Genomic DNA, 144,179 nt, shown 5'->3' with positions numbered 1-144,179 from the left:
CAGCCCCTATCAAAACCTCCATGGCATTTTTCTGAAATAGAAAATTCACCCAGAATAGCCTCATATGATAATATATATTTGGCAGGTCTGGGAGCAAAATTTCTTTTTCACTTTATTTTTGACTCTTAAAAAAATGAGTTTTTTATAAAGTACATGAAGTGCACTTTGTAGTGTACATGTTTATTTTGGAAACTATTCACTTACTATAATTCTCATGAGTCCACAGTATTTTCTCAGCCGTTTCAAAAAACAAAGCTTTTTAGTAAAGCTGATGGCACTAAATATCAGCCATCTAATATTTAGTTACTCAAGATACGTGTTATTGTGTAAAAATGTGATATACTTTTAATGGTGTCAAATTATACCAGTTAGGAGACTTTCAGCTGTAGAGAATACCTAACTAAAATTTTATTAAAACATGGAGTTCCTGTTGTGGCTCAGCGGTAAGGAACCCGACTAGCATCCATGAGGATGTGGGTTCAATCCCTGGCCTCGCTCAGTGGGTTAACGATCCGGCATTGCCGTGAGCTGTGGTGTAAGTTGCAGACGTGGCTCAGATCCCGCGTTGCTGTGGCTCTGGCGTAGGCTGGTGACTATGGCTCCGATTAGATCCTTAGCCTGGGAATCTCCATATGCCGCAGGAGTGGCCTAAGAAATAGCAAAAAAAAAAAGACAAAACAAACAAACAAACAAACAAACAAAAACCCCCCAGTGTTTCTAAGCCTAGCATTTAGGCATGACTGTTCCATCCATGGGAAACATTTATTTATTTCTTGGCCACAGCATGAAGTATCTTGATGTGGGAATCTCACTTCCCAGACCAGGGATCAGATCTGGGCCACAGCAGTGAAAGCACTGAGTCTTAACTACTAGGCCACAAGGGAACTCCCAATGGGAGAGCATTTAGCATCCTTTACCTCCACATAGCAAATGCTACTACTTTCACCCAGTCATTGAATGAATCAAAATGGCCCTACACATTTCCAAATATTCCTCATGGTGCAGGACAACCCCTGGTTGAAGACTACTAGCTCAAACAGTGAGGACTTCATCATTGTCCTGTAACAAGAAGCTTAAGACATGGTAGTTCCAAGGTTGATGCAGTTGCTCAGAGATGTCCTGAAGAAGCCAGAATCTTTCTATCTCCTTGAACTCTACTGTCAGTATGTTGGTTTTTCACCTTCGGATTAGCTTCTCATGGTAATAAGAGGGCTGCCTCAGCTTCAAGACTCATGTCCTCAAACAATTGTGTCCATTGGCAGGAAAAGGCTGATTTCTCTTTATGGGTCTCTTTTTTTTCCAGGAAAATAAATTTTCTTTAGAGATCCCTCCACAGACTTCCCAAACAGTCCCATCACCAAGACTGGGTACTTGTCCATGCCCTCCATCCCTGCAGAGGAGCAGATAGGGAGAGTGTTATCTGGCGTCGGCAGCTTCCATGCAGGGAGGCAGCTCAGTGGTCAAAGTGAAAGGCTATTGGTGTTCTAATATCTTCAGACATCCTCACTGAAGAGAAAGACAGAATTGTCTTTCCAGTCAAGGAAGTCTTTGTGGTCTGGAAAAGACTGAGGTTCCAAAAACGTACTGCTTTTTGTTCCCTTACTTCATCATATTCCCATTTTTTGTAATCAACTGAATTCAGCAAGAACTCCAGAAGGAAACAGCATGGGAACCAAATGACTGGGGCTTCGGGAGGCCCCAGTCTCAGCAAGAAGGTTTAATGACTGAAGCTCAGGTTTCCTCTAGCTTTACTTTTTCTCCCAGAGAGTTGCGCTAAAGTAGTTGTAGTAATACAGCACCACGGCTCTGGATTATGCCTTCTGGAATATCCCAACTCTGCCAAATGGCAGCAATTGGTTAATTTTCTTCATCTACAGGCACTGAAAAAAACCAACTATCTCTGCCCTTGTGGAGCCTTACATTTTCACAGAGAGCTGTATACAATATACTATAGACTTAATAAAATATATAGCACATTAGAAGATGATGGCTATAGAAAAAAAATAGAGTAAGGGAAATCTGGTATGTTGAGAGGACAGGGGCAGCCTGCAGTATTGCAGAATGGTCAGAGGTAGCCTTATTGAATAGGTGACATGTGAGCAAAGATTTGAAGGAAGAGAAGTGAGCCCTGCAGACACATGAGTTGAAAGGTATTCCAGGAAAAGGAAAGTTAAGTCCTAAGGCAAAAGTACTAAGAGGAGAATGACTGGTACTGGTATTGACATCAAGGATGTTAATACGACTATGGCTGAGCGAAGTGATTGAAAGGGAGGATAGAAGAAGATCTAGTCAAAGAGTGAGGGGAACACAGATGATGTCCTTCTGGCCATTGTTAGGACTCTCACTTTTACCTTCAGTATGATGGGGAGACATTGTAGGGTTCTGAACAGAGTTGTGATCTGACAAGTATTAAAAGGATCCCACTTAGGAGTTCTCGTCATGGCTCAGTGGATAACAGATCAGACTAGGAACCATGAGGTTGTGGGTTCGATCCCTGGCCTTGCTCAGTGGGTTAACGATCCGGCGTTGCCGTGAGCTGTGGTGTAGGTTGCAGACACGCCCTGGATCCTGCGTTGCCGTGGCTCTGGCATAGGCCGATGGCTACGGCTCCGATTCGACCCCTAGCCTGGGAACCTCCATATGTCACAGGAGCGGCCCTAGAAAAGGCAAAAAGACAAAAAGACCAAAAAAAAAAAAAAATCCCTCTGGAGTTCCCCAGCAGCCCAGCAGTTAAAGATTTGGTGTTGTCACTGCTGTGGCTTGGGTTCAATCCCTGGCCCAGGAACTTCCGCATGCCACAGTCATGGCCACAAAAATAAATAAATAAAAAGGATCCCTCTGAATGTTTTCCATGTGTTGAGAATAGACCGGAGGAGAGGCCAGGGTAAAGGCAGGGAAGTCAGTTAGGTGCCTACTGTAGTCATCTGGCACCAGATGGCTTCGACTGGGGTGCTGGCAGTGCCGAAGGTGAGAAGTGGTCAGACTCAGAAGTGAGCAAGACTGTAGGTAGAGGCAGTTTGGAGGGACGATCAGGCTTCATTTTGTATGTATGTATGTATATGTGTGTATGTATGTATGTATTTTAGGGCAGCACCCGTGGCATATGGAAGTTCTCAGGCTAGGGGTCAAACCAGAGCTGCTGCTTCAGGCCTACACCACAGCCACTGCACCATGGGATCCAAGCCGAGTCTGAGAACTACACCACAGCTCATGGCAACATCGGGTTCTTAACCCACTGGGCAGGGCCGGGATGGAACCCAAATCTTCATTAATACTAGTCAGCTTCATTACCGCTGAGCCACAGCGGGATCTCCAATTCTCTAGTTTTATAAATAGGTCAACTAATATCCATGATGATGCAGGTTCAATCCCTGACCTTGCTCGGTGGGTCAAGGATCCAGCATTGCCATGAGCTGTGGTGTAGGACGCAGTGCAGCTCAGATCCCGTATTGCTATGGCTGTGGCAGAGCTGTAGCTTCGATTCAACCCCAAGCCTGGGAACGTCCATATGCCACAGGTGTGGCCCTAAAAATAAAAATTAAAAAACAAAAATAATAATAATGTCTTGACTAAGGGTACAAATTGCATGTTCAAGCCTTTAATTTAGTGTCTGGAAAATACTAAATGCTCAATAATGTTAACTGTAATGATGATGATATTTTCGTCACTCACTTCTGAGGGCAATCTGACTCCCAATTTAACCATTTTATCCATTTAATTCAGCTAAAATAAAGTTTTTTTTTTTTTAAGTACTGCATTTTGTTTTACTTATAACCCAAACAAATAGTACAACATTAGAGCAAAATTTTTTTTTTCTTTGCTTTTCAGGGCCGAACTACAGCATATTGAGGTTCACAGGCTAGGGGTCGAATTGGAGCTGTAGCTGCTGGCCTACACCACAGCCACAGCAACGCCAGAACTGAGCTGTGTCTGTGACCTACACCTCAGCTCATGGCAAAGCCGGATCCTCAACCCATTGAGCAAGGCCAGGGATGGAACCCGCAACCTCATGGTTCCTAGTCGGATTCGTTTCCACAGCGCCATGACAGGAACTCCTAAAGCAAAATTTTAAAAGAAATGAAAGCCTCATAATTTCACTTTCTAATCATACCCTTTTTATTTTTACATATATTTCCCTTTTGTCTCCTTTTGAAAACAATTTAAAATAGTTGAATCCTGATGTGTGTATATATATGTATCCTGGTTACTTCAAGGAACATTATCCTATAAGCTATTTTCCATGTTGCTACATAGTTTCCATATTTACAATATTTAGTAGTTGCAAAAAATCCATATGTACTTGTGCCCTTGGCTACTGTTGCTCATTTAAACTGTTTGTTAACCAGAGTTCCCGTTTTGGCACAACAGAAATGGAACTGACTAGGAACCACGAGGTTCCAGGTTGGATCCCTGGCCTCCATCAGTGGGTTAAGGATCCAGCATTGCCATGAGCTGTGGTGCTGGTTGCAGACATGGCTCGGACCTGGCGTGGCTGTGGCTGTGTCGTAGGCTGGCAGCTGTAGCTCTGATTCGACCCCTAGCCTGGGAAACTCCATATGCCATGGGTGTAGCCCCCTTCAAAAAAGCAATAAATAAATAAATAAACTGTCTGTTAACACTCTTATAAGGAGGGCTGCATCCTTGTGCGTTTACAATTTTTTTCCTATTAAGATGTATTGCCAAAAGTCAAATTATTGGGTCATGCTGTATAGAACAGGGAACTACATCCAGTCACTTGTGATGGAACATGATGGAGGATAATGTGAGAAAAAGAATACACACACACACACACACACACACACACATAACAGGATTACTTTACTATGCAGCAGAAATTGACAGAACATTGTAAATCAACTATAATAAAAGCAATTTAAAAAAGAAAATATAGGAGTTCCCATCGTGGCGCAGTGGTTAACGAATCTGACTAGGGACCATGAGGTTGCGGGTTCCATCCCTGGCCTCACTCAGTGGGTTAAGGATCTGGCGCTGCTGTTGCTGTGAGCTGTGGTGTAGGTTGCAGACGTGGCTTGGATCTGACATTGCTGTGGCTGTGGTGTAGGCCGGTGGCTAAAGCTCCGATTCGACCCCTAGTCTGGGAACCTCCATATGCCGCAGGAGAGGCTCAAAAAAAAAAAAAAAAGAGAATGTAAAGGAAAAAGAATTATTGGGTCAAAGGCTATGAACGTCGTTGTAAGTGTCAATATATAGTACCAAACTGTGAAAGACTTGTACCAATTTACAATGCCAAAGGTTGGATATTTTTCATAAGAAAAAAGAAAAAGTAAAATAAAATGCATGAAACTAGAGTCATTTACTAAATAGATTTCCTAATACCCTTTTTTCCCTTTTTTAAAAATTTGTATTTATTGTTTCCTAATACCCTTTTAATGAAACTCTACCCATAGTTGTTTTTAGCTAGGCTACACAGGCTCAGCTCATTTTTCTAGCCCACTCGATCTCTGTTACACTTAAATTTTAGTCTGCGTTAGGACATGCTTGCCGCTAGATACAATGAATGCACTGATATAATCTTTCTGTCACTTATAATAGAATTTATTTTAAAGATCATTTTATAATAAAAGACTCATATTTTTCTCTTTTCTTAGTCATGCCCATCGCATGCAGAAATTCCCAGGCCAGGGATCAAACCCATGCCACAGCAGCAACCCAAGCCACAGCAATGACAACTCTGGATCCTCACCCATCTGAGTCATCAGGGAACTCTATATTTTCCTCTTTATATCTTACCCTCTTAATCATATGCTCTAGGTCTGATTCCAGCTCTTTTAATCCACCAGCAGGTTGCTCTGGCCTAGGTTAGCTATTTGAAGATATTTAAGAGGTAGAGTTGGAGTTCCTGTTCTGGCTCAATGGTTAGGGAACCCGACTAGTATCCATGAGGATGCGGGTTCAATCCCTGGCTTCACTCAGTGGGTTAAGGATCTGGCATTGCTGTGAGCTGTGGTGTACTTCACAGATACAGCTCAGATTCTGCATTGCTCTGGCTGTGGTGTAGGCCTACAGCTACAGCTCCAATTTGACTCCTAGCCTGGGGACCTTCATATGCTGAGGGTGCAGCCCTAAAAAGACAAAAGCCAAAAAAAAAAAACAGCTAACCCCCCTCCTCCTTAAGAGTGAAGAGAGGCAGGTTTGAAGTTGGATACTAAAGTGAAAGCCAGACAAGCTGGTTCAGACTTGGGTTAGCTATGCCACAATAATGCTACTTAACATACTGCCCCCAAACTCAGTGGTTAAATCTCCAATTACGTTCTGCCTCTTCCTTTCTCTTCTCTTCCCTCCTCTTCCTTCTTTGGTGATTTCAGCCCCGAAGCTGTTAGTCAGGGCTGAGCAAGGTAGTACCTAGGCCTGGCTGAGTCGGGGGAAGCCACGGCGGCCAGAACAGGGTTTGGTGCCTGGTAGGTGGTGGAGCCTGAGTAAAGTAAAGAAACAGAAGTAAGGAAGGTGCCTGCTTGGGGTGTGGCCTAGTTGGGAATTCAAAGTCGGAGCAAAGAAAGAGAGCTCCTGCCTGGGGATCTGTAGTTCAAGTTCACATGGATGGTAATGGGATACACTGAAATCAGGTGCCACTGGACAGGACACACAAGGAAGAAAACAATATCACTTCTGTAATATTCCTGCTGGAAGGGGAGGAAGGTGTCCACATGGACCTGTGGCTTGATGGGGACTATGGAAGCCCCAAATGTGGTGTCAATGGCAGCTCTGCAGAGGAAGGCTTGGTGCAAAATGTCAGGACCCAACTGGGCAAGGAGGGCATCACCTTATGGGAGTGGCCTGGTGTGAGGCATCAGAGCTCAAGGAAGGTGCAGAGGGGCAGGCTGATGAGGAATGCTGGGACCCACGTGGGCTGAGGAGGTTGTCATGCAGGGTAGGTGGCCCACTGTGGGGGTGGGGGGGGGCTGTGTGGGGAAGAGGGCTCTTGTGTTTCTTGTGTTTAGGAGTGGCCTGGTCCAAGGTGTCAGAATCCAAGAGAAGTGTCTTCCTGGAAAGGAGTCCTGGTGCGGGGTGTTGGAGCCAAAAAGGAGGAGCAGAAACCAGGCCCAGGCATTACATATTCAAACTGCAGAAAACCAAAGGCAAAAAAAAATCTTTAAAGAAGCATGAGGAAGGAAAGATCATCTTACCTAAAGCATGACAGTGGAATTTTCATCAGAAACCATGTAAGAAAGAATTAAGTGGAGTGAAATATTTTAAAATGTTGAAAAAATTAAAAATGAAAGACAAAAACTGTGAACCAAATACAGTGAATAATATAATATCCAGTGAAATCCTTCAAAAGTTATGGAGAAATAAAGATTGTCTCAAACAATGAAAACCAAGGGAATTTGTTACAAGCAGACGTACCCTACAGGAAAATTCTCAGAGAGTTCTCTGGTGGCCTAGCAGTTAAGGATTCAACATTGTCACTGCTGTGGCTCTGGTCCCTGCTGTGGGGTCGGGTTTTTTTTTTTGTTTTTTTTTTTTCTTTTTAGGGCCACACTTGAGGCATATGGAAGTTCCCAGCCAGGGGCTGAATAGGAGCTGCAGCTGCCGGCCTATTGCACAGCCACAGCAATGAGGGGTCCAAGCTGCATCTGTGAGCTATGATGTAGGTGGCAGAAAATATCACCAAGGACAGAAAAGGGGAATTAATAAAACCCTATTATAAGGTATCTGCACTGCGAATGAAACAAAAGTGTGATTTGAAAGTGAAAATATATTAGTTAAAAATGTATGTTGTAGGAGTTCCCATCGTGGCGCAGTGGTTAACGAATCCGACTAGGAACCATGAGGTTGCGGGTTCGATCCCTGCCCTTGCTCAGTGGGTTGACGATCTGGCGTTGCCGTGAACTGTGGTGAAGGTTGCAGACGCGGCTCGGATCCCGCGTTGCTGTGGCTCTGGCATAGGCCGGTGGCTACAGCTCCGATTCAACCCCTAGCCTGGGAACCTCCATATGCCGCGGGAGCGGCCCAAGAAATAGCAACAACAACAACAAAAGACAAAGGACAAAAAAAAAAAAAAAAAAAGTATGTTGTAGGAGTTTCTGTTGTGGCGCAGCGGAAATGAATCCGACTAGGAATCAGGAGGTTGCAGGTTTGATCCCTGGCCTTACTCAATGCGTTAAGGATCTGGCGTTGCCGTGAGCTGTGGTGTAGGTCACGGATTCGGCTTCGGAGGCCGGCGGCTACAGCTCCAACTGGACCCCTAGCCTGGGAACCTACATACGCTATGGGTGTGGCCCTAAAAAGGACAAAAAGGCTAAAATATATATATATATTGTAAACACTAGAGCAACCACTAATTTTTTTTGAAGAGCGTAATTGATATGCTGTGACAGGAGATAAAATGTTCAATTAAAACCAGAGAAGTCAGAGTTCCTGACGTGGTGCAGTGGGTTAAGAATCCAATTGTAGCAGCTTTTGTGTCACTGTGGAGGCTTGGGTTCAATCCCTGGCCTGGCATAGTGGGTTAAAGGATCCAGCGTTGCCACAGTTGCAGCACAGGTCACAGATGTGGCACATGTTCAATCATTCAATCCCTGGCCTGGGAAGTTCTACATGCTCAGAGTGTGACGATTAAATTGAAAAAAAAAAAAAAAAAAAGAGTTCTCATCGTGGCTCAGCAGTAACAAATCCGACTAGTATCCATGAGGACTTGGGTTTGATCTCTGGCCTCGTTCAGTGGGTTAAGGATCTGGCGTTGCTGTGAGCTATGGTGTAGGTGCAGACAAGGCTTGGATCGTGTGTTGCTGTGACTGTGGCATAGGCCGGCAGCTGTAGCTCTGATTCAACCCCTAGACTGGAACTTCCAAGTGCCTTGGTACAGCCCTAAAAAGATAAAACAAAAAAACAGAGAGGTCAGAAAAAGAAAGGGAGAGGAAAAAACAAATGCCACAAAATAGAAAACAATAAAATGAGAGGGGGAAAAATCACGTGCCTGGGTGTCAGAGACTAAGCAGAGTGAAGCGGTCGTCCATGTGCCATGTGTGGGGGGGACCAGAGTGGTTTTCAGAAGTAAAGTAGGATGTTGAGGGTGTCCACACAGGGGAAGAGATAGCAGCAGTGATGGAGGATTGGCTGTGTGAAAGAAGATTTATTACGGGGGTTCCTGTCGTGGCTCAGCAGTTATCCAACCTGCTAGGATCCATGAGGATTCGGTTCGATCCCTGACCTTGCTCAGTGGGTTAAGAATCCAGTGTTGCCGTGAGCTGTGGTGTAGGTCACAGATGTGGCTCAGATCTGGTGTTGCTGTGGCTGTAGCAGAGGCTGGCAGCTATAGCTCCAACTGGACCCCTAGCCTGGGAACCTCTATATGCCGTGGGTGCAGCCGTAAAAAGCCAAAAAAAAAAAAAGAAAGAAAGAGGAGATGTATTAGATAAGTAAATATACAAAGAATAATTCAGGCCAAGTTTCTCATCATCAGAAAGGAAATTACAAACATGGAAAGGGAGAAAACTGAGATGAAATCTCTGGAATTGGCCCTATTGGTAGGAACGCGTGGATTTCAAAAAATATAAAGACCTATAGATGTAACTGTGTGTAGGTCTAGGTATGTAGGTGTGTATATACATCTGTATATTCCCTAGCTCTGTCTGTCAAAAGGAAACGGGAGCAGCAACAGTCACAAGCAATGAGCACACCTAGTGCCCAGGTATTGAGTTCTGCTGGGTTACAGTCCACAGGCCTATGAGGCCTCTACTTGCCCAGCTTTAAGACAGAAAAAAGAGCCTGGAGTGAGCAACAGAGACATCAGCGCTTTAATGGATGGGGGAGCTTACACATCCGACACAAGGTACTGGAGGGACACCCCACTGTATGTGGCAGATGGTGGGCAGGACATAGCAACAGTCTTTGCTCCAGGGGAAGGAGAGATTGCCAGTTACAGGCAGAATTGACTGCCAGGTGGCTCATGAGTAACCAGGGAAACCAGCAGAAGGACACGCCCCTCACTGCCCCCTTGATGATGGGAATCATTAGCTGGGGCCCGGGGCAAGTGCAAAGGAAGGTCAGTCCTGTACACAGGGTATGGGTGAAGCAGGCACTGGTCAGACAGTGGCCTGACCATACAGCTTCTAAAGACTTTCTCCACTACAAGGAACCAGAATTCCTGGAAGAAATGGCTGGTTGCAGGGCAGATGCAGAGGACGTGAAAGATGTGCTCCGACTGTGTTATGTTAGAAAGCATTGTTGAAAGAATAATGGAGACACTTCTGGCACTTTAAGACATCCAGACTGCTGGTTTTAAAAGATTTTTATTGATAATTTTACGTTTGCCCTCACTGTGGAATAATAATATTGCACTATTTTCTGTCTGTGGAGTCTGTGGGGTTTTTTTGTTTGTTTGTTTGTTTTTTACCTTTTTTAGGGCCACACCCACGGCATATGGAGGTTCCCAGGCGAGGGGTGGAACTGGAGCTAAAGCGGCCGGCCTACACCACAGCCACAGCAACACCAGATCCGAGCTCAGTCTGCAACCTACATCATAGCTCCCAGCAACGCCGGATCCTTAACCCCCTGAGCAAGGCCAGGGATGGAACCGCAACCTCATGGTTCCTAGTGGGATTCTTTTCTGCTGCACCACGACAGGAACTCCTGTGGAGTCTGTTGAATAGAGTCAATCAGCCTTATCATAGCAAACTTCAGCTACCAATTTGTTTTGCTTTTGTTTACTTTCTTTAATCTTACCTTCACAGGTATTTGGAATTTTTTAAGTACTTGATTCAACAGAACTTTCTTGTATTGTGTCAATATACCAGAAGTGTAAAGAAATCAGCAAATATTTAATAAAGGAAAGAAAATGCGTGTGCACACTATTAGGAGGGACTTATTTTGCAAATAAGCCTGAACTGTTCCCATGCTACTGATGAGTCCACAAGAATTTAACCACTGAGGGAATGGTTTGACATTGAACTTGGTGTGAATGCCAGACTAGAAGTTAAATTTCCCTGGAGTTCCTGTCGAGGCTCAGTGGTTAATGAACCCAACCAATATCACTGAGGACTCGGTTCGATCCCTAGCCTCACTCAGTGGGTTAAGGATCCGGCGTTGCTGTGAGCTGTGGTGTGGGTCACAGATGTGGCTCGGATCTGGCATTATTGTGGCTGTGGTGTAGGCCAGCAGCTTTAGCTCCAGTTCGACCCCTAGCCTGGGAACCTCTGTATGCCTCGGGTGTGGTCCTCGAAAGACAAAGAACAAACAAACAAAAATTGCCTTCATTTTTACTGAGTAGATATTATAAATGTAAAGAAAAAAAAAACCAAAGAAAGAGGAAGAGGGATTTTTAAAACTCTACAACAGTGTTGTCTCTCAAACCACAAAATTGTGCAATTACCTTTTGTTTTGGGTTTCTGTTTTTTGGGTTTTTTTTGAAAGAGGTGTCGAGGACTCAAGGATAGACAAGGACACTTAAGGTTCTTTACTAATATATTTAGGGGAATTCGTTCTCTAAAGTGTTTTAAAGTTCAAAGCCATATATACTTAAATTTTAGATGACCCTCCTTTCGGTCATCTAAATCATAGCCCTCTGAGTCACTGTAGGACCTCATTTCTTGCCCCATTTTTCCACTGGTCTGTAGCAATTGCTACATAAGGCTACATAAAATTCAACATTAACAAAACATAGCAAGAAATATACGCACTTAGGGAAATGCTACAAGGGAGGCACCTGATGAAAAAGGGAACTTGGGTTTGGGGAGTCATTAAATTTCCGCTTTTTTTTTTTAACAACACAAAATTAGGTTATAGGCTTCTTTTGCAATACCCGAGTGCCTAGGACAGCGCTTGGCTCACAAAAGACTAGTAAGTACTTGTTGACTTTAGAAAAACTTACTCTGATAAGTGTCCTTAGAGACATATTTCCCAGTCCTGATTCCCTAAGGTTTAAATAAAAATAGAAATGACCAAAATGTGATGCAGAAACAAACTGCTGGAAATATGCAGTCCTGGGTCATGCTTTTTTACCCTTTCCACCAGTTGCCACAGGATAACTACATACATGGATTTGCAATTTCATCTTATGTGAGTTTTCACTAACATTCTGGAAACAAATGACCAGTTTAGGCACTTGGTTTTACAATTTTTGAACATAACCGTTCTCTCTGTTAGTAGAGCTTTCTAACACACACACAAATATTCTAGAGAATCTGGGATTTTACTTTTAACCTCTGCTAATAAGTGAAAGTTACTGAAAGACATAGACATAGTTTTGTATATTCTCTAAAATAAAATTCTATGTCATAATCATGCACTCATGTAAAGACTATCTTATTCATTCATAAGTCACAGATTTGACTCAGAAACAGACTGACTGACATAGAGAACAGACTTGTGGTTTTAAAAGGGGAGGGAGGAGGGAGTGGGATGGGCAGGGAGTTTGGCGTTGGTAGATGCAAACTATTACATTTAGAGCAATGAGCAATGAGGTTCTACTGTACAGCAGAGGGAACTGTATCTAATCTCTTGAAATAGAACATAATGGAAGATAGTATGAGAAAAAGAATGTGTATATATATATATATGTATGACTAGGTCACTAAGCTCTACAGCAGAAATTGACACAATACTGTAAATCAACTATACATAATTTTTTGTTTGTTTGTTTTTGGTTTTTGTTTGTTTGTTTGTTTGTTTGTTTGCTTTTTAGGCCCGCACCTGCAGCATATGGAAGTTCCCAGGCTAGAAGTCGATTAGGAGCTACAGCTGCTAGCCTATGAGAAAGCCACAGCAACGCTGGATCCAAGCCAAGTCTGCGACGTACACCACAGCTCACCGCAATGCCGGGTGCTTAACCCACTGAACAAGGTCAGGGATCGAACACACATCCTCGTGGATACTAGTTGGGTTCACTTCTGCTGCACCACAATGGGGAACTCCTAAAATTTTTAAAAAAGATCTGACTCTGGAGTGTCTGTTGTGGCTCAGCAGTTAATGAATCTGACTAGCATCCCTGAGGGTGCAGGTTCAATCCTTGGCTTTGCTCATGGGTTAAGGATCTGGCATTGCCATGAGCTGAGGTGTAGGTCACAGATGCGACTCATATCCTGTGTTGCTGTGGCTGTGGTGTAGGCCAGAAGCTACAGCTCCGATTCTACTCCTAACCTGGGACTCTCCACATGCCACCAGTGTGGCCCTTAAGAAAAAAGAAAAAAAAGATCTGAGTCTTAGAGTTCCCATTGTGTCTCAGTGCTAAGGAATCCAACTACGATCCATGAGAATTCAGGTTGGATCCCTGGCCTCACTCAGTAGGTTAAAGACCTGGCATTTCTGAATGCTCTGGCGTAGGTCACAAATGGGGCTCTGATGGCTCAGATCCAGAGTTGCTGTGGCTGTGGCATAGCCCTTTGTTGCCATAGGTCTGTTTTGACCCCTAGCCCAGTAATTTCCATATGCTATGGGCACAGCCCCCAAAAGAAAAACAAACAAACAAACAAACAAAAAGAAAATCTGACTCTTTAAAGGCTTCTAGTTTTTGAGTTAACAATTTTCATTCAGAATAGAACAAAGCACTGTTTATTTATTTTTCTTTGCAAGGTGCCTGTATTTATATTTCTGTTCTTTTCCCTTTTTTTGGCTGCAGCCGTGGCTTGCAGAAGTTCCTGGCTCAGAGACCAAATCCCCGCCACAGCAGCAGCCCTAGCTGCTGCATGACAATGCCAGATCCTTAACCCATTGAACCACTGGGGAACTCCAATATATTTCTATAACATTTTGGTTAAGAGACTGAGCTCTGGCATCTGACTACCTTGTTTGAAGCCCTGGCTTCACTACTTGCTCACTGTGTTGTGAATTCTATTCTCTGTGCCTCTGTTTCCTTATTTCTTTTTCTTTTTTCTTTTTTTCTTTTTTTGTCTTTTCTTGAGCCACTCCTGTGGCACATGGAGGTTCCCAGGCTAGGGGTCGAATCGGAGCTGTAGCCATCGGCCTATGCCAGAGCCACAACAACTTGGGATCTGAGCCACGTCTGCAACCTACACCATAGCTCACAGCAACACTGGATCCTTAACCCACTGAGCGAGGTCAGGGATCGAACTCACAACCTCATGATTCCTAGTCGGATTCGTTAACCACTGTGCCACGACAGGAACTCCCCGTTTCTTTATTTCTAAAAAGGGAATAGTTGAAAATTCTCATGTGGTGCAGATTAGGGATCTGGCATTGCCACAGATGTGGCACAGGTTTGATCCCTGCCTGGCCCAGGAACTTCCACATGCAGAAGCACAGCCAAAAATAAAAATTTTTTAAATTAAAAAATAAATAAAAAGGGAATAGTTAAATCCATCCTCAGAATGTGATTATGAGATTCATACTACTATATACGTCTTAGCACAGTGTCTTTGACAAACAGTAAATGACATGAAAAGTGTGTTAAACTTTGAGGTGAAAGGAAAAACGGTTCCAGTTTCCAAAGAGTTTGAACTCTTTTTTTTTTTTTTTTTTTTTGTCTTTTTAGGGCCACACCCTTGGCATATGGAGGTTCCCAGGGTAGAGACTGAACTGGAGCTGCAGCTGCCGGCCTACGCCACAGCCACAGCAACGCCAGATCCAAGCCTCATCTGCCACCCACACCATAGCTCACAGCAATGCCAGATCCTTAATCCACTGAGCAAGGCCAGGGACAGAACCTGCCTCCTCAGTGATACTAATCAGATTTGTTTCCAATGAGCCACATTGGGAACTCAAAATATATGTGTATTTTTTTTTTTCCTTTTTTTTTAGGGCCGAACCCACGGCATATAGATCTTCCCAGGCTAGGGGGCTAATCAGAGCTGCAGCTGCCAGCCTACACCACAGCCACAGCAAGGCCAGATCCAAGCCACATCTGTGACCTATGCCAGAGTTCATGGCAACGCCGGACCCTTAACCCACTGAGCGAGGCCAGGGATTGAACCCACAATCTCATGGTTCCTAGTCTGATTCATTTCCACTGCACCACGATGGGAACTCCTCAAAATATTTTTTAATTTGAGGATTTCTTAGCAGTCATTCCTATAAAATTCTTTTGATTATTTTGTTTATACAAAATATTTATATTTGCTTGACATACATAATTTCTTTATAAACAATAATATATAATCTATTGGAGAAAACCCAATTAAATAGGACGTACTTAATTACAGTTCTTTAGAATCTGAAGAACACACTAATTTACTAGATACTAATGACTTCTCAGCATGGTTATGCTTTCTTCATTCATCTTTACTGAAAACTTGTATTTGCTATACACCTAAAGAAAGTATAATTGAGCTGCTAATACCAGGCTTCACATCAGAACTGCAGATATTCGGAGTTCCTGTCGTGGCTCAGTGGTTAACGAATCTGAAGATCCCTGGCCTTGCTCAGTGGGTTAAGGATCCCTGGCCTTGCTCAGTGGGTTAACGATCCGGCGTTGCCGTGAGCTGAGGTGCAGGTAGCAGACGCAGCTTGGATCCTGCGTTGCTGTGGCTCTGGCGTAGGCTGGTGGCTACAGCTCCAATTGGACCCCTAGCCTGGGAACCTCCATATGCTGTGGGAGCGGCCCTAGAAAAGGCAAAAAGACCAAAAAAAAAAAGCTTCAGCTTTTAAAGAACACACTTTGCCCTGTCTACCTTCCCCATTGAATTTATACAGCTTCCAGAACCATCCCATATTCCTAAGGTTTCCCACCAACGTGGGTACTACTCCTTTGGCTCCATCCCTCTCTGAGTAGTGCTCTGTGCTTCGTTTTTTTGTTTTTTGTTTTTTTTTTCTCTGTTCATCAAAACTTCCCTGTCCTTTGTCCTATTCTTGCAGGGTCTTGTTACAAAAGTTACCTAATTTAATAAAATAATTGTAGTAGGAAATCAATAATTCCTTCTCTTCAGTATTTGATTGGAAAGTCTATTGCTAGGAGTACTCAAAACCCTGGGAACCAAGAACGCTATGTCATTCTTGGACAATTCTCTTCCAGATGTTGACTCTGACAAGTTATTTTACCCCCAGTGAATCATGGGAGGGACAATCACTCTTACAAAGCACCAGAATGAAGTGGGAGGGAAGGACAACCTAGGCAAAATTTAGATTGGCTAAAATGTATTTTCAGTTTGGAAATCTATTGTTAATTTGCACAACATGTTCTGATGGCAAAATGACTTCCTAAATTTGAACTTGAAGTTGACACAGAGAGAAGCAATCTGATACCTCTGTTGCAACCAGCCTATTTTCAACAGTCAGAAAAACAAACTCAAATAAAATGTATCTCTGAGTTTTTGATAGGCTACCGCTGAAAAACTGACATCACCTTTTCTTTTCGTATGCTTTTAATGCTCTATGAAACCACTTTCTGGGAGTTGTGCTCCTTTACTTATTATGACTATGGAAGGCACATAGATCTCACAGGGATCCCTCAATGTCTGGAAATTTGCAGTTTCTGATAAGAGCTGGAAATTTCTGTTTTAAGTGGAGGCTTGGTAAGCAGCCGTGATAAATGTTTACTAAATCGATTTGATTGCTGCTGATTTCCATATTCTGCTTTTGAGTTGAAGCTTAAATATTTGACAACTTTAGAATGTGGAATTCACAACCAACAAATAAAGAAGCCATCTTTGAAAACTTCTCCAACATTTTAAAAAACAGTAATAAGCATTTTGAATTTATGGAAGGCATTTGTTTCAACAAACTGGGCTGTGGTCTCAAATGAGAAGAAGATTTCTGATAACTGGATGTCTTAGCTGTGTCACTTTTATGATAAAAAGTGATATAATCTTTTAGGTATCTTTTGCCAAGAAAAGAACTACAGAGTAATGCTAAGTTGGAATAGACTATTTGGTAAATGATTCTTCAAAATGCAAATGCTTACAGGTAGTATTCTTTTAATAAATTAACTGGCAAAATAGGAACATACATATCGCTGTGGCTATATAAGTTGCATTATTTGCAAGGCCCAAACAAGAAAATAAAAAAGAGGAGTTCCCATCTTGGCTCAGTGGCTAACAAATCTGACTACGAACCATGAGGTTGCGGGTTCGATCCCTGGCCTTGCTCAGTGGGTTAAGGATCCAGCATTGCTGTGAGCGATGGTGTGGGTCGCAGACGTGGCTCGGATCCCGAGTTGCTGTGACTGTGGTATAGGCTGGTGGCTACAGCTCTGATTAAACCCCAAGCCTGGGAACCTCCACATGCCGTGGGAGTGGCCTTAGAAAAGTCGAAAAGACAAAAAAAGAAAAGAAAAAAGAGATGAGTCAAGATGACTTGTTTGTTATCAGTGAATTAAAATGTATTATAAAGATAATGAATATATATATATATATATATAGTCTTTTCTAGGGCCACACCTGTGGCATATGGATGTTCCCAGGCTAGGGGTCTAATTGGAGCTGTAGCCACCAGCCTACACCACAGCCACAGCAACTCAGGATCCGAGCCACATCTATGACCCACACCACAGCTCATGGCAATGCCGGATCCCTAACCCACTGAGCGAGACCAGGGATCAAACCCGCAACTTCATGGTTCTTAGTTGGATTTGTTAACCACTGAGCCATGACGGGAATTCCTAGTGAGTATATATTTTTTAATACACCTATTTCAGGTCCTATCTCCTGCAAAGCAGACATCAAGTGAGAATTAGCAGGGCAAGAAATTTATTAGGGATAAGGCCTATGAAAGATAAAGAGGAGAGAACAGAAGTTAGTCTGTGATGAAGGTCTGACACCTGTGAGAGGAGTGAGAAGAACAGAAAATTGATTAGGAAGAACTTTGGGCTGTCCCATGGTTCTGAGAAAAGTCTTGGCCTTTGCAATGGGCACTGTGATACAAAGATTGCCAAGAGAGGGGTTCTGTGTTTATTACTGAAACTTGGGACTGTTCACCTGATGACCTAACTGCAAAGCCAATTCACTGACATTGGGTCGTGGTGAAGGAAAGAGTTCGCTGCAAGGCACCCCATGTGGATCCAATTAAGAAGAATGGGCAGCTCATGTTCAAATGACCTTAACTCCTCAATGATTTTCAGGGAAGGGTTTTTTGTTTTTTGGTCTTTTTAGGGTGGCACCTGTGGCATACAGAATTTCCCAGGCCAGGGGTCAAACCGGAGTTGCAGCTGCCAGCCTACACTACACCCATAGCAATGCCAGATCCAAGCTGCATCTTTGCCATGAGGGGAATTCCTAGTGAATTCCACAGCTCATGGCAACACTGGATCCTTAACCCACTGAATGAGGCCAGGGATCAAACCCCCTTCCTCATGGATACTAGTTGGGTTTGTTACTGCTGAGCCACAACAGGAACTCCCAAGGAAGGGTTTTTAAAGGCAGTTTGAGGGAGAGGGTTGAGAGGTCTGTAATCATCTCATGCTCAATTCTCTGACTGCTGGTGGTGAGGAAACAGGTTGATGTTTCATGAATCTCAGTTATCAGGCTTCTGGTTCCAACTGGTTTGGGGTCTATGAGCTGGTGGTCAGCATACAGTTAATTTTCTCCAGCTGGTGGGGTTTTCGCATCTGCAAAGCAACTCAACTATATGGCTCAGGATATTATCTATAGGCCCTGAGGAGGAAGGAAAGGTATTCAGCTTTGTTTTATGGCTAAACTATCATAATTTTGTCTTGCATAACTGTTTTCTTTTGTTTCTGCATTTTCTCACTTCTCTGATTAAATTTGCTCTTTAGAACTTCAGAGATGGTGTAGAAGGCTAAAGCTTTTCTACAAACAAGAGTTGGGGAGAGGAGTTCCTGTTGTGGTGCAGCGGAAATGAATCTGACCAATATCCGTGAGAACTTGGGTTTGATTCATGGCCCCACTCAGTGGGTTAAGGATCTGGTGTTGCCATAAACTGGTGTAGGTCATAGATATAGCCCAGATCCAGAGTGGCTGTGGCTGTGGCTGTGGCCCGCAGCTGTAGCTCCAATTTGTACCCCAAGCCTGGGAACTTCTATAGGCCACAGATGCGGTTATAAAAACAAGAAAAAAACAAAACAAAACAGGTGGGCTGAGAAGTTCCTGCTATGGAGTGGCAGAAATGAATCCGACTAGGAACCATGAGGTTGCAAGTTTGATCGCTGGCCTTGCTCAGTGGGTTGAGGGTCGGACATTGCTGTGAACTGTGGAATAGGTCACATATGTGGCTTGGATCTGGCGTGGCTGTGGCATAGGCCAGCAGCTGCAGCTCCGATTCAACCCCTAGCCTAGGAACTTCCATGTGCCGAGGGTGCAGCCCTAAAAAGACAAAAAAAAAAAAAAAAAGGTGGGCTGAAATCTTTCTATACTGAGTTTTTGATTTCTTATTACGAATGTACATAATATAAGGGAAAAAGAATTGTGTGGAACTCGGGTGAGGATTATTAATGTTTCCTTATTTAAAATGATATTTTTCTTTATAATATATTGAATTATTATCTACGAGGACATTAAATTTTTACAGTGATGATATTGTGAAATAAAATAACACTTGTTTTTTTTGCTCTTTTAGGGTCCCACCCCTACATATGGAAGTTCCCAGGGTAGGGGCTGAATCAGAGCCAGAGCTGCTGGCCTACTCCACAGCCACAGCAACACAGGATCTGAGCTGCGGCTCACAGCCCATGGCAATGAGGATCCTTGATCCACTGAGCAAGGTCAGGGATCTAACCTGCATCCTCATGGATACTAGTTTGGGAACTCCAAAATAACACTTCTAATATTTGTCTACTACATGTGCGAGCTTTTCTACTTGATATTTTGTCATTTTCAGTAGCTTGTGTCTTTCCTGAATACCACCCTTAACAGTATGTTACATGAAGAATTTGGAAACATACAAGCATAAGTAGAGTCAAGACTTTTGTAACATAATTCCCACACACAGGTGCAAAGCTGTAATACAGCCCAGGAGTTCAGGAGCAGATAGAACTATTCTGAAACATTTGATAAGAGTAAACCCTACTGAACTATAGATGCTTTTGTTGGCATTACAGCTGTTGTGATCTGCAAAATCTTAAACTTTTGTTGCAGCAAATTAAATAATATCTAAGGAGTTAGCTTAGTTTTGATCCTGTGACTCAAGATTAAAAAATTAAACACTTCTATGCTCAGTGTTTACAAATTAATTTCCTTTAACTTTTCAGAATATTTTTCACTTCCACAAGAAAAGAATGACAAGGAGTTCTCGTTGTGGCTCAGTGGTTAACGAATCTGACTAGGAACCATGAGGTTGCGGGTTCGACCCCTGGCCTTGCTCAGTGGGTTAAGCATCTGACATTACCGTGAGCTGTGGTATAGGCTGTAGATGAGGCTCAAATCTGGCGTGGCTGTGGCTGTGGCGTAGGCCAGTGGCTACAGCTCCAATTAGACCTCTAGCCTGGCAATCTCCATATGCCTCAGGAGCAGCCCTAGAAAAGGCAAAAAGACACAAAAAGGAAAAAAAAGAAAAGAATGACAAAAATGTCACGTATTAAATAGTGCCATCTTCCTATGATTCCAGTTTTGGAGAAATCTTCAAAGAACAGTAACCTTTAGAAAGATGTTTATCTACTTGCAAGGAACATAATACCCCAAGAGAGTTTCTGGACTGTTCCCTAATTTGTTGGACTTTTACCAAATTTCCTGCATATGCTCGTGTACTCATACTTAATTAGTCATAATTCTGCATTAGAAAAAGTTCATTTTAAGAGGAGCACAACAACTGTGATATCTTTGGAACTTAAAAATATCTAGTCTAGGATTTCCTTAAGCTTGTCATCTGTTTCCTCATTTCAAAACATGAAATAGTGTTAGGCTGTTTTTTAAAAATGTTAGGTTTGTTTTGCAAATACAGGAAAAGCCACACTTCCTAATTTGCTTAGATAGGTGCCCACATAATTTGGAATTATATCAACTCCGGTAAGCACAGTTGTAACAATAGGAATGAGCACAGGGATGTGTGGGCATACATGCAGATGCCTCTGTGGGCTTGGGGTATGAGTGTATATACATAACGTGATACAGGATTTTAGAGAATCAGTGTGAACATCAATTCATTCTTTAAAATATTAAGACAGAGAGACTGAACTAAAGGGAACATACCTGGTTCTGCTAAGCACATTTTTTCTCTTTTAGTCATTGATTAACCTATTTCCCCTAACTGGAAAAGTGATAGTATTTTTCCATTCTTTAAATCCTTGTGGAGTTCCTGTCATGGCTCAGCGGTAAAGAACCCAACTAGCGTCCATGAGGATGCGACTTCGATCCTTGGCCTCGCTCAGGATCTGGCGTTGCCATGAGATATGGTGTAGGTCACAGATGTGGCTTGGATCACACAGTGTTGCTATAGCCATGGTGTAGGCTGGCAGCTGCAGCTCTGATTCAACCCCCTAGCCTGGGAACTTCCATATGCCAAGAATTCAGCCTTAAAAAAAAAAAAAGGAAAAAAATCCTTGAGTTAGGATTCCTTCATAAGAGCATTTTTCTTAGTGCATGATATTTCCTAAAATAGTGTTTTAAAATGAGTTACACAGTCATTCAGTCTTTTAGATACTTAATAGCTGCTTATCATAACTGGTACTAAAACATTGGACTAGAGATCTAGCTCAAAATTCTATTCTAGGGAGTTCCCATCGTGGCTCAGTGAAAGCGAATCTGACTAACATCCACGAGGACGCAGGTTTGATCCCTGGCCTCACTCACTGGGTTAAGGATCTGGTGTTGTCATGAGCTTGGCGTAGATTGCAGACATGGCTCAGGTTTGGCATTGCTGTGGCTGTGGTGTAGGCTGGCAGCTGCAGCTCCGTTTCAACCCCTAGCCTGGGAACCTCCATATGCCGTGGCTGCAGACCTAAAAAAAAAACAAAAATAAAAATTCTATTCTATATTGGAATTTCCCTTATAATAACTGTGATAAATGGTCAGTCTTTCTGTTGTTCTCTTAGTTAAGAGAATGTGTGGGAAAGCACCTTGAACTGTTTTCTGGTACAGTTAACTTGGTTGCTAAAAACATTTTTAATGAAGAAATTTTACTAGTGAGTAATCATTAACTTTATTCAAAGATTTACCAAAAGGGTCTTTTGTTCTTGATGGTTTATGTTTTACTGATTATGTGAGTAAAATATTTTTCTTTTTTATAAACCCAAACAAAACAGAAAGTTGAAGCACATTATAATTCCACTTCTCAGTAATAGTTCTCAGTACTAGTTACTGAAAAAATTAAATAAATAAAATGGGAAAAGCTGACACTAGTATTTTTCATTGAAACAAAAATTTATTGTTTACATAGACAGGCGCAGACAGAGCAGCAGGATATAAATTTGGTATTTAGTGAATATTTGTCATTCAAGGAATAACTAATTCCATTTTTTTGGGAAAAGGAACAATCACATTCTTTATGAGATGGGAAGAAAATTAGGTACTCATAAATAATGAAGATAGTTTCAATTTATTAGCAAGATGTATGCAAGAGGATTGCCTATTGTAAGCCAAGCATTACAAGCGAGTGTTGGAGAACATGCCAAATTATTCAAAATTGATGAAATGTGTTTCAAAGCAATGGGAGGCCAGCACGACCAATTCATACATCTCACAAGACCATTTTTAAGGCATTGTGTCAAAGTTTAATTGGCAGCAATTTTTCTTTCTTGCTTGCCTATAAAATAATAATGATCATTTTTTACTATCTCCAATGGCTAAGACTAAATGAACTACAGTATCAACAATGAATAGTAGGTACTGTGCTGAAGACTTTATACAAATTTTCTACAAGGAGTTCCCGTTGTGGCTCAGCAGTAATGAACCTGACTAGTACGTGTGAGGGTGAAGGTTTGATCCTTGGCCTCTCTCAGTGGGTTAAAGGATCCAGCACTGCTGTAAGCTGTGGTATAGGTCACAGATGCCACTGGGATCTGACGTTGCTGTGACTGTGGCATAGGCCGACAGTTGCAGCTCTAAACTGAACCCTAGCCTGAGAACCTCCATATGCTGTGAGTGAGACCCTAAAAATAAAATAAATAAGTAAATTTCTGCATATGTTTTCTAATTGAATTTTTAAAAATAGACTTTTTTAGAACAGTTTTAAATTTATAGAAAATTGCAAACATAGTACAGAAATTTTTCATATCTCCTAGTATGGTACCTTTGCCACAATTAATGAATCAGTGTTAATGTATTATTACTACCTAAAGTCCACGGCTTATTCAGATTCCCTTAGTTTTTACCTAGAGTTTGTTTGGTTTTTTTCCCCTGTTCCAGAATCCCACCCAGGATACCACAATACATTTATTTGTCATGTCTTATTTGGCTTAGCTTCTTGGCTACGACAGTTTCTCAGGCTTCTCTTTTATTTATTTATTTTTTGTCTTTTGTCTTTTTAGGGCCACACCCACAGTCTATGGAGGTTCCCAGGCTAGGGTTCGAATCAGAGCTACAGCTGCCAGCCTACAGCAAGCACAGTTCACGGCAATGCCGGATCCTTAACCCACTGAGCGAGGCCAGAAATCAACCCGAAACCTCATGGTTCCTAGTCGGATTCGTTTCTGCTGCTCCACAACGGGAACTCCTCTCAGGCGTTTCATATTTCTGATAACCTTGAGAGGTTGAGGAGCACTTGCAGATCATTTTGTAGGATGCATCTCTTTTGGAACATGTCTGGTGATTTCTTCTTTTTTTTTAACGATTAGACTGGTGTTACGGATTTGGGGGAGGAAAACCACAGAGATAAAGAGACATTTTCATCATATCAGGGGCACCTAGTATCCATATGGTTTATCACTGTTGACATTGACCTTGTTCATTTGGATGAGACAGCATTTGTTAGGTTTCTCTACTGCAAGGTTATTCTTCCCCTCCCTCCCACCTTTTGATACTGTCCTCTTTGGAAGGAAGTCAGTATGTTCAGACCACATTTAAGGAGGGGGGTGGGTTATAGTCAATTTTCTTGACAATGGAATATCTCTATACATTTTTGGAAATTCTTCTGCATGGGAGATTTGCTTCTACGCTGCCATTTGTTTATTTATTCAATTATTCATTTATATCAGCATAGATGCAAATATTTATTTTATACTTTGAGTTACGGTCTAATACTATATTATTTATATTGTTGCTTTTTTCCCCCCGCAAATTCAAACCTATAATCTTCTTATTGTATGAAATTGTGGCTTTTCCATTTCTTTTTTTTTTTACTTTTAATGACTTTTATTTTTCACATTATAGTTGTTTTACAGTGTTCTGTCAGTTTTCTACCGTACAGCAAGGTGACCCAGTCACCCATATGTGTGTATATATATATATATATATACATATATATATATTCTTTTTCTCATATTATCCTCCATCATGTTCCATCACAAGTGACTAGATAGAGTTCCCTGTGCTGTACAGCAGGATCTTATTGCTTATCCATTCCAAATGCAATAGTTTGTATCTATTAACCCTGGACTCCCAGTCCATCCCACTCCCTCCACCCACCCCCTTGGCAACCACAAGTCTATTCCCTATTTTGTTGCATAAAATGTTCCAGATTTGTCCATTGAGAGCTCTTTCACTTGGTTCTTGTGTCCCTTTGACACACTCCATATCAACGTAGGTTTTGTTTTGTTTTTTGGCTGTGCCTGAGGAATGCAGAAGTTCCGCGGCCAGGTATTGAACCTGCACCACAGCAATGACCTGAGCCACAGCAGTGACAATGCTAGATCCTTAACCTACTGAGGCACTAGGGAACTCCTGTGGTTGATATTTAATTCCCTTCTTTACTTCCTGGCATCTAATTGAATTCTTATAATTCTATAAGATAGGCATTATTATCTCCTTAGTTACAGGTGACAGAATTGAGGCTTAAAGAGATGAAATGGCTTGGCCATGGTCACAAAAGAAGCAAAGTAAGTTTGTTTGTTTTGCTTTATAGGGCTGAGCAGTTGCAGCAAATGGAAATTCCCCGTCTGGGTGTCGAATTGGAGCTACAGCAGCTAGCCTACACCCACAGCCACAGCCATGCCAGATCAGAGCCACGTCCATGACCTACACCACAGCTCGAGGCAACACCAGATCCTCAACCCACTGAGTGAGGCCAGGGATTGAACCTACATCCTCATGGATACTAGATCCTTTTCCACTGCACCACAGTGGGAACTCCCTGTCTGAAAGTTTTAATAACATTTTTTTTTTTTTCTTTTCAGGGCCCCACCTGTGGCATATGGAAGTTCTCAGGCTCGGGGTCAAATTAGAGCCACAGCCGACAGCCTATACCACAGCCACAGCAACTCCAGATCTGAGCCACATCTGCGACCTATACCACAGTTCACTACAATGCTGGATCCTTAACCCAATGAGGGAGCCCAAGAATTGAACCCTTGTCCTCACAGATGCTATTTGGGTGTGTTAACTGCTGAGCCACGACGGGAACTCCCTAACTAAACATTCTTTTTTTTTTTTTTTGCTATTTCTTGGGCTGCTCCCGCGGCATATGGAGGTTCCCAGGCTAGGGGTTGAATTGGAGCTGTAGCCACTGGCCTACGCCAGAGCCAGAGCAACGCAGGATCCGAGCCGCGTCTGCAACCTACACCACAGCTCACGGCAATGCCGGATCGTTAACCCACTGAGCAAGGGCAGGGATTGAACCGGCAACCTCATGGTTCCTAGCCGGATTCGTTAACCACTGCGCCACGACAGGAACTCCACATTCTTAATCCTTTAGATTTACCTAAACTTTTTTTTCTTTTTTCTTCCAGTTTTGTTGATATATAATTGACATACAGTTCTATATATAAGTTTAAGGTGTACAGCATAGTGATTTGACTCACCTAACACCATGAAGTTATTATCAAAACAAGTTTCGTGAACATCCATCATCTCCTATAGATACAAAGAAAAGAGAAACATTTTTCCTTATAATGAGAATTCTTAGGATTTACTCTCTTAACTTTCATATATAACACAGAGCAGTGTTAATTATATTCATCGTGCTGTACATTACATCACTAATTTATCTTATAAACAGAAGTTTGCACATTTTGACCACCTTCATCCAAGATAGTCACCTAACCTTCCCATTGAGCCCACCATATACTGGGTTTGCATAATCTGTCTCATTGAATCCTCAGCTTCTTTGCAGGGTAGGGACTGATGTCTCAAATCCAAAGACAAGGAAAAAGACTCAGGAAGGTATGAAATGTGACTAGAGTCATACAGTTAACTTAGTGGTCTCCCAATTCCTCCTTGTCCAGCCTCCTTTTGCCACTTCCTGGGAGGGTTAGAGGACAAGAAAGGGAGGGTGGAGTTCCTGTCGAGGCTCAGCAGAAAAGAATCTGGTTCATATCCATGAGGACGTAAGTTGGATCCCTGGCCTTGCTCAGTGGGTTAAGGACCCAGTGTTGCAATGAGCTGTGGCGTAGGTGGTGGATGTGGCTTGGATCCCAGGTTGCTGTGTCTGTGGCGTAGGCCAGCAGCTATGGCTCCAGTTCGACCCCTAACCTGGGAACCTCCATATGCCTTGGGTGCGGCCCTAAAAAGACAAAAAAAAAAAAAAACAGAAAGGAAGGGTGTATCAGCAGGGCTGCTGGGGGGACTCGTAGGGGGACAGGGGGCATGAGTCACTCTGCAAACATCGCACATTTATATGCTTATTATGATGCCTTTCAGATTTATGGGAGGATAGTGTGCTGCCTTAACAAAATTGGTATAGTAAGCCAATATTCTTTTTTTTTCTTTTTGCTTTTTTAAGGGCCATCTGCAGCAAAATGGAAGTTCCCAGGGAAAGGGTCGAATTGGAGCTGCAGCTGCTGGTGTACACCACAGTCACAGCAACATGGGATCTGAGCCGTGTCTTTGACCTACATCATAGCTAGGGGCAACACTGGATCCTTAACCCACCGATTGAGGCCAGGGATTGGATCGGCATCCTCATGGATTCTAACTGGGCTCATAACCCACCAAGCCACAACAGGTACTCCTGATATAGTAAGACAATCTTCTGACTGATGGAAGCAAAATGTCATGAGAATAAGTGTCTTCTAATTCCATCAAAGGTTTTATTTGGGCTATTGGCCACCTTGTCTATTTTGAAGCATAAAATTAAAAAGTACATTTTAAATAGCATACTTTCCCTAGGATTAAACTTGAATTTCCTTGGGGGGGGGATGGATGTCTTGATCAAAGAAAGAAGAAGGAATTTTGATGGTAGAGATCTTGGGTTGCTGGATGGGGATAGGAGTGTCGCTGGGAGCCCTTTTGGCAGCCAGAGCATAATCTGAAGCAGTCTGAAGGGAGTGTCTTTGAACAGAGGAGGGAGAAGTCCAGATGTGTCGGGCAATGTAATGTAAGCGATGTCACAAGTAAGTAGGGAAAAAGCACCGAGGAAGTAAGGAGAGTACCAGTGGGACCTCACAACATCCTCTAGATTCAATGCTCTGTAAAGTCTTAAAGGAGGGTTGTCCTCCTGCATGTTCCACAGTAGTGCCCTGGGACAGCAGTTCCCTTTTTCGTATCCCCTAGAAGAGCCACAGTGACACATCTGCAGAGTGGGTCGTGGATGTATGAGGACAGACTGTCACTGAGAGGATTCTCCTTCAATGCCTCAAGTTTCCCTAACTCAGAGCAATACTCAGAGCAGTCAAGGTTTTTGCTGTAGTTTGTTGCCATTGGTACATGGCTATGCGTGACTGGACGCCCCACTTTTGTCAGGTGAGCACAGTTTCTCCTGGATGATCCTTGCATATGTCCTCACGTGTTCCACTACAGAGCGGGTGAGCTCAGAAAGGATGGGTGGGTCACTTACCATCTGGAGTCAGGCAGTCAATACTGAATATGGAAGGACTGGGCTGTTTCTCTAGGTATAAAAAAGAAAGAAGAGTATAAAGATAAAGCAGGGAATATTCCTATTCCTATTTTGGGAATAAAGTCATCATGATAAATCAAATGGGTTGATTGAAACAAGAGGACTGGGCCTGTACAAACTCCGGTAAGGAATAAAACCTCCTTGAGCCTCCAGTCTCACCTACCTGAATCTCTTGTTTTTTCATCTGTAAGAGGAGAATGTGGGTGGGGAGTGCCTGTCATGGCTCAGTGTTAATGAACTCATCTAGAATCCACGAGGATGGGGGTTTGACCTCTGGCTTTGCTCAGTGGGTTGAGGATCCAGGGCTGCTGTGAGCTGTGATGTAGGTTGCACACGCAGCCCCGATGTGTTGCTGTGGCTCTGGCATAGGCCGTCAGCTGAAGCTCCAATTTGAGCCCTAGCCTGAGAACTTCCCTATGCCGTGGTGCGGCCCTAAAAAAAAAAAAAAAAAAAAATTAAAAAAACTTAAAAAAGGAGAATGTGGGACCTCGATGAACTCGAATGACTCTTCTCTGCATATTATTTTAGTGAATTATGACTTCTACTTTCCTTTTAGCCCTTAATGTTTGTCAGATTCATGAGTCGATGCTGCGACCTGACAGGAACACGGTCCTTAATTTGAACTCATCCCAAGGGGTGATCTCCTTTTTGCCTACAGGTTTTATAAAAAATATGCATTTGGTGAGAATCTGTGATTTGGGGTAGATACTTCAGGCCAGACAGCTTGCGTACAAATCTAGCTCCATCATTTATGGTGTAACTTTGGACAAGATTCCTCATCTCTCTGCGATTAAAATCCCTCGTCTGTAAAATGAGGATAGTGATCGTCATCCTTGAGCAAATAAATAAAAGCATTCAGGACAGTGCCTGGCAAATGGGAGGACCTAAAAAGTATCTGTGGGGTGCACAAATATTGCCTAAGGATAGTATGTTCAATCAATGCTTTTTGTTTTGTTTTGCTTTGTTTTGGCTGCACCCAAGGCATGTGGACGTTCCTGGGCTAGGGATCAAATTCACACGGCAGTTGTGGCAACGTCTGATCCTTAACTCACTGCGTCACACAGGAGCTTCCAGTCAAAGCTTTTTGGAGGAGTGAATATTTAACTTTGAAGGATGGAAAGGATTTCAATAATGGGAGGGCAACATTGACTACAAATGACATGAGCATGGAGAAATAAAGGTTATCTTTGGCTATGATTTGGGGGGGTCATAGGGTTATAGGAAAAATGGCTAAAAAATGTATTACAGAGTCCAAATGCAGGGTGCCTCAACAGCCAAATTAAGAAATATCGATATTTTTAGTAGGTGAAACAGTCTAAAGGTTTGTGAACAGGGAAGTGTCAAGATCAAAACAAGATTGATGGTGTATTTTATCTGCCTGTTTTGCATTTCCTTAGTTTAAATATTTTTCTTTCTAATATAAAAACTATGCTACTCCATTAAATTGCATCATTAGTACATTTAACTTCCGAGAATTAAACTCCAGAAGCTCTGGAGAGAGTGGAAAATGTAAACAGTGTCTATGCTGGCCGGCTTTTCCACTCCAGAAAGTGATGCAATGGATTCAATCAAACCTGAAAGAGAGACTTGCATTTTGGCAAGACCTATGGAAATAATGTACCAAGAATTTTAAGGATTCTTCAGCCAAGGAGATATCAATTGGGTGCCAGATGAGTAGGTGTGTTAATGTCTTCACCATCCTGGAGGAAGAAATTAAAGATTTAACAGAAAAACTAACAAAGAGAGTGATTGCTAAACTTCATCTTAAGAAGACGATGAAACTGAAAGAACCAACAATTTATAGTCTTAATAAATTCTCGAAGAAGTGGAACACATGACAAATTTACTTGATGACTAAAATGTAGCAGATCATTAATATGCACATATTACTGGACAGGGTTATTTACACAAAATAATGCTTACTCTACCTTACAGGCAATTGGGATAATTTTCAAGGATGTATTTTCCTACATGAGGTTTTCTTTCTTTTCTTTTTTTTTTTTTTTTGTCTTTTTGCCTTTTCTAGAGCCGCACCTAGGTTCCCAGGCTGGGGGTCTAATTGGAGCTGTAGCTGCCAAACCTACGCCAGAGCCACAGCAACTCAGGATCTGAGCTGAGTCTGCAAACTACACCACAGCTCACGGCAATGCCGGATCCTTAACCCACTGAGCAAGGCCAGGGATCGAACCTGCAACCTCATGGTTCCTAGTCGGATTCGTTAACCACTGAGCCATGATGGGAACTCCCAGACTTTTTTTTTTTTTTTTTTTTTAAAGCCGCACCTGTGACATATGGGAGTTCCCAGGCTAGGGGTCGTATCAGAGCTGCAGCTGCTGGCCTACACCACAAGCATAGCAACACCATATTTGAGCTGTATCTGTGACCTACACTACAGGTGTGGCAACACCTGATTCTTAACCCACTGAGCTTGAGGCCAGGGATCAAACCCTCGTCCTCATGGATACTAGTCGGGTTTTTAACCCTCTGAGCAGCAAGGAACTCCTACATGAGATTTCTGAGCTGACTGGATTACCAGCTCCCAAATCAAGATGAGATTTGTGAATTTCCAGATTAAAATGAGAATATTTTTATCTGTATTTCGTGGGAGCCATTTCCTTCCTTCCTTTCTTCCTTGAAAGGAAAATAGTTCTACAAAGAGCTACACTGAGTTACTAGAGGGGGCCTTTCAGTTACGCAAATGTAGGTAGGAGTGAGACACTCCAGAACATTTTCTCCATTCCAGCTGCCCAGGTACACAAAGCTGATCTCTAGGGAGAAGGTAGATGATTTGCATAAAGGGGCCAGCCAGGTGCTTGGGAAGGGAGGAGACAGATGCTCCCTGCTGAATCTCTTCTCTTAGAGATTTGTAGTTGGGAGCCCTTTCTGGTTGACTAGGTCCTCCTCTTTCCACACCCAGCCAAGGCAGAAGAGGGAGGATACCTCGGATCTGGAGGAAAATGGCAGCCAGAGCAACAAATCCCTACTTTCTTTGAGGAAGGGGAGTGTGGGTTGATAACTTAGGTTCTGTGACAAAATTCTAAGGTCTCTCTTGGAGAAGTATCAGCATCATCTGCTAAGGCTGTGGAGGGCTGTTTCCCCATATTGACACCTATTGGTGGTAAATGAGGAGTAAGGGCAGTGATGAACCTAAGGGAAGTGGGAAGACTGTTCTCCTTTGAATGGAATAATTTGGGGTGTGGGGGTTGGAGAAAGACCAGAGAGAGAGAGAGGTCTTGCATTTCACATCTGAGTGACCTTAAACAACTGGGACTGTTTGCCATTTATGGAGTGTTTCATACCGCTTACACAGAAAATGCATTTGTTTACTTTACAGTTATTTATTAAGTTATTTTTGTATCCCAGACAGTGATCTAGGCTCTGGGAACAAAGCAGCCAACAAAACAGACAAAAAATTCCTGCCCTCCAGAAGCTTACTTTCTGGGTTGGGTGAGGAGGGGCAGGGCAGGACGGAAAACCTCTAAAATGGTATCTTAGGTGGTGGTGAGACCCAAGGATAAAGGTAAAAATGAGGAGTTTATGTGTATGGATAGGTAGTTATTGCTGAGGAAGGCTTCGCTGAGAAGGTAAATTTGACTAAGAACCCGACAAAGAGGTGGGGCGGGTGGATGCTTTAGGGGGTGTTCCAGGCTCAGAGGGTGATCAGGTACCTCAGGAGGGAGGGTGACTAGACCTTTGAAGGACTGGCTGGAGTGAGGAGACAGAAGGTGGGGAGTTAAGTTCCTTGTGGGCCTTATAGACCATTTTAGGTCCACTGTAAGGCTCTTAGTTTTTCTCTGCATGAGATTGGAAGGAAATTTTAAAAAATACAGAAATGTGGGAAGAAGGAAAATAGATGGTTTCCCCACCCAAGGCCAATGGCTTCTTTGATCACTCTGTGCCTCTCCTTAAATCCTTCCTTTGCTAGTAGAATAAAGTCCTAAATCCCAAGCTGGACCTTGCTTCTTCCTCTACCCTCATCTGCTTCTGATTTATCCTTTCACTCTGACTAAAAACAATCAGTTTCTCAAATTTCTACTATCACTTTTTTTTTTCTTTTCATCTTTTGTCATTTAAATGATGCACCCCTGACACATGGAGGTTCCCAGGCTAGGGGTCTAATCGGAGCTGTAGCTGCCAGCCTATGCCTCAGCCACAGCAATGCCAGATCCAAGCCGCATTTGCAACCTACACCACAGTTCAGGGACAACGCCGGATCCTTAACCCACCGAGTAAGGCCAGGGATCAAACCCAAAACCTCATGGTTCCTAGTTGGATTCGTTTCTGCTGAGCCATGGTGGGAACTCCTATCACTTTTTTTCTAAACGACTTTTGCGTAAATCTTATCTTCTGCCCTCAAGTGTTCTCTCTTTGGGTGAATTCCTACACAGCTTTAGATCTCAACTTTAATTCACTCTTTCAACCTGTGTAGATGCACATAGTCCTGTGCTGGGGAAGTCTCCAGGATTGGTTTAATGCTCTTCTGTCACTACTTTGAAATATTTAATAATTTTGAACAAGGGGACCCGCTTTTTCATTTTGCACTGGGCCAAGTCCTGTCTGTAGCTGGTGCTGTTGATGATCTACTGGGTACCACTGCCTTGGTGCTGAGGATACAAATGTGCTTTCTACTTTTGCAGAGCTTTCATACTAGTGGAAGAAGTAGACATTAATCAAGCAACCAGAAAATAAATAAAATGGCAGCTGAGAAAAATGCTACAAAGGAAAGCTACATGGGAATATGGCTTAGTCAGAGGAGTCAGGAGATTCTTCCCTGAGGAAGTGAGTGTTTAGCTGAGTCCTGAGAAATGAACCAGACTTTCCGTGGTTTCCCCACCTTCCCATTTGATTAGGTCCTCCTGTTCTGTTTCCTTATTGCACCCTGCACTTCTCTTTTTTATAGTGCTTATCATTAGTACTAATTATTTGTATAATAGCCAACTTTCTCAAGAGAATATAAGCTCACAGTTTGCCTTCCTTTTCACCATTGTATTCTCAGATCATAGCACAGTGCCTCTACATAGTATTTAAGTACTATTTTTTTGGGTTTTTTTGTCTGTTTGTTTTTGTCTTTTTGCCATTTCTAGGGCCGCTCCTGCAGCACACAGAGGTTCCCAGGTTAGGGGTCGAATCGGAGCTGTAGCCGCTGGCCTACACCAGAGCCACAGCAACTCGGGATCTGAGCCTTGTCTGCAACCTACATCACAGCTCATGGCAACACCGGATCCTTAACCCACTGAGCAAGGCCAAGGATTGAACCCACAACTTCATGGTCTCTAGTCGGATTTGTTAACCACTGAGCCACGACGGGAACTCCCCAAACACTATTTTTGAATGAAAAGATACTTTTTTTTCACATGCAATTTAGAAGTCTACATTAAAAAAACTTTACGCTGAAATATTCTCTTTTGCTTTTTTTTTTTTACAAAGTTCATATACTAGTTAAATCAGGACATTGACAAATTATCTGGATGGTGGTGTTCAGAATGGATTGGAGGAATTCTCTTGCGGCTGAGCAGGTTAAGGATCTGTCTTCACTGCAGCAGTGCAGTGGGCACAGCGTGCTTCTCTGGTGTGGATTTGATCTCTGGCCCAGGAATTTCCAACATGGGTGTACCCCCCTCAATAATGAATTAGAGAGGGAAGAGACTGATGGTAAAGAGGTTAAGTTAGGACACAATAGGTATAAATGGAAAAAAAAAAAGACTTGAACTAATAGTGTTAGTTTGTCTAGCAACATTTGCTAAGGACTTAGTATAAATCAGTGTGTTGGGGACTCACAATACAATGATAAAAACAATTTTTTTTTTTTTTTTTGTACAGGATCTCCTTCTGGAACTTGCGGTATATATAGTGCCAATGCCAAGGATAGAAAGTTAAAAAAAAAAAATCCTTCACCCTTTTCAGCTTCCTGCATATATGTAGCAGTGCCTATGAGAATGGAAGCCTCCCATTAGAGGTGACCCAGATAAATGTTTTGCAAAAATTCTGAAGGTTTGAAGTTCTAGTTGAATATTTTCCTTGTTTCACTTACAGATTTTTCTATTATTGTAACTTTCTTCTTTGAGTCATGTTTTTATCCTTATTTTGGTTCTTTTAACTATTGCTTTTTAAACAAGTCAGAAGTAACTAAATACTAAGTAAAAAGGAATGGCTAATATGCTGCTATCTCTCTGAGAGACAGACAGTTTTGTTTTTCTGTTTTGGCAAACTTTACAACTGGTTATCCTCCCTAAGTTGAAAACAACCTTCTTTCGAAAATGTTACTTCCAACTGCTTCAAGGCATACTATCCGTTTCCCTCAAAGGCATCCTTCAAAATACTCTTCTCCCAGCTTGCAAAGCAGCCCGGAGTCAAGGTGTAGAATTAAATACGCAGCAACTTGCCACGCCCTTTGCCCTGCCTCTACGGCTATAGAAAGTGTCTGGGGACTAATACCTGCGCAGTAGAGGCAAGCCTAATGAAGATTTTCTAAGAAACTAAGAGAGGGCACTTCCATTCCTCAGAGAAAGGTGTTCCCCAAACGTTAAACATTAATTCAGGACAGAAAGGAAGAGAAAAAAGGTATATTTAAAAAGATCAACTATGAATGATAAATATTTAGAAGGTCAGTTGTTTCCTAGGGAAAAGAAGTGCTGACCAGGGCTTGGCTATATAACCTTGGACAAGTCACCTGAAGTTTGATTCCGCACCCTACTTTGGACCGAGGATCTCTATGGTTCTTTCATCCTTAAGATTCTATGGTTCTATGATTCCGTTGTTTGAGATGGGCCATTCTGTTGATTTCCTCGTTTCCAGGAGGGAGCTAACTAGTTAGTCTCTGGGAGTGGGACTGACTACCTTGATGGAGAATGACCAACGCAGAGGTGAGTGAACTTCATATGTATGTACGAGGGTTTGGAGTTCGAACCGTTGACCCTTTGGGATGGGCGGGCGGGTAGGACTTATTTTCGACTGGAATTGTTCACTATATACATTTCCCCTTTCCTTATTATTAAACCTTTTAAAAAAAAGGAAAAAAACCGCCAAGAAACAGACCCTAAAGGGGTAGAAGGGGGAAGCTATGATTACGGGATTTCGAAAGGCCTGTAAAATCCTGCTTCCGCATTTTCATCCTTTCTTTGGTGGTTAGGATCGTTCAAAAAATATACATATTTGGTGGAGCGGGCCCAAGAGTGAGATTCGGAACAGAAGAGGGGGCGTTGGCGGAGGCTGCTTTTGCTGGCGCGCTGGCGTGAGGGAGCTGCGGGTCGGACCCACGCCGGCCGCCAGGCGGGCTCGAAGCTACAAGGGCGCGGCTGCGGGCGGGCGGGCCCCTGGGAGGGGCTTCGCGGAGGCGCCGCGGCCCGAGCCGAGCTGGGCCGCCCGGGCTCGGCACGCAGAGCGGCCGGGCGGGCGGTGGCGCTGCGGAGGCGGCGACCGAGGCCGGCGGGCGCAGAGGAGGGGCCCGAGACTGGGGCGGCCGGCGGCAGCCGCCTCCGTGACGACTGCCGGCAGCGCGGCGAGCTGAAGATACCGAGCCGCGGGCCCCGCCGTCCCCGCCGCTCCCAGCTGTCTTCCTTCTCCTCGCTTGGCGTCAGGAATGGGCCTCAACCGCCGCGGGCCCCGCACCCCGCGCCGCCCGTAGGCCCCAGCAGTCGGAGGCCGGCCGGCCGGCCTCTGACCACCCCTCGCCCCAGCCGAGCCATCCCCACCCCATCTCCCTGGGAAAGAAGATGAGGGAGACGGGCCCGGCGCTCAGCAGCCAGAACAGCAGCAGCAGAGGTCGGGGGAGGGTGTTTCGCCGTTTCTTCTTAGCCGCCAGGACAAGATGGCAGCGGCCGCGGAGAGGGGCTGAGCCCGGGCTGGGTGGTGCCGCCTGCTGAAGCGCCTGGCTCCCTGTCCCCGGCACGGCCCCGCACCCACCTCGGACATGCTCAGGGCTGCGGCCGCCCGACGAGGGGAGAGCGCAGGCCTCTAGGAAGGTAAGGGAACAGGGCGGGGGGGCGTCCCATCCTGGGTCGGGGGCGGGGGAACTGGCTTCATTGGCCGCGCGTGCGGTCAAGGGGCCAGCGGACCTCTCCTCGGACCCCCGCCGGCCCCGGCATCCCCTGAGCGGCCCGCACCGGGCGCGCGAACTGCACCCCATCCGCGTTCTCCGCGCGCTCGTGCTCCGCGTGCTCGTGCTCCGCGTTTCCGCCCCGGCCCTCGCGGGGTGGCGGGTCCAGGCGTCTCCCTCGAGGCCCGGGCACCCCCCCCCCCTACGAGGTCGCGGACGCGGGGCCGCGCGTGGTTCCTGCGTGCGGTGGCGCAGCCTCCGGGAAGCTGCGCTTGGGCTGGGCCAGGCCGGGCGGCCCCCCGCCGCCCCCTGCCAGGGTTGCGCAACGGCTCTTCCCAGCAACCGAAGTTTTGTTTAGTCCCACTGGGGGCCTCTTCCCTCACCGTAGCCTGGGCCGTCACTACGGAGACCTCTTGTCTTTCATTAAGGGGAACGAACACAAACACACGCACGCACGCAACTTGAGCGCCGCGGTCGATGGCTGCGTCCCGGGCTTTGTGGCCCAGTCCCCAGCGTCGCCGAGCGGCGGGTTTGGAGGGTGTCCACTCCGGGGACGTGAGTGCGTGTGATTGTTGGGGAGGAGAAATGTGATCCGTCGCTCCGCGTCCCCCGCCGCGGCAGGAGGAAGGCGTGGCGGCCGCGCGGCGGGTCTGTTGCCGGCTTCTCTCGTTACGGTGGCGGCCGTCCGCTTCCCTTCCCGGCGCTGGGAGAAGTCGCGGAAAGACCTCGGAGGAGAGCTATGTCTGTTTTCCTGTCGAGAGGGAGAAGGCTGTTTTAAAATGGTATGTGGCTCTCGGCAAAGCTGTTTCCCAGTCTTATCTGGGCTTGAGGAATTGCGCTAAAGGGTGTGTGCGTAAATTACCTTGGACCTGTTAACAGAGCAGTCACAACACGTTCAGTCCTTGAACCGTGTTTCCACAGCCTCTTCCTGCCCTGTTGGAATTTATTTTTCCACCTGTCGGTTCGCTGCTTCTAACTAATTCAAAGGTGCTTCTATTAGTAACAGTGAAGTTTTTCAGATTATCGTTCAGTTTACAGGGAAAGCTTATGGTTGGTTCTATTGTCAGCTTTATTTGATGTCTCTTTTGTCTAGGGCCAGAAAAGTTAGCTGGTAAACCAGTTTGTGCTTGTATTTATGTGTACCTTCTAGTTAGTAGTTGGAGATCGGCTGATTTTTTTTTTTTCTTTCTATTTTAGGTATTTCCTTGTTAGTTTCTGAAGTGGAAGGATTTATAGTCACACCGTTTCAGTTTATTTCAAAGTTTTGATTGCTGGACCTTTTAAAATTTTAGGAGGTTCTTATTTTGATCAGTTTTTTGATGAAAACTTTTGAGTAGGATCGGTGAGTTTTGTTTGCTACCCAACTAAAAATACCTTAGTCCTGCATTCTCATTTAATTTTTCAGAAGCTATGCAAGCCTCACCATATGTTTGATAAGTCTAGATTCTGCTTATGCTTGCAAATGCAGTGCTAATTTTATACAATGAGCCATGATAAGATTTTGATAGGTCATGATTAAACTTAGTATTTAAGCAAACAAAATATGCCTGACCTTTTTTAAAAGCATAGTTTTTATAGTTTTGTTGGTTACCTTATGTCTTTATGCCTCTTAAGAGTAGTTGAAATGTAACCAACCAAATAAAGCTCCTTACTTTTAAATCACCAAGGCATTTCTTGGAATATTTATGGATGTATTTTTAAAGTATAGGGAACTCTATGAAATAGAATGCTCAGCCTGATGTTTTTCTTTTATTTTTGAAACTTGTTTTTAATTGTGTTAAGGAGAAGATGTGAAGATATATTTTGAGCTTTTGGACATCTCATTTTGTGTTTTTTTATATTTATAGAAAAATTGAATAATTTGTTCCTTTATACTTAAGGCAGTATATTAAATTTGTGTGTGTATGTGTAGAGCCTTTCTATGTTTTAGAAAGATAAAATGAGCTTGAAATCTAGAACTGAACCATCCATTAAGTGTTTCAGATTTATATTTGGACATTGCTGACCACAGTAGCTAAACATACATATTAGGCAAGCAGATCACAACATGGTGAGCCAGTCCTAGTTTATTGTCATAATACCTTTTCCATTGAACTTGTCATTATCTTGCTTATAATCCAGTCATTGGCTTCTGGGCATGGAGTTTTAGAGTCATATAAAAGTGGATGGTTTTTATGAGATAATTCTTCTTGTAAACATGCTTGAAAAGAAGCTTCAGATCATGCTGTTTTAATTTTTTGGGTGTTCTGTCATGGGCATCATAAAATAAGGTACAAATTACAGAGGTAGGTTGCTATAGCTAGTTTGGCAGGGCACGTAAGTATTTGTTGAATGCAGGTTGTTGAAATCCCTTTTTTTCTTGCAACTTAAAATAGCAACAGCTGTCAAGTGAACTTTTGATGGAGCTTTGTTTTAAATATTTGATATGTGAACGCTGATGGCATATATATGGAAGGGAGGAAGGGGAAAATGTAAATTTCAAAATGCTAAAATATTGTTTCCCAAGCCTGTTTCACATCCATTGACTGGAAAGGCTGTATTCGTTTGCAAGTTATTTTCTGTTTGAATGTTAGAATGGCTTATTCTGATAGCTTTTGAGGTTAACTTTCTTAATGTAATGCTCTGATCGCAGCAGTTGTGATAGTATGGTAGATTAGAATTGCATTATTGGTGGTAAGTTTATTTCAGAGGCTTTAAATACGTAGTTTCCATTGCAACTCTATATACATTTGAGTTTGTAGATGAAAAGATGTCATGGCAATATTTAGATTTAAGGAACTTTGAAATTCTCCATATTTAAAATAACTTTTCAGAGTTATTCTTGCCTTTTACCTATGAAAGGACACAAAATAACTTGTTATATGATTATATAGTTGCTGCCAAAAGAAATCTTCATGTAAAATTTCTGGGTTTGCAGCTGTCCTAATTGCCTAATGTCTGAAGTTGAGACTCCCAGTGTGGTATATTTAACTTGGAAGTTATTTTTGAAGACAGACTACTAGAACTTTGTTAAAATGGAGGAACCTATCAGTGTATTTTATTACTTTTTTTTTTTAAGCCCCCCCAAAGCTCTGTCATGGGTAATCCTTTCTACATGATACATATGTTAAGTCTAAGAAATTATTTTAAATGTTCTTACTGGTTCTGGATTCAATTGCTTAAAAAACATATCTTGTCTAGTACCTTTAAGCATTTAATACAAGTCGAACAGGGATATAGATTTGGAGTAGAAGTTTTGAATCAGTGGGGAATTTTAGGATAGCCAAAGCACTTTTGTACTTTGGGGAAGTACAGTCCACTTCTTGTGGTTAGATTGGTATAATTAAGAGTGGTTTGGGGAAGAACAATTTAATGTTTGCGCGTTGCTTCTGTAGCTTTTTCATAGTTCTTCTTTTGGACTTTATCTTAATCAGTTAGCACCAAGATAGACCAGATATTTAGAGAAGGTGTGTTACACACTTTACCTAAATGTTTGTCCAGTTAGACCTTGACCAGTTTAGCAGATCGGGCTGTTCTCAGTTGATACTTGGGCCATGTGTCACTAGACCAGGGCAACAAATTGCCTAGATTTTGAAACGCACCACTAGTATGCTAGCTAGGGTCTTAGAGTCTCTGCACTTACTACTTATGTGGGAATTCAAAGAATTTGCTGGGGGGAGTTTCTGTTGTAGTGCAGCGGAAATGAACCCTACTAGCATCCATGAGGACATGGGTTCGATCCCTGAACTAGCTTAGTGAGTCAAGGATCTGGTGCTGCTGTGAGCAGTGGTGTAGGTCGCAGATGCAGCTCAGATCCTGAGTTGGCTGTGGCTGTGGCCAGCAGCTGTAGCTCTGATTGGACCCCTGGTCTGGGAATTTCTGTATGCCTCAGGTGTAGCCCTAAAAAGAAAAAAGAAAAAAAAAAGAAGAACTCATGAGTATTGGAAACAGGGATTTTTAGGATGGCATTTGTAGTTTGGGAATAGTTAGGTGATTAAACTGATTTTCTTTTATGTTTAGTGGTTAATGTCAAGTCAGTACTTTATAAAGCTGTGTTTTTCTCACAGAAAAGTCTTTGAAATGGAACAAACCAGGAATTTTTTCCCCCTTAAATGTATTATATTTTGGCCTGAACAGTTCCTCTTAATTTTTAAAAAAATTTTTTAATTTTTTTAGTTCTGTACCTGCGGCATATGGAAGTTCCCAGGCTAGGGGTGGAATCAGAGCTGCAGCTGTCTGCCTACACCACAGCTGTAGCAATGCCAGATCTGAGATGGGGCTGTGACCTCCACCACAGTTTGTGGCAACACTGGATCCTTAACCCACTGACCGAGGCCAGGGATTGAACCCACATCCCCATGGATCCTAGTTGGGTTTGTTTCTGCTGAGTCACAGTGGAAATGCCTAAGAATTTTCAGTTCTGAGGGAGACCGTGTGGGAGAGAACATAGTAGGGCAGATGACATAGAGAAAGCTGGGCTGTAGTGGGTGTGGTAAGAGGTTGTTTTAATTGGATTTGGAAGAGTTGGAAATCTGTTTTGATTTAAATATTCTAGTTTCTAGAGACCAGAGTTCACGTACTTACAAAGTCAATGAAATATTGTGGGAACTTGTAGGAAAAATTAAGAATATGCTGTAATACCTGCCGAACGATCAGTCTGGTGAAATATCTGCTTGTCCTTGGCCAGTTTTTTAATGCCCCTGTACCCCCAACTTATTTTCCTATTTAAGTAGAATTTAGGGAAGATAAATTTCCATACAGTGAAAAAATCTTGTTATAGGCCTAACTTGAAATAAGTGTGAAGAGCATAAAACATATTGCCATTAAGATGTGTTTGATTTTTTGTTGGCTGCATCCATGGCATGCGGAAGTTCCCAGGCCAGGGATCAAAACTGAGCCATAGCAGTGACAATGCTGGGTCTTTAACCACTAGGCCACTGGGAACTCCAAGATGAGTTTGATTTATAGGAATAATTTTTTTCCCCCTTAAATACCTTTTTACTTAACTTTTTAAAAATTTATTTTATTTTTTTGGTTTTTTTAGGCCGCATCCAAGGCACATGGAGTTCCTAGGCCAGGGGTCAAATTGGAGCTGTAGCTGCCAGCCTACACCACAGCCAAGCAACATGGGCCATCTGGGACCTACACCACAGCTCAGCAATGCTGGATCCTTAACCTACTGAACAAGGCCAGGGATCAACCCCCATCCTCATGGATACTAGTCAGATTCCTCTCCGTTGCATCACAATGGAAACTCCCTTTAAACACCTTTTATTTATTTATTTATTTTTGTCTTTTTGCCATTTCTTGGCCCACTCCCTCGGCATATGGAAGTTCCCAGGCTAGGGGTCGAGTCGGAGCTGTAGCCACCAGCCTACGCCAGAGCCCCAGCAACCCAGGATCCTAGCTGTGTTTGTAGGCCAGTGGCTACAGCTCCAATTAGACCCCTAGCCCTCCCTATGCGGAGGGTGTGGCCTTAGAAAAGGCAAAAAGACAAAATAATAATAATAATAATAAAATAAATAAATAAAATACATAAATAAAATAAAATAAAATGGAACAGTTTTGTTTCTTTCCATTCCTCTTCACACTCCCGTTTGGACTTTCTCTTGCCAGCATGAGCTTCCAAATTAATTGGTAATTCTGATTTCTTTTTTTCTTTTTCTTTTGGCCACTCCCATGGCATGTGAATGTTCCTGGGTCCAGGGATCAAACCTGACCACCGTAGTGACCTGACCCACAGCAGTGACAATGCTGGGTCCTTAACCGGCTGCGTCACATGGAAACTCCAGTAGTTTTGATTTCTTTTTCAGCTTTTATACTTTAGATGAGATTGGGCACATTAAAGGTAGTATGGCTTTATTATTGATATACACGTTATTCTTTATTGAACTCCAATGCTTAAAGTAGGACTTGACTTCCCTTCTTTTTATTGATAATGCCTGATGGTCATGGAGGGCTTCCTAGGGTGGGGAGTGAGGCAGCAATGGCTTACCTTGGGGACATAAAAACTGGCAGTGGAAATTAATAAGCAAGAACTCTTGCAAAAGGCTCAGAATAATTTTTTTAGTTTGTGGAGATCCTTAGAAATAAAACTAGGCTGCAGTTAATACATGAATGTAAGTTTTCCAGACTCAATTAAAACCCAGACTTCTCTGTCACACACATTTTTATTACCTTCTGAGATGAACATCTCTTTTAAAGATTACATTTCCAGATACTTTTTCATTTTGCATTTCTTTTGCTGCTTTGTTATTTATTTATTTAACAGAAAGGTTACACCTAAACAAAATGGAGATTTAGAGTAGATTAAGGGAAATATAGTACTTTGCTCCTTTGAGCTGTATTTTTTCCTTTAGGAAAGGACCTAAATTGTGAAAGACGATTATATAATAATTCTTGGTCACACTGAAAATAAAGGATTGCAAGGGATGGTCAGATAAATTCTTTATTTTGTGTAATTATTAATGCTGGAGCACTCTTTTTCATTGGTAAAAAAAATTGTTTGTATGGTTTATATTGAAGTAATCAAATCAATAGAATGAGTCACTCCTTCCTTTAAAATTTTGCAGCCATTTATTATAAAGATATTTGATTACACATGGTTTACTAAGACAGCTGTCTTTAGGATTTAATAAAAAGTATAAAACTTGGCTGCATTTAACTAGCCAATTATTCCATTTTAGAAATTTTAGAAAAGTATTTGATTTACTAAAAATGCTTAACTTCAAATTCTTCAACTTTTTCCTACTTACTTGCATATTTTTTAGTACATTAAAAAATGTTTTACACGAGTTCCCGTTGTGGCACAGTGGTTAACAAATCCAACTAGGAACCATGAGGTTTTGGATTCGATCCCTGGCCTTGCTCAGTGGGTTAAGGATCTGGCGTTGCCGTGAGCTGTGGTGTAGGTCGCAGACTCTACTCGGATCCTACCTTGATGTGGCTCTGGTATAGGCCGGCAGCTGCAGCTCTGATTAGACCCCTAGCCTGGGAACCTCCATATGCTGCGAGAGCGGCCCAAGAAATGGCAAAAAGACAAAAAAAAAAAAAGAGTTTTACAGTTTAAAAAAAACAGGATAGTAAACTTTGAAATATTTGCTGAACATAACTTGCCTCGAAAATGTCTCCCCTTTTATAAAGCAGTTTTTTAAGGCATAAGAATCTCATTTGCTGCATGAAAAAAAAATTACTTGCATATATTTTGACTGTGTTAGCTGTTTAGTAATACAACAAGATTTGGTAAACTGTACTGCTTTCGATATATAATGCCACTGCCTTAAATATTTAATAAGTTAGTTGGACTGATAACATATTGAAAGTTGAACCTGACTTTCTAGTGACATTTCTTCTAAAGTATAATTTAATACTTCTGAGGGTTTTAAATATGTAACTTATGACAACTTCTACTGAGATTAAATAGGGTACAGTGATACAAAATCACAATGAAAATTACAGGTTATGTGTTAGATAGCTTATATATGATGCTATGCTTCACTATGTTCTCAAAACAAAACAAACACACACATTTTGGGCCAGCTTGTCATCAGTTTCATTGGTGATAGGTATCTCTACAGTATATTAGTTGTAGTTTTGTATTTTAAGTTAGGTAACCATAATATTGACTTCAAAAGTATTAAATTTTTGATCTGGTTAGTGTGCTTTAAATATTTTTTGTAGTTGGATCACAGACTGGCCACAAATGTGTGAAAGATTTTTATGGCAGTTAAAACAATGATAAAATAATGTGTTTGAAAGCTGTTTTATCTAGTATGTATATGAGTGCTCATTAAGTTCAGGGTGCTATGCTATGAATGAAGAGAGGAACCTACTTCCTCTGTTTTGAGGAAATAGATTCTGTGAATTTTATTTTTGTGATAAGCTTTCCATCGAGTCTGGCCATTTTAATAGTCTAATTGCCTTATAGAGACATGCTGTATGTTAATTTAAATGAAGAATAGAGTCATTTCTCAAATACGGTTAGTCTAGTTCTTTTGTTCTCTCAAGGTTTTTCCTGCTGGACGGGCAAATTCTTGAATTGCCTGAGAAAACTGTAATAGTTTTGCCTCTTGTGACTATGTTGTTATTACCTTCCCAGTTAGGATTACAAGCCTCATTTTTATCTACCTGTAGAAAGAAAAAAGAAGATGAAAACAGGGTATAGATGGGATTCTATTTTAAGGTGCTTTTGAGAATATTGAAATTGTTAGCTGTAATTTATTTTGAAACCATTATTTAAAGGGATTTATTTGTGTACTTAATTTATGTAAATCAAAAGTCTCTTTAGCTTGGGGTCCTTAAAACAGTCATGCAAAGGGCAGATGTGTTGCATTGCCCCTATTATAATTGTATATGATATATTCTTAATGAAATTTGACAATTGGTATCATTTTGATGTTTTGTACATGTGTAGTTAAAGTGAAATTCTTGGAAACTTATGGTGTGAAGCACTATAACATAATTGGTTTGCCAGTAGCTTTTGAGCAGAAAATAGTTGGAATGCTTGCCTTGTGAGTTGCCCTAAGCCTAGTGTGGCAGGGCTTAAAGTATTTTCAGTGGCTCCTCTGTAACTTACAAAATCTTTTTAAAGTATATCATATCTGAAGGTATATCTAGCTTGAAACTGTTTCCTATTAATCTGATTGGAAGAAAATGAAATCCCTCACTTGTAACCTATTAAAAAGTAACTTAAAATGTTACATTTTGGGGAGGGTTACATTAAAAAATATAAAATAATATCTGAACTGTTCCTTGAGGTTAGAGATCATGTCTTAAAAGGTTTTTATATCCTTGAAAGTGCCCACATTGGGAAATCGAATATATTATTATCATAAAAGTAATCAGGAGTTCCCATCATGGCGCAGTGGTTAACGAATCCGACTAGGAACCATGAGGTTGCGGGTTGGGTCCCTGCCCTTGCTCAGTGGGTTAATGATCCAGCGTTGCCATGAGCTGTGGTGTAGGTTGCAGGCGCGGCTCGGATCCTGCGTTGCTGTGGCTCTGGCGTAGGCCGGTGGCTACAGCTCCGATTCGACCCCTAGCCTGGGAACCTCCAATGCCGTGGGAGCGGCCCAAGAAATAGCAAAGACAAAAAAAAAAAAAAAAAAGTCCTCAAAAAAAGTAATCAAATACAGGCATTCTGTACTCTACCTATATCCTCTAATCAAAGGATAGCTTCTTTATTGAGTAGTTTGACAGGTCCCAGATGAAGCACTTGTGAGTGTGTCATATACATATATATTTGGCTTTTCAAAACCCTACCTTTCCCCTCACCTCTTTAATTCTAGCAGATGAGTGTGTTCTTAACACAGAGGTCAACAGGTGTGAACTTATCCAGATAGAGGTCAACAGGTGTGAACTCATCCAGATAGAGGTCAACAGGTGTGAACTTATCCAGATAGAGGTCAACAGGTGTGAACTTCATCCAGATTTACAACCTTCCACCTCTGGGCATAATTTCTACCAGTATACACTTTGTGTTTTCACTACTCTCTCAAGAAAAGAAATATCTCCTTCCCTCCAAGGTTGCTCCCTTTTCTCTGTTGTGGATTTCATCCTGAATTGTGTTTTTCAGCATCTTGATCCTGTCCAAAAACTTGAGTTTCCACCTTTTTCTTGGCCCTTTTTTTCTTCACCCTTTTAAAGGGATCAGTTATCTGGGATCCTTAAGCAGACGTCTTTTAATTGTGCTTCCTCAAGTCTGTGGACCTATCTTCCTTTTTCTTCCACACTTTTAAAAAGTGTACTCTGCCTGTTTGAATTTTTATTCACTTCTTAGCCCTTGGCAGTGTACAGCTCTCTCCATGCCACTCTGGTGAAATTATGTCTACTAAGCTCTCCAGTAGTTTTCTTTTATTCATGGTTTATGTACTCCTCTAGCATCCATAGTGTGCTCTATTCACTTCTGAGCTTTTCAGCTTACCTTTTGAACTGTCTGTTGAACTCTAGGTAGCTCAAACTGAATTGATTATCTTAGTTCCAAATTTGTTCCTTTTTCTGCATTTACTCTTTGGTATCCTTACTCTTTTTTTTTTTTTTGTCTTTTTGCTATTTCTTTGGGCCGCTTCCGCGGCATATGGAGGTTCCCAGGCTAGGGGTCTAATTGGAGCTGTAGCCACCGGCCTACGCCAGAGCCACAGCAACGCTGGGATCCGAGCCTCGCCTGCAACCTACACCACAGCTCACGACAACGCCGGATCATTAACCCACTGAGCAAGGGCAGGGACCGAACCTGCAACCTCATGGTTCCTAGTCGGATTCGTTAACCACTGCGCCACGACGGGAACTCCCCTTACTCATTTTTATTGTGGTTTTATGTTTGAAACTTTAAGTCTTAAACTGTTTGTTTCTAACAGATGCATTAAAAATAAAAGCCACAACTGTATTTTGCAAAACAAAATTTGGCAGTTTTAAATCATGTCCTCTTTTTAAAAATCCAATAAGAAAGTTAAGAATGTGCAAAAGCTATATGAAAATATTCATTACAACTTTTAAATATAATAAAAAATGGAAAAAAGTAGTAAGCAACTTATAATATGTACATATAGTAGAATATTACACAGCTATTCAAAATAACAGTAAAGATCTCATAAGAGAACAAATTGACATCAAGTTAAACATGTATTATGATTTGTGATTGTAAGCATAATAAAATGTACATTAGAATGATTTGAAGGGAATAGGTTATTTTTCCTGAATATTTTATAATTTATAGGAATTGAATATTGACTGCCATACTGAAATTTCACCTTTTTTTAGAATGAACAGTGTGTATCTTTTCATGTTTTTATGTCAAAATTTGTTAAATTTTACCTTAATCTGCCTATTCTAGCAGTCTGATTTCAGGTAATGATAATTTAGGCTAAGTGATATTTTTATTTTTATTTTTTGCTTTTTAGGGCTGCACCTGGGGCTTATGGAGGTTTCCAGGCTAGGGGTTGAATCCAAGCTGCAGTTGCCGGCCTGTGCTACAGCAGTGCCAGATTGGAGCCGCATCTAGAACCTATACCACAGCTAGGGGCAATGCGGGATCTTAACCCACTGAGTGAGGCCAGAGATTGAAGCCACATCCTCATGGATACTAGTTGGGTTGGTAACCCACTGAGTCACGTATTTTTACTTTTTGAATTTGTGTGGTTTCTATGAATAAATAACATTTTAAGTGCTAACGTTGTTTTAAAATAACAATTTTCATGTATTCATCATATGTAATTAATATGTAATTGTTATTTTGAGATTCTACCTAACACCTTTATGCATTTGCCTGAAAAATGACATGAGATTAGTTTTGGCCAGTAAGAAATTTTTAGTTGTTATCTGAGATAAATTTCTCATCAGTAAACTGTAACTACTTTGTGGCCATTTTCAAATGATTTAGCATGTTTTTCTTTATTTTATGCCACAGGGTCAATAACTAATCTTAATTTTGAACTTACAATGTGTTAGATATTATTAGGCAACTTCAATCTCAAGGAAACTTTATTAATCATCTTTTAATCTTTTTGTATGCTGATGGCATTAAAAAGTCTCTTTAGGAATTCCACTGTGGCTCAGTGGATTAAGGATCATTGGTAAGGTCTCAGTGGTGTGGTTCAATCCCTGGCCTGGTGTAGAGGGTTAAGGATCCAGCATTGCCGCAGCTGTGGTATAGGTCACAGCTGCTGCTTGGATTCTATTCCTGGCCTAGGAACGTCCATATGTGGATGGAAAAGAAAAAAAAAGTCTCTTTAGCCAGATGAATTTGAATGTTTTTTTCTTTCTTTCTTTCTCTTTCTCTTTCTTTCTTTCTTTCTTTCTTTCTTTCTTTCTTTCTTTCTTTCTTTCTTTCTTTCTCTTTCTCTCTCTTCTTTCTGTCTGTCTGTCTGTCTTTGTCTTTGTCTTTTTGTCTTTTTAGCTGCACCCGAGGCATATATAGGTTCTTAGGCTAGGGGTCTAATGGGAGCTATAGCTACTGGCCTACACCAGAGCCACAGCAACACCAGATCCAAGCCATGTCCCACCATGATGGGAACTCCCCTCTTTTTTCTTTTTTTTTTTTTAATTTTTATTAAAGTATAGTTGGTTTAGGAGTTCCCGTCGTGGCTCATCAGAAACAAATCTGACTAGCATCCATGAGGATGCAGGTTAGATCCCTGGCCTTGCTCAGTGGGTTAAGCATACAACGATGCCATGAGCTGTGGTGTAGGTCACAGAGGCAGGTCGAATCTGGCATTGCTATGGCTGTGGCGTAGGCCAGCACCTGCAGCTCTGATTTGACTCTTAGCCTGGGAAGCTTCATATGCCGTGGATGTGGCCCTGAAAAGACCAAAAAAAAAAAAGTAGATTTAGGGCACAATATTCTTTCAATTTCTGCTGTACAGCAAAGTAACCCAGCCACCCATACACACCCATTTTTTTTTTTTTTTCCATTTTTCTATCAGGTTCTTACCCAAGACACTAGGTACAGTTGTCTGTGCTGCACAGCAGGACCCCATCACGCATCCATTCTAAATGAAACAGTCTGCATCTATCAACCCCAAACTCCCTGTCAGCCCTCCTTTCCCTCCCCTACCCCCTGGCAAATACAAGGTGCCCTCCATGTCCATGATTTATTTCTGTTTTGTAGATAGGTCATTTGTGCCATATTTTTAAACTCCACATATAAGTGATATCATATGGTTTTTATCCTCTTTCTGACTTATTTCACTTAGTATGAGAGTCTGTAGTTCCATCCATGATGCTGCTGATGGCATTATTTTTGTCCTTTTTTATGGCCAAATAGTATTCCATTGTGTATATGTACCACATCTTTTAATCCATTCATCTGTTGATTAATATTTAGGTTGTTTCCATGTCTTGTCTGTTGTGAATAGTGTTGCAGTGAATGTGCTGGTGCATGTATCTTTTTTTAAGGAAAAGGCTTGTCAGGATATATGACCAGGAGTGGAATTGCTAATCATTTGGAAAATTTTTTCTCCCATTCGGTGTCTTTTCATTTTTTAATGGTTTTCTTTGCTGTGCAGAAAGCTTTGAGTTTAATTAGAGCCCATTGATTTATTTATTTGTCTTTTGTCTTTTTAGGGCCACACCAGTTGCATGTGGAGGTTCCCAGGCTAGGGGTTGAACTGGAACTGTAGCCGGTGGCTTACACTACAGCTACAGTAATGAGGGGAACCAAGCCACGTCTGCAACCTCCACCACAGCTCACTGCAATGCCAGATCCTTAACCCACTGAGCAAGGTCAAGGATCTAACCTTCGACCCCATGGATGCTAGTCAGACTTGTTTCTGCTCAGCCACGACGAGAACTCCAACCATTGGTTTATTTTTGTCTTTATTGTCATTATTCTAGGAGGTGGATCAAACAAAATGTTGCTGTGATTTATGTCAGAGTGTTCTGCCTGTTTTTTCCTCTAGGAGTTTTATAGTATCTGGCCTTACATTTAGGTCTTTAATCTCTTTTGAGTTTATTTTTGTGTATGGTGTTAGAGAATGTTCTATGAATGTTTTTCTTATCATTATAATTCTGACACATATAATGTATGGTGGTGTGGCTTTTTACATTAATAGAAAAAATATTTTGAGAGTTCCCGTCATGGCTCATTGGTTAATGAATCTGACTAGGAACCATGGAAGTTGCGGGTTGGATCCCTGGCCTTGCTTAGTGGGTTAAGGATCCGGTGTTGCCGTGAACTGTGGTGTAGGTCGAAGACGCGGCTTGGTTCCTGTGTTGCTGTGGCTCTGATGTAGGCTGGTGGCTACAGCTGAGATTCGACCCCCGGCCTGGGAACCTCCGTATGCTTCAGGTGCAGCCCTAAAAAAGACAAAAAAAAACAAAAAAAAAGGAAAGAAAAGAAAAAATATTTTGGTGTTTCTGTAGGGTTTATAGTAGAAGAAGTTTTTTTTTTTTCTTTCTTTCTTTTTAGGGCTGCACTTGTGGCATGTAGAGGTTCCCGGCTAGGGGTCGAACTGGAGCTACAGCTGCCAGCCTACACCACAGCCACAGCAACATCAGATCCGAGCTGCATCTGCAACCTGCACCACAACTCACAGCAATACCAGATCCTTAACCTACTGAGCGAGGTCAGGAATCGAACCCATAAGCCTTATGGTTCCTAGTCAGTTCATTTCCGCTGAGCCACGATGGGAACTCCAGTAGAAGAAATATTTGTGACCCTTGCTAAGTGCATAAAAATCTGCAGTTTTAATTCACAGCTTATTACATGCAACTCAACAATGTGTCACTCTAAAAAAGTTAATGACTAGAAGTAGTCAAGCTCAACAGAAGTAGTTCTAATAGATTTCTAAGAATTCATTGTCATTTCTTTGAGTCATTTTTTTGACAGTACGTTTGAAAAACTTTTCTTTCTCTTTAGGTCTTTTTTTTTGTCTTTTTTGTTGTTGTTGTTGTTGCTATTTCTTGGGCCGCTCCCGCGGCATATGGAGGTTCCCAGGCCAGGGGTTGAATCGGAGCTGTAGCCACCGGCCTACGCCAGAGCCACAGCAACGGGCAGAGCCACAGCAACGCGGGATCCGAGCCGCGCCTGCAATCTACACCACAGCTCATGGCAACGCCGGATCGTTAACCCACTGAGCAAGGGCAGGGACCGAACCCGCAACCTCATGGTTGCTAGTCGGATTCGTTAACCACTGCGCCACGACGGGAACTCCCTCTCTTTAGGTCTTTATGAATTACATTGTTCTTTAGTTTTCTTCTGCCTTTCTTAAGGATACCTTCTGTAAATCTCTGCCTTGTTCTCTTCCTCAAATTTGTCATGAGAATAAGAATGAGATCTTTATTCTTCCTAACATAGTCTTTTCTGTTCCTTCTGTTTTTTCTCACTTGATAGGATAGTTTCCTGAAGTGCAGGATTTCCTGATGACATTATGAAAGATCATCCTCAGTTCACAAGACATCTATAGCATTTAAAATTTGAAACTTAAAAGTTCCTGCATTAGAAGGGTTTTTAAAGATATTTCACTGAATTTCTAAAAAAAAATAGCATTTATTTAAAGTGGTATAGCTGGGAGGTCCCGTCATGGCACAGTGGTTAACGAATCTGACTAGGAACCATGAGGTTTCGGGTTCGGTCCCTGCCCTTGCTCAGTGGGTTAACGATCTGGCGTTGCCGTGAGCTGTGGTGTAGGAGCGGCCCAAGAAATAGCAAAAAGACAAAAAAAATAAATAAATAAAGTGGTATAGCTGGCAACCAAAACATGAATAGAGAGAACACAATTGTAGAGGGGGAAACCTTTGAATTTAACAGTGTAGGTCACGTCAGGACCATATAGGGTCTTAACATAATTTGGAAAGAACAAGTCATAGACTTTTTTGTTTATTTTTTTCATGCCCTAAAATGTCTTTCATAAAGATCTCTTCCAAAACTAAAAACTAGGAGTTCCCGTTGTGGCTCAGTGGTTAATGAATCCAACTAGGAACCATGAGGTTGTGGATTCGACCCCTGGCCTTGCTCAGTGGGTTAAGGATTCTGGTGCTGCCATGAGCTGTAGTGTAGGTCGAAGATGTGGCTCGGATCCCGCATTGCTGTGGCTGTGGTGTAGGCCGGCGACTACAGCTCCGATTGGACCCCTAGCCTTCGAACCTCCATGTGCCTCGGGAGCGGCCCTAGAAAAGGCAAAAAGACAAAAACAAAACAAAAAACAAACAAGCCCCTAAAAGAACTAAAATCAAGCTTAAGTAGCTGTAAATACTTTTCTTCAGCTCTTAAATGAAAAACTGCGTGTGTGTGTCAGCTTCTGTTCTCACTTCACGCGTTTTTAGACTTTTTTTTTAGTTTTTTTGTCTTTCAGGGCCGCACCGGTGGCATATGGAGGTTCCCAGGCTAGGGGTTGAATTGGAGCTGTAGTGGCCGGCCTATACCACAGTCACAGTCACAGCAACGTGCGATATGAGCCTTGTCTGCGACCTACACCACAGCTCTCATCACAGCTCACAGCAATGACAGATCCTTAATCGAGAGTGAGGCCAGGGATCAAACCTGCATCCTCATGGCTGCTAGTCAGGTTTGCCAACCACTGAGCCACGACGGGAACTCCCTAGACTTTTTTTAAGTTTAATTTTTATTTTATATTGGAGTAGAGTTGATTTTCCAGTGTTTTGTTAGTTTTAGGTGTACAGCAAAGTGATTCCATTATGCATATATCCATTCTTTTTCAGATTCTTTTCCCATATTTGTTTATTACAGAATATTGAATAGAGTTCCCTGCACTCTACAAGTTTTAGATTTTAGTTCTTAAATAAGTATCACTCTGGAATGATGGTTCTCTTTCAGTTATGAATATAGAATGCTGTAGTATTGGGAATACAAAGGGAGAATCTTTTTTTTTTTTTGTCTTTTGTCTTTTTTTTTTGTCTTGTTGTTGTTGTTATTTCTTGGGCCGCTCCCACGGCATATGGAGGTTCCCAGGCTAGGGGTCGAATCGGAGCTGTAGCCACCGGCCTACGCCAGAGCCACAGCAACGCTGGGATCCGAGCCGCATCTGCAACCTACACCACAGCTCAAGGCAACGCCGGATCGTTAACCCACTGAGCAAGGGCAGGGACCGAACCCGCAACCTCATGGTTCCTAGTCGGATTCGTTAACCACTGCGCCACGACGGGAACTCCCAAAGGGAGAATCTTAAAGTTGTTTATTTAGCATAGCCTATAATTAAGAAATGTTTTGTAGAACTTGACCTTTGATTCTGTAAATCTTCATTTAGAACTTTGAACTATCGTCTCTTACAAAAATCTTATCAGAATTTTTTCCTTTATATTGCTTTATCAGCAACAGACATTTAATCAAATTATTAATCTAGCATTTAACTTCCTTTGATTTAATTGTTTCAGAGTTGCTCATGTAAGGATCGTTTGACCTTTGCATTCTTAATCTTTAATAACTCAGGCTTTAAAAGTTAGGTACATGATTTTTTTATAAGAAATAAAAGTTTTGTGGTGGTTCTTTGGGACAGATTTCCTACAAAGTAGGAAGTAATCCGTTTGGCTTTCTAATAAAAGAGTTGTTCATAACATAAAGTTATAAAGCTGTTTTAATTTTTCTAATGATCCCTTGGTAGGTATTAGTATTACTAGATATTGTGTGACGAATTTAAATAAGATTTTTTTGTGTACTTAAGTTTTATAAACTAGATTTAAATTGTTAAAGTTTACTTCAAGAAAGAGTGCTTTGGGTGAACTTTTCATTTCTAGTCAACTATTATGTCAGTATTTCCATTTTTGAGTTTTGATTTTATATAGCTTAAAAAAATCTAGAGAATTATATGCTAAGTACTATTTTTAATTAACTCTTTTCTAGCCTTTCTAAAGTAAAGACTTGTATTGGCAGGGTGAATTCTAGCAGCTTTGAAATGTCCAGCAGATCACTTTCTGTTCCAAAAGTTGGAATGTTTTGCTAAGTCAGATGAAGCTTGTTATTTAACGGGCTGATTTGTGTTATAGTCAACACATTCCCTAGATGCTTTGTTCACAATACTGCTGGAAAATACCCAAGACTTTAGTGTTTTCAAATAAATGTTTTGTAGGTACCTGAGACAGCAGATTTATTTTATGAAGCCTTACAATTTGTGGTGGTTCATTTATATGAAAAGGTCTCTTACATGAAATGTTTTAGTGTCAGTAATTTCCTGGATATAATACTGGTAAAGTGACCTGTTTAATGATATAGGTGTTAAAATGTCCAGTGAAGTGGTAAAGTCATTTACTATTCACACTAAAACATACTTTCTAGTGCACCTTGTTTTTTTAATTTCTAAGAAGACATGCTCTTTTGTCTTTTATAAATATGTACTTTAAACAAAGTAATTGAGAAATGAACCAGTGCGACTAGATACTACTTTTTATTGCCTGAATAATGCTAGTCATATAGTTCCATTTTTAAATTCCTGTTGTATAGACTAGGTCTAAGTTCTCTGTTTTCAAGAATGAAAATGCCTTTTTATTGTCAGATTTATTGGACCACATAGTGAAATTTTAGTTTTAGTTTCTAGTGATTAGAGAAATTGCCTCTAAAAACGGGGGGGGGGGGACTTCACATCATGGCTCAGTAGTAACAAACCCGACTAGTATCCATGAGGATGCGAGTTCGATCCCTGGCCTCTCTCAGTGAGTTGAGGATCCAGCATTGCTTTGAGCTGTGGTATAGGTTGCAGACTCGGCTTGGATCCTGCGTTGCTGTCGATATGGTAAAGGCTGGCAGCTGTAGCTCTAATTCGAGCCCTATCCTGGGAACTTCCATATGAAGCCTGCATCCCCCCCCCTTCCCCCCCGCAAATAAAAAGAAATTGCATAATGACTCTAAACTCTAAAAAGAAATGTGAATTAACTAATACTTTTAAATGTAAAGATTTCCTCTCACTGCTTAGGAATACTTCTAAATTAATGCTGGCAGGGACGCAATCTGTGCCTGACAGTTGTAGATTTTAGGTGAGTCTGGGCCATGCCTAAGATGTTCAATCCTAAATGAGAAATCCTTGAAGAGCAGCCTTGTGTAAGAAAGTTGTTTTTTTTTTTTAAGTTTTATTGATTATAATTGATTTACAGTGTTGTGATTTCCACTGTACAGCAAAATGAGTGTTATACATAAACACATATCCATTTTTTTCACATTCTTTTCCCATATATTTTATTACAGAATATTGGTTTAGAGTTCAATGTGCTGTGCAGCAGGTCCCTGTTGACCAATCCATTGCATATATAGTAGTGTGCATATGCCAATCCCAGACCCCAATCTATGCTTCCCCCCCTTCCCCTTTGGTAACCATTAAGTTTGTTTTTGAAGTCTCTGAGTCTGTTTCCATTTTATAGATTTATCTGTATCTTTTTTTTAGATTCCACATATAAATGATATCATGTTTATCTCTGTCTGACTTATCTGGTATGGTAATTTCTAGTTCCATCCATGTTGCTAGGCATTATCTCATTCTTTTTTATGGCTGAGTAACACTCCATTGCATATATATGTACCACATCTTCTTTATTCATTCCTCTGTTGATGGACACCTAGGTTGCCTCCATGTCTTGGCTATTATAAATAGTGCTGCAGTGAATGAAAAATACTGTTTGGTGTCTCTCACTCTTATATTCTTTTTTGTTATTGTTTTTTTTGTCTTTTTAGGGCCATATTAGTGGCATATGGAGGTTCCCAGGTTAGGGGTCAAATCAGAGCTGCAGCTGCCAGCCACAGCAATGCCAAATCCAAGCCGCATATGTGACCTAACCACAGCTCACACCAACACTGGATCCTTAACCCATTGAGCGAGGACAGGGATCAAACCTTCGTCCTCATGGATACGGTGGGGCTTGTTAACCTCTGAGCCATGATGGGAACGCCCTCACTCTATATTCTTTTTTTCTATTTACCACTTGCAAAAAAATAAATCTGCAAAAAATTTACAGATATAGTACAAAGAGTTTCTTTATATTTTTTAATCTAAAGTCTTCAAATGTTAACATTTTGCCTCATTTGCATTTACACTTTCTCTCTGTATCTGTATTTTTTTCTCCTGAACTTTTTGAGAGTAGAGACTACTCCATATATCCCTATTTTTTCCCTAAAATCAAAGACTATTTTGTTATGTGTGTTTTCTGTTACCTGAGAAGTTTCTCAGACTCCTGACGTGTCATTTTTGAAGTATTTTTTTTTTTGTAGAATGGCCCGCAGTTTGGATGTTTTGTTTTCTTGCACTTGGAAGTATTACAGTAAAGTCTGTTCCCCCCAATATATTGTACCAGGAGGCCCCTGATTTCAGTATATCCCATTACAGACAATTTTAGCATTGATCACTTGGTTAAGGTGGTACCTGCTGGTTTCTGCCTTTTGATTAATATGTATCTCTTGGGAACGTACTTTGGAAATGTGTTATTTTCAAGAGCTATGATGGTTCTTTCAAGCTAACAAATTAGCCATGGCTGGTGGCATAAGCTAAGAGACTCTAAGGTCGAGGATAAAGAACCTTCTTATTCAGCGATGGTAGTAGTCAGTGTGTCAGTATTTGCCCTGGTTCCCTGACTCAGTTCGTACAAGGGCGATGCAAACAGGGCCAGGTGACTCCTGCACAGGAAGAGTTGCATTACTTTAGGAAAGGCAAATCTTCATTTTAAGGGGCTCTGAGCCTGCCTGACATGCTGGAAGGGGGGAGTCATTATCTTTGTTGTCTTGGACATTATGTATCCTGCCCTTTGCTCAGGAGGAGGGCTCGATCTCTACCTTCCAAGGCTGTTCAATATACAGATATCCTTGGAAAGAGACTCTAGAACAAAGTATTTGGTGTCTCTGCTTGCATAACATGGACATGGAGAAACATGAGAGACCCATGGTGAATTGTCTCTAGACAATAATATCCTGTTCTTGAAACTTTCACCCAGGTTTTGCATCCTTTGATAATTCTTGTGTTTTGTTTGTTTTTTGTGTTTTTTTGTCTTTTTAGGGCCGCACCTGCAGCACATGGAGGTTCCCAGGCTGGGGTCCAGTCGGAGGTGTAGCCGCCAGCCTACGCCAGAGCCACAACAATATGGGATCCGAGCTGCATCTGCGACCTACACCACAGCTCACAGCAACACTGGATCCTTAACCCACTGAGCGAGGACAGGGATCGAACCCGCAACCTCATGGATGCTAGTTGGGTTCATTAACGGCTGAGCCATGATGGGAACTCCTGATAATTCTTGTTCGAATCAATTATTATGATCATTACCAAAAGGTTCATTTCTTAATCCCATCATTCCTTTACATTTATTAATGGCTTTTTCCTCTTTCCTAACTTATTCCCCATGCCCTTCACTCGTGACCCCTGGGATAACTTGCCAAGTAAACTGCCTGAATGCAGGCCTTTTTTATGAGACTACATTTGAGAAAGAGAATTTGGGCTAAGTCACAGGGTACCTCAGACTTAGCGTTTGTAAAATTGAGTTCAATTTTTTCTTTCTCATTTCTCTTTAAAAGACTTTTTTTTTTTTTTTTTTTGGTTAATCAGTTTTTCAAGCCAGAAATGTGGTTGTGTCAGTTCCTTCCTTCGTTCACTCTTCACCAAGTTCTGTGGTTTTCTCCTAGCTGTCTGTAGCTAACTACTGGTAATCAGTACTCTGGACCTCATTCCCTTAGTACTGCTTTTGCTCAGGCTCTGATCAACTATTACCTGTTCTATTACTGTAGTCTTTCAACTGTTGTTTCCATTACTTTTTCTTCCCAGTTTATCCTTCACAAAATGGCCTGAGTAATCTTTCTAAAATACAAATAGGATTATATAGGTTTTCTATTTAAAACTCCTCAGAGATACCCCATCACCTGTAACTCCTTAGAATGGAAGACAACATTATTTGTGATCTTTTTCTTAAAGATTGTCTTTCTTCTTCTCAAGGATCATCTTTTTCTCTAGTGCCTTCCTTTACCAGTAAGTTATGTTCTAGTGTGGAGGTTGGCAAATTTTCTTAAAGTGCTGAATGGCAAATATTTTAGGTATTGCAAGTGGCATATAATCCCTGCTGTATGCTTTTTTTTTTTTTCCTTTCCCTTAAAAGCCCTTTTAAAATACAAAAACCATTTTAGCTTGTGGGCCATGCAAAAATAGTCTGGGTTGGATTTGGCCAGCCCTAATTTGTGGGCCCTTGTTTTAGCCAAATAAAGCTGATATGTCATATTTTTCATTAGTCTCTGCTCTTATATGTGCTATTGGTTTGTACTATTGAAATATCCCTCCTAACAGACTTCTTCCCATCATCCTTCAAAATTTAGTTCAAGTTAACTTCTTATGAATCCTTTTGTGCTCTTTCAGGGCATATGTTAATCATGCCCTTTTCTTTGCTACCTGTGTGGCTCACACATTCTTATGTTATTATCTCATTAGTGATGTATTATGTGTATACATGTGTTTGCCTCTTGCTAGAAGGAGCGCATTGATGTGCTATGGTGTAGTTTGCAGACGCGGCTTGGATCCGATGTTGCTCTGGCTGTGGTGTAGACTAGTGGCTACAGCTCCGATTTGATCCCTAGCCTGGGTACTTCCATATGCCATATCCCTAAAAAGACACACACACACACACACACACACAAAAGAAAGAAAATGCTAATAAAATATCTAAAATGGTAATATTTTTCTAACTTAAAAAAATTAAGGATTATTCTAGTGACTATTAGATTTTTTCCCCTCTTTATTTAAAAATTAACATTAGATATGAAAGTATAGAGAGTAATAGAATGAGTAAAGAAGATGTGGTATATATACACAATGCAGTATTAGCCATAAAAAGAATGAAACAATGCCATTTGCAACAACATAGATGGACCTAGAGATGATCATACTAAATGAAGTGAGCCAGACAAAGAAAACTAGCATACAGTGTTCCTTATATATGGGATCTAAATAAAAGGTACAAATGATCTTCTTTGCAAAACAGAACTAGACCCACAGACATAGAAAAAACTTACGATTACCAAAGGGGAAGGGGGGGGGGCAAGGATAAATTAGGAGGATGAGATTAACATATACCTACTACCTTACATAAAATAGGTAGGCAACAGGACCTGTTATATAGTGTAGGGAACTATACTCAGTATTTTGTAATAACCTATAAGGGAAACGAATCTGAAAAAGGATAGATATGTGTAATTGAATTACTGTGCTGTACACCTGAAACTAACACAACGTTGTGTACTTCAACCATACTTCAATAAAAAATGTAAATTAAGCTATGAAGGTGTAGAGAGTAATAGGACAAATTTCTATGCAGCTGCCACCCTGGTTGCAAAATAAAACAGTTCATATAGTTGAAGTACCTTCTTTCCTCTTTATTCCTAGCATGTTTATTTTTATTTTTTATTTTTTTGCCTTTTCTAGGGCCGTTCCCGTGGCATATGGAGCTTCCCAGCCTATGGGTCTAATCGGAGCTGTAGCCACCAGCCTATGCCACAGCCACAGCCACAGCAATGCGGGATCTGAGCTGTGTCTGTGACCCACACCACAACTCACGGCAATGCCGGATCCCTAACCCACTGAGCAAGGCCAGGAATCAAACCCGCAACCCCATGGTTCCTAGTTGGATTCATTAACCACTGAGCCACGATGGGAACTCCCAATGTGTATTTTTATACTCTTACCACATATTTAATATATCTAAAAACTCAATATAAGTTTGTCTGCGGTTAACTTTAAAATAAATGATATATGCTCTTTTGCAACTTGTTTTTTGTTCTGCATTGTTGTTTTGAGATTTATCCATATTGATACGTAATTTCAATTAATTCATTTTGCTGCATGTCATTAATTATAACATGCACAGTTTTTCCTACGTCTTTGAAATTGTGATACATCTTGAAATCAGTGTCTTACCCTTTTAATTGCTATTTTTTTTTTTTGTGGTACATAAATACGTGATGAGTAAGGTATAAGCCACAGTTATTGTGTGTGTTGTGTTGTATGAAAAAGTCACACTACTATATCCATTCCTTTTCTGACATTTAGATTATTTCAAAACTGTCATTATATATAATGCAGCAGTGAACATTATTTTACCTGTTTCATTGCACTTATGTGTGAGAATTTCGTTAGGCAGGATGTGTACCTGGGTGAAGACTTGGTAAATTATAAAGTACATCCATTTTCAGCCTTGCTTTCTAAAGTAATTGTACACTTACCCTACTTAGTCTATAAGAGTCTCTGTTGTCCTACTCCTCTTTTTGGCATGTGGAAGTTCCCAGGCTAGGGATTGAATCAGAGCTATAGCTGCTGGCCTACACCCATAGCCTCAACAATGCCAGATCCCAGCTGTGCCTGCGACCTGCACTACATCTTATGGAAACCCTGTGTCCTTAATCCACTGAGCAAGGGCAGGGATTGAACCCTCATCCTTGTGGATCTTAGTCAGGTTTGTTACCGCTGAGCCACAACAGGAGCTCCGAAGTAGCCAACCTCCAATGGGTTTAAAATGGCATCTTACTATAGTTTTATTTAGTGTTTTCCTTACTGCTAGTGAAGATGAGAATTAAAAAAAAAACTTCTGGCTTTCTCCTTATCTGTGAATTGCCTGCTTATATCTTCTACCCATTTTTCTGCTGTATTTTGTCAAACACAGTATGACTTCCCTAGATCTTTTGTTGGTTATGTGTGTTGCCAATATCTTCTCTGTATCTGTGGCTTATCTTTATTTCTGGTATCATTTGATAAATAAAAGTTTTAAATTTTAATAAAGTCACATTTTCACGTTCTTCTTATATTCTGTTTTTTTGTACCTCTTTAAAGAAAGCCTTCCTTTCTTTCAAAGGTTTATGATTTGCTGGATTTCCCATTGTGGCACAGTGGGTTAAGAACCCAACTAGTATCTATAAGGATGCAGGTTCCATCCCTTACCTTGCTTAGTGGGTTGGGGGTCCGACATTACTGCAAGCTTTGGCGTAGGTCACAAATGTGCCTTGGATTTGGAGTTGCTGTGGCTGTGACCAGGAGCTCCAGCTCTGATTTGAATCCCTGGCCTAGGAACTTCCATATGTCATGGGTGCGGCCCTAAAAAGACAAAACAGAAGACAAAGATTTTTGATTTGCTAAGTAACATCATTTTTAAACTGAAAGGAAGAGATATCCCCCTTTTTATTTTTTAAAATTTAACTTTTTTTTTTTTTGTCTTTTTAGGGCCACACCTGCAGCATATGGAGGTTCCCAGGCTAGGGGTCTAATCGGAGCTGTTGCTGCCGGCCTACACCACAACCATAGCAATGTCAGATCCAAGCCGTGTCTGCGACCTACACCACAGCTCACGGCAACACTGGATCCTTAACCCACTGAGCAAGGCCAAGGATCGAACCCATGTCCTAGTAGATGCTAGTTTAACTGCTGAGCCACGATGGGAACTCCTCCCCCCTTTTTAAATTTATCTTTTTGAGGTAATTCTGACACCTCAGTTGGAGAATAATTAGAGCATGTGGGTGTGAAATTGTTTAAATGTATTGAGGAACAAATATAGCATTTTAAGCTTCTTATGTTAAATTCAGAGATAGTCATTATATGATAAGAATTTGGGAAATCACTAACGGGAGACGGGTGTGTGTGTGTGTTTAAATCAGTGAAGAGCTCTCTTTGGATAGGATAGAGTGAAGTGGGTAAACATACCAAAGTGAAGCAGTTATCTCTTTAGTCCATACAAGATATAAAGGAGTTACAGAATGCTTTACCTTTGTATTTTGTACATGTTAAAGAACGAATGAGTGACTAAATTTTGGATAAACTGACTTGAATTGCACCCTGGAGTTCCCATTGTGATTCAAGTGGATTAAGGACCCTACATAGTCTCCTTAAGGATGCACTTCAACCCCTGACCTCGATCAGTAGACTAAGGATCCAGCTTTGCTGCAAGCTGCAACAAGGTTGTGGGTGCGGCTCGGATCCAGCATTAATGTGGCCAGCAGCTACAGCTCCGATTGGACCCCTAGCCTAGGTACTTATATATGCTACAGGTATGGGGCCATTAAAAAAAAAAAAAGCACCCCCAAAATTTGAATGTACAAATGAAAACTTATGAGTTTTCCATTGGATTTAATTAGCAGTTCTTCCATCTCTTCCACAAAACATGATCTATTTCTTTGATGTTAGGAAAAAACATTGGTAGGTTCGTATGTATTTGGTTGTCATAAATATAGACTTTTTTATTTTCCTCAAGTAACTGAAACTCGTAAAATTCAAATTTGTAATTATGGGAGTTCTCTGGCAGCTCAGCAGGTTGAGGATCTGGGTTGAGGGTCTGGCAGTGCCACTGCTGTGGCTCAGGTCGCTGGTGTGGCATGGATTCAGTTCCTAGCCTCTTCAATCCATGGGAACTTCTTCATGCTGTGAGCATGGACAAAAAACAAAACCAAAACCAAAACAAAGCAAAAAAATCAAACTTGTAATTCTGAGAACAAGACTAGCCATCTGTTGTCAGCGATAAGTTTGGTACAGGTAGAATTAAAATAATATTAAAACCCTTTGATAATCATGGTGGGTGTACCTATGAGACATTAAAAAAGTGATTTTGGTATTATTTTTTTGTCTTTTTTAGGGCTGCACCCATGGCATATGGAGGTTCCCAGGCTTGGGGTCTAATCACAGCTGTTGCTTTGGCCTACGCCACAGCCACAGCAATGTGGGATCTGAGCCGAGTCTGTGACCTACACCACAGCTCATGGCAGCGCCAGATCCTTAACCCACTGAGCGAGGCCAGGGATCGAACTTGCAACCTCATCGTTCCTAGTTGGATTCGTTAACCACCCATGACGGGAACTCTGATTTTGATATAATTTTCATTAATGATTAATTTATCATTTGAAAAATAATTTGAAAATTAGATCAATTAGTAGAAATTTAAACTTTAGCCCAAATAATACAACTAACTTTTGGCTAAAGGTTTCCATTTGTGGCATCACAATAATTATTTCAGGGGCTGATATTTTGGAAAATATATACAATAAACCCTAATATTAATTTAATTTAAAGTTATATTTATGAGATAGTCCAAGATAAAACAGTTGAAGTGGCATCGTGATAACTAATGCTTGTGTAACTCATGGCTTTGATCAGTCACTTTAAGTGAAATAGTGTGATACTTGTTTTTTAAAATTTTTCAAATTCTTCTCTATATTTAATACTTTATTTTTCTTCCTTTTTTTTTTGGTCCTTTTTTAGGTCTGCACCCACAGCATATGGAGGTCCCCAAACTAGGGGTCTAATTGGAGCTGTAGCTGCCGGCCTACGCCAGAGCTACAGCACCACATCTCAGCTGCGTCTGTGACCTACACAACAGCTCACGGCGACACCGGATCCTCAACCCACTGAGTGAGGCCAGGGATCAAACCTGCAACCTCATGGTTCCTAGTCAGATTCGTTCCCACTGCACCAGGATGGGAACTCCTATCTTTGATTTTTAAATCTCTTAAGGACAATGCCCTTTATCTCTCAATAAAATGTTAACAAATACTCAGTTGAAATAGAAATGGAACTTCTGGTATTGATTGTATGAGATCTGGTTACAAATATCATAAAAATGATTCTGGATGGAACTTTACTGATGTCTTAATATTCATGTGCCTGAAAATATTTTAAAAATGGAAGAAGTGGAGTTCCCATTATGGCTTATTGATAACGAACCCACCTATCCATGAGGATGCAGGTTCGATCCCTGGCCCAGTACAGTGGGTTAAGGATCTGGCGTTACCTCAGCTGCAGCTTCCATTGGGACTATGGCTCAGATCTGATCCCTGGCCTGGGAACTCCATGTGCCACGGGGTGGCCAAAATGGGAAAAAAAAAAAAAATTTGGAGGAAGTGAAACCTTTTGCAAGTATAGTCACAAAAGCAAAATCTTTTAAGTCTCTAGATAAACCAAGCTGGAGCAATTTATTATTTACATGAAACTAGATTATAGACAGTATTGTTACCTTCTGTCTGCTTTGATCTCTTTGATTGTCAGATCTTATGAATCCAAGACATAGTCATTTGTACAAAAATTAAAAGTTGTGATAAAACTGGTGTTTGAAAAGATTAGAGGCTATAAAATGGCTTGAGGCTTCCTTATTCATTTAACTCTGTGCTAGACTTTGTGAGGAATGCAAAAGTAATTAGAGACAGCATCATTTCTCTTTTGGCTCACTAGCTACATGAAGTAGGTTGACCCTGCTGTTTTCTAAAAGGTTTTCTGCAGTTTTGAAAGATACTCTGGTGTTGTACAAATTAATTGCCTCATTTGCATGTAAAAATGCTTTGTGAAGACCCCCTTCCCAAAAGTACTTTTTTTCCTCTGAAAAAGTTTTGCTTTATTTTTAAAAATTTTTATTTTTGCTTTTTAGGGCTGTACTCTCAGCATATGGAAGTTCCCGGGCTAGGGCGCTAGGGGTTGAATTGGAGTTACAACTGCCAGCCTACACCAGAGCCACAACGATGTGGGATCTGAGCCAGGTCTTCAACCTACACCACAGCTCTCGGCAACCGGATCCCCAACCCACTGAGCGAGGCCAGGGATTGAACCCTTATCCTCTTGGATACTAGTCAGATTCTTTTCTGATGGGTGAGGCGCCACAACGGGAACTCCATGAAAAAGTTTTGTTCTTTAATACCGTCTCCCCTGAAGTGCTTCACTTCAAAGTTCATTAGACCTGAAATGTTTCAGGAAAAAGTTTGAGAGCCACTATATTCAGATTTAGAATTGGGGCTTCTTTTGCTCCTAAGCATCTTTAAAAATATTTTTGTGTGTTACATAAGAGAAGTGTTAATTTTGAATCTGTTTAGTAGAAGGAGATGAACTAGAATTTAGCAAGGAATATTGGGAGTTTGTGTGCTGGGAGATAATCAGAAAGAGAAGGTAGGTCAGAGGAAGAGAGATACTTGGAGGACAGAAGGTGAAGTGCTGTGTTGTTAGGGGCAGGTTGGAGGGAGGAAAAGAGGGAGCTATGAGGGATAGCTTTGGGCCCAAATGAACACCAGAGCAGGATGGGGGCTTGGTAGTGTGTCAGGAAGCACTGGCTTGTGTGTATGTGTGTGGGGTGGTGGTGGTATTACTGTTTTGTTTCTTGGTGTGCTCACTGATTTTTTACATTTCTTTTAGTTTTTTTTGCCTCTGCTGCTAATCATAGCATGCCGAAAGGCAATTATAGTCTGTAATGTGTATTTGTATAATTTGACTAAAACTTTATCATTCTATTAGTGAACTTAATACTGTGTAGAACATAAGATATCATTACTAATTTTTTTCTTTAGCTCTTAGTTTTGAAGCCATCAGATTAAAGGTGTGTTGGTACATTTTACCTGCTAAAGCAGTCTCTTTATTTTCATTTTCTGTTCCATTTCTCTGAAGAGTAGGAATAAGTTCATTTTTCACAGTGAACTGCACTTGTGTCTACTTACTTTAATATATCCTGGAAACAATTGATAGGTGTTTCAGAAAAGAAATCTTAATGCAGAGTTTTTATGTAACAGAATCAGTGGTTTACTTTGATCTGATGTAGATATTGGGTGATTTCCAGTTGAATGAAGTACTAGCTGTACATTTGATGCTATGGTCTTTTATGCCTGTTATGTGATAATCTTTTAGTGTACTGAGCTTTTCTTTAGGTTAAAAAATTTTTTTCCTGTGTTTTTTAAAGGCTTTTCTTTGCCTTTTTTTTTTTTTTTTTTTTAAAGGGTCATACTGGTGGCTTATGGAAATTCTCAGGCTACGGGTCGAATCATCGAATTGGAGCCACAGGCACAGCAACACCAGATCTGAGCCTCATCTGTAACCTACATGGCAACACCGGATCCTTAACCCAATGAGTGACACCAGGGATCAAACCTGCATCCTCATGAATACTAGTTGAGTTCGTAACTTGCTGAGCTACAATAGGAACTCTTTAAAGGCTTTTCTTGTTATTTTCATTTATTTTAAAATTTAATTTAAATTTTTTTTTGGGCTGCGCCCTTGGCACATGGAGATTCCTAGGCTAGGGGTCTAATTGGAGCTGTAGCCACCAGCCTACACCAGAGCCACAGCAATGCCAGATCCGAGCGGTGTCTGCAACCTGCACCACAGCTCACAGCATCGCCTGATCCTTGACCCACTGAGCGAGGCCAGGGATCGAACCTGCAACCACATGGTTCCTAGTCAGATTCGTTTCCACTGTGCCACAGTAGAAACTCCTATTTATTTATTTTTTAAAAATTTTATTGAGGTATTTACAGTGATTTACAATGTTGTGATAATTCCTGCTGTATATATATATATACACACACATCTATTCTTTTTTCACATTCATTTCTCATACAGATTATCACATAATATTGGGTAGAGTTAGTTCCCTGTGCTATCCAGCAGGTCTCTGTCGGCCAATTATACCACTTACTACAGCATGCATATGCCAGTCCCACCCCTCCTCTAGTAGATCTTTAGAAATATTTAATACTGATCACATTTTCGTATTTGTATCTTAATTTAAAACTTGATGTTTTTAGTAATTTAATAATTTCCACACTTGGTCTGAATGAACTGGGGATTATTCAATAATCATTTAGTAATGCCCAACTAATGTATTTCTTTAGTCTTAAGTGTAATGTTCAATTAATTAATTTTCTATTAAAGTATAATTGACTTAAAATATTGTGAAAGTGTAATGTTTAATAGTCATCAATAACTCAAATGAAAAAATATATAGTTTTTGTGTTGTAGCTGCTAATGATGTCAAGCTTCTAGTGTTAGTGTAGTCAGTATTGTGAAGAATTAGATTTAAAAAAGGAGATTTGAAAACCACAGTAAGGTACCCCTTCACACTACTAGGATGGCCTTTGTAAAAAAGAAAGAAGAAACTAACAAGCGTTGGTGAGGATGTGGAGAAATTGGAACCCTTGTGCACTACTGGTTGGAGTGTAAAATGGTGTCGTTGTTATGGAAAACAGTCTGGTGGTTCCTCAAATTAAAAGCAGAACCACCATATAATCCAGAAATTTCACTTCTGGGTATATACACAAAAGAATTGAAAACGGGGTCTCACAAATAGATTTGTACATCCATATTCACAGCCAGCATTATTCACAGTAATCAAAAAGTGAAAGCAACTCAAATAATCGTCGATGACTAAATGGATAAAATGTGGCATAAACATGTAATGGGATATTACTTAACTTGCAAAAAGAAGGAAATTTTGACATACGCTGCAACATGCATGAATCTTGAATACTTCATGCTAAGTGGAATAAGCCAGTCATAAAAGGACAAATATTGTGTAATTAAATTTATATGAGGTACCTAGAGTATCAGATTTGCGGATACAGAGTGTAAAGTGGTGGTTGCCGGGGCTAGTGGAGGAGACAATGAATGTTTAATGGACAGAGCTTTAGTTTTGGAAGAGGGGAAAAAGTTCTGGAGATGGATAATGGGGATGATTGCACAACAGTGTGAATGACCTAATGACACTGAGCTGTACCCTTAAAAATGACACAATTTTATGTCTGTATTTTACTGCAGGTTTTTTTTTTTTTTGTCTTTTCTAGGGCCACACCCATGTCATATGGTGGTTCCCAGGCCAGGGGTCTAATTGGAACTGTAGCTGCTGGCCTACACCAGAGCCACAGCAACGCGGGATCCGAGCCACATCTGCGACCTACACCACAGTTCACAGCAACACTGGATCCTCAACCCACTGTGCAAGGCCAAGGATCGAACCCGCAACCTCATGGTTCCTAGTTGGATTCGTTAACCACTGAGCCGTGACGGGAACTCTTACTACAGTTTTTTAAGGAGAAAAAAGTTTAAAAATTGATATTTGAATAAGTAGAAGAAAGTTGAGTAAGGAGAATGTAAAGCATTGCTGCCTTCAATTACATGTATTTGTGATGTCATAGGATATTTTAAAGAACCTGATTACATATGGACTGTGCATAAGTTTGGCAGAAAATGATCCAGAATTTTCATATAGGCTAATAAATTGAGTATAAGATAGTCAAAATATTTCTGTCTCTGCTTCTTCCCTCCCTTTTCAGAACGCCTGATAGTATGTGTCATAAGAAAAAAAAAAAGAAGAAAACAGCTTTTTATTGTTAGTGGTAGTTGGACCCATATTTTGGCTATCAACATTGGATACATTGCTGTTTTGGTAATTGTAAAATGATGTGAAGAATTTGGATAGAATTCAGATGGGTCTTAAAGTTTTTTAGAGGGTTGGAAAAATAAGGTCTGTTAAAAAAGTACCCAAGATTATTAAGCTTGAGGGATGGAAGCTTAATGGTGCTCTAACAGGAGTCTTCAGTATCCTATGAGTGATTTTATAGGCAGCTGCAGCTCACAGAGGGGGTATTTCAAAACTTCATTTCTTAGTTGATAAGAACAAATGACAAAGTCATGAAATACAACTGCGGAGGTTTAACAGTATATATTGTAATGAAAAATAATAGGAAACAAACATACAGTATTGGGCTGAAGCAGTGTTTTGGACTCTGTGGACCTCAGAAGCTTCTGAGAATACTAACTATACTCTGTAAGATCATAAAGACCGAGTATAAGATGCTCTCATCAGGTCATGAGTTTATCTGATGGAGGCTGGGAGAAGGGAAAGACTTAATACCTGTGGCAGAGAGTCACCTTAGTCAAGTTCATTAGTAATTTAGAGCTCTTTTCTTGTGGTCTGTTATAACAGCTATCCTCCAGCGTTACCCCCTCACCTCTTATGTGCTGTGTAAGTTATCTTACATTCCTGTCCTTGTTTATTTTCTTTTCTTTCTTTCTTTTTTTGCCATTTCTTGGGCCACTCCTGCGCCACATGGAGGTTCCCAGGCTAGGGGTCTAATCGGAGCTGTGGCCGCCAGCCTATACCAGAGCCATAGCAACGCAGGATCCTAGCTGCATCTGCGACCTACACCACAGCTCACGGCAACGCTGGATCTTTAACCCACTGAGCAAGGGCAGGGACCGAACCCGCAACCTCATGGTTCCTAGTCGGATTCGTTAACCACTGCGCCACGATGGGAACTCCCCCGTGTTTATTCTCTAAAGTTCCCTTTGAGATTGTCCCACAGGAGTTCCCATCAAGGCTTAGCAGAAATTAATCTGACTAGCATCCATGAGGACACAGGTTCGATCCCTGGCTTTGTTCAGTGGGTTAAGGATCTGATGTTGCCATGAGCTGTGGTGTGGGTCGCAGACACAGGTCGGATCTGGCGTTTCTGTGGCTGTGGTGTAGGCCAGCAGCTACATCTCTGATTCCACCCCTAGCCTGGGAACCTCCATATGCCAGGGGTGTGGCCCTAAAAAGCAAAAAAAAAAAAAAAAAAAAAAAAAAAGGCACATTGGCATGTTCCTGTTGTGGCTCAGTGGGTTATAAAGCTGACTCTTATCCATGAGGGTTTGATCCCTGGTCCATCCCTGGCCTCACTCAGTGGGTTAAGGATCTGGTTATTGCCCTTAGCTGTGGTGTAGGTCGCAGATGCAGCTCAGATCCTGCATTGCTGTGGCTGTGGTGTAGGCTGGCAGCTGCCAGCTGCAGTTCAACCTCTAGCCTGGGAACATCCATATGCCACAGATGTGGCCCTAACAAGCAAAAAAAAACCAAAATGAAAAATGGATGAAGTAGTTTGGAACTCCAGGATTTCAGCTTACAGTTTTCTTTTATGCATTCAACCATCAGAATCTTAATTTGTGTAATAAGGTTTTTGTTTTCGTTTTCCTTTTTTTGGCCACTCCATGGCATATGGAGTTCTGGGCCAGGATCAGATCCTAGCCACTGTTGCAGCCTATGCTGCACCTGTGGCAGTGCTGGATCCTTAACTCACTCTGCCAGATGGGGAATTGAACCTTCGTCCAGGTGCTCCAGAGACACCACCGGTCCTGTTGTACCACAGCTGGAACTCCTGTAATAAGGTTTTATAGCTTATTTCTTACCAAAACAGATCAACTTAGGAAAGTGGTAGTAATAAGAATTGTTTAGGAAGTTAAAGGAGGCATAAATTTATCTGCTTTTACCTGAAAGGCAGCATATTTCCTGTGCATTTTAATACACCCTAGCTATTGATCTTGGACCAATTAATTCCTTAGTCCCTCTGAACTCTAGTTTTCTTAACAGTAAGTTGGGACTAAATAAAATACTGCAAATAAAGCATTTACTAAACTGTTGATAAGTAAGTGCTTAGTAGGTGGTACATATTATTATTATTATTATTTTTTGTCTTTTTGCTATTTCTTTGGGCCGCTCCCGCGGCATTGGAGGTTCCCAGGCTAGGGGTCCATTCGGAGCAGTAGCCACTGGCCTACGCCAGAGCCACAGTAACGTGGGCTCCGAGCCGAGTCTGCAACCTACACCACAGCTCACGGCAACGCCGGATCGTTAACCCACTGAGCAAGGGCAGGGATCGAACCCGCAACCTCATGGTTCCTAGTCGGATTCGTGAACCACTGCGCCACGACGGGAACTCCCATCTTATTATTTTAAATATACATCACATAATATTGTGGCAATCTGTTTTGTTGTTGCTTTTTAGGGCCACACTCCCAGCATCTGGAAGTTCCTGGGCTAGGGGTTGAATTGGAGCTGTAGCTGCCGACCTATGCCATAGCTAGAGCAACATGGGATTGGAGCTGTGTTTGCAATCGACAGCGCAGTTCATGGCAACGTCGGATCCTTAACCCACTAATAAGCAAGGTCAGGGCACACCAGGAATTCCTGTGGCAATCTGTTGATTTTGACTTAAACAATTGATTTTTTGATTTGTTAAAATAGTAGGAAACTGTCCAGAATATAATAGGGAGTTTTGTATTGTGGAGAATGGAAATGTTTTTAAATTAATTTAACCAGCCAGTATTTATTGAAAACCAACTTTATATTCTGGGCACTTTGTTTCAGATACAGTGTGAAAGACTGATGTATACACTGACAATGTCATGTCATGTCATGAATGCTGATTAGGGGAACATGGAAGCTTCTGTGAGAGCGTTAAATGCCTAGTTCTGCCTTGAATGGTATTTGTGTTCCAGGAAAAGCTTCAAGAAGTTATTGTATCACTTTGATTTGAATGTAAAGGGGTTGCTATGTATTCAAGGGTGGATGTGGAAAAGGACATTAAGTAAAGAGAATATCATGAAAAGGACCTATATCTGGATTATATAACTTTCTCCCTCCCTCCCTTTCTGTTTTTACACATACACCTGTGGCATATGGAAGTTCCCCGGCCAGGGGTTGAATCGGAGCTGCAGCTGTAGAGCTACACCATAGCCACAGCCGTACTGGACCCAAGCCGCACCTGTAACCTACGCTGTAGCTTGTGGCAGTGCTGGATTCTTAACCCACTGAGTGAGGCTAGGGATCAAACCCACATCCTCATGGACATTATGTTGGATTCTCAGCCCACTGAACCACAGTGGGAATTCCTATATACCTGTTTTCAAAATCAGTTTTTTTCCCTGAGGCAATTCTTAAGCCTTAGGCTTAAGGAATGTGACTATATGTAATATGTATTTTCTTTTTAGGTCATTAGTTCATGAATGATAAATTGGTAATAGAATTATTTACTTTTATATAAGTTTAGAGATTTGTAGTTCTTTTTTTTTGTGGGGAAAATAGTTGGCACAGTTCCTAGGGCATATCTTGGCCATTGTAGCTTCTCAGTAAGTATTTATTGATTAAATGAATATCTTCAACTGTTTATTCTCAGCCTTTCATGCAATACTCAAAATAGCTAAAAGCTCTAATTAACTAAAATGGAGACATTAAAAATGCTTATCTTCTCAAAGGGGAAAATAATCTTAGGGGAATAGTACTATTATTATTATTTATAAATTATGGACTTGATCCTCAAGTTTTCTTCACGAGGAGTTTCCTGGCGGCCTAGAGGTTAAGGATTGGTGTTGTCACTGCTGTCTCTTGGTTCAATCCCTGGTCCAGGAGGTTGTGCATGCCTTGGGTACAGCCAAAAAAAAAGTTTTCTTCATGAGATTTAAAGATTTTAAACTTTTTGTGGCTAATACGGCCCTTTTGTTTTGTTTTGTTTTGCAGGTATGGCCTCACAAGTCTTGGTCTACCCACCATATATTTATCAAACTCAGTCAAGTGCCTTTTGTAGTGTGAAGAAACTCAAAGTAGAGCCAAGCAGTTGTATATTCCAGGAAAGAAGAAACTATCCATGGACCTATGTGACTGGTAGAAATATTGGAAATTCTCATCCTCCCACGAAGGGTAGTGCTTTTCAGACAAAGATACCATTTAACAGACCTCGAGGACACAACCTTTCATTGCAGACAAGTGCTGTTGTTTTAAAAAACACTGCGGGTGCTACAAAGGTTATAGCAGCTCAGGCTCAGCAAGCTCAAGTGGAGGCACCTCAGATTGGGGCGTGGCGACACAGGTTACATTTCCTAGAAGGTGTGCAGCGATGTGGATTGAAGCGCAAGAGTGAGGAGTTGGATAATCATAGCAGCGCAATGCAGATTGTCGACGAGTTGTCCATACTTCCTGCAATGTTGCAAACCAACATGGGAAATCCAGTGACGGTTGTGACAGCTACCACAGGAACAAAGCAGAATTGTACCACTGGAGAAGGTGACTATCAGTTAGTACAGCATGAAGTCTTGTGCTCCATGAAAAATACTTATGAAGTCCTTGATTTTCTTGGTCGAGGCACTTTTGGCCAGGTAGTCAAATGCTGGAAAAGAGGGACAAATGAAATCGTAGCAATCAAAATTTTGAAGAACCACCCTTCTTATGCACGTCAAGGTCAAATAGAAGTGAGCATATTAGCAAGGCTCAGTACTGAAAATGCTGATGAATATAACTTTGTTCGAGCTTATGAATGCTTTCAGCACCGTAACCATACTTGTTTAGTCTTTGAGATGCTGGAGCAAAACTTATATGACTTTCTGAAACAAAATAAGTTCAGTCCCCTGCCACTGAAAGTAATTCGACCCATTCTTCAGCAAGTGGCCACTGCACTGAAAAAATTGAAAAGTCTTGGTTTAATTCATGCAGACCTCAAACCAGAGAATATTATGTTGGTGGATCCTGTTCGGCAGCCATACAGGGTTAAAGTAATAGACTTTGGGTCGGCCAGTCATGTATCAAAGACTGTTTGTTCAACATATCTGCAATCTCGGTACTACAGGTTGGTGACAAGTACTTTTTGGTTATTTGATGTTAAGTGTTGAATTTTTGCTAAATGAAATTTTGTGTGTATGGGTGAAAAGACTGCTTCAGATAAATAGAGATCAAGATAAGTTCAGTTTAAGTTTGAAGTTTTTAAAAAAGATTTTTAAAAATTTAGATATAAAATCTGCTTAGGTGGAATGGAAATTTTTGCTAAATTTCTACTTATAGGCATCTGGTTATTTTTTTTTTTCTTCTAAAACATAGGTTTTTTATTTTTTTATTTATTTTTTTAATATTTTTTTTTATTTTCCCACTGTACAGCAAGGGGTTCAGGTTATCCTTACATGTATACATTACAATTACATTTTTCCCCCACCCTTTCTTCTGTTGCAACATGAGTATCTAGACAAAGTTCTCAATGCTATTCAGCAGGATCTCCTTGTAAATATATTCTAAGTTGTGTCTGATAAGCCCAAGCTCCCGATCCCTCCCACTCCCTTCCCCTCCCATCAGGCAGCCACAAGTCTCTTCTCCAAGTCCATGATTTTCTTTTCTGAGGAGATGTTCATTTGTGCTGGATATTAGATTCCAGTTATAAGTGATATCATATGGTATTTGTCTTTGTCTTTCTGGCTCATTTCACTCAGTATGAGATTCTCTAGTTCCATCCATGTTGCTGCAAATGGCATGATGTCATTCTTTTTTATGCCTGAGTAGTATTCCATTGTGTATATATACCACATCTTCCGAATCCAATCATCTGTCGATGGACATTTGGGTTGTTTCCATGTCCTGGCTATTGTGAATAGTGCTGCAATGAACATGCGGGTGCACGTGCCTCTTTTAAGTAGAGTTTTGTCCGGATAGGCATCTGGTTATTTTTATTGTTAATAGAAGACCTAAAGGAATGATAGGTGATTAATGATGATTAAAACAGAAGTTTAAATAGTGAGAGATGGTTTATCGTAATTTTTGTATGTGTCTTCAGGCATTTTTCAGCATTTCAGAGAATTACCTTTTTGAAGACATATCTGATGTAACTGAACATTTAGAAAAGTTATAAAAATTCAGAAAGTTACTCTGATTAGTGATTTTAAAATTTAAATATACTTTCATGGCTGCCACGAATGTTCAGGCCACTTTGCACAGCATGTTTTATTATGTTCTTTCCATATATGCCATAGGTAATGCTATTTTGTTGGTGGTGCTTTGGGTGGAATTTAAAGAAGCAAATCATATCTCTTTGTTACTGTGTCATGATTAATGTAATGCTAGCTTAGAGTACAACAGATAGTTTTAAGGGCCATCTGATGATTACCAAGATTCACAATATCTTTTGAGTATATAAATGTTTTTGAATTCTTATTCTTAGAGTACATTTGAATATATAAATGTTTTTGAATTCATCATCTTAGAATTTTGAGAAATTCTTTTCATTTCAGCCTAAATGAATTTATGGTCTTGATGTATACTGGAGCCCCATGAGCCCCAGTGCAGTGGCAGGTACAGGATCTGCCAATATTGGCCGTTAGTAATAAGTTAGTAAACAGAGGAACATACGCAGTTTATTGTTGGAAATTGTTAGAATGTGAGGATTGTACCTTTAGGCCCATGAGAGGTTGTTATTTTCTGGTATTGCGTGTGCCTTTATACTATACCTCTTACATCAGTTAGCTTCTTGCAAATATATGCCTAGATACTATTTTTAAAACCTTTTAGATGGTTTAAAAGGCACTGTTGGGAGTTCCCGTGGTGGTGCAGTGGTTAACGAATCCGACTAGGAACCATGAGGTTGCCGGTTTGATCCCTGGCCTTGCTCAGTGGGTAAAGGATCCGGCATTGCCGTGAGCTGTGGTGTAGGTCGCAGACACGGCTTGGATCCCACATTGCTGTGACTCTGGGGTAGGCTGGCAGCTACAGCTCCGATTAGACCCCTAGGCTGGGAACCTCCATATGTCACGGGAGCAGCCCTAGAAAAGGCAAAAAGATAAAAATAAATAAATAAAAAAATAAAAATAAAAAAATAACAGGCATTGTAGTTGGGGCATTGTAATAAATCTTAGGATCTCCTGTCATTAGATTTATTTGCCCCTTTGTGATCCTGGCAACATTTTTTTTTTTCAATTTAATGTTGCAAGATTAGATTGTTAATTTTTTTTTTTGGAAAAATTATTTTAGTATTTTAAACAGCATGAGAGAAATAGTGTTACTTTCCCTTCTCTTTGTACTGTATGGATTCTGTCTTAGGAGCTTTTCTTTAGAAGTTAGCTAGCATGTTATATAAACCCCCAGGCTCCAGTTGCTTGGGCTCTATATTTAGTTCACTTGTTAGTAAATGATGTAATTATATTTGGGTCCTGCATTATTTGGCATATCAGATTTAGTAATGTGTGATACCTAGACTGCTTTTTCTTATTTGAAATCTTTTGGATGAGAGTAAAGAAGAGCTTAATTTTTATACTTTAAATTGATTATCTGTTTGTTAAAATGTTTCAAGAGAGTAAAGGAAATCATTTCAAAAGCAGTCTAAAACACTAAATATTTTGTGTTATTGGTTTCTAGCATTAGGCCTTTGCACAAATACCAACCTCTTTTGGGAATGGAGGGAAAAAGCTATGAATAATTTCTCAGTACTAGTGGTTTCTACTTTGTTTTTATACAGATGTTTCAAGTAAATAATTTACCTGAATTTCAGGAGCTATACAGTTGTTAAATTACAGTTTCTGTGTTCAGATTAAAAAAAAAAATGCAGATCTTAATTTGTAAAGGCTAGTTGTAGCATTTTGGTTGATGTTGGATAAAAAAAGATTTAAAAGCGGACTTTTACAAATTTTTAGTCCAGTGTAATTTTGCATAAAAATAGCAGGTTATTATTTTTCAGTATTTGCTTTCAGTTTATATTTGGAGCTTTGCCAATTCTGCCTTAGTTTTTGACTCAGGATACTTATAAACCTGGTTAGGCAATAAGTAAAAATGTCTTATACTTGATTTTTTCCCTCTTTATTAAAAATATATTGTATTTCAAAAATGAAAGCAGGAAGTGAAAACTTACCAAATTAAATATTTTTGAGCTAATCACAGTGGGAACACACATTGCCCAAATTCCAAAGCAAACAATTTGTGTTTAAACACAGGTTCATGTGTTAGTTATTCTGTTTCTTTGAACTGTGGAACACAGAAATGTAGTAGGGATATCTTAAAATAGACAGGGGACAGTGGCCAGAAATTGTTGACTACTATAGATGGTGAGGCTGTCTAGCTCTTGTAGTGATAGAAGCCAGAAGTACATGCTAAGGGCATTGATTTGCTCAAGGTCAGCATGTTCTAAATTCAGCTGCTTGAGTATGGTTTCTGTCAAGAACACGTAGGGCTCTTGAATGCATAAAAGGTTTTAGCAGCAGAAGGTGCTGTATTTATGAGGTGTGGTGACACCATTCAGGTCATAAATATCTTTTTCGTCTTTTTTTAAATATAGAATTTTGGCCTGTGGTTGAGTCATTTCAGAACATAGAGACAGGAAAGTGGGCTGGAAAGTAACCTATATAGCATTTATATTCTTTTCTACTGTACTGAGTAATTTAGCATTAATTTTCAGCGTTAGTTGTTGTTGAAGTAAATGATGGTGTGTTTTTTGACAGATGCGTCATGGTAAAATAAAATTCAAGTTTATTGGTTTTTGTTTATGGCATTCCCACCCTCTCATGCCTTTTTAGAACCTGAACTATCAAAGACAAAATTCCTTTCACAAAATTAAGGCACATAGAATGACCCATAAAATAAAAGCTAATATTTATATAGGGTACTTTACAATAATAGAAAATTATGTTTGTATACTGAATCCTTTTTTCAAGTACTTTTCCATATATTTCCTAATTTGTTTTTCATGTCTCAATCCCTGTGTTCTTAGCTAAGACACTTGGTGTCCACCAAGTGTAATTCCTGTTTAAGAAGTAGAACTCTGAGGCTTATACGCCAGGTTCAGGTTTACAGTGCATGTTTAACATAGCAGTTAAAAAATATATATTTTTGGAGTTCCCATCATGGAGCAGTGGAAACGAATCTGACTAGAACCATAAGGTTGGGGGTTTGATCCCTGGCCTCGCTCAGTGGGTTAAGGATCTGGCGTTGCTGTGAGCTGTGGTGTAGATCGCAGACGCGGCTCGTATGTGATGTTTCTGTGGCTGTGGTATAGGCTGGCAACTGTAGCTCCAATTTGACCCCTGGCCTGGGAATCTCCGTATGCTGTGGGTGCGGCCCTAAAAACCAAATATATATATATACACACACACACATATTTGGAGTTTCCTTTGTGGCTTAGTGGGTTACAAACCTGACTAGTATCCATGAGAATGTGGGTTCAATCCCTGGCCTTGCTTAGTGGGTTAAGGATCCGGTATTGCCATGAACTGTGGTGTAGGTCTCAGACACGGCTTGGATCTGGCATTGCTATGGCTGTGGCTTACGCTGTCAGCTGCATCTCCGACTTGACCCCTAGCCTGGGAACTTCCATATGCAGGTGTGGCCCTAAAATATATATATATATATATATTTTAACCTGTTATTTAAAAAAATTTTATTGAAGTATAGTTGGTTTACAATGTTGCATTAATTTCTGTACAGCAAAGTGAGTTGTATAGATGTATTTTCTTTTCATATTCATTTATATTATGGTTTATCACAGGATATTGAATATAGTTTCCTGTGCTATACAGTAGGACTTTGTTGTTTATCTGTGCTATGTGTACTGATTTGCATCTGCTAATTCCAAACTTCTAGTTCTTCCCTCCCTCACCCCCACCCCCATCCTCCCACCCCCACTTCCTTGGCAACTACAAGTCTGTTCTCTATGTCTAACAGCAGTTTTTGTGTGCTGGCACTGTGCTAGGTGCTAGGGATACAGAGGTGATAAAAACATGATGTCATCATTTAATGGAGGAGAAAAACAGTTTGTCTTAACAAGTTCTAGGGTAGGTATGTGTGCAGGGTGCTGTGGGAACCCAGAGGAGAGCATTTAGCCTAATCTGAGGGTTCAGAGAGGGTGTCTGGGGAGCAGTGAGCCTTAAGAGTAGAAGCATTAGGATTGACTAGTCTTAAGTAGTGTTCTCTCTCACAAACCCACCCTTACCTAAAAGCTCAGTATTGGCTGAAATTGCTGGCAGCTTCTTCTCTGTATCATAAAAGTTATTTTTGTTTGGAAATCTTTATTAGAAAAATGAAAGGTTGTCAACTGGATTTAGTTTTAAGTTTTAATGGAAGATTCCAAAAATCTATAATGAAGTGGTTTTCAGTACTATACATTGTGGCCGCAGACATAGATTACCTTCAAATAAAATTTTTAACAGCTTTATTGAGCTATAATTCACATGCTGTAAATTTTATCCATTTAAAGTGTACAGTTTACTGTCTTTTAGTATATTCGGAGTTGTACATTATTACATTTTTAGAACATTTTCCGTACTCCCCAAAGAACCCCCACCCCGTCTCCCCAGCATCCTTCCCACCCCTCTAGCCCTAGGAAACCGAAAATCTGCTTTCTGTCTCTACAGATTTGCATGTTCTAAACATCTCATATGAATGAAATCATGCAATATATGGTTCTTTTTGACTGGCCTTTTTATTAGTGTAATGTTTTCAAGATTCATTTGAGCTGTAGCATGTATCAGCACTTCATTTGTTTGTAGTTGTTGCCAAATACTCTATTATATATTATATCACAGTTTATGTATCCATTCATCAGTTCATGAAGACTTTAATGAAATGATACCTGTAATATGGCCTGTGATTAAATCTTCCGTTCAAAGTATTCAGTGCCTATAAATTGTAAAGTATTATGCCTGAGGGTGGTTATACATTGAGGAGCAAAGATATAGATCCTCCCATTCTGATTCTTACAATGTGCAGATAACCAAAAAAGTAAAGTACTCTAATGGGAAAATAAAAGGGAGAGAGAATAAGATGGACTTAGTTTTTGGTTTTGTTTTTTAACTTTTTACTTTGCAGTAGTTTTTTTAGAGATACAAAAAAGTTGCAAAAATAGTACAAAGAATTCCTGTAGGCCCTTGACCCAGATTCTCCAAGTGTTTCAAATTTAAACATTTTACCATCCTAGTTTTATCACTCATTCTTTCTCAATGTGTGTGCATACACAGACACATATTTTTTTCGTACAGTGTTTGAGAGCAGGTTCCAGATGTGAAGCTCCCTTACCTCTAAATTTAATTATGTGTAAGAGAATGTCCTTATGTTTAGGAGTACTTTTGTCCTAAATGTAAGGACGGTCTCTTGCATAACCCCAGTAAGTAGTCAGAATTGTCATTGGTTAACACCAGCTCGATATTATTGGTTGGATGAACTGTTTGAACTACTCAATACTATTTGAGGAAATAAAAATCAATTCAATACTAGTAGCTTAATACAGATTTTGTCTTTTGCCTCACTGTTTACTTTTTCCTTGCCCAGAATTCAAACCAAGATCACACATTGTAATATACATACAAAATGGAGCACTACTCAACCATTAGAAAAAATGAAAATTTGGGAGTTCCCTTGTGTTGCAGTGGGTTAAGGATTGAGTGTTTGTCACTGCAGCATCTTGGGTCACCACTGTAGCATGGGTTCGATCTCTGGCCTGGGAACTTCCACATTGCCACAGCCAAAAAAGGAATGAAATTTCACCATTTACAACAACATGGATGTACTTGGAAGATATTATGCTAAGTGCAATAAGTCAGACAAAGACAAATACTGTATGATATCACATGTGGAATGTAAAGAGTAAAATACTAATGAATGTATTAAAAAGAAAACAGAAAATAAGTCAAAGACAAATACTGTATGCTATCACATGTGGAATATAAAGAGTAAAATAAATTAATGAATGTATTAAAAGAAGATGGATAGAACAAACTAGAGGATACCACTGGGAAGATAGAAGAGGGGAGGGGCTAGAGAGGAGTAGGGGATTAAGAGGTACAAAGTGCTATGTATAAAATAAATAAGATACATGGATAGGGAGTTCCCTTTGTGGCTCAGTGGTTAACGAACCTGACGAGGATCCATGAGGACACAGGTTCGATCCCTGGCCTCGCTCAGTGGGTTAAGGATCTGATGTTGCCATGAGCTGTGGTATAGTTCACAGATGCAGCTCGGATCCTGTGTTGCTGTGGCTGCGATGTAGGCTAGCAGCTGTAGCTCTGATTCAACCCCTAGCCTGGGAACTTCCATATATGCCCCAGGTGTAGCCCTAAAAAAAAAAAAAAAAAGATACGTGGATGTATTTTAGAATACAGGGAAAATAGCCAGTAGTTTATAATAACTATAAATGGAGTTTTAGTTTCAAAATTAATTACTGTGTTACACCTCTAGCTTATATAATATAGTGCATCAACTGTATTTCAAAACAAACACACATGCACACACACACTATTCTCCATTTCTCTCTTTAGTGTCCTCTAATCTGGAGTAGCTCTTTGTTTTCTTTGGCTTTCACAACCCTGACACTTTTGAAGAGCACAGGCCAGTTATACAATGTTCTCAGTTTGAGTTTGTCTGAAGTTTTCAGGTTTTATGTTTTAACTTAGAAAAGTGATGCTTTGTCCTCACATATTGGGAGGCACATGATGTCAACTGTCCTCTTACCTGTGTTGTCTTTGGTCACTTGACTGAGGTGATGACTGCCACATTTATCCACTGTAAAGATTTTTCTTTGTAACTAATAAATATATTATGGAGAGGTACTTTGAGACTATTCACATATACGGTTTCTCATCTTATTTTCACAGACCAATTTTAGCATCAATTAATGAATATGGCCTTAAACAGTTATTAAGTATGAGGTTGCAAAGTGATGATTTTCTAAACCTGTCATTCCTCTATATTAGGAATCCTATAAGGAAGAACTTTCCTTCATTCTTTTTGTTGTTGTAGAGACTTACAGATTCATATTCAATGGGTTATTCAGTCTGTTGTCATTTGTTTTACTACACACTTGCCTTAAATTGTCTAGCAAGAAAAGCCCCCTCACACTTTTTTTTTTTTTTTTTTTTGCTTTTTAGGGCTGTACCTGCGGCGTCTGGAAGTTCCCGGGCTAGGGGTTGAATAGGAGCTGCAGCTGCTGGCCTACAGCAATGTGGGAGCCGAGCCATGTCTGCGACCTACACCACAGCTCATGGCAATGCAGAATCCTTAACAACCCACTGAGCAAGGCTGGGAATTGAAATGACTTCCTGATTTATACCAATTAGTTGGGTTGGTAACCCGCTGAGCCTCAAAGCGAACACAAGGAAGAGCCTTTCTAAGTTTTCTCTTCTGTCTTTTTTACATGGCCCCTGTCCTTCCTTCAGAGCTTACAATCTGACATCACAAAATGTTTCAAGCTTACTTAGAAAACTATTTTTCTAAGGAGGTTTGGTTTCTTTTATTGGAGATAATGGCATTTAGGAAACAAGATCTGGAGGCTAGTGCCAGATGTGTTTTAGGCCTTTTGAGTGGCAAAGCTAGAAATTGTGTGTGTTAATATATATATATATGTAATTCTGTAACTATCTGCTTATATATTAAAACAATGAATTCATAGTGATGTGTTTGATTCTGTCTCTTCCGAGTTTATTTATACATTTATCCATTTATTTATTTTGCTTTTTGGGCCACACCTGCTGCATATGGAAGTTCCCAAGCTAGCAGTTGATTGGGAACTGTACTGCTGGCCTACACCACAGCCACAGCAACGCTGGATCCGAGCTGTGTCTGTGACCTACACCACAGCTCATGGTAATAATGCAGGATCTTTAACCCACTGAGCAATGCCAGGGATCAAACCCACATCCTCATGGTTACTATTCGGGTTCATTATGGCTGAGCCACAATGAGAACTCCTAGATACTTTGTTATAGTTGATATTTGTTGACTTCATTTGTGAATTTAGACAAACAAACACCTGACTTCTGTGGCCTCAGTTTTCTCATTTGTCTAATAGGAATTATTATGATTCAGAGTATATTTCTTAAGTATATACGCCTAAGTATATATTTAATACCATGTGTTAGAAGCTCTTCATTAAAAAACAAAAGCAAAATAAGGAAAACAAAGGAAACTGGAAAACCATCTGCTAGACATGACTGTGGCTCAGTTTTAAAATTAAATTATTTTAAGTTTATAATCCCAAATCAGTGGTTATTGTTATTCCTCTAGAAATGAGTGCTTTTTTCTTATCATATATTAAGATTAATACTTAAATAAAAACAGTATCACAGAATACATTGTTTTACAGTTTGCTGTTGATTAACTATATATCTGTTGACTTTTTTTCAGTGTAAGTTTCTGTTGATTAATCTTATTCTATGAAACAGTGTAAATAGAAATTTCATGTAAACTATTTAAAATCTAATTGAACACATCAACTGTAAACAGACAGTTGTAAGGCAATAGAGAAAAATGGGATATCAGATGACATTAGGGAATTACTGACTTTTTTAATGTGTGATAATGGCATTATGGTTATTAAGCTATCCTTCAGAGTTATATGCTGAAGTATTTATAAATGAAATTATATGCCTGAGAATTTCCTACTACTACCTAGTAAGTAACCATTATTAAAATTTCAGACTCTTGTTGATGCGTTAGTAATTTTTGAAGCTGAGTAGTTGGTAGATGGTGATTCAACTATGTGTATTTGACATTTTCTATAATAAAATGTAAATAAATGCAGTTAGGTCTTAAATACTTTGAAACTAAATGCTAAAAATAGTTATTCTCATACTTCTTAATACCCATGGACTATGCTAGTAGATTTCTAGAGTGTGCTTTAATCAAAAGCAGCAGAGTTTGGGGGGGTAAAAATTTCAAAGTATAATATTCAAAATGTTTGTTTAATAAAATTGAATTGAAATTTGATCCTTTTTTTTTTTTTTTTTGCTTTTTAGGCCCTCACCCTTGGCACATGGAAGTTCCCAGGCTAGGGGTTCAATTGGAGCTCAGCTGCCAGCCTACATCACAGCCACAGCAACTCAGGATCCAACCTGTGTCTGCGACCTACACCACAGCTCATGGCAATGCCAGATCCTTAACCCACTGAGCGAGGCCACAGATCGAACCCACAACCTGGTTGGGTTGGTTCCTAGTCGGCTTCGTTTGTGCTGAGCCACGAAGGGATCTTTTTTAATGTCTACCTTGCTAAGCTTTCATGAACTCTTTTGATACTAATATTTTAGTCACAACTATGACTAATTTTCTTTGGTTTCATGATTAAGTCACTTAAATACTTTCAGATTTTGATTAATTCCTCTTTTTCTTGTACTTAGTTTTAGGCATTTTTCAATTTCTAATAGGAGAAAAATGGAAACTGATTATTAATGGGAATTTTATTTATTTATTTATTTTTGCTTTTTAGGCTACATCTGTGCAGATGGAAGTTCCTAGGCTAGGGGTCGAATCGGAGTTACAGCCAGCTGTTCTCTGCCACAGCCACAGCAATGCAGGATTCTTAACCCACTGAGTGAAGCCAGGGATCAAACCCGCATCCTCATGGATACTAGTTAGATTTGTTCCTGCTGAGCCATGAGGGGAACTCTCTTGATGGGAATTTTAAAAATAACCTTTTATATTTTGTTTTCAAATTATTTTATCAAATTAATTTTAGATAAAGGAATATTAAACATAACTGTTTCTAAAAATTGATACATAATACTAAAGCACTTTTGTAACTTAGCTCACCCCTTTCTTTATGTATTTTACTCTGAGAAATTTTGACCATACTGCTCTAATATGGACAAGAAGTTGGGCTAATTTTTTTTTGGCCATGCCTGCAGCATACGGAAGTTCCAGACAGGGCCAGGGCTCGAACCTGTGCCACAGCTATATCAACACTGGATCCTTAACCCACTGTGCCGCAGGGAGTTGGACTAATTTGAAACTGGGCTATATCATCTTGAGCTTGCAATTTGGGGGCCACAATTTTTTTTTTGTCTTTTTGCTATTTCTTGGGCCGCTCCTGCGGCATATGGAGGTTCCCAGGCTAGGGGTCGAATCGGAGCTGTGGCCGCCAGCCTACACAAGAGCCACAGCAACGCAGGATCCGAGCCGCGTCTGCAACCTACACCACAGCTCACGGCAATGCCGGATCCTTAACCCACTGAGCAAGGGCAGGGATCGAACCTGCAACCTCATGGTTCCTAGTCGGATTCGTTAACCACTGCGCCACGACAGGAACTCCCAAAATTATTTTTAATACGGAAATTTTTTTCATTTTTTATTGTAAAGAGACATAGTATTTAGCATCTTAATAACCATTTTTAATATTGTAATTCAGTGACTAGATATAGTTCCCAGTGCTATGCAGCAGGATCTCATTGCTTATCTGTTCTAAAGGCAATAGTTTGTATCTGTTAACTCCAGATTCCTAGTGCATTCTACTCCCTCCCCCTTCCCTCTGTGTCTTTGACTATTTTAAATATCTCATATAAGTACAACACTTGTCTTTTTGTTACTGGTGTATTCCACCTACCATAATGTTCTTAAGGTTCATCCATGTTGTAGCATGTAACAAGATTTCCTTCCTTTTTAAGGCTGAATATATTTTATTGCATGTATTTATCACATTTTGTTTATCCATTCTTTGAGTTATAGATGTTTGAGTTTCTTCTGTTTACTCCCCTCCCCTTCTTTTCTTTGTTCCTTGCCATCCTAATGGGTGTGAAGTGTTACCTTGTGGTTTTGATTTGCCTTTCTCTAATTAGTGAGCATCTTTTCATAAGCTTGTGTCCATTTGATATCCTATTTGGAGAAATGTCTATTCTGATCTTTTGCTCATTTTTTTTTTCTTTTGTCTTTTGTCTTTTTAGGGCCCCACCCGAGGCATATGGAGGTTCCCAGACTAGGGGTTGAATCGGAGCAATAGCTGCCGACCTTCACCACAGCCACAGCAGTGTGGGATCTGAGCAGCGTCTGCAACCTATACCACAGCTCGTGGCAATGCCGGATCCTTAACCCACTGAGCAAGGCCAGGGATTAAACCCGAGTCCTCATGGATACTAGTTGGGTTCGTTAACCACTGAGCCACGATGCGAACTCCTTTTGCTCATTTTTAAATTGGGTTATTTGTTGTCGAGTTGTAACAATTCTTCATATATTCTGGATATTAACTACTTATCAGATATATTTTTTGCAAATATTTTCTCCCATTTTGTAGGTTACCTTTTCATTCTGTTTGTGTCCTCTGATGTACAAAGCTTTTAAGTTTGATACAGTCCTGTGGTCTGTTTTTGCTTTTGTTGCCTGTGCTTTTGGCGTCACATCAATATAAGTCATTGCTAAATCCAGTGTCTTGAAGTTTTCACCCTTGATGTCTTCTAAGAGCTCTATAGTTTTAGGTCTTAGGGTTTAGTTCCTTTATCCATTTTGAGTTAATTTTGGCATAGAGTAAATTTTTTTTTCGTGTGGATGTCAAGTTTTTTCAACACTGTTTGTTGAAGAGACTGTCTTTTCCCTATTGAGTGGTCTTGATACACTTGTAGTAGGTCACTTGACCATATACATGAGGGTTTATTTCTGAGCTCTGTAGTCTATTCTGTTAGGCTGTTTGTCTTTATACCAGTACCACATGTTTTGTTTTTTTTTTTTGGTCAAAAATTTTTTCCAAATTTTATTATTGCTTTACTTCATAAAAAAAGCAGTATGGGGAGTTCCCGTCGTGGCGCAGTGGTTAACGAATCCGACTAGGAACCATGAGGTTGCGGGTTCGGTCCCTGCCCTTGCTCAGTGGGCTAACGATCCGGCGTTGCCGTGAGCTGTGGTGTAGGTTGCAGACGCGGCTCGGATCCCGTGTTGCTGTGGCTCTGGCGTAGGCCGGTGGCTACAGCTCTGATTCGACCCCTAGCCTGGGAACCTCCATATGCCGCGAGAGCGGCCCAAGAAATAGCAACAACAACAAAAAAGACAAAAGACAAAAAAAAAAAAAGCAGTATGTGTTTGTTAGAGAAATTCAACTGTTACAAAAATATAGAAAGTTTAAAAATCTCTCCAGAAAAATAAAAAACTATTAGAATATTTCCAGATATATTTTCTATGTATATGCTAATATTTTTATTTTTAAAATTATTATTATTATTAAAGTATAGTTGATTTACAATGTTTAGTCAAGTTCGGTTGTACAACAAAGTGATCCAGTCACACACATTTCCCTGTGCTGTACAGTAGGATCCCATTGCCCATCCATTTCAAGTGTAACAGTTTGCATCCAAAAACCCTGCAAAATGCCCATCTATCCTACTCCCTCCCCTTTCCCCCTTGGAAACATGATTTTGATTGCCTTAGCTTTGTAATAAGCTTTGAAATCAGGAGCCATCCAAATTTATTCTTTTTTCAGAAATGATTTGCAGCCCCTTGAATTATTTTTATTTATGGCATTTCCCCCCAAATTTGATATATTGAGAATTTTTTTAAAATTGGGGTATAATCGACACATAGCATTATATTAGTTGCAGGTGTACAACATAATTTATTTGTATATATCGTGCAGTGATCACCATGGTAAGTCTAAGTTACATCTGCCACTGTACATAGTTACAAAAATAAACATTTTGAGAGTTTTAATGTTAAAACTACCTTTATGTCAGAATTTAAGAATATCGATTGACTAGTGTAGTACGTCGTCAATACATAATGCATTTTGTCTGTGTTAACATTTTGACTCATCTTCCCTTTCCAGCTTTATAGTACAGTTTACCCTCACAGCACCCCTTGCCTAAGAAAAATTTCTGAACAAGCTGTATACTTTTCACTCCTGTCCTTTGTCTACGCTTGAATATCCTTTTATGTTTTTCCTAGAGAATTGTATTTCTCCTTCAGTGCTTAACTTAGATACTACCTCCTGGATGAAGTCTTTTCCTGAACTACCCTGTAGTTAATCATTCTGAGCTCTATTTAGCATAGTAGGGTGTTTGCATGTGGAATAGGCATTTACTGAGCTTTAATTAGGAAATGCTTATCCTTATTATTGTGAATTACTGCAGTATAGACTCATAACATTTTAAAGCTGGAGGAACTTTTTACGTTTTCTAATACAATGCCTTACCCATACACAAATTATTTTAATAGTATCCTTAGACATTTATTTGTCCAACATTACCTTGGACTCCTTTTTCAGTAATCACAGGAGACTTCCCTTTTAAAACTGAGTCCTATTCCAGGGAGTCCCCGTCGTGGCTCAGTGGAAACAAATCTGACTAGCATTTGAATGAGGACGCAGGTTCAATCCCTGGCCTCACTCAGTGGGTTAAGGATCCTGTGTTGTCATGGGCTGTGTTGTAGGTCGCAGACGTGGCTTGGATCCCATGTTGCTGTGGCTGTGGTATAGGCCAATAGCTGCAGCTCTGATTCAGCCCCTAGCCTGGGAACCTCCATATGCCGCAGGTATGGCCCTCAAGAGACCAAAACAAAACAAAACAAACTGAGTCCTGTTTATACCTGTGGGTCCCTATATGGAAGTACTTGATATAAATGGGATAAGTGTAGTAGTTATTTTTGTGATGTCACTTTTTTGTGATTTTAAGTTTAAATAAATAAATACTTTTTTGTTTGTTTGTTTTTTTGGCTATACCCATGGCTGTGGAAGTTCCTGGGCCAGGGACTGAACCTGCACCATAGCAGTGACCTGAACGACTACAGTGACAATGCCAGATCCTTAACCCACTGGACTACCGGGAAACTCCCAATGTTTCATTTTTTGATAATTGTATGTGTATTATGGAAACAGCTACAAAAGTTCATAGACTTCTTTTTTATTGGTTTTTTTTAACTTTTTTTTTGTCTTTTTGTCTTTTTTTGTTGTTGTTGTTGTTGTTGCTATTTCTTTGGGCCACTCCCACGGCATATGGAGGTTCCTAGGCTAGGGGTTGAATCGGAGCTGTAGCCACCGGCCTACGCCAGAGCCACAGCAACTCGGGATCCGAGCCGCATCTGCAACCTACACCACAGCTCACGGCAACGCTGGATCATTAACCCACTGAGCAAGGGCAGGGACCGAACCCGCAACCTCATGGTTCCTAGTCGGATTCGTTAACCACTGTGCCACGACGGGAACTCCTTTTTTAACATTTTTAAAAATATAGTTGATTTATAGTGTTGTGCCAATTTCTGCTGTATAGCAGGGTGACCCAGTCTCTCTCTCTCTCTCTCACACACACACACATTCTTTTCTTATATTATCTTACATCATGGTTTTTCCCAGAGATTGGATATAGTTCCTGGTGCTATACAGAAGGACCTTCCTCATTGTTTATCCATTCTAAATGTAATAGTTTGCATCTACTGACCCCAAACTCCTAGTCCATCCCACTCCCTCTTCCTTCCCTCTTGGCAACCACAAGTGTGTTCTGTATGCATAGACCTCTTTTAGATGTCCAGACTTTTCTGTGACCAAGAGTTTGTTCTTCCTTATGTAGTCTTTAAGTCTATATTAGGGGAGATTTTGGGGAATTACATGAAGTAAGCCAGTTTGTTTTTAAGAAACCTTTCATTGTTAAAAAAAAGTTTCCCCTGTGGTAACTAGAAATCTAACATGTCCTCACTTCCATTTATGTAAAATAACTGCTTCTGCTAACCATTGGGAACTTGGTTAACAAGTGGATTGGATGCATGTATTTTATCCGGGGAACGTAAATATATCTCAGGTTAAAATCCTGAACTGTTACAACAAGTGTATTAGTATCTTGCTTAGAGGACTGTCAAGCTTTCTGTGCCACGGGACTGTATTTTAGACAAGATCTCTTATCTGTGGAGTTAAACTACTTAGAAAAAGAGGGCAAGGATATGCCTAGTTTGCCATATACTAAATTCTGTTCATTTGGAAACTGCTTTGGAATCAATCTAGATATTCTAAGTATGAAATCCCCTAAAAGTTATTTAGGCCCCATTCAGTTCTATATGCTTTGGCACTTGTAGCTTCTAATTGCCTTTCTTCCCAATTTTCTCTTTACTCTCCTCCATCTTTCCTAAAATGAAATGAAAAATAATAACGCCATTTCCCAGATAATAGCTTCCTACATTGTAAAGGGTCTGTACTTATTCTCATTAACTCTTCTAAGATAATTCTTTTTTTTTTTTTTAATCTTTTTAGGGCCCCATCTGTGGTCCCCAGGCCAGGGGCTGAATCAGAGCTGTAGCAGCCGGCCTATACCACAGACATAGCAACGTGGGATCCGAGCTGTGTCTGCAACCTATACCACAGCTCATGGCAATGCTGGATGCTTAACCCACTGAGCAAGGCCAGGGATCAAACCTGTGTTCTTATGGATACTAGTCAGATTTGTTTTCACTGAGCCATGACGGGAACTCCTAAGATAATTCTTAATTAACTCTTTTCATATAATGACAGATCAGTACTTAGGACTCTGCAAATAATTTCAGTAATATGAAGAAGGAAAAACATGAATAATATGAGAGGATTTGGATAGAACTAGCAGACTAGGAGTTCTGAATTTTAATTCTGATTCTGGTACTGATTTACTTAGTATCTGTCACTTGTGAGAAGGCTACTTATCTTTTTATGTTTGCACATTAATTGTTTAAAGTCACTGTTACGATCTTCTTGCTGTGTGATACTATGTTATAACAATACGTAAACACTAAATTATACTAGTCAGGCATAGGACAAAATAATTTTGTAAAAGCTTGGTCACAAAGTGAGCTTGTTAATTGTTGATTATAGATATTAAATGTGTAGTAAATGTAATGCCATGTAAATGTCTGACCAGTAATTTTGTATCAGATTGGAATGACTATTCTACAGTTGCTTTTAACTGTTAGTTATTCACAGGTTGAAGAGAAACTATTCGTGATGGTTTTTAAAATTAAGTCAATTAAAAGCCATTAATTTCTGTGGTTATCAGTTTTTTTCCTTGTGCTGTATAGCTTTGTTTTAAAGGTGTATATAGTCTCATGAATGTATTATAATAGATGTAATAATATCATGGATTACATGTCGTCCTGATCTCACGCACCTCAGAATGCATGTGCCTATTTATTTCTGAGTCTTCAGCATTTTCCTGTGAATGGAATTCAGCACCCTGGATGTTACTAACAGAGTGCCTGCTGCCACAGAAGAGTGCCAGTTGAGTAGCCAGTGAATAATTTAGGCATCAGTTGGTGTGGTGTGATTGTATTACTTAGGAGAGAATTTGATATGTGCTAAACTTTGACATTAAAAAGAACAAATGTTTTTGAGAGAGAATACAATTGCAAAGAAATTTCTATTCAATATCCTAATAACCTATCTGGGAAAAGAATCTGAAAAGAAAGGGTGTGTATATAGGTATAACTGAATCACTTTGTTGTATAGCAGAAATTATCACAACATTGTAAATCAACTACAATGAAAACTTTTGAATATTTATCTAAAAGCCAGTGTACTAATTAAAAATTATTTGATTTAATCTTTTAAAAAGCATAATAGTTATGGACACTCATGTCAGAAAAAAAATCAATAATAGAGAAGACTTAGAAGCAAAACAGGAGTTCCCGTTACGGCTCAGTGGAAAGTAATCTGACTAGTATCCTTGAGGATGCAGGTTTGATCCCTGGCCTCTCTCAGTGGGTTAAGGACCCGGCATTGCCATGAGCTGTGGTGTAGGTTGCAGACTCGGCTCAGATCCCATGTTGCTGTTGCTGTGGTATAGGCCAGCAGCTATATCTCCAATTCGATCCCTAGCCTGGGAACCTCCATAATGCCGCAGGTGTGGCCCTAAAAAGATGACAAAAAATTTTCTTTAGCAAGAAGCAAAACTAACAATTTTCTGCTTTATTCTGGCTCTGTTTTATAATTTTTATATGTTTTATACTTTAAATAATTCTCTGTGGTGCATGTTTTCTGATGCTGTAGGGAACCTTCTTGTATGTCCTTAGATACTTGTAGGTACATTTCCACATTTCTAGAAGAATTGTTGGGTCAAAGGATGTATAGTTTGCTGGAGTTCCCATCGTGGCTCAATGGTAATGAATCTGACTAGTATCCTTGAGGATACAGGTTCGATCCCTGGCCTTGCTCAGTGGGTTAAGGATCTGGCGTTGGCGTGAGCTGTGAAGTAGGTCGCAGTCATAGCTCAGATCCTGCATTGCTGTGGCGTAGGCCGGCAGCAGCTGCAGCTCCTATTCAACCCCTAGCCTGGGAACATCTATATGCTGAAGGTGCAGCCCTAATTAAAAAAAGGATGTACAGTGCCAAATTTTCTTTGAGAAATGTTGTACTATTCCAGTTTACAATTTTACCAGTAATGTGCGAAAATTTCTTTTTCTTCACATTCTTGTCATCACAAGGATATTTCTGGTTTTTCTAACTGGTGGCTGTACGTAGGCTTAAAGCAGAATCATTTTATCTTCACTCTTCACTACATTTTAAGAAGTTTTAAGTCATTCTTCTCTGTCATATGTTACACTGGTAGATACTCATTTATGTGGGGAATGAGAGTATAAAGTAAACAGTTCATATAAAAACAGCATTTATTGACTGCTTAATACCAGGCACTGTGTTAACAAACTTTTCATAATTACCCCTCACTCTTACAGCAACCATGATGAGGGACAATACTGTCTTTATTCAACAAACAGGGAGTTTGAGATTCAGGTATGTTAAGCAACTTGCTGGTTAGTACACGGCTAATAGACCGCAGAGCTATGACTTGAGCTCAGCTCAGTCCATCCTTTTTACTGTGCTCCTTCTCTAAGGATTTGCCCCCATCTTCCTGAAACTCCTCTCCTGAAGAACACTGATGACTTGTTTGTTAATCACCAGATTTGATGGATTTTTTTCTTTCTTTCTTAAGTCCTCATCTAGCTGGACCTCTGTCTTTCAGTGCTGTTAGTGCTTTATTTTATTGAGCTGTTCTCTGCTGGTTTCCTAAACGTTAAACCCTAAGATTCTTCTTTGACTTCTCCGACAAACTCCTGTTGTTCTCTTTTCTTTTTTAACCTCTTATTGAATACATTCTCCAGGGTTCAGTGTGGGCCCTTTTCTTCTTCAACTTAGTTCCCTCTGGAGACCTTACTCTCTCCCATAATTTCAGTTTGTTTACTTAATATGCTAAATTTTCAAGTACCTTCTTGTAGACCTGATCTCCTTTTGAACAGCTAATTTCTCTCTCTCTCTTTTTTTTTTTTAAATCTCCCTGGACAGTATCTGGATATTACGAACTCATGTTCAAATGATTTGTCTTTCTCCCAAAGTCTTCTCATTCTCCTATATTACATATCAAAGTTATTAAAGGAACTATTTCCCCTGTTATTCAGTATTGCTATTTCCCTGTTAGGTATCTAATCATTGGGTGACCAAATCCTATTGATTTTACCTCCGAAATATCCTCACATGAAAATTTTGTCATGCTCTTCTCACTGCCTTCTTCTGGTCTGTATTTCTACACTAGATTAATAATAATACATTTTTTAACCTGTGGTGTCTGCCCCTTCCTCTTCTTATCTTAGATTGTTAGAGGTGTCTTATGGATTGGTTTAAGAGATCACGAGGTATAAACACATACATACATACTAGAAGGTTTTTGGGAGGTGGGGGGAGGAGCATGTGGAATTTCCTGGGCCAGAGATTAAATTTGTGCCACAGCAGTAACCTGAGCCATAGCTGTGACAACACTAGCTGCTAAGCCACCGAGAAACTCCTAGAAGTTTTTTTTTTTTTTTTTTTTTACTACTTTGCTCTTTTTGCCTCTTTAGTTCTTAATATGAATGTGTTTATCAGCAAGTGACACCAGGTAATGACCTTTTGGAAACCTAATTGTAGTGGCATCATGATGATGGCATGCCTTTGGCCTTGAAGTAGTAATACATAATTGGGAAAAGCTGACAGTAATTAAGAAATGGATTAGAATACTTAAAAATCTGTGAGTAGAATGTTGTGCTTAGGAAGCATTTGGTAACTTTCAATAGGTTTCTATAGTACACCCCCTGATGACATGAGCCGTCTATCTCTGTTCTTGTCAGGAGTCTGTGGTAAGGAGCTGCTTCATATTGTAGCAGAATGCTGCCTGCCACTATAAAAATGGCTTTTCCCCCCTTCCTTCCTCCAAGGCTAAGTTCTACTAATCATCAGTAGTTCTTAGAGATAAAATACTTGCATTAAGCATGTTGATTGTAGAAGCAAATAATGAGAAACAGCTGAAATCCAATTTACCTAAATGAGAATTAACATATCAACATTAAAAAAAAAACCTCTTAATTTTTACTGTATGTGATGCAGGTATTTTTGATTTTGAGTAATAGCAAAGTAATAAATTAATCTTTGAGTATAAGGATATAGCTTCTTTGTAAATAGTAAAACATAGTTGTGGAAATTGGTAATCAGTGACTATAGAAGTCACCTGAAAAGAGGATACTGTTTTTCAAACAAAATACTTTTGGAGGTATTTAGACAGAGTAAGCTCACTGGGAGAATTTGAATTTGAATAGTACAGTGGCAAAGCTATGTAACATGACAGATATGTGTGTTTGAATCTTTTAAAGATTTTGGTTGTTTGAAATTAATATGTTTTATTAAGTCAAGAGAGAATGTCATTGAATTAGTAACAAGATTCTAAATACTATGTACTGAATATGATGGCATTCCTTTTTAGGGCTTATAAGAAAACTTTATACTTTTTAGTGATTTACATGAAGCATTAAATACAAAGTTTTCAAAGAGGGATAAACTTTAAGCAAAAAGACAGCGAAGCAATATACTTATGTCTGATCCTAAATAATGCCAAATAACAAATTTATGTTACTGTACTTATTCATAGGTTCATAATTTCACTTATTCTGTCAGAGCAAGTTGTTTAACCTTTCTGACCTCAGTTTACTCATCTGTAAAATTATATCAGCTACTGCAAAGGTTCTTATGAATCAAGTTAAACTCCGTAATGCGTGTAAAGCAATTAATGTAGTCTTGGGACATTGTATATACTTTAAGTAGAAGCTACCCAAAAAAAAGTGGTATGGTTTGAAGGAAATTTATAGTGGTAACAAGATGATGTTACTATTACAAATATAAGCCCATATTTGTCCCTTGGTGGCCTACACTGGGTATATGTACTACTTAATTCTTCAGAGCAGAACCTCTGAAAGCTTACAAAAAGTAGTTATGTTTGTTCTAATAATAGTTAATCGAGCCATTTTGGGGGGAGGGATGGAGTAAACTTATATAGAAATATAAAATGTAAAGTGCCCAAAATTTAACTTTACAGCTTGATAAATTATAACGTGAACTAACCCATATAATCACTACCCAAGTCAGGCTCTATTTTGTGAAAGTTTCCTTTGTCTAGTTCTCTATTTGCTTGACTGTCTTATTCATTTATGGTTTTTAAAGTGTATATTCTCCCTATGGAACCTTTTGGAGAAAAATAAGGTAAAAATAACTTTAAAATATTCTTAATTTAAAATAGTTTTACTTTTCAAAAATTTCCTTTATGATTAACACCCTTTCTGTCTGATTTAAGAAATCTTCACTTAGTCTAAGGTACTGAATTTTGGTTCCTTTTAAAGGTTTTATTGTTTTACCTGTTATATTTAGCTGTGCCATCCATTGGGGATAAATTTTTGTGTATAGTCTGAGATAGGGATTAAGGTACATTTTTCTCCACATAGATACCCCTTAACCGAGTACCATTTATTATTCCACTACCTGGCAGAGACAGTTTTGTCATATACCAGGTGACCTTATATGTGTGGCTCTTTTTTGGGACTCTTTTTTTTTTTGTCTTTTTGCCATTTCTTGGGCCGCTCCCGAGGCATATGGAGGTTCCCAGGCTAGGGGTCCAATCAGAGCTGTAGCCGCTGGCCTACACCAGGGCCACAGCAACGCAGGATCCAAGCCGAGTCTGCAACCTACACCACAGCTCATGGCAACGCTGGATCCTTAACCCACTGAGCAAGGGCAGGGATCGAACCCCGCAACCTCATGGTTCCTAGTCGGATTCGTTAACCACTGAGCCACGACGGGAACTCCGGGACTCTTTATTCTATTTAGTTGTTTATTCCGTACCACTGTCACAGTGTCATTACCATAATTGATCATATACATGCTGAAACTTGTTTTTCAAAGTACTCTTTCTGGTCCTTTGGATTTCTAGATGAATTTTAGAATGTGTTAATTCTGCAAAAAAAATACATTCATTTGTAAAGTATGTATTTTCCTGGAGGAATGCTTGAGGAGTTATTTTCTTTCAGGTCTTTAAAGATGTTTTTATATTGTCTTGTCCATTATTTCTGTAGAAAATTGGCTCCTCTTATGATAATATGTCCTTCTTGCCCAACTCTGGGTACATTTAAGGTTTTTTCCTTTGTGTTTGGTTTAAGCAGTTGACTGTGGGGGGTGTGTGTGTATTAAATTCTACTTGGCCTCATTTAAATCCCCTCCTTCCTCATACTTTACTGTGAAACTTTTCAAACTTACAAATAACTTGAAAAGATTCACAGTGAACATGCATTATACCCACTACCTGGATTCTATAATTTTGTTACATTGGCTTTATCACAGATATCCTTATCCATTTATCATTTTTTATTTCATGAGGCAATTCCAGGTAAGTTACGGATGTCAGCACACTGTACAACTAAACACATAGTCATGTCTCATAAAATAGCTCAATATTTATTTATAGTTCTTTTTTGGAAGCAAATTTTACATACAGGCTGCACTTATGGCATATGGAAGTTCCCAGGCCAGGGACTGAATCCTAGCCTCATCTGCGCCCTGATCCACAGCTGCGTCAATGCCAGATCCTCTAATCCACTGTGCCAGGCTAAGAATTGAACCTGTGCCTCTACAGTGACCCAAGCCACTGCAGTTGGATTCTTAACCCACTGTCCACAGTGGGAACTTCAGGAACGCACAGATCTTAAGCTCTGTACCATTCAGTGAGTTTTGACAAATGCGTACACCTGTGTAATTCAAGCATTCCTATCAAGACCTAGAACATTACCATCGCCCTAGAAAGTTACCTCATACCTCTCTCCATTCATTCTCTGTCCCTCCATCTCAGCCCTTTCATATATATCTATTGAAATGAGGTTTTTTTTTTTTTCAGCACAAAATAATTAGTTTTTTCTGTTCTGGAACTTCAAGTTTTTTATTTTATTTTTTATTTTTTTGGTTTTTAGGGCCACACCTTCAGCATATGGAAGTTCCCTGGCTAGGGGTCGAATCCGAGCTGTAGCCACCGGCGTACACCACAGCCACAGCAGTGTCAGATCCAACCGCATCCGCAACTTACGGCAACAGTGGGATCATGAACCCACGGAGCGAGGTCACTGAGCGAGACCAGGGATCGAACCTGCATCCTCATGGATACTAGTCGGGCTCCCTACTGCTGAGCCACAATGGGAACTTCCTGGAACTTCATATCAATGGAACAAACCTTTTGTCCAAGGCTTATTTCTTTCAACATAGGATTCTGTGATTTATTGGTATTTTTGCTTGTATCAGATAATTTTTTTTTTTAATTACTGAGTAATTTTTCTGGCACAAGAAGATTTCCAGGCCTACCTTGTACTTTCTCAGCCTCATTTCTAGAATCAGCCATTTCTCCAAGGGGCCTTAGTTCCTTTTAGTGAGTGAATGGGACAATCAAGAGTTGGTTGTTTTAGGGAGTTCCCATTGGGGCTCAGCAGAAACGAATCTGATTAACATCCATGGGGACGCAGTTTCGATCCCTGACCTCACTCTGGGTTAAGGATCCGGTGTTGCTGTGAGCTGTGGTGTAGGTCGCAGACACAGCTCAGATCCAGTGTTGCTGTGGCTCTGCCCTAAGACGACAGCTACCGCTCCGATTCGACCCCTAGCCTGGGAACTTCCATATGCCATGAGTGCAGCCCTAAAAAGCCAAAGAGAAAAAAAATAATAACTGGTTGTTTTTTAACAAATAGATCCTACTTTCTGGTGTTTTCTTATTTCATTAATTCCCTTGAACATTTTTATTGTTTAAATTTTTTTTTTATTGTTTAAAATTTTAAAGTCCTCCTAATTATTTCACTAATTGGATAACTGTGGGGCTGCCTCTACTGGTTTTTCCTTTTTTCGTTTCTTTGCATTTGGTTATAGTTCCTATTAGGCTGGTAACTTTTTGTTTGTTGTTTGCTTGCTTGTTTTTTTAGCACTGGACCTTTAAGCATCACTCCTGTGGTATTCCTGCTGAAAGTAGATAACTTGAACCTTCTTATGAGAAAACATTAAATAAACACACATTGAGGGATTTTCTACAAAATAACTAGTTTGTATTCTTTGAAAATGATAGTTTTATGAGAACCACAAAAAAATGCTGTAGAGCTATTCCAGATAGAGGGAACTAAAGAGACAGGGGTCTGGATTTTTATTTATTTTTTTAAAAAATTGTTATAAAAGAAGACAATTGGCAAAAGCTGAATAATAGTGACACATTAATACTAATTTCCTGATTTTGACAAATACACTGTAACAGTGTGAGAGACTCCCCTTGTTTTTCAGAAGTATATGCTAAATGAAGTATTTAAGGGTAAAGGGACACAGTATCTGCACCTTAACTGTCAAATGATTCATAACAATTATATGTGTGTATCTATAAAAGAAAGGAAAGGGAGGGAGTTCCCGTCATGGCGCAGTGGAAACGAATCCAACTAGGAACCATGAGGTTGTGGGCTTGATCCCTGGCCTCACTCAGTGGGTTAAGAATCTGGCGTTGCCGTGAGCTGTGGTGTAGGCCGGTAGCTGTAGCTCCAATTGGACCCCTAGCCTGGGAACCTCCATTTGCCGCAGGTGGGGCCCTAAAAAAAAGAAAGGATAGGGAGTTTCTGCCATGGCTCTGTGCATTAATCTGACTGCAGCGGCTCAGGTTGCTGCTGAGGTGTGGGTGTGATCCCTGGCCGGGCACAGTGGGTTAAAGGATCCAGTGTTGCTGCACCTGCAGTGTAGGTCACAACTGTGGCATGGATTTCAGTCCCTTGGTCCTGGAACTTCCATATGCTGTGGGTGAGGCCATAAAATTAAAACAAAGACAGGATAATAAAAATGTGGCAAAATGTTAACATTTGAGAAATCTAGTTGAGGGCACATAAGAATTCTTTGTATTATTTTTGCAACTTTTTTTTTTTATAAATCTAAAAGTATGTCAACATAAAAATTTGTAAGGAAAAAGTACGAGAAAAATACTAATGTATTTGTTGGGTTGTTAAGTGAAATTTAAGAATTTCACCTTTAATAAATGGCATGCTCCAGAGTGTCACCAGGTTGTATAAGAGATCACTTGGTGAATCAGTGCCTAATCTTCTACCTAGTTGTTAATCCATGGGTATGTGGTCTTATGATTTAATAATGCATTTGCACTAGTTCATAAAATGATTTATCTACATGGTGTTGAGGAGCTTGGGTTTTCACTGACAGTGTGTAGGTTTGTTTATAAGCCCTCCTACTTACTAAGAGATCTTAGAAAGTTACTTCTGTGCTTTAGTTTCCTCATGGCTGCAGTGGAATAATAAATTACCTACCTCAGAGGACTTTGTTAGGATTTAATGAGATAATGAACACAAAACATTTAGTTCAAAATCTGACTCCTCATTAGAACTTAACAAACTTTTTTGTTTTCAATAATTATAGTTAAACAGTTGAATCAATTATCGTAGTTAAATAATTTTTGTTGTCTGATTTAGTTTATTTTTATTATTTTTTTATTATTATTTTTTGGCTTTTGTCCTTTTAAGGCCGCACCCATGGCATATGGAGGTTCCCAGGCTAGGGATCTAATCGGAGCTGCAGTTGCCATCCTACACCAGAGTCACAGCAACGCCAGATCTGAGCCCCGTCTGCTACCTATACCACAGCTCACAGCAACACTGGATCCTTAACCCCCTGAGTAAGGCCAGGGATCGAATCCGAAACTTCATGGTGCTAGTCGGATTCGTTTCCACTGCACCACGATGGGAGCTCCCTGATTTAGTTTAAACACATTTTATAGATTATGAACTTTTGTTGGCATCTACTGATGATACATTATAATTTTAAATAAGTCTAATCATCCAATAAATTAAGAAAACCTGGATTGTTTTGTACTTACCTCCTAATCACCTATAGAATAGAGATTACAACATTTGTCTTGTTACTTCATAGAACAAAGTGTTTGAAAGGGTTGTAAAATACAAACGCAATACAGATGTAAGATATTAATAATAGTCTTTTGTGTGATGTGTAATAAAGTGACATTGACTTTTCTGCATCCAGTAGTATATACATTCAACCTCAGTTGCCGACATGTTTTTCCTTTAATTTCCATAGATATTGTTCATATTCTTCTACCAATTCAGTTCCTCTTCCGTTTTTTAAAAAAATTTTTGGTCCCCCTGTGGCATGTGGAGTTCCTGGGCCAGGGACCAGATCCAAGCTGCAGCTGTGGCAACACTGGACCCTTTAACCTATGGTGCTGGGCTGGGAATCAAACTTAGGTCTTGGCACTGCAGAGGCGCCACCAATCCTGTTGTGCAACAGTGGGAACTCCTCTCTCTTGATAGATGTTATAACAATTTTGTCTCTTAATTTTCTCTTCCAAAAGTGGAACTTGGCGATCTTGCAGCTGTTCTTGGTGGATAAAACACGAAGTAAATAGCGTTGTCTATAAAAGAAAGAAATTTCTGATTCCTGTCTTTATAAAATATCTGTTGATCAGCCATAGATGTGCAGGTTATTAATGTATCCATTTTGGGGGGCACTGGGCTCTAAGTTACATGTCTGGCATATTGGTAATGACTATTAGATCTTTGCTATCTGCTATCTTCTACCTTTCAGATTTTACATTTAGCAGACTTTGAAAATATTTATTGTTACTGTAGTTCTTTGTACTTGGCACTTTGATCTGGATCATTGCACAGCATACTCAAAAGATTAAGTGGTCTTACAATAAGGATATTTTTCAGTGTGGTATTTTTAGCTTAAACTCAAGGTGCATTTGAATATGAGTGTGTAAGAGCCCACACTTTGATTACATTTCAACAATTATTGTGAATATCCATCCAGTATTCTGTAGTGATCTTATTGCCTATAGCAACAAGTTTCTTACCATGTTAAAAATGTAACTTCAAAAGGAAAGTATTTCTGAAAGTGGTCGATTGGCCTTTTGAAATTTATTTGCTTTTCTGAGAGTGATGAGGTGATTATTTTAAAAAAACACCATTCTGCAGGATTTTGAAATGAGTGCTTATTGCACTAGAAATAAATGCCCTCATATTTTAAAATTCATCCTTCTGTTTAATTCCATTTGTACAAACATTCTTTCATCTTCTCATAAGTCGTAGTCACATTATGATTTGGAAGATTCCTGGCGGTCCCCTGCTGTGCTTAGAGAAGTCTCCTTCAGGGTACCCCTGCAGGCGGTGGTAGAACCTCTCAGGGTCACCTCAGTGTCCTTTTCTCCCGAGGCAGCGCATTCTCAACATCAAAGATTCTCTACAGAAAATTGTTCCTTCTGATAAAAGGAAAACACTGATTATGTGGTCTGATTTGATGATACTCATATTAGAAGAAAACATGAAATTCCTATGATATTTAGGTGACAATTTTTTTTTTTTGGCCACACCCATGGCAGGTGGAAGTTCCAGGCCATGAATTGAATTGAATCCATGCCACAGCAGTGACCCAAGCTGGTGTGGTGACAATGCCGATCCTTAACCTGCTGTGCCACAGGAGAACTCCTGACAGTTTTTAAGAGTTAACCTTTTATTGTATGAGATGCTGGTTTTAGAAAGAAATATTGTGACAGTGTATAATTTTCTCTCCTTGCGTGTTGATTCCTCAGAGATAATTGCTGATCAAATTTGGGTGTGTATCCTTTGCTAGATTTGCTGTGCTTATCTGAACACATGTTTATCAGTGCCTGTATTTCATTACCACTTTAGTCTTTGCTGTCTTTGCTAAGTATAGGGTTTTGCCTTGTAAGAATTCATTGAGTGCATGATGTTAGATGTTTTAGTAATCACACCTACTGGGTAGTAGTAGATGGTCACATACACTGTTGAGCTCATTTCTTAATTGCCTTTGTAAATGGCATCTTTGGAACATAGCATTTACCTCCTTCTCCTCCTCCTCCTTTTTTGGGGGGCATGGGGCTGTGTTTGAGACATGCGTAAGTTTCCAGACCAGTCATTGAATTTGTGCCACAGCAGGGATCTGAGCCGATGCAGACAACGCCAGATTCTTAACCTGCTGTATCCCAAAGGAACTTCCAAAATCAGTCTTAATTTTAACTGAGCAGATACCTGTGTATATGCATTTAATATGAAAGATTATGTTTAAGATGAGTAAATACTTAAAGATCAGGAAAAGGACTTTAATAAAATGTCAACTATGGTTCTTTTAACAAAGGTATATTTATATTCCTGGTTAGTCTAAAAATCAAAGGTGATAATGTTGGAAGAGAAAAGAACACATTAATGATGTGTAGCATCTTAGTGAGAGGACTTCCAGTAAGATAAAGGTCTGATAGTTTTACTAATTCCTAGGATAAATCCTAGGGATTTATTTCATGCTATAGTAGTTAAAAGCATGGATCCTGAAGCTGTAAAACTTGGCTTTGAGTCCCAGCTGCATTTCGTATTAGCTTTCTGACCCTTAGGCAAATTACTTAATCCTTGTGTCTGTTTCTTTACCTTTTAAAAGGATTGGTATGAATATCAAACAGGTTAGTATTTATAAAGTGCTCAGAACATTGCCTTGTTCATGGAACTAAGTTACTGCTTGATGTTACTGTTATTGTATATATTTTAAAGGATTTACACAGAATGAAAAATAGGTTTTAAAAATAGCAGCAAACAATGACGTACCACCTCACACCTGTCAGAATAGCCATCATTAAAAAGTCTGCAAATAACAGATGCTGGAGGCAGTGTGGGGAAAAGGGAACCCTCATACACTCTTGGTGGCAATGTAAATTAGTGCGGCCATTATGGAGAACAGTGTAGAGGTTCCTCAAAATAGAAAAAATAGAGTTGCCAGATGATCCAACAATCCCTTTGGAGCATATATCCAGACAAAACTGTAATTTCAAAGATACATACACCCCTGTGTTCATAACAGCACTATTTGAAATAGCTGAGACGTGGAAGCAACTTAACTGGCCATCGACAGATGAATGGATAAAGGTGTGGTGCATATATACAATGGGATATTAGCCATAAAAAAAAGAGTGAAAGAATGCCATTTGCAGCTACATGAATAGATCAGGACATGATGAGACTAAATCAGAAAGAGAAAGACAAATACCATGTGGTGTCACTTATAAGTGGAATCTAAAATACAACACAAGTGAACATAGCTACAAACAGTAACACACTTATAGAAAGAGCAGACATATGTTTGCCATGGGGAAGAGTGGGTCAGGGAGGGAAGGATTGGGAGTTTGGGATTAGCAGATGCAAACTATTATGTATAGAATGGGTAAACAAGGTCCTTACTGTATAGCACAGGGAGCTATATTCAATATCCTATGATACACCATAATGGAAAAGGACATGAAAAAGAATACATATAACTAAAGCACCTTTGCAGTACAGCAGAAACTTACACAACATTGTAAATCAACTATATACTTCAATAAAAATTTTTTAAATAGCAGCAAAATTCTTTTTTCATTTGATTGAGAAAGCTAAAGACCAATTTAAAAAGTCATGGAAGTATTAGAAAACATATATCAGGAGTTCCCATCGTGGCACAGTGGTTAACGAATTCGACTAGGAACCATGAGGTTGAGGGTTCGATCCCTACCCTTGCTCAGTGGGTCAGGGTTCCGGCGTTGCCATGAGCTGTGGTGTAGGTCGCAGACGTGGCTCGGATCCTGCGTTGCTGTGGCTCTGGCGTAGGCTGGCAGCTGCAGCTCCGATTCGACCCCTAGCCTGGGAACCTCCATATGCCGCGGTAGCGGCCCAAGAAATGGCAAAAAGACAAAAAAAAAAAAAAAGAAAGAAAAGAAAAAAAAAAAGAGGTGTGGAAAAAAATAAAAATCATTAAAAAAAAAAGAAAACATATATCAGTAAGTATTTTCTAGATGCAGTAATTGAATTGTTAAAAATAACTTTGGCATCAGTTTCTAGGTTTTCTGTTAGTTTGGCTTTCTGTGTTTTTTTTCAATCATAGAATTTTATTTATTTTTTTATTTTTATTTATTTATTTTTTTTTTTTGGCTTTTTGCTATTTCTTTGGGCCGCTCCCGCGGCATATGGAGGTTCCCAGGCTAGGGGTCCAATTGGAGCTGTAGCCACCAGCCTACGCCAGAGCCACAGCAACGTGGGATCCGAGTCGCGTCTGCAACCTACACCACAGCTCACGGCAACGCCGGATCGTTAACCCACTGAGCAAGGGCAGGGACCGAACCTGCAACCTCATGGTTCCTAGTCGGATTCGTTAACCACTGCGTCACGATGGGAACTCCCTACAGAATTTTAAAATTGTGATGGCCTGGCATAGAGAAAGGCTTTTGGAATCAAGCATTTGATATCTCAGTTCCATAACTTTTTGGGTAACTTTGAGTGGTATATTATTTATCCGCTGATCTGTGACAACTCCAAAACATACTTGGTTCAAAAACTATTATTTCTCGTGATTCTGTGGGCTGGCTATGCTCAATTGAGCGGATCTTCTGTTTTACATGGAAGATTTTGTTTACCAACATTTTTGATCTCGGACCAGAAGAACAATGCAGAAATCTGTTCTTAGAACATTTTCTTTAAATGAGATGATGTGTTAAAAAGTTATTTTCGTGATGCCTGGCCCATTGTTAAAGCTCAGTTAATGGTATTTATCTTTATAACAGTCAAAAACATTTCAGTTACCCACATGCAAAGTGGATGTAAGTTTCTTGGTTGATAACCTGTTTGGCTTATGTCTTAGATTTAACAAAGATGTTTTTTTCTTTCCTTTCCCTTTTTTTTTTTTTAATGGCAACTCTTTAACCCTATGGAGGTTCCCAGGCTAGGGGTCAAATTGGGGCTGCAGCCACAGCAATGCTGGATCCAAGCCATGTCTGCGACCTACACCACAGCTCACAGCACGCTGGATCCTTAACTCACTGAGCAAGGCCAGGGATCAAACCTATGTCCTCATGGATGCTGGTCAGATTAGTTTCCACTGAGCCACCTTGGGAACTCCAGAGATATTCTTAGCAGAATGCTGACTGCTTCTGTTGGTTGGTCAATGCATTGAACAAATTAATGATTAAGTGCCTACCATATGCTGGGCAGTATTCTCAGTGCTGGGAATATAGTATTGAAAGAATTTAAGTTCATGCCCTCATAAAATTTTTGTTCTAGTGGGGAAAGGGGAAAATAGATAAACATGTGTATCAGTTGGTAGCAGGTGGTGTAGAGAACAGTGAAGCAGGATAAAAGAGGAAAGGTAAGTGTATGTGCTGGTAAGGGCTTACCTTAAGGTGGTCAGGGAAGGCCTTTCTAATAAGATGATCTTTGAGCAGAAACACAGAATAAGAGTAAAGGGACCAAGTTGTGCTGTTTCCTCTGCCTGGAATCTTCTTCTCCCTAAATAAAGGTTTTGAGGCAGCAACTATGGTTAGAAACAGCATGGAGGCCAGTGTAAGTAGATCAGAGCAAACAAGTGGGATAATGGTAGGAAATATGAGATATAGCTGAGGGTTGCATTGTGTATGACCTTGAAGGCCGTCGTAAGGAATTTGACTTTACTCTGAGATAGGAAGCTATTGGAGATTTTTGAGAAGAGTGACACGGTCTCACTTGTATGTTAAATAGATCACTCTGGCTGTGAAATTGAGAATAGATGGTAGAGGAGGGGGCAGAAGCAAGAAGAACATTAGGAAGCTCTTGCAGCGAGAGATGCTGGTGTCTTGGATTGGGGGCTGTCGCAGTAAAAGTAGAGCAAAGCGGTCAAGTTCTGGATCTGTTTTGAAGATGGTCAGTAGGATTTGCTGATAGATGTGGGAGGTGAGAGAAATAGATTTGATTCTCCCAGATTATAGGCATGAGGAACTAGAAGGATGGAGTAGTCATTTTCTGAGATGGAGAAGCCTGGAGGAGGAGTAGGTTGGAGGGATTTATGAGTTCTTTTTGCACACGTTTGGTTTGAGATATCTAATACATGGTCAGAGATGTTGAGTAGACAGTTAACTACATAATTCTGGAGTTGGGGAGGGTGGTCTGGGTCCGAGATACACACTTAGGAGTCTTAAGGCTAGAGATGCTATTCAAAGCCCTGTGATTGGTTGAGATCACCCGAGGAAAGCAAATGTAGATAGATGTGCAAAGACCAAGCCTTGGGGAATCCCAGAATTGAAAGGTTGTGGAAATGAGATGGAGCTAAAAAGGAATCTGAGAAGAGAGTGCTGGTGAGGTCAAGAGGAGAGCAGAGTGGTATCTTGGAAGTCAAATGCAGACTCTTTAAAGCAGGAGAGCATAGTCTGCTGTGTCTCATGCTGCAAGTTAAATGAAGCCAGGATGTGGCAATGCAGTGGCTGATGGTGTCTTTAACCAGAGCTGTTTTGGTGGAATGATGGGGTAATGAAAGTCTGATTCGAGTGAGTTTAAGACAGGGACAGAATTGGAAGCAGATTTTAACAAAGCTTTCAAGATGGACTGATGTAAAGGGGAACAGAAGTGGGTGATGGCCGAAGGAGAGTATGTAAACAAGACAGCTATTTTTCTTTCTTTTCAAGATGGGAAATATGGGATATTTTACATATATATGGAGAGAGATTGGTGATGAGAGAGTGGGAGAGTGGTGAAATGATATGCTTCACTAAGTGAGGATGGATGCCTTAGATAGAAGCACTGACAGATGTAAGTGTAGGCTAGTCGATGTGGTGAGAATGTAGAAGTTTCTTTAAAATTATATATGTATATATATATGTATATATATATTTTTTTTTTCTTCAGTGAAGTAAGATGCAAGAACAACAGTCAGGAATGAGGATGGGGAGGCAGTGATGGTTTGAGAAGAGAGGAAATATGAATTAGGACAGTGGGAGTGTGAATAGATTAGGAGAATGTATATACTTCTTTACATTTTACACACATTCTTTTACTTAGTCCTTTAGGTAATCTTCAGAGTATATTTGGTCAGTAAAGCCCCAAATTGAAAATACTGGAGTTCCCGTCGTGGCGCAGTGGTTAACGAATCCGACTAAGAACCATGAGGTTGCGGGTTCGATCCCTGCCCTTGCTCAGTGGGTTAACAATCCGGCGTTGCCGTGAGCTGTGATGTAGGTTGCAGACGCGGCTCGGATCCTGCATTGCTGTGGCTGTGGCGTAGGCCAGCAGCTACAGCTCCAATTTGACCCCTAGCCTGGGAACCTCCATATGCTGTGGGAGCAACCCTAGAAAAGGCAAAAAGACCAAAAAATAAATAAATAAAAAAAAACGAAACTACTGAGGCTCATGTAAATTACTACCATTAGAGCTTTTATGGGGGAGGGTTGTGGCTGCAGTGTGCGGTGGCTTGATTGATCTTACTTCCCAGACCAGGGATTGAACCACTAAATCACCAGGGAACTCCCAAGGTATATTACTCTTGAGTGTTTAAAATTCTAGTTCTAGTTAGATGATTTTCATTATTTTAAAGCAGTGCTCCTTACCAGATTCCAAGGTTTGTCTTCCCAGATTTTTAAGTATGACTGTAGCATAAATTTCTTACGAAATTTACCCAGAATTTACCTATGGCCTGTGCTCTTTTATATTGGATTGCCAGTATATGGGCTAGAAGTTATTATTATTATTAGGGTCCTAGATTTGAAAAAAGGTAGCACAAGATTAACTTAATCATAAAACCTGCTGAATTGCACAAAGTAGAAAAATTAGCAGTTTCTTTAACATTAGCAGCCTATTTTTCCCTTTTGGATATATATCAAAGCCATTTTATTCCTGTGTTGACCAGTTTTGTCTGAGGGCATATTTTTTTTTGGTGTGTAGCCTCTGTGCTCTGACCTTCAGTACTGGAATATATTCTTGCTCAGTAGCCTGGTGAGCTGACATGACCTCTCTTGGTCATGTCATCTTTTGTAATAGCCAACAAGTGGAAACAACCCAAATGTCCATTACCTGGTGAATGGATAAGTAAATTTGATATGTCCATAGTGGAATACTATTCAGCAATAAAAGTACTATTCAGTATGTACTGATACTTGCTGCCACATGCTTGAACCCAGAAAACATTATGCCAAATGAAAGAAGCTAGTTACAAAAGACCATATCTTGTGTGATTCCATTTATATGAAATGACCAGAACAGGCAAGTCTAAAAAAGACAAAGTAGATTTGTGGTAGCCTAGGGATGGAGGAGTTTGGGAGAAATGGTGAGTGACTGGTAATGGATATAAGATTTCTTTTGGTGGTGAAGAAAATGTTCTAAAATTGATTGTAGTAATAGTTGCATAATTCTGAGAATATACTAAAAACCGTTGAAATATACCATTTCAATGGGTGAATTTTATGGGCTTGTGATTTATGTCTTAATTAAAACTCTTATTTTTAAAAATGCCTCTGCATCATCTACTTCAGAGAAAACTGTTCTGATTTTATTATTATTGTTTTTTTGGCTGCCTCATGGCCTGTGGAGTTCCCAGGCCAGGGATTGGATCTGAGCCACAGTTGTGACCTGGGCTGCAGCTGCGGCAATGCTGGATTCTTAACCCACTGTGCCAGGCCGGGGATCAAACCTGCATCCCAGTACTTCCAAGACGCCGCTGATCCTGTTGTGCCACGTTGGGAACTCCTGACTAAATTACTTTTATCTTTATTCAGTTTACCATTTATTTACCTTTTCCAAGTTTGTGTTGCATTTTTCTGGTATCTTCTTATTGTCAAAAGTAAACAGAAGGATGTAGCTGTGTACTTTTTTGTGGAGGAGTATCATCAAGAGAAGCCTGGATAGCTGTACCTTTTATTCTTACTGAGTGATGTTACCTGATAGAATCATCAGAACCTGGCCCTTGAGTCATTTCAGAAATTATCTTATCAGGTCCTAGACGTGGCCAGACCTGAGTTGTTCTGTTAATAGACTCTGAAGAAGCTGAAATGTATCAGCATCATGTTAAGTTTAATGAGAAACATTAGGCAGACTAAATAATCAATTGGCCCAGCTGTTATAATCTCCGTTTTTGAAAAAGAGCCATATTATGATCACTATTTTCCTTTTTTTTTCCTTTTTAGGGCTGCACCCGTGGCATTTGGAGGTTCCCAGGCTAAGGGCCTAATCAGAGCTATAGCCGCCGGCCTACACCAGAGCCACAGCAGTGCCAGATCCGAGCCTCTTCTTCGATCTACACCACAGCTCATGGCAACGCCGAATCCTTAACCCCCTGAGCAAGGCCAGGGATCGAACCTTAACCTCATGATTCCTAGTTGGATTCGTTTCTGCTGTGCCACGACAGGAACTCTAATGATCATTATTTTCTTGATGGCCGTGAAATCATCACAAGTTCATAGTTTAATGGCATTTGCAGTGATAACCCAAGGTATTCTATCTCTTAGAAGATTATAATTATTCTTAGGATTTGATATATTGAGTTTCTGAACTGAGACATCTTTTTTCGTAATAGGGCTAGATTTCTCTGCCAGTAATTGAATTTTCAACTTAAAAAGGTAAATAAAAATAAAATGAGGCAAAATGTTCCATTAATAGTCATCTGCTTTTCTGAGTGACAGTATTTCACTATGTTCTTATTTAAACCATCTACTGGTAACATTCTTTTTGAGTTCTCTATCAAAAGGCCCACAAACCATTCAGAGTTCAGTTTATCCACTTAAAACAATTTTTTCCCCAGCTTACCCACTTTACCTTATGTTTTATATGTGTTTCAAGGTTTTAGAAAAGTAAAAAGGACTTGGTCTTAATGAATATTAAGATAAATTGTATTAAAGGCATATGACACAAAGAAAAACATGGTGTTTTATATATAGATTGCCTTTGTTACCTCAGCCTCAATTTTCGGGCTTCTTTGTGGTGGATTTGATACTTGCTTTCTAATTGTGAGTTGTGATTTATAGAGTGGTAAACAACAGGTTTAGTTATACCAGTAGACATGTTTAATGTGTGCCTTGCCTATCTACAAAAGTACAAAAGATGACTATTCTCTGCTCTGTCCTTAGCATCATTGCATTATAGGGGTTCAGAGGGTAGTCAAGGTAGATGAAAAAAGAAGTGGAAGAATTTCCCTTAGGAGTAGAACAGATTTATTTTAAGAGTAGTCCATAAATCAGAATTCTTGCTATTATCATTTATATACAAAAGTGTATTTAACCCAGAGGAATAATTTGAGAGTCAATTAAGCTATTAACCAGAAAATGAATCTTTCTTTATTGCTGATAGATGGATATATTATTATTCTTTCTTGCATAGTTTGATTTTTAAATTTTATTGTATTGTAAGATTGGCCAATAGAACTCTGACATCTCTGACAGTTTTATCTAGATTATAAATCCTTAGGATTTTGGGAGTTCCCGTCATGGCTCAGTGGTTAATGAATCCAACTAGGAACCATGAGGTTGCGGGTTTGATCCCTGGCCTGGCTCAGTGGGTTAAGGTTCTGGCGTTTCTGTGAGCTGTGGTGTAGGTTGCAGACGCGGCTCAGATCCCTCCATGCTGTGGCTCTGGTGTAGGCCGGTGGCTACAGCTCTGATTCGACCCCTAGCCTGGGAACCTCCATATGCCGTGGGATCGGCCCAAGAAATAGCAAAAAGACAAAAAAATAATAATAATAATTAAATAAATAAATATTTCAGGAGCTCCCGTCATGGCTCAGTGGTTAATGAATCCGACTAGGAACTGTGAGTTTGTGGGTTCGATCCCTGGCCTTGCTTTGTCGGTTGGGGATCCCACATTGCCGTGAGCTGTGGTGTAGGTCGCAGACACGGCTCGATTCCCACGTTGCTGTGGCTGTGGTATAGGCCGGCGGCTACAGCTCCAATTGGACCCCTAGCCTGGGAAGCTCCATGTGGCTGTGGCCCTAGAAAGACAAAAAAGACAAAAAAACAAAACAAAATATTTCAAAATAATCATAAAGCTCGTAGACACAGTTGTAGATCTTTTATTTTTATTTTATCTATTTTTTTGCCACACTTGCAGCATGCAGACTTTCCAGGGCCAGGGATCAAACCTGTGCCACGACAGTGACATCACCAGATCCTTAACTTACTGAGCCACCAGGGAACTCTGTGTTCTTTTAGTCTTCATAAGTCGTTGGGATTCAAATTAGTACGTAATTAAATATAACTAATGAATCTTATACTTTACTCTGAACTTTCAAAACTACATTTTGCTTTGAATCTTTTAAAAGTACAGATTAGTGTATAATCTTTAGAAACTCTTGTTCCCATTTTCCTGCTTCCTGCTTAGACTTCTGTTCTTCAAGACCTATTTCAAACCCACATTCCTTTGATGCTTTCCTTTGTGTGATTCAACCTGTGTTGAAATGACTTATTTGAGAAATGTTTACTGAGTGTGTTTTCTCTGCTGTATTCTGCATATATAATAGCAAAAAAGGGTGAGACCTTCTGTCTTCTTTGTGATATTGTGAATATGTAAGATCAGTAATTTAGTCTAACCTTTTTCTTTCAACAGCACAATCTAGCATTTGTCTATTTGAATAAAATTCATGTGTGTACATCTACACACTGAGCTAGTTTTGTCAAAAGAATGAAGGCCTTTTATAACTATGTTTTAAGGGTTCTTTTATGCCTCTAGCATCTCCCCATGACACCTACTTGTTCTTAACAAGTACTTGTGGATTAAGAGTCTACTGAATCTTGGAGTTCCCACTGTGGCACAACAGGATCAGCAGTGTCTTGGGAGCGCTGGGGTGCAGGTTCAATCCCTGGCATGGCCCAGTGGGTTAAGCTGTTGCTGCAGCTATGGCTTACTTTGCACCTGTGGCTTGGATCTGATTGATCCCTGGCTCTGGAACTCCATATGCCACCCCCCCCCCAACAAAAGCATCTACTGAATCTTAAATAGTAATTATAGCAAAGATGTTCAGGAGTAGAGTCACTGGACAGATCTCAGATCTGTAGTGGAAGACAACTTGTTTATTATCCTTTGAATTTATTCTGATCAGAAGAGCTGTAGGGAGAAGATGAGTAGTCTTTCTTTCCATTGGTTTAACTGCTTGAGTCTAGGGCTTTGGTTCTCAGCTTTGGCCATGTATTCGATTCACCTGGGGGGCTTTAAAAACTGCTGATGCCTGTGTCCCCTCTCCAGAGTTTTTGATTTAATGGGTATGGCATCTGGCCAGGACAAATTGTAATGTGCAGCCAAGATTGAGAACTGCTGCCTTAGAGATAATGACCTCACTCTCAGTTAAAAGAAATTAGCAGAAGCCTTATTTTTTTGTAACTGTATAAAATATGTATACTGAGAGAGCCTGGGAACAGTGCCATCCCAATAGTAATGGCAAACCCATAGCTCATTGTGGGAGTTCTGACTGGTTAAGTCTGGGAAAATTAGAGCATCAAAATAAGTAATTATAGTAGTGGGTTGTAACCCATTGAATAAAATAGGAATTCATTAATCGGTACTCACATAGGTAAGTAAATGAATAAATTGAAATTGGATTATTCATACTTTCAAATTGAAATCCCACAAAATGCTTAATTTCAAAGGAGAAAGGAGAAACTTAGAGAAATCCGCCAGATCCATGCTAATCAAGTAATCAAAGTGAACATTATCAGTAATGGAACAAGTCAAAATTTTGTGCCACTTGATAGCATATACTGAGAAAAAAAATCACTTATTAAACATTTATCCTAAAGATTTATAACCTGGATCTAATTATGAGGAAACGTCAGATCCACACCGAGGGACAGTCTACAAATAACTGGACTGTAATAGAAATCAATAAATTATACAATGCGGTCTTTGGAATTTGAGCCTTTTGCCATAAAAGACATTATCAGTATAATTGGCCAAACTTACAGTCTAGGGCTTAGGATGGTGGAGGAATATCAGTGTTTATTTCCTGATCTTGATGATTATATTGGGGCTATGTAGGAGAATACTCTTGTTTGTAGGAAATAGGAAGCATGCAGTTATTTGGAAAATTACTCTCAAGGCAAAAGTATTTATTGTACTGTTCGTATAACTTCTAAGTTTGAGGATAACTATAATTGTTTGATTCCTTTGAAATTAGAGAACTGTGCTGCCTCTCTTAGAATGTTAATTTTCTTGTGGAAAAGTCATGTGAAGTAGCAACATAATTGATCATTTACCAAATAAAGCTCTTCAAGTGCTAGAATGCTTTTTATCTGTTTTGATGTGTTCTATATGCTTCTGCCTTTTATTTATCTGTTTAAAATTTTATTCAGGTATAGTTGACTTGCAATGTTGTATTAGTTTTAGGAGTACAGCAAAATGATTTAGTTATAAATATACAAATATCCATTCTTCTTTCCTGTATAGGTTATTACAGAATATTGAGTAGACTTCCCTGTGCTATACAGTAGGTCCTTATTAATTATTTTATATACAGTAGTGTGTGTATTTTATAGTCATCCTCCCAATTTATCCCTTACCCCTTATCCCTTTATCCTTTATCATCCTCCACCATGATTTCCCTAATGGTAGGTAACCTGAAATTTGATTTTGAAATCTGTGAGTTTATTTCTGTTTTATAAGTAAGCTCTTTTGTTCTTTTCTGCCTTGAAAGGCAGAATGTCTTGTCTGTTTTGGATAACAAATATCCTCAATATTTTTTGTTGTCTTCTGAAATAGTACCCAGGTCTAGATCCATGCTTAGTCTTTGGGAGTTTTGTTTTATTTGGGTCTTATCTTTCAATGTCTGGTTTTCAGTTGTGCTCATGTCATGGTGCACATATTTAATAATTTGCCAGTTCTCTTTCTCGTGTATTAAAGTCTCGAAAACAAGGCTTGTGCTTTCTCCTTGTGCTTAATTATTTATTTTGGCCAGGGATGGAACCTGCGCCACCACAGCGACAATGCCAAATCCTTAACCCTGGACCACCAGGAACTCCCACACTTCTTCCCCTTTCTTGGCTGCCCGTGGCATATGGAATTCTCAGGCCAGGGATCAGACCTGAACCATAGTTGTGACCAAAGCCACAGCTGTGGCAACACGGGATCCTTAACCCAACTCTGCCAGGCCAGGGATTGAACCTGTGTCCCAGGGCTTCCAAGACGCTGCCAATTGTGTTGCATCACAGAGGGAACTCCTACTTTTTCCTTTTTTAAATGTCATGTTAATAAAAACTCAAATTTATAGATATTTTATCATAGCAATGTTGTATTCATAACAACATTTTAAATTCAATTCAGGATTATGGCTGGATTTCAGAGAGTTCTTAAAAATGAAGAGTTACTATAAATAGGTGATTCCTTTGTCATTTTACAAACTATTCTTAGAATATCAGATGAAATCAGATAAATTTTAAAGAAAACCACTCATATTTTTTGTTTTTAATTTCAGAGCTCCAGAGATTATATTGGGGTTGCCATTTTGTGAAGCCATAGACATGTGGTCATTGGGATGTGTGATTGCAGAATTATTCCTTGGATGGCCTCTCTACCCAGGAGCCTTGGAGTATGACCAGGTAAGTAGAATGTAAAGAAAAATAACAGACTTATAGGAAGGCATTCCCACAGTATACAATACATAGGAAACTTTTTTTGGAATAAAATAGCAAAACCTGAGACCTTACAGAATTTAAATTCAGGATCTCAAAAACAGTTTGATTTTTAAAGTGTTTTCATAAACAAAGCTATAATCCACAGGCCTGAAAGCCAGTTTTATAAAACTCTTGGTAGAATTTTTTAAATCGTTTTTATGCTATAGCTACATAAAGGGCTCGACTGTCCGTTTAAATAATAGCGCTTTGGGTGACAAACTTTGATAATGGATGAAATGTCAGCCTCTCCCAAGGAATAAAAGGCATCGTAACTCCTGATCTTGAACCAATAACCTCTCTTGGTCTTAAGTACCTTAGTCACTTGAACCCACTTTAGTATTTTAAGCTGTTTTGATTGTGCTAGGAGTCTAGCTTAGCATTATTTAAATGACTCGCAGTAGAATCCAGCAAATCACCTCATTACACACTTTTCATGATAGTTTGCAGGTATGTTCATTGGTCTAAGTTGTTAGATAATATTGTTTGCTGTTTTCTTGGTTTTTATATCCAGATTCTTTTTTTGGAGTAATTGTTATTCAGTCTTATTTGAAAGAGTTTCATGGGCTCTTCCTTTTTAGAGAGAGATATAGTCAACTTATATTTTAGTGGAAAATGTTAGTCAAAATTAACAATGGTTACATAAATTTTGTCTGGCTTATATTTTTATTTAAATTAGAAACTAACTTTTAAGCATGACAAAATAGAAAATAGAACATTTTAAAGCACACATGATGTAACTGTAACAAAATGCCTGATTTTTAGGGTACCGCTTTCTGTATTAAAAGGGATAGAAGAGGTAGTTAGTTAATTTGGTGACTTAAATTTGCTGAGACAACTCTAAAAGTTATTTAATATTATTAGATTTGATGTTATTGTTACGTTTACTCTTATCCTCTTCCAGTGTCTTTCCACCCATAAAGCTTCTCTTTGAAGCCATGTTTTTAAATACTCTCCTACCTTCCCTCTCCATGGTCAGCATACCTCTTAAAAGACTGTTTCTTTAAATATTTCCATACTTCCTATTCCTAGTTTCCTTCATCTTTTAACCCAACCATTAACTTTGATGATACTAGTTTTGAAAGAATTAGTGATCTAATCGGAGAGTCCCGTACTCTCTTAGCCGTGGGTACCTGTCAAATGCAGTAATCATATCTTTGGCTTTGTGGACTATAGTTGATGACATGCATGGTACTATGGAGCGGGACACCATCTAGTGGCAATTCCAGGTCGATTTGCTATTGTGTTCTGGATTTGAGCTTTACAGTTCTAGTCTTGTACAACTTATGTTGCTACTGAAAAGGACCCTAAAGATCGTCTAGTTACTACCTCTTCCCATTTTATAAAGGAGAAAACTGAGGCTCAGGAAAATGACTTGTCAGAAGTCACAATAGTAATTTAAGACCAAGTCCTGATCAAAACACAGTTTTTCTAAAGTTTATTAAGATTTTTTTTTTTTTTTAACTGAGAGCAGGTGTGGAGTTCCCGTCGTGGCGCAGTGGTTAACGAATCCGACTAGGAACCATGAGGTTTCAGGTTCGATCCCTGGCCTTGCTCAGTGGGTTAAGGATCTGGCGTTGCCGTGAGCTGTGGTGCAGGTCGCAGATGCAGCTCGGATCCCACCTTGCTGTTGCTGTGGCTCTGGCATAGGCTGGCGGCTACAGCTCTGATTCGACCCCTAGCCTGGGAACCTCCATATGCCACGGGCATGGCCCCAGAAAAAGGCAAAAAGACAAAATAAATAAATAAATAAATAAACTGAGAGCAGGTGTTATCTGATCCAGATTAACAATATTATAATATATTTAGGATGTATATTACTCATATAGCATCACAGTTGGAGTTATCAATTCATTGTTTTAAAAGTTATCTTCTGGAGTTCCCATCGTGGCGCAGTGGTTAACGAATCCGACTAGGAACCATGAGGTTGTAGGTTCGGTCCCTGCCCTTGCTCAGTGGGTTAACGATTCGGCGTTGCCGTGAGCTGTGGTGTAGGTTGCAGACGCGGCTCGGATCCCGTGTTGCTGTGGCTCTGGCGTAGGCCGGCGGCTACAGCTCCGATTCGACCCCTAGCCTGGGAACCTCCATATGCCGCGGGAGCGGCCCAAGAAATAGCAACAGCAACAACAACAACAACTACAACAACAAAAGACAAAAAGACAAAAAAAAAAGTTATCTTCTAAGATACGTGAATGGGAGCAAATAGAAGTGATGATGTATGTTTTGGCTCCAATCTTAGACTTATACATAACACTCATTATCAAGTCTAGTGCTTACTGAGTAGGTTTTGATACACGTCTTCTTTAAAGATAAGAGATGTCCCTTCTCTTCCTGATTTTTAAAGTTTTTTTTAATCCTAAATTGTTTTTGGACTCTGAAATGCTTTTTTTTAATCTGTTAAAATGTTCATGTAGTGAGTTTTTTGGGTTTTTTTTATTACTTTAGTCTATTAATGTTGAATTTCATAAATTTTCTTCAATTCCCTGGATTATGATCATCTAATTAGAATATGAAAGGGCCATCAGCAGGGTATGCCTCTCTCTATTGTTTCCTATTCTAGTCATCAGCTGCTGTGATATACTAGGATACCCACTTGAGGTATTGTGGCTATTTTATTTTTTAACTTATTATTTCCCTTACAGTGGGCAGTAGTATCATTACTAATTAATACTTACTCAGCTCTTTTTTGTGCCAGGAACAGTACTTAACACTTTAATTAACTCATTTAATGTTCACAGCAACCCTGTGAGGTTTTACAGATGAGGAAGCCAAGGTGGGGGGAAGTTTAATAATTTGCCCAAGAATCCAACACAGGCAATCTGAATCCAGAAACTATGCTATTAGCAGTAGGCCCCCTCATGGATAATGATATTTTGAAGGCAATGAAAGAGTCCAACTAAACCCTGCCCCAGTCTGCCCTGGCTCCCTGACACTGGCCCTCTTCCACATTCCACCTCCGCCCTTCCATTCACAGTCTGCTATTGCTTAGAGATCAAGAGAGTTTTCACGGGAGGTTTTTTTTTTTCTCCTCTTTTGGCTGTCCCATGGCTTATGGAATTCCTGGGCCAGGGATCAAATCCTAGCCACAGTTGTGACAACACTGGATCCTTTAACATCTTTGCCAGACCAGGGATTGAACCTGTGTCCTAGCACTGCAGAGACACTGCTGATCCCATTGCACCATAGCGGAAACTCCGGTTTTCACAGCCTTTATATAGTTTTTAGATTTATCAACCTCCATTGATATTCTGTCTCCAGATTTGAGTTCTAAGGGAGGATCCAGCAGACCATGCTAGTTCTCCTGTGATAACATTTTATACAAATATTTATCTCTGAGAATGTATTTATACAAGGTAGTCATTCTTCTGTTTTGTTTTTATTAATAACAATTACATTGCTTTTAAACAAGAGGAATGTTTTTGTTTTGTTTTGTTTTGTTTTGTTGTTGTTGTTGTTTTTTAATGGCATATGGCAGTTCCTAGACCAGGGATTGAATTTGAGCTGCATTTGCAACCTAAGTGGGATCCTTTAACCCACTGCAGCGGGCTGGGGAGTTAACCCATGCTTCTGCAGCAACCCAAGCCACTGAAGTTAGGTTCTTAACCCACTATGCCACAGCAGGAACTCCAACAGGAGTGTTTTTATATTATAAATGTGTCAGTATTATTTAAAGGGTGGAATCCTCGCCTCCTGGGAGCAGTTTCTCAGGGCTACCTGAGATACTGTCTCCTGGGCTTAAGCCCTAATTTTTCCCCAAATAAAACTTAACTCTCAACTTAAATAAAAATAAAAAGAGTGGAAGCTCAGCCAATTAATTTAGAAATTCAACACGAATACAAAAATTATATCTTTTATATCTCTAGCAACAACTTCAAAATATTTTGATGAAGGAAAATGTGAGAAAAGAGTGTGTGTGTGGCTGGGTCACTTTGCTGTACAGTGTAAAATTGATAGAATACTATAAACCAACTATAATGGAAAAAATAAAAATCATAAAAAAGTATACATTTAAAATTGGTAGAACCAAAAAAAAAAAAAAAGAAGAAATAAGACAAACCCACAATCACAATTAGAGGTTTAAGGCACATTTCTTTCAGTAATTGATAAAGTAGATAGAAAAAAATCAGTAAGAATATAGAGGATTTGAACATGTGATTAACAAGTTGACCTAGTGATAGAGCACTACACTCAATACTACACACAAAACTGCTGAAGACATCTTTTCAAGTGCACATGGAACATTTACAGAAATGAAGACTTCCAGTGATGGGCGGGATCAAGATGGCTGAGGAGTAAGACATGATGCTCACCTTCTGAAAAACAGCAAAAAAACCTATCTACATGTGGAATGATTCACACAGACTATTTACTGAACACTGGCAGAAGGCTTTAAGCCTCCAAAAAGTGCAAGAAACCCCTCACATAACTGGGTAGAACAACAACAAAAAAGAGCGGGAAAGAGAAGAGAGAAAAAAGGAATCAGGACATGACCAGCACTCCTGAGAGGAGCTGTGAAAGAGGAAAAGAAGCCGCACCCTGGGAGGCCATCTAACTGACAGGGAGATCTGCCAAGATGGCGTGACCTCAAAGCCTCCTAGAAAAGCGCAGCAGCTGGAATGAGGAGGGCAAAGCAAAGAGAGAGCTGCACAAACAATCAGTACCACCACCCCTGGACACCATAGCCTGAGATGCTCTGGCAGGGCCTGTATGATAAGACTCAGGCTCCAGAGATCAGTTCTGGAGAGAGGACTAAGGCTGGCTGTGAAGAGACAGCCTCAGGGGCTATGGAGCCATGTGCCATGGGCTGGGGAGTGGTGTGCCACAGTCTAGGGATCCTGGGAGAAGGTATGGGCCCACAGAGAAGAAAGGTGTCATTGTTGGGGGAGGACAAGAAGAGGAGCAGTGGGACTAGGCTGCACATGCCTGGGCTCTTGGGTGATGGGGTGTCTATTGTGCAGGCTACAGGCAGTGGGATGCCTCTCTCATGGGCTATGGGAGGTGGGGCCCCTCTTATGTAGGCTATGGGCGGTGGCAGCAAACCACTATAGCCATCTCAGACTCCAGAGGTGGGTGTGGCCTGCCACCACTAGGGAACCATGAACAGGCACCAACTGTGGCCCCAGTCACCTCGGGTCAGCACAGAGGAGGACACTGCAACCAAGTGCCAACCGTTGTTGCTCTCACTCCCCCGGGAACACACATGCTCTGCTGCTGCCACTGCCAAACACTCTGGGCACTGCCTACACCTGCCTAAGGATCACTGCCACTTGCCAGGGCCCTGCAACTAGGAGCAACCTGTGCTACCTCCCTGTGGGTCCTTGGCACTGTCAAGGCCCTGACAACCAGACACTGGCTACTAGCCCTGCCCATTGCTTCCATTTTCCTGGAAGCAGCCGGAGGCCATATACCAGCACACCCCATATTAAGGGGATAACAGCCTGCACACACTGAGGAAAGATACAGCAAACATCTAAACCAAAAGAAACCCTCACGCCAAAAAAAAAAGGCCCTCACTAACTACCCAGGGATGCTCTTATATATAAATAGTCCTCTAAAGTAGTTGTTTTCCCTAAACTCACAGAATAAACAAAACAAAATGAAGAAGCTCAGGAACCATTCCCAGTTAAAAGAACAGGAGAATTCATCCAAAGGAGCAAACAGTGAAACAGACCTCTGCAGTCTAACAGACACTGAGTTCAGTAAGGAGATGATGAAAATACTAAAGGAATTAAGAGTGAATGTGAAGGAATTAAGAGTGGATATGAGCCATAATACAGATTACTTTAGAAAGGATCTAGAAAATATAAGGAGGAGCCAAGAAAAATTAACATTCATTTGCAAAGACATAAACTGAGTTAAAGTCACTGAAGAGCAGAATGGATAAGATAAATGCAGAGGAACAAATTAGTGACTGGCAGGATAGAATAATGGAAGTCACCCAATCAGGACAGCAGGCAGAAAACCAAATAAAAAACATGAAAGCAATGTAAGAGATCTATGGGACATAAAGTGGGCCAATCTACACATAATAGGGATTCCAGAAGGGGAAGAAAAAGAAAAGGGAATTGAAAATATATTTGAAGAAATTATGGCTTAAAACTTTCCAAATCTAAAGGAAACAGATATCAAGATACAGGAAGAACAGAGGGCTCCAAAGAAGCCCAAACAGGCCCACACCAAGACATATTATAATAAAGTGGCAAAAATTAAAGAGAGGATTCTAAAGGCAGCAAGAGAAAAAAGTTAATTATAAGGGAACCCCAATAAGGCTATCACCCGATTTTTCTAAAGAAACACTATAGGCCAGAAGAGCGTGGCAAGTTCTTTTTTTATAATTTTTATTTTTTTCCATAATAGCTGATTACAGTGTTCTGTCAATTTTCTATTGCACAGCAAAGTGACCCAGTCATACACACGTGTACATTCTTTTTTCTCACATTGTCATGCTCCATCACAAGTGACCAGACACAGTTCCCAGTGCTATTACAGCAGGATCCCATTGCTTATCCATTCCAGAGGCAATAGTTTGCATCTGTTAACCCCAAATTCCTGCGCCATCCCACTTCCTCCCCCTCCCCCTTGGTGGCCACAAGTCTGTTCTCCATGTCCATGATCCTCTTTTCTGTGAAAATGTTTCTTTATGCCATATATTAGATTCCAAATATAAGTGAAATCATATGTTATTTGTCTGTCTCTTTCTGACTTACTTCACTTAGTATGAGAATCTCCAGTTCCATCCATGTTGCTGCAAATGGCATTATTTTGTTCTTTTTATGGCTGAGTAGTATTCCATTGTGTGTGCGCGTGTGTGTGTGTGTGTGTGTATTTGTGTGTACACACCACATCTTCTAAGTCCAGTTGTCTGTCGATGGACATTTAGGTTGTTTCTATGTCTTGGCTATTGTGACTAGTGCTGCAATGAACATGTGGGTGCATATGTCTTTTTCAAGGAAAGTTTTGTCCGGATATATGCCCAAGAGTGGGGTTGGTAGGTCATATGGTAGTTCTATGTATAGTTCCCAAGGTACCTCCATACTGTTTTCCATACTGGTTGTACCAATTTACATTCCCACCAACAGTGCAGGAGGGTTCCCTTTTCTCCACACCCTCTGAACATTTGTTATTTGTGGACTTATTAATGATGGCCATTCTGACTGGTGTGAGGGGGTATCTCATAGTGGTTTTGATTTGCATTTCTCTTATAGTCAGCGATGTTGAGCATTTTTTCATGTATTTGTTGGCCATCTGTATATCTTCTTTGGAGAAATGTCTATTCAGGTCTTTTGCCCATTTTTCCATTGGGTTGTTGGCTTTTTTGCTGTTGAGTTGTATAAGTTGCTCATATATTTTAGAGATTAAGCCCTTGTCAGTTGCATCCTTTGAAACTATTTTCTCCCATTCTGTAAGTTGTCTTTTTGGTTTTTTTATGGTTTCCTTTGCTGTGCAAAAGCTTGTCAATTTGATGAGGTCCCATTGGTTTATTTTTGCTCTTATTTCTGTTGCTTTGGGAGACTGGCCTCAGAAGACATTTTTAAGGTTGATATCAGAGAATATTTTGCCTATGGTTCTCTTCTAGGAGTTTGGTGTTGTCTTGTCTTACATTTAAATCTTTAAGCCATTTTGAGTTTATTTTTGTGCATGGTGTGAGGCTGTGTTCCAGTTTCATTGATTTACATGTGGCTGTCCAGTTTTTCCAGCACCACTTGCTGGAAAAAGTGTCTTTTCCCGTTTTATATTCTTGCCTCCTTTGTTGAAGATTAATTGACTTTAGGTATCTGGGTTTATTTCTGGGTTCTCTATTCTGTTCCTTTGGTCCGTCTGTATGTTTTGGTACTAGCACCACGCTGTCTTGATGACTGTGGCTTTGTAATATTGCCTGAAGTCTGGGAGAGTTATGCCTCCTGCTTGGTTTTTGTTCCTCGGGATTGCTTTGGCAATTCTGGGTCTTTTTTGTGGTTCCATATAAATTTTTGGATTGTTTGTTCTAGTTCTGTGAAAAATTTCATGGGTAATTTGATAGGGATTGCATTGCATCTGTAGATTGCTTTGGGCAGTATGGACATTTTTACAATATTAATTTGTCCAATCCAGGAGCATGGGATATCTTTCCGTTTCTTTGCATCCTCTTTAATTAACTTGATTAATGCTTTATAGTTCTCAGCATATGAGTCTTTGATCTCCTTGGTCAGGTTTATTCCCAGGTATTTGATTTTTGGGGTGCAATTTTAAAAGGTATTGTATTTTTGTATTCCTTTTCTAATATTTCATTGTTAGTATATAGAAATGTGACTCGTTTCTGAATGTTAATCTTATATCCTGCTACTTTGCTGAATTTGTTGATCAGTTCAAGTAGTTTTGCAGTTGAGTCCTTAGGGTTTTCTGCATATAGTGTCATGTCATCCGCATACAATGACAATTTTACCTCTTCTCTTCCAATTTGGATACCTTTTATTTCTTTATTTTCTTTATTTCTTTGTTTCTATTTATTTTATTTGTCTGATTGCTATGGCTAGGACTTCCAATACCATGTTGAATGAAAGTGGTGAGAATGGGCATCCTTGTCTTGCTCCAGATTTTAGTGGGAAGGCTTTCAGCTTTTCTCCATTGAGTATTATATTGGCTGTGGGTTTGTCATAAATGGCTTTTATTATGTTAAGGTATGTTCCCTTTATACCCACTTTGATAAGAGTTTTTACCATGAATGGATGTTGGATTTTGTCAAATGCTTTTTCTGCATCTATTGAGATGATCATTGGTTTTTGACTTTTCTTTGGTTAATGAGGTGTGTGACATTGATTGATTTGCATATGTTGAACCATCCTTGTGAACATGGCATGAATCCCAGTTGGTCATGGTGTATGATCTTTTTATTTATTTTTTTATTTCTATTTTTTTGTCTTTTTGCCATTTCTTGGGCCGCTCCCGCAGCATATGGAGATTCCCAGGCTAGGGGTCTAATCAGAGCTGTAGCTTCCAGCCTACGCCAGAACCACAGCAACTCAGGATCCGAGCCACATCTGCGACCTACACCACAGCTAACGGCAACGTTGGATCCTCAACCCACTGAGCAAGGGCAGGGATCGAACCTGCAACCTCAAGGTTCCTAGTCGGATTCATTAACCACTGGTGCGCCACGACGGGAACTCCATATGATCTTTTTATATGTTGTTGGATTTGGTTGGCTAAAATTTTGTTGATAATTTTTGCATCTATATTCATCAGAGATACTGACCTATAGTTTTCTTTTTTGGTAGTATCTTTGTCTGGTTTTGGTATTAGGGTGATGGTGCCATCATAGAATGTCTTTGGGGGTGTTCCTTCATCTTCAACCTTTTGGAAAAGTTTAAGGAGGATGGGTATAAGTTCCTCTTTGTATGTTTGGTAGAATTTGCTCGCGAAGCCATCTGGTCCTGGACTTTTGTTTGTAGGGAGTGTGTTTATTACATATTCAATTTCCTTTCAAGCAGTCCGTCTGTTCAGTTGATCTGTTTCTTCTTGATTTTTCTTCTTGATAGCCTGGGAACCTCCATATGCCACGGGTGCAGCCCTAAAAAGACAAAAAACAAAAATTAAAAAAAAATAAAAAGGTGCCACAAGAGAACTCCCTAAGTACTTTTGTCTGTTCTGATTCTAACTTGCTACTCAGAATTTCTGCTCACTCTTAACTCAGATTTTGTTAACATGGCCATCAAATCTAGCTCTACATTATAACCCTTCAGCTCATCCTCCAACAGTATTTAGAATTTCATAGTTCATATTTCTGACAATGTGATTTTTTTTTTAATCTTAATTCTAGTTGAGGTTTGAAGGCAAATGTATGAATTTTTTTTCTTAATTATTTATTTATTTTTTGGGGTCTTTTTAGGACCGCACCCATGGCACATGGAGGTTCTCGGGTTGAATTGGAGCTGTAGCCACCAGCCTATGCCACAGCCACCACAATGTCAGATCCAAGCTGTGTCTGTGACCTACACCATAGCTCATAGCAACGCTGGATCAGATTTGTTTCTACTGAGCCATGACAGGAACTCCTGAATTGTTTTTGAGTCAGGTCCTTAAGCTTCATCTGTTGGGGACAGGAGAAGCATATAGATGGAACAGATTCTCTTTAAATGACTGGCAGGCATCCTGACCAAAAATAAACTTGCAACTTCATTTGCCACTTCATTTTTTTTTTTTTTTTCAGTGCCATCCCAATGTCTTGGGTACATTAATTGCTCTAATGTGCCCTTTTAGCCCTTTGTTTTCTTCTTCATAATGGCACTTCTAGTTTAATTGCTATTATGTGCTTCAGTATTTTTCTGTTCTACTGAATTAATGCTGTTTGAAGTTTGGCACCGTATTTTATTCTTCTGTAGATATTTAGCATCTGACGCATAATGATGCTCTGTGTATGTTGAAGTTGAGTTGTTGAATGCCTTTCCTGCCATCTGAGGCACCCAGGTCCTAAGCTCTTAGTACTTTTCATTTTCTGTTTCCATAAAACAAGGAACTCAGGTACTTGGGGGGATTGTGGGGTGAGGGGAAGACATTGTACTTTAATGAAATGAAACTAATTTGTAAGATGGAGATTTTAGTTATTTCATGTAAAATTGGGGGACGCATGGTCTTAATGGGCAACTGACAAGTAAAAATGTAATTGTATATAGTGTTATAAATCATTAAAATTTTTACCTTCTAGGTACGAAGGTAGCATGGAAGATAATTGCCTCTTCTTTTTCCTTTATTTTTTTAAAAATTTTTATTGGCATATAGTTGATTTATAATGTTCTCTGTTTTGGATGATTAGGCATACTTTACAGGGGAGAATTCCTTTTTTGTCTTTTTAGGGCCACACCCATGGCATATGAAGTTCCCAGGCTATGGGTCAAATCGAAGGTGTAGGTGCCAGCTTATGCCATAGCCACAGTGACTTGGGATCTGAGCCATGTCTGCAACCTACGCTACAGCTCATGGCAATGCCGTGTCTTTAACCCACTGAGCTAGCCCAGGGATTGAACCTGCATTCTCATGGATACTAGCTGGGTTTGTTACCACTGAGCCAGATCGGGAACCCCCATAGGAGAATTTCTTGAACTGGGTCTTAAAGAAGAAACAGAAAAAGTTTGTCATGTAGATTTGGTGAAGTGGCAGAGAAGGGAGTGAGGAGGGAGGAGGACAGGGACATTGATTGATAAGTAGGAGTTGAGAGCAAACAAGAAAGAGAAACTAGCCTAGGCAAAGTTTAGCTTGGTGCTGGATGGGGCTGGATTCAGGAGTATAAAGAGCTGAAAAAGATAAAGCTGGAGGGCCCCTCTGCCATGATTAGAGATTTGGAATCCATTGTGTAGGCAGTAAAGTAGTTTTACACAGGGGAGTAACAGTAAGATTTGCATTTTAGCAAAATGGCTGTTAGCAATTTCTTGTTCTTAGCAATATGAATAATGAATTGGGGGTGAGTGGATGGGGTCCTTAGGAAGAAGGCACTTGGACTGATGAGGAGGACTGTGAGATTGTATAGCTCATAACTGAAGAAAACCTCAAAGAGCGATGGAGAGAGTGACAGTTATGAAAAATACTAATGTGGTAAAATGGTTAGGGTTTTAGATGTTGGGAGGAGGGTGATGAGGGAATGGGACTTGTCTGACATAAATTTCAGGTATCTGATGTGGGCAGTTGGATGGTGGTAGTGTTCACCAAAGTGGGGAATGCATGAGGATTAACAGTTTTAAGGGAAAATCTGTTTAGGGTATGTTCACTTTGAGGTTCCTAAAGGCCTGCCAGATGGAGAGTTTCAGTAAGCAGTTGGAGCTACAGCTCTAGAGCTAGAGATAAATATTTAGATACAGAAACAGAGATAAAACTGTGGGCACTTGGACCTTGTAGAGGGAAAGAAGACAGTTAAAATTCTGGAATGCAGTGCCATGCAACAAATGGAGGAAGGCATTCAAAGAGTGTCTAGAAGTAGGAAGAGAACTAGAAAAAAATGAGGTGGAAATGGACGTTATAAGTCAGTAGAGTTTTTAAGTAAGACGATAATGGCCAATAGTGTCAAAGAAAGATAAGGATTTAATATGTGACTATTATTGTGTCAGTTATTAACAGGATATTACTTATCTTAGTACCATATTGTAAGAGTAACAGTAAAATTCTTTTTTTCTTTTTTTTCCTTTTTTTGGCATATGGAGGTTCCCAGGCTAGGGGTCTAATCAGAGCTACAGCTGCTTGCCTACACCACAGCCATAGCAATGCCACAGCAACACTGGATCCGAGCTGTGTCTGTGACCTACACCACCGCTCATGACAGTGCTAGATCCTTAACCCACTGAGCAAGGCCAGGGATCGAACCCTCAACCTCATGATTCCTGGTTGGAATCGTTTCCATTGTGCCATGATGGGAACGTCCAGTAGTAAAATTCTTACTGTTGTGTGTTGAAGTTAGAATGGGAGTTAAAATATAGGCCACTATTTTAAGACTTTTAACTGAGTAAGAAAGTCATTTAAAATAGTTAAAGGAGTTGGGTATTATTTTTTGTTTTTAGGCTGGAAGATACTAAACATACTTGTAGATTGAGGGCAAAGATCTCATAGAGAGAAAAGAATAGATCATGCAGAAGAAGATGGACTGATTGTTTCTGAGGTTTAAAAAAGAACACTGGGAGTTCCTTTGTGATGCAGCAATTCATGGATCCAGCATTGTCACTGCAGCAGCTTGGGTCACTGCTGTGGCACAGGTTCCACCCCTGACTTGGGAACTCCACATGCCACGGGTGCCACACAACCCCCCACCCCCAAGAAAAGAAAGAAACATTGTGTTCACAAACGCAGTTTAAAGGAGTCAGTCCTCTGTTTATTCCTTGTGCTTCGGAGTTACTGAGTTGGGGAATGTGTGAGGGCTAGCTGTATATATATACCAGGCTCTATCAGGGGTGTACATGAAAGGAAACAAAAAGTTCTTCCTTTTATGAAACATATTCTGCTGCAGGATGGAGTAAGAAAAAAAGGATGTAAATGTACAGAATATCAGATGGTAAAAAGAACAGCAGAAAAAATTCAACAGAGTAAGGAGAGAGAGAGGTACCAAGGAGGGGAGAGCTTGTTCTGGGGGAAGAATGTTCAGCCAGTCATATGAATGCCAATGATGTAGACACGTCCCATCCACTGCTCCCGTAGTCCTACTTCACCACCTTAAGTCAGCTTGTCATTAAGTCAAGCAACTTGTCAAAATTTTCTGCATAAATTTCTCCAGTGGTTTCCCACTATTACCTCTTGGAATAAAAGAGTAACTGTTTTATAATTTATTTTTTAGATTCGATACATTTCTCAGACTCAAGGATTACCAGGAGAACAGTTGTTAAATGTGGGCACAAAATCCACAAGATTTTTTTGCAGAGAAACAGATATCTCTCATTCTGGTTGGAGATTAAAGGTAATTCATTTAAAAAATATTTAGAAAATCCAGGGCATGGATAATACCCTCTGTGCCTGTTTTTATTTTATTGCATTCTTTCTTATTTTGAAATTTTGTTTTTGACCCTCTTACCCTCAAGGAGGAGAGTCCTTTCTTAATACCTTAGGCTCGTTCTCTAACCTGGCAACACAGTTATTAACTTAAAAATCTTATGTTTATCATTTTGTGTTGTATATCTCTCTTACACAGTTCTACATTTATTAAGCTTTATAGGACAGGGATTAACCACTTACTGCATAACCCAAGTACCTAATTTATTCGTATGATCAGTAAATCCTTAATGATTAACTTTATAATTATAATTTTGTTAAGGAGTTTATTACATATGTAATTTTTTATTTATTTATTTACTTATTTTTGCTTTTTAGGGCTGTGCCAGCGGCATATGGAGGTTCCCATGCTAGGGGTCCAATCGGAGCTAGAGCTGCTGGCCTACGCCACAGCCAGTGAAACACCAGATCTGAGCTGCACCTGCAACCTACACCACAGCTCACAGCAATGCCAGATCCTCAACCCACTGAGTGAGGCCAAGGATCGAACCTGCAACCTCATGAATCCTAGTCAGATTCATTTCCACTATGCTATGACGGGAACTCTCATATGTAATATTTTTTTACCTGAACCAAGTTCTTTTCATTTTTTGTGTACTTGTAAAAAATTGTTGTTTTGGAAATTCCTGGGCCAGGGATCAAACCCATGCTACCAGCAGTAACCAAAGCCACAGCAGTGACAGCACTGGCTCCTTAACCTCTTGAGCCACCAGAGAACTCCAATGATTTACATTTTTGATAGTTGTTCTTTTGAAACTCCTACTCGCCTTAGAATGTTCAATATATTAGACTAAATGTGGCAGGCTAAAGAAATAAAGAATTTATAGGAGTTTCCGTAGTGGCACAGTGGTTAACGAATCCGACTAGAAACCATGAGGTTGCGGGTTCGATCCCTGGCCTTGCTCAGTGGGTTAAGGATCTGGCGTTGCTGTGAGCTGTGGTGTAGGTCGTAGACACGGCTCGGATCTTGTGTTGCTGTGGCTCTGGTGTAGGCCGGCGGCTACAGCTCCGATTTGATCCCTAGACTGGGAACCTCCATATACTGCGGGAAGTGGCCCTAGAAAAGGCAAACACACACACACACACACACACACACACACACACACACACACAAAATCTCTAAAGAAAGAATTTATAAATGGTGGGTAATAAAATATTATTTTCCCTCTTTATTCTTCAATAAGACACTGGAAGAACATGAGACAGAGACAGGAATGAAGTCTAAAGAAGCCAGAAAGTACATATTCAGCAGTCTGGATGATATAGTGCATGTGAGTACCACAGTCACACTTGTCAATCTTAGATGCTTATGCTGGTCAACTTGAATGCCAAAGTGCCACAAGACGTTAATCATTTTCTAAGTGATGGAGTGATCGCTGTTTTTAAGCTTTGTTGTTGTTGTTTTTAAACAAAATTATTTCTAAGGTTTCAGGAACTAAATTGCATTTGTCTTTATCAAATATTTAATTTACATTATCTCGTTCTTTAGTAAAAAGTATTTTCTGTAAAAGGGAAAACCCTAGCAGACATGTTTCTTTTACTTATCTTGGTAGAAGTGGATTTGTTTAGTTACAAAATTTTTTTCCTGCTTTGAATGCTCTTTGATACCTCAAAATATTTTTGAGAATTTGTTAAATTCAATTATTCTTTCTTATTTCAAAATAATTGTAGTTCTTTATTCTTTCCCGTGTGGTAGTTTGTTTTGTTTTTTAACTGTGAGACTTTAGCATATGCTACATTGTATGGCTTGTTTTTGTTAAACAACTTGAATTTCTGATTTTGTAGATGAACACAGTGATGGATTTAGAAGGAAGTGATCTTTTGGCTGAGAAAGCTGATAGACGAGAATTTGTTAGTCTGTTGAAAAAAATGTTGCTGATTGATGCAGATTTAAGAATTACTCCAATTGAGACTTTGAACCATCCTTTTGTTAACATGAAACATCTTCTAGATTTTCCTCATAGCAACCAGTAAGTTACTTTAAAATCTTTTAAAATGATCCTGGAGAAATGATAATGCTAAATCTATAGAAAACCAGTGTGTTAGAAAAATGATTCAGTTTCTTCACTAAATATAAATAAACTGAGTCAAAAGAGGTTAAGCCAACTTGACCAAGTTCACATAGGATTGTAAGTTGCAGAATAAAATTAGAATGCAAGTCTAAATCACATTTCAATGTTCTTTTTCCAAAATAGCAGACTGAGTGACTGAATGATGTTTTCTTTACATGACATTCCTACCTTAATGACCAGGCATATTTGTAGTTAGAGGAAGTGTTAACAGCTTTTCTTTCTTCAATTTTGAGTCCTGCAAAAAACCTCCATTTTCTGTTTCCCTTCACACCATTTACTTTCCCCTCTGCATTGTGAAAGGAAAGGCGGTTTTTTTATGGGTTAGTAGAGAAGAAGGTATACCCAAATTGCCAAGGCCTCAGAAGTGCTACCTTAAGTAAATCTTAACCCCTGGTCCTCTTTTTTATAGGCTGAAGAGAGTAAGGTAAAGCACTTAAAACAGCTTCTTTTAATATTTTAAAAAGGCTGAATGAAGGAGATAAAGGAACAACCTGATACTCATTATTGTGAATTACTTTTAAAATTAATACTTTTATAAAGTCCAACTCCCCTTCACATCCCTAACACTTAAAAATGTCTAATGGCCTCTGTGTATAAGCACTTTGAAAATAGTGGGATAACCACATGCATAGTGCCATTAATTTAGGGATATGGAGATAGAGAAATTTAGAAAAAAGTATTAGAAGTCATAAAATTATAGTATGCTAACCAGAAAGCTCTCACTATTGTTTTACTGTCTTGAAAAAATATTTCAGATATAAGTATATACTCTTACTTGCTTTAAAATTTGATGTTATTCTTACAGAATTTCCTAGTAGAAATAGTGTTGGAAATAAGCAGATTAAGTGCACACCATAGACTTTTTTCCTTTTGGAAATAATTTTTCATTTTAAACTACTGTAAACGTTTGAAAAATAGTATTACAATTACCTTTTACTTTTTCTCTTGCAGTGTAAAGTCCTGTTTTCATATTATGGATATCTGCAAGTCCCATCCAAATTCATGTGACACAAATAATCACAATAAAACGTCACTTTTAAGACCAGTTGCTCCAAGCAGTGCTGCTAATCTGACAGCAAATTTCACTAAAATTGGCACATTAAGAAGTCAGGTAAGAACTTAAGAGTATTTGATAATTTATAATCCTTTTTTTTTTTTTAAGTGATTGCTCATTTTGCTTTTGAAGTATGCAGAAATTTCCATGTCAGCAATTAAAAGTTACAGTGCTGATGAAGTCTTACTATGGCTATTCTATTAAATTTCTAATGTTTCAGGGTAGCAATTGGAACATACCTACTCAAATCCATTTTTTTTTCTTTCATTCTTTTGGTATGATCTACTCTCCTGTGTCTCAACTCCACAGAAAGTAGACTTTGGCAAAATCAATTTCTGGGTCCATTTTTATCACAGAATTATGATTTCATGAAATGCATTTGAATTCTACTTATAAAGCATGTGTATAACAACGGGAAGGCTGCTCTGTATAATGAATGCCATGTACCTCAATTGTTTCAGGCGTTAACCACATCTGCTCATTCAGTTGTGCACCATGGAATTCCTCTGCAGGCCGGAACTGCTCACTTTGGTTGTGGTGATGCTTTTCAGCAGACACTGATTATCTGTCCCCCAGCTCTTCAAGGTATTCTTTTGTGTAAATTACTCTTTGAATCTAGGCATCTATTCATTAAATACACTGCATGAATTTTGCTTCATTTAGTGCCATCTTTGAATTTAATTTAAGCTGGTCAGTAGCCTTTAGACCAGTGATACTCTTTTCTTGACTGGAGCTCCATTGTAGTCATCATTAACAAAATGGATCATGTGACAGTTGTATTTCCTATAGAGTCTAGCATGAAAAAAAATACCTTAGTAGAAACTAATAAACCTGGAAACTGCCCTATACTGGGTATAACTGCTTCAGATGCTTAGATAAGTACTTATTGTCTGCATATCCTCACTAGATAGACATTGCAGTGACCGAGAGCTCAGCTCTTTAAATTTTGGTCAAAGGATTTCTGTCCTAAAATGTCATAGTCTTGTTCTGCCCATAGCTTAATTTTGTTTTGTTTTTTCCTAAAGATTGGTTTTGATCAAATTGTCCTTATTTAGGTAAAAATGTCAGCTCAAATCTTCAAGTGAAATGGACAACAGAATACCTTTGAAGAGGCCATGAATTCTCAAACTGGGGAACTTCTTAGTGCTAAAAGAGTGATAGTGGTCAACCTTGAGACTAGAATAACTAGAATAAAGCCCTCTTTCCCATATGCTTTCCTAGCATTTTGTCCTTGCTAGCTAGGCTTTAACATTTGGTCGTGTCTTAAATCAGGATGTTGATTTCAAATGGACCTTAAATAACTCTTTGACGTGTGGTGGTGATGCTGTGTAGTCGTAAGTGAGAGTGCTCAGTGCTAAGTCAGGATACCTGGGGTCTAGTTCTGCTTCTGCTATTTGCATCGCTATTTTAGACAAGTGTATTAATCTATTTCAGCCATAGTCAACGAAAACAGACCGAATAGATACTGTCTTGATCATTTTCATCTCTAATATTTTTAGATTCTGAAGGTTATTTGAAATTTTTATTTGATTTAAGGATGTGACCAACTTTTTAAAGTATTTATTTCAGTATCCCCCACAGTGTCTAACACAGCACCAAGAATATGTTTGTTGACTTGCTTGACTTGTAATGAGAGGTATGAAAACCTGGCACCTCTTTAGCCACTTCAGTTCTACCAGGGTAGCTTTGGTCTGTTACCTTGACAGTGACCCATGGACAATCTTTTCTGTGTACCAAAATCAGTAACTTGATTGAGCAGCATTCTTAAAACATTCAATGAGATTTTTATGTGGCTTATAATTAATAAAAGGTTAGTAACCTTTCTGTTCATATGTTAACAACAACTGCGAGTGGTTCATAGCAAAGATAACAATTAAAAGATTTTTTTATCAAATGACTTAGTAACTCATTAAGTGTCAAGAAGAGTAGTTTTAGAATTAATAGAAAAGTGAAATATTTTTATTGAGCTAACAGGTGTAGTTGCAGCCACAGGCAGGCTCTATAATATGTTGTCTCATTGTTTCTTATTTTAGTATAGTATTTGCTTAGAAACGAAAGTGTCCCCTCCAGTCTACTTTAGCGTCTCTGTAGAAAGTCCCAGTATTGGTCTTCTTACCCCTTTATGTCATGGTGTGCCAATCCATGTGCCAAATGTTGAAGAAACATTTTAAAATGATTATTGGGGAGTTCCCGTCATGGCTCAGCAGTAACGAACCTGACTAGAATCTGTAAGGACACAGGTTCAGTCCCTGGCCTCGCTTAGTGGTTTAAGAATCTGGCATTGCTGGAGTTCCCGTAGTGGCGCAGTGGTTAACGAATCCGACTAGGAACCATGAGGTTGCGGGTTCAGTCCCTGCCCTTGCTCAGTGGGTTAACGATCCGGCGTTGCTGTGAGCTGTGGTGTAGGTTGCAGATGTGGCTCGGATCCCTTGTTGCTGTGGCTCTGGCGTAGGCTGGTGGCTACAGCTCCGATTCGACCCCTAGCCTGGGAACCTCCATATGCCGCGGGAGCGGCCCAAGAAATAGCAAAAAAGACAAAAAAAAAAAAAAAAAGAATCTGGCATTGCTGTGAGCTGCAGTGATTTAGGTTGCAGATGCTGCTCAGATCTGATGGTGCTGTGGCTGTGGCGTAGGTAGGCAGCTGCAGCTCCAGTTCAGCCTCTAGTCTGGGAACTTCCATATGCCGCAGGTACAGCCCTAAAAAGACAAAAAAAGAAAAAACCCAAAACAAATGAAATGATTATTGGGTAGCAGTTACGGTACTGTTAGAGTTTGTATTTTTAGTCTGTTGTCTTTCACTTAAAAATTTTTACTTTGAAGCTACAGTGTTATATTCATCATGAATTGCATGTATTTTAGATACTATAGATATAATATGTAGGTATAAATGTTTAGATGCCACAACCCTCATATTGCACCATTTTTAAGTATAAAAGACTTCAACAAGCTTTTACTTAACAAACCTGAGTATAGGTTGTATATACTAAATAAGCACTTGACATTATTTGGCAATCTGAAAAGCTAGTTATTCATCCTTTCCGGATGAAAACTTCTATTTTAGAATCAAATGCATTCTAGCAAAATTTTCCTCGTTGTACTAGAACTGTCTTTTTTTTTTTTTAAGGTCCGCATTCGTGGCATATGGAAGTTCCCGGGCTAGAGGTCCAATCAGAGCCGTAGCTGCTGGCCTACTGCAAAAGCCACAATGCTTTACTCTCTTAAAGTTTAATACCATAAAACTTAATATTTGCAAGGTGCTTTTGCAATATATGATGCAGACATAGTAACAGAATTAACATTGTTAATGACCCTGCTTTCTAATTTTCCTAGAGGGCAAGCAAAATGGAACATGTTTGTCCTAGAGTTCCAGCAGCTCCCTACTAGAAATAATACTAGATTAAACCACATTGATCAAAGCTTAGTTATATCATCATATTAGGCAGAAAGGGTTTTTTGTTTGTTTGTTTGTTTTTGTCTTTTTGCCTTTTCTAGGGCTGCTCCCACGGCACATGGAGGTTCCCAGGCTAGGGGTCGAATCAGAGCTGTAGTCACCAGCCTACGCCATAGCAACAGCAACATGGCATCCGAGCCACTTCTGTGACCTACACCACAGCTCACAGCAACGCCAGATCCTTAACCCACTTTGCCAGGCCAGGGATCGAGCCCGTAACCTCATGGTTCCTAGTGGGATTCTTTTCTGCTATGCCATGACGAGAACTCCTCCATGTCTTTTATCAGTGACAGAACTATTTGAAAGAGAAAATAAAGCTACAGTAGCAAGCTTTAAGAGGCATGGGAGGTTTCAAAAACAATAAACAATTCAACTCTATGCATTTTAAAATGGTAGAACATGGAGTTCCCATCGTGGCGCAGTGGTTAACGAATCCGACTAGGAACCATGAGGTTGCGGGTTCGGTCCCTGCCCTTGCTCGGTGGGTTAACGATCCGGCGTTGCCGTGAGCTGTGGTGTAGGTTGCAGACGCGGCTCGGATCCAGCGTTGCCTGGCTCTGGCGTAGGCTGGTGGCTATAGCTCCGATTCGACCCCTAGCCTGGGAACCTCCATATGCCGCGGGAGCAGCCCAAGAAATAGCAACAACAACAACAACAACAACAACAACGACAAAAAAAAAATAAATAAAATGGTAGAACGTGTAGCTTTATAATAATTTTTAGAATGATGTACCACAAGGTAGATAAAGTATCTCAATTTTCCAGTAGACTGCTTTGTTAGAATTATGAAAATTTTATGCAGGGAATTTTTTTCCATAGTTCATAAATTTAAAAGTTGTATACGTTAATTCAGTGAAAAGTTTTTTCTTTTATTTGAGAATTACTCTTTTTCTGTTTTCATAGGTATTCCTGCAACACATGGTAAACCCACTAGTTATTCAATAAGGGTGGATAATACAGTTCCCCTTGTAACTCAGGCCCCAGCCGTGCAGCCACTACAGATTCGACCTGGAGTTCTTTCTCAGGTTGGTAATAATGCACCATATTGGCATATGTGCTGTCCCGACCCCCATACTCAAGTAGAGGCCCTAATCTGCTGGTAGTATATTAGCTTGTGCTCTTGGAAACAGTGAAAATGACCTGGATGGGAATTTGATCCTTAAAGGTTGTTGACTTTAACTTTCATAATTATTAGATTATTGTTACTTTATTTTTTATTTTAAGCTGTAGTAATGATGAGTTACTTGTAACTTACTAGTTTTTCTTTTGTTTCGTTTTGCTCCAGCAGACCTGGTCTGGTAGAACACAGCAGATGCTGGTGCCTGCCTGGCAACAGGTAACACCTATGGCTCCTGCCACTACTACATTAGCTTCTGAGGGTGTGGCTGGTTCACAAAGGCTCGGAGACTGGGGGTAAGTTAAAAACAAAAGTACTTCTTTGCGAATAGTTTGCAAGATAGATCTTGGTCAAGTAGGAATTCAATTTTTAAAAATTTTCTCCCTAGGAAAATGATTTCACACAGCAATCATTATAGTTCAGTGATGCCACAACCTCTTCTAACCAATCAGATCACTTTATCGGCCCCTCAGCCAATTAGCGTGGGCATCGCACATGTTGTCTGGCCTCAGCCTGCCACTACCAAGAAAAATAAACTGTGCCAGAACAGGTTGGTATTCATATTTTAATTTTCCTCTGCATTTTGAAAATTAATCATTAAAATAAATTTTGCATGTACACCAAAGGGTCACTCTGTTGTATTCAAAATGACCTCTTTGATAGCTTTGTTACAAACACTAAGCCAGCTCCCTTCTCAATTTCTCAGAGGTATTTTGGTAAAACTAATGGAATGGGAGCCAGGAAGAGAGGAAATAAATGCTTTCAGTTGGTAAGATTGTCTTTATTGCCCTTTTGATTTATTAATACCTATAATGTTAGACAATTCTAGACACTCATATCACATTTACCAACAAACTATTTGAATATATGTAAATGCAACCTATGCTGATATTTCTAGATATTTTATATATCACAGACTCATGATCTATATATTAGTTGTGTTATGTATAATCTTGAATGAGTGAAGATTCACATTGTTCATTATAACAGGCTATCTTAGAAAAATGTCATGTATACATTTTGCTTATAAAAATGACTCATTGTTCCTTTGATTGCAGGAGTAATTCTTTGCAGAATACAAATAACCCACAATCAGCATTTATTTCTCCAAAGATAGTAAATGGAAAAGATGTCGAGGAAGTAAGTTGTATTGAAACACAGGACAATCATGACTCAGAAGGAGAGGCAAGAAATTGCTGTGAAACATCAATCAGGCAGGACTCTGATGCATTAGTTTCAGATAAACAGCGGCAAACTATCATCATCGCTGACTCCCCAAGTCCTGCGGTGAGTGTGATCACCATTAGCAGCGACACTGATGAGGAAGAGACATCGCAGAGACATTCACTCAGAGAGTAAGTGCCAAAAGCAGTTTCCTGTGATCGGTTGCATCCTTCAGGAGTGATGATGGCGCCCTCCGGTGCCGTACGAAAAAAAGAGAAAAGCTTTGTGATGTATTGTTTGTCTGTGTCCGAAACTGTGTAAACTTCCTGAATAATACTTAGCATGATTATGATAGCATTTTTCTTTTGTTTACGAGCTTTAGATGTTTGTCATTGTAGGTTACTTGTTTCATATCCTTAACTAAATTATGTAAATTTTGGCTGCTTGGGGAGTATGCTCTCATTTTTGACCTTTTTTTTCCCTTCCCTCTTTTACTAGATGTAAGGGTAATCTTGATTGTGAAGCTTGCCAGAGCACTTTGAATATCGATCGGATGTGTTCATTAAGTAGTCCTGACAGTACTCTGAGCACCAGCTCCTCAGGGCAGTCCAGCCCATCTCCTTGCAAGAGACCCAACAGGTAACTTCAATAGCAGTGTATTTTAAATCTTAGGTCTACTAAAAGCCTATGATTTCTTTTGTTGTTGTTAATGTATTAAGTATCTGGCTGTTACCACAGGGGCTTCTCTCTGGATCATAGTTGTTGAACTAGATCACCTTTTGATAAACTCAGGTTTTAAGTAGTAATTTTTTTTATTATTACGGAACAGGAAAAAGTGAGGTACTAATAAACAATTTTGAAGGAATCATTTGTTTTCAAGTGGGTGAGAAAGCCATATTCTCAACTTTCGCTCCACAGACTACTACTGTAACTTGGATGTGGAATAAGGATATACTTTAGCGAAATAAAAAGGAATGTTTTGGGAGTTCCCATTGTGGCTCAGCAGGTTATGAACCTGACCTAGTATTAGTATGAGGATGCGGATTCGATCTCTGTCCTGGGAGCTTCCACATGCTGCGGGTGTGGCCAATTAAAAAACAAAAACAAAGCAAATGCTGTGAAAATTCCAAGAAGGGAAAGGGGGCCAGGGATCAAGGGTCAGGATGAGAAAAGAAATAGGAGAGAGACTCTGGCTACACCTTCAGAGATGTGGAAGAGACCTTTCAGATAACTGGTTAGCTAAAAGGACCCAAATTACCACTAAAGACATAAATTTCACTAGAATTTAATGAGAAATATCTAAGTGGCATGCTTATATGTTTGTACATTTCATTTCAGATATCCAGAACAGTGCTTGTGTAGTGTCGTGATGAAATCTTCTGTAATTTATAAAATGGGATTTTATGAACTGCTACCAAGGATCAAGTGGAAAGGGAAAGGAGGGAAAATGATATGCCAGGAAGGTGTTTCTAGACAGACAGAGTTAGCAGTCTGAATAGGGAATTAACGTGAGAGTCTAGGAAATCTATGAAAAGATGTTTTTGGACAAGGAAGAAGTTGTAATTAGATATGGAATAATTGAATAAGATTCTTGTCAATTTGCTGGAGCCTGGAAATTATTTAACTTTAGATTTAACGTTGAAAAACATTGTTCATAAAACTGCTTTCTTGTCCTAGTATGTCAGATGAAGAACAGGAAAGTGGTTGTGATACTGTGGATGGCTCTCCAACATCAGACTCTTCGGGACATGACAGTCCATTTGCAGAGAGCAGTTTTGTGGAGGACACTCATCAAAACACAGAACTGGTAACTTCTACTGACTCGGAAACCAAACCAGCTGTTTGTACTGTGGTGGTGCCACCAATGGGACTAGAAAATGGATTGAATGCCGATGAGCATATGGTGAACACAGGTAAACTGAGTTTTCTCTATTTTCCTGATTGTGCCCCCACTCCTTTAATGGCATATGGAAGTTCCCAGGCCAAGGATTGAATCTAAGCTGCAGCTGTGACCTACACCACAGCTGCAGCAATGCTGGATCCTTAACCCGCTGTGTTGTATGGGGATCAAACTTGTACCTCTGCAGCAACCTGAGCCACTGTAGTTGGATTCTTAATCCACTGTACCACAGTAGAAACTCCTGATTGTCCTTTAAAAGATCTTAATTTAGGATTATCAGAGCCAAAGTCATCTATGAATTTCCAACTTGACCCTGCCAATTCCATTGTAGAAAAGAGGTGTCTTTTTTTTTTTTTTTTTTTGTCTTTTGAGGGCTGCACCCGTGGCATATGGAGATTTGCAGGCTAGGGGTGGAATCGGAGCTACAGCTGCTGGCCTACGCCACAGCCATAGCAACTCAGGATCTGAGCCGCCTCTGCAACCTACACCACAGCTCACGGCAATGCCGGATCCTTAACCCACTGAGCAAGGCCAGGGATCGAACCCACAACCTCATGGAACCTCATGGTTCCTGGTCAGATTCGTTTCTGCTGCACCACGACGGGAACTACAAAATATCTTTTAATATCATTCAGTCCTTAGAAACCATGAGATCTTTTCTTTTTATTTAATTTTAATCACTGCTGTCTAAAATATCTGAAGATCTATCTGATTTTTATATGAGAAGGAAAAAGCAGCTACTCTAGTATCTTGTTCTTGCCAGATTCTATATGCCAGCCATTAATAAAAGGACGATCTGTTCCTGGAAGATTAAACCAGCCTTCTGCAGTAGGTAATCGTCAGCAAAAATTGACATCAGCATTCCAGCAGCAGCATTTGAATTTCAGTCAGGTATGTTTGTGAATTTATGAGTCTTTGGGATTCAAATTCAGCAGTTTTTCAGTTGGAGGGAGAAGATTCTCAAACTGTATTAAATCTTAATAATTCTTTTCCCTTTTCATTATTCCCAAGTGTCTTAAGAGTAACTGACTTCATAACAGGATGATTATCAGATTTTCCATAGAACTGGAATTCTTCAGAAAGATTATGTTCTTAGGTTCTCTTAACTAGTTTTTTTTTTAGTGTGTTTGTTTTCTTAGACCCTTTAAATCAGAATGCACATCAAGGGATTGATGGCTGCATTTCTCATTTGTTAGTTGTAGTGATGTTGAGAGATGCCTTTATCGAGTGCTTTCTATCTAGTCAGTACTGTGCTTGGCAGTTGTATTTCACTTGGGGGTGAAGAAAATCCTGGTTTCGCCAAATGCTGTGTCTATTACCTTGGCCAGGTCTCTTTAACAAGTCTGGACCACAGTTAATGAGAATAATCGCTGTATTGTGGGGTTGTTTTAGAATTAAATAACGTTGTGTACATAAAGTGTTAGCCTTACATATAGTGGGTGCTCCATAAGTGGTAGCTATCAGTAGTAGTGAGAAGAGCAATAGTACGAGCAGCAGTAGTGGCAATGTTAATATTATAATGGTGTGCAGTAACACATGTTGAAATGTTAATACTGATATATATATATATTTATAAATAAAATCGATCGATATTTTCCTCTTCTCTATTTATACTTAGTATATAAACTAAGGTCTGAGATCTCCTCTGTGGGTTACCAGTCACAGAATATCTTGCACTTTCCCTTTTTTCTTTTTCACTTGTGAAATGTGTATTCAGTCATTTTGTGTGCTTTTGTTTTGTTTTTGGATAGGTTCAGCACTTTGGATCTGGGCATCAAGAGTGGAATGGAAACTTCGGCCATCGAAGACAGCAGGCTTATATCCCTACTAGTGTTACCAGTAATCCATTCACTCTTTCTCATGGAAGTCCTGGTCATACAGCCGTGCATGCCCATCTGGCTGGAAACGCGCACCTCGGAGGACAGCCTACTTTACTTCCGTACCCATCATCAGCTACCCTCAGTAGTGCTGCACCAGTGGCCCACCTCTTAGCCTCTCCATGTACCTCAAGACCTATGTTACAGCATCCAACTTACAATATCTCCCATCCCAGTGGCATAGTTCACCAAGTCCCAGTGGGCATAAATCCCCGTCTGTTACCATCCCCAACCATTCATCAGACTCAGTACAAACCAATCTTCCCACCACATTCTTACATTGCAGCATCACCTGCATATACTGGATTTCCATTGAGTCCAACCAAACTCAGCCAGTATCCATATATGTGAAAACGCAAAAGAGTATATTGAGGAAGCTCAATGATACAAACATTTGATTAAAAATAAAACATGGTATTTAATAAATATTAGCCATGGCACAAGAAAATTATTTTTGAATCATGTAGACTTGGGTGCAATTTAAACAACTTTGAGCTTTAAAAAAAATTCACTTTTAATGTGTTTTGCACATTTGGTATAACTTGTCTTTGGTCATGTTATCTTCTTATGTAGTAACTCTAGACAGGTGACTTATGGGAGCAGAAGTCCAGTTTTGCTCCTGCTATTTTTTATAAAATTGCCTTCTAACTAGTGCAAGACACGTCCATATTTGGGAAGCCATTCTGTGTACAGACTTAGAGCACCAGATGCACATATGTCAGAAATTCAGCATACGAGTGAATTGTATTATCTGTGTCTTAGTGTATAAATGTTGGGTCACTTACCTAAGAAATTGAGCTATTGTTCTTTACATTTGCATGTGTCTTTGCATGGGCAAAATGTTGCCTAGACTTTGCTCTTAAATGTTGTTCTAATAATCTCAGCTGCATTGTAAACCGTTCCCACACATAGTGCCTTAAATATTTGAGGTTGTTAATGTTATTACTATATATAAATGTTGAGGACTGCAGCACTTAAAATTCAGACCTACTCTTTAGTTTTCTTTGATAGAGTAATGTTCATTTTTGGTTTTGTGTGGTATGATTTCAGGTTGTAGCTGTTTTTTTCTTACTAAGAGGGCAGCATGTTTGCTATAGCTGAATTCTGCTGTCTGATTTTTCAGAATGATCTAGCTTCAAGAAAAGCAAGCAGGTAGTAGTGCTTCAGAAAAATTGAGTCAGTATCTAATGGATAGTTGATATCTGTCACTACACAGCATTTTATATACTGTTAAGTGAAACTGCAATACAATCTAAGTTTATTTTGGGAGTGTTTGCTGTATAATTGGATTTCATAAAATGTTTAGAGATGCAATAGGCATGACTTTGAGTAGATAATGAAAGAAATTGCAAAATGCTCATTGATTCATGATGTGGTTTCATCCTAGCTTGGGCAAACCATGCAGTATTTAATAAATAGTAGCAGAATATTTACTATTGAAGCTTGAAAAGATGTGAGTTCTTTGTGTGCAATTTTTCATTTATGCATGTAAGAGGGTTTTGTTGGGTTTTTTTTTTTAAGTATTTTTACATTGTAGTACTTGTTTTGCTTGTTGGTGGTGTTTGCTTATTTAATACATTCCGTCAGGGACAGAAATTACATGCTTTTTTTTTCCTAGGAAGTGTGACTTGGGTTTTTCCCTCTTTCTTTTTTTTTTTTTCCTGGTGGTGGTAGTGGTTATGTTTAAATGAAGTTGCTTTTACAGCACCAAAGACTTAATCATCCATTTCCTATATAAAAGGTAGCTACTTTTTGCATAGACCTCAAGTATATTGTAGTGTAGAGGTGGAATTTAAAGGAAGGTATTAAACAGGCTGTGTTTTAGCTTATGGGCAAGTAATAAATTGTATCATTTATCTTGAATGTATCATAGATAAGCTGCTATATAACGATTGCCACTTCAGATAGCTGTGAATTAGGTGATTAACTAGTTGTTATTTAGCCTTCTAATTTCTGTATAAGTCTAATTACATGAAATAGAAGTTGGGGTTTTGATTTTTTACTTTGCTTTTCTGTTTGGAGTGTCATTGTAACTACTGTATTGTAAATGATGGAAAATAATTGCATATGTTATTTTGGGGTGTGTTATTTGCATCAGTATTTTATCTCTTAATGTTCGTGCTCATCACTGCATATAAAAAAACTTGGATGTATCAATGTAACTTAATTTTTTATTTTCATACTGGCAATGTAGACACTTGAGAAAGCTGTATCTTGCAGGCTTGACTTAACTTTTTTTCTTTAAAAATCTGGAATATAATCTTATACCATTTACTGGAATAAACAGTACAAAGCATTTGAGTGTAAAACTTTCCAAATGTTTTGGATTTACAGCGTTTCTTTGATAAATGAATTGCATACCACTAGTACAGCTCTAGTACGGCATTGACAATAAGCTAATAATGGATAAACTTTTCTTTACTCCATTAACACAAGCAGTGTTTTATTTAATAATCATCAATGAAATAAATGTGCCTGAAGTTGATTTTAAAAATTACAGTATTAGATCATAAAATAAAAACCAGCAGTACGTTTTTAGTCACACTGAAAATGAAGGACTTAATTTTCCCCACAAGTTTCAGTGGTTTTTAGTAATCAATTCTATGCATTTTATATAAATAGAAATATATATATTACACATAAAAGGAGTAGCCTAAGATTAATTTAAAAGGTTATTTACAGATCGTAAGCTTATGGAGTCATTATATAAGTGAATTGCTGCCCTCCACAGCCTCCAAAAAACACAATTTTGTTTATCTGGTCCAGCAGATTCCTGGTATCTGCTCACTTGGTGGAAAAGAATCAGTGCTGGCAGTGGATGTTTCAGAAACACCAAATGCAAAGGATTGATTGATGTTTGTACCAGATACAAAACTGGCGCGTGGTTTTCTTTTTGTTCAGGGCCATGTTTACTACCCTGAAATGTTGTGTTTTCTGTATTTCAATTCCAAGATTGAGATGTCTTGTTAAATTGACAATAAATGGTAAACTTCAGTGTTTTCATAATACAGTAGTCCTGTTTGGTAAAGGCATACCTGAGTTAAGTACACTGTTCTTAACTGATTCTAATCATGGACTTTTTATGTGTTTTAAACACATTGAGAAAAACCGCTCAAGATCCTGCTAAGGTCTAAATTTAGCATATTGACAAAAGAATCTGGATTTATACCCTCTTTAAAACCATTTTTACCAGTTTTCTTTGGTTTTAATGCTTTCTTAAATAAAACACTGCATGACTTCCAAGTTGCATATTTGCATAGTAGTTTAATTTGCAAATTATTTTTAATCAAATAGCCTGATATTTTGTTTGTTTCTTTCAGGGTGTTTAAATATGTTACTGTAGTAGCAAAACTTTTTCATTTTAAAAATCTCTACTACTAATTTTAAAGTTGGTTTGTGTTAAGTAAGAGTTAAATCATACACTGCAAGGTGTAGAAAGATTTGTTTTAATAAACCCAATGACATAGATTTGATTACTAAGTTTGAACTGTTAACTGTTTTAACAATTTTAGACTTGTGGCTTTCTTTCTTTGGTTTGTTTGTTTTTGCTTTTACTTCTATGCTACACTAGTTTGCCATGTAGCAATTGCACTGTGCAATATTACAATAAGGACTGGGAAAATTTTTATGGATGTAATGTCTATTACGGTTTGCGATAGTATTTCTCTCTAGTTCTCAGTGATTTAAATGTGACCAAGCCTTCTGTACTTTGTCACAAAAAGCGGGTTTTCCAGGTGACTATTTTGGTGAGTGTCAAAATAAGAATTTATGGTGTATTACTGTCGATTCACTTTGAATTAAAAAATATATATTGCAGCAAACAGCTTGTTGACTTTTTTTCTGCCCCAGTACCTTCTCAGTCTCGCTCAGTAAAGTTTTAATTGAAGTGTATTACGTGTGGGCACTTTGGTGTCTGGCTTCTTTGTGTTGAACATTTTGTTTGTAAGATATAGCCGTGTTGTGTGTCGTTGTGGTTCGGTTATCCCCATTACTGTATAGTATTCCTGTGTGCATGTGTACTAATTTGTCTGTTTTGTTGATAGACGTTTGAGTTGTTTCTCCTTTTTGTCTTCTAGGAATAGTGCTGCTCCAAACATTTTTGTTCATACCTTTTGGTGAACACATAGGCTTTTTCTTTGGGTATATGTGTAGGTCTGGAATTTCTGGGTCATAGAGGATACGGATGTGTCACAGCTTTAGATGTTACAAGCAAGATTCCAAAGTGGTTAAAGTAATTTATACTCATCAGCCGTGTATGAGAGTTCTAGTTACTTTCTTTACATCCTCACACATTGTATTTTTTGTGTCTTTTGATTTAGTCATTCTTCTGCTTGTGAGTTGTTCAAAATTATGTGACTATTTAGCCCAAAACACTGATCCTACATATAGGTGAAATCCAGATTTCGCAGCGTACTTAAAGGTAAAGTTGGCTTCTTGAAAATATTAGGAAATATTCATCTGTTTAAATGGATCCAGGAATATAAAATATTTTTTCCCTAAACATTAAAAAAACGCTGAGCAACACATATAAACCGTTCAGCTAGTGCCTGGCACATAGTAGGTATGTCATGTAATATTTTCCATGTTCCAAACACTGTTTGCTAGGCATATATCAGTGGGCAAAACAAAAATTCTTTTTCTCTTATAGATCCTTTTTTGTGGGAGGGAAAGAAAGTAAGTTTAGTTAGGGTAAGTAGAATGAAGATTAAGTGACTGGGGGTGGGGTGTGTGCTAGGAGATGGCACTGTGAGAAGGTGACATTTGAGTTGTGACAAGACGAATGCTAGTCAGCCATGCAGGGGAAGAGTATTTCTGGTAGAGGGGGCAGCAAGTAAAAAGCCTTAAGTCAGGAATGGGATTTGATATGGGCAGAACAGGAAAGTGGCTTGTGAGAATAAGGGTGTGAGTGGGGAGCAGAGTTAGAATTTAGAACCAGAGGGGGTGGAAATGCAGGCTTTTTGCCAAAGAAAGGAGCCTAGATTTAACTTCAGGTATTCATGGGAAGCAGACACCATGAGCTGGCTGTCATGGAGGATGGTTGCAGGGCTGGAGTAGCAGCTCGAAGACCCGGAGAGGAGTTGTTGAAATGGTCCAGGAAAGATGATGGATGCTGGTCCTTTGTCAAGGCACTTG

General features: G+C 39.8%; 1 protein-coding gene across 8 annotated transcripts; it reads left to right on the top strand.

Moving 5' to 3' along the window:
- Positions 1-34,937: 34,937 nt before the first annotated feature.
- On the top strand, positions 34,938-142,867 carry HIPK3 (homeodomain interacting protein kinase 3). Of its 8 annotated transcripts, none has more exons than XM_047776038.1 (17): positions 34,938-35,687; positions 71,204-72,305; positions 112,716-112,839; positions 126,200-126,319; positions 127,596-127,682; positions 128,197-128,381; positions 129,435-129,594; positions 129,999-130,122; positions 133,892-134,013; positions 134,277-134,401; positions 134,494-134,655; positions 134,812-134,874; positions 135,164-135,460; positions 135,768-135,908; positions 136,947-137,182; positions 137,933-138,060; positions 138,921-142,867. In XM_047776038.1, the coding sequence occupies exons 2-17, from the start codon at positions 71,206-71,208 to the stop codon at positions 139,395-139,397; spliced, it is 3,651 nt and encodes a 1,216-aa protein (XP_047631994.1). In that variant the 5' UTR covers positions 34,938-35,687; positions 71,204-71,205; the 3' UTR covers positions 139,398-142,867. The 8 variants fall into 8 exon arrangements, with proteins under 8 accessions (XP_047631994.1, XP_047631991.1, XP_047631997.1 ...); XM_047776035.1 differs by having other exon boundaries at positions 134,274-134,401; XM_047776037.1 differs by lacking the exon at positions 34,938-35,687 and adding an exon at positions 36,174-36,543 and having other exon boundaries at positions 134,274-134,401.
- The last annotated feature ends 1,312 nt before the right edge of the window (positions 142,868-144,179 follow it).

This window comes from Phacochoerus africanus, chromosome 4, assembly GCF_016906955.1.
Source record: "Phacochoerus africanus isolate WHEZ1 chromosome 4, ROS_Pafr_v1, whole genome shotgun sequence".
NCBI classification, from domain to species: domain Eukaryota; kingdom Metazoa; phylum Chordata; class Mammalia; order Artiodactyla; family Suidae; genus Phacochoerus; species Phacochoerus africanus.
This window is presented reverse-complemented; position numbering and strand designations above follow the sequence as displayed.

Coding starts and splice junctions, on each gene's coding strand:
- HIPK3 (XM_047776035.1), top strand. CDS start 71,206: ATGGCCTCACAAGTCTTGGTCTACCCACCATATATTTATCAAACTCAG. Junction 134,014..134,273: donor GACCTGGAGTTCTTTCTCAG/GTTGGTAATAAT, acceptor GTTTTGCTCCAG/CAGACCTGGTCTGGTAGAAC. Junction 135,909..136,946: donor CCTTGCAAGAGACCCAACAG/GTAACTTCAATA, acceptor TTCTTGTCCTAG/TATGTCAGATGAAGAACAGG.